We start from the raw sequence: 144179 nt of genomic DNA on the forward strand, positions 1-144179 counted from the left end.
CCTGTCTGCAGCTCTTGAACTCATTTGGATTGAAATCCAGTATTGTGCTTCTGGCATCTAGTTTGTTTGGTCCCAAGTGAGTCTTCCCCTCACAGAAGGTAGATCTATAAAAAGAAAGGGGAAATTTTTTTATAAGAATGGGAGACTTTCCTATCATGACCGTTACCAGTGACTGACAGCACCATTGGCTGAAAAATAAATTATAAATGAAAGAGTATTGGGGTATCTTTTAATAGGTAGATTATACTTCAAGAAGAATAACACCAGGAAATAATAAAATAACCTGGGAAGAAGTACAGAATGCCAAACACCAAAGGGAATACACAATTGAAAAGGAAAAAGCCTGGGGAACTTTTAAACAGAAGCCAGTCCAGGACACTCACCCTTCCTGTCAAAGTGTGATCTGTGTGCCAGCAGCATGGGCATCACCTGGGAATCTGTTAGACATGTAGAATCTCGGGTCCTGAAGTTTACACTTGATCTTAGCCAAATGGCTGAGAAGCAATGGGTCCTGAACTTTGCAGAATCCAGGTCTGCTTTTTAACCACATCATCTGATGATTCATGTGTTTGTTAATGTTGGCACACATCTAGTTTGTAATCATTCAAATTTCTTTTAAAATAGAAAAATGTAGCCTGGTTGGGTGCTCAGTTGGTTAGTGCATTGTCCCAATACGCCAAGGTTGCGGGTTTTGTCCCTGGTCTGGGCACATACAAGAATCAACAAGTGAGTGCATAAATAAGTGGAACAACAAATCTCTCTTAAGTTAATAAAAAAAAGAAAAATATATTTGTTCATATGTTCTTGCAATAAGAAAGCAGCACCTAACAGTGTCTGACAACTAATTGGTTATCAGTGACCACTTATTATTAAAACCAAACTACCCTTTTTACACTAGAAACATTTCTTTTGCTGTATCAAGTATTATTGCTGAGATCAAATTTATGTGGATGGCAAACAATAAATATAAAATTTGAAAAGATAACTTAGGAATGTCTTACCATTTATGTATTTACACATTCCTGTGCATGTATACACATATAAATCATGAATACAAATATCTAAAATGTAATATAAATAAAAAGTATAACCTTTGTTACATGTCTTTATATAATAAAGGATATTTTGACACAGAGAAGTTAAGTGTATCCAAGGTCAAAAACTACTAAATAGCAGAATATGGAATCTAGTTCCCCTGACCATGACCTTACATTATATCTAATGCAATTGAGGCTAAATATTTTTATTAAGGTTAATTACATTAGCATACCATGATGAGTGTCTAACAAGAATCAAGCTACAGCTGGAATGGTATGTGTTTTACATTCATATTCTTCTGGAATGTTTAATTAATGAAATTTTCATCCTGTAGTTAAAAAATATTTTTCATAATTTATAATCATATAGTTTTAATGTTAATATTATTTTATGATGATGGACTAACTCTTCTACTTTTTAAATAAGATGGGGTACATTTAATTTTAATTAATTAATTATTGTGTTTTTCCCATTAACATTTAGTCTCTTTACACTCCCTCCCCTACTGCAATCACCACTATGTTGTCCATGTCCATGAGTCCTTTTTCCTTTTTGCTGAATCCCTCCTCCATTTCCTCCCCCACCATAGCTGCCATCCTGCTCTCTATCTATGATTCTGTCTCATATTTTTCTTGTTAGTTCAGTTTGTGCATTAGATTCCACATATGAGTGAAATCATATGGTATTTGACTTTCTCTGATTGGCTTATTTCACTTAGGATAGTGTTCTCCAGGTCCATCCATGCTGTTGCAAAGGGTAAACATTTCTTCTTTTTTATGGCTGAGTAGTATTCCATTGTGTAAATGTCCCATAGTTGTTTTATCCACTCATTTACTGATGGACACTTTGGCTGCTTCCATCATATCTTGGTGATTGTAAATAATGCTGCAATAAACATAAGGGTTCTTATGTTCTTTTGAATTAATGTTGCAGGTTTCTTTGGATATAGTCCCAGAAGTGGGATTGCTAGGTCAAAAGGCAGTTCCATTTTTAATTTTTTGAGATATTTCCATACTGCTTTCCACAGTGGCTGCACCAGTCTGTATTCCCACCAACAGTGCAAAAGGGTTCCCCTTTCTCCACATCTTCACCAGCACTTGTTATTTGTTGATCTGTTGATGATAGCCATTCTGACAAGTGTGAGGTGATATCTCATTGTGGTTTTATTTGCATTTCTCTAATGGTTAGTGACATTCAGCATCTTTTCATATGTCTATTGGCTATGTGTATGTCCTCTTTGGAGAAGTGTTTATTCAGGTCCTTTGCCCATTTTTTAAACTGGATTATTTGCTTTCTTGGTGTTGAGTTGTATAAGTTTTTAAATAAATTTTGGATATTAACTCTTTATCAGATGTATTGGTGAATATGTTCTCCCATTCAGTGGGTTGTCTTTTTATTTTGTTGATGGTTTCCTTTACTGTGCAAAAACTCTTTAGTTTGATGTGTTCCCATTTATTTATTTTTTTCTTTTGTTTCTCTTGCCTGGGAGATAGGTAAAATATTGCTATGAGCAATGTCCAAGCTTTTACAGCCTATGTTTTCTTCTAGGACTTTTATGGTTATGGGTCTAACATTTAAGTTTTTAATCCATTTTGAATTTATTCTTGTGTGTGGTGTAAGAAGGTGGGTCTAGTTTCATTTTTCTGCATTTATCTAATTTTCCCAACACCATTTATTGAATAAACTATCTTTAGCCTGTATCTCCTCTGTTGAATAGTAATTGACTATAAAGGTATGGGTTTATTTCTGGGCTCTCTATTCTGTTCCATTGATCTATGTGTCTGTTTTTATGTTAGTTCCATGTTGTTTTGATTACTATGGCCTTATATTCTAGTTTGATATTAAGCAGCATTATTCCTCCAATTTTGTTCTTCTTTCTCAGGAATCTGTTGCTATGCAGAGCCTTCTGTGGTTCCATATAAATCTTTGAAATATGTGTTCTAGTTCTGTGAAATACATCATTGGAATTTAATTTAAACATAAAGGCTTCAACCCCAAGGAATTTCAATTTCACTAAGTTCATCACAAACTCTTCAATCTGAAAGGTTTTCTTTTTACTTGACTTGCTTTAATCTTTTTAATTTTTTATAATAGAAACCATAAAACATAGAAAGTGGTAAAAACTAATTTTTTGAGTACTTTTCATGCGTTATTCACCTATGCCATACTTTTTTTTGGTACAAGTAAAAGTTCCTTCTCTTTAATATATTAATATAGATTAGATCCAACTTTTATTATGCATAAATACCTTATTTATCCCTAGGAAGACTTTAAAAATAAAGAATATAGAAAATCAAAATATATTTACACTAAAATAAAATTTATATTAATTGAAAATTGCATGTACACCATGATTACAATACAAATATTCATGCATATAGAGGATGAAATGCAAAAATAAAGTTTATTTTACTAATGTAGGGTTGTACATTTTTGCTATTCTAGACATTTATTTAATGTTATGTATCATTCAATAAGAAGTGAGTGCTCTGTGTGTGTCTGTGTACATACAGACACAAACGTTTTCTTATACCCTGTGATGAATTTAGAAAAAAAATAGGTCTTAATTTTAATTAGAAATATTAATTTTCTTTATAGCTAGTGTTTTAGTTCTTTTAAAAAATTTTCATATCCTGAGTTCATATTCTCTCATCTTCTAAAAATTTTGTTTTTACTTTCATATTTATATTGATAATCAATTTGTAATTGAATTTTGTTTGTAGCATGATGTTGAAACAAGTTCATTGTTTTCCCACACAGATATCCAATTTCCAGAGTACAACATTTTGAAATCAATGCTATTTTCCCACCACTCTCCAGTGTTTCTTTTTTCATCAACATAATATACCTCCCTGGGTATGTTTCTGGCATGCCTAATCTCTTTCTTGTATTTTTTATCTTTGTGACACTATGATACATCTTAATTATTTTAGTTGTATAATAAATCTTTAATTATAAATTGGATTTTATTTAACTGAAGAATATTCAGATTTGCCATTTTGTCCTGTATCATTTTAATTAAATTGTACTTTTCTAGAATGTCTAATATATAGTTAAAATCCCAGAAGGGGAAAAAATGGACAAAAGAAAAAGTTGAAGAGACAACAGCTAAGAATTTCCGAAAACTGACTGGACTTTGATCCATAGAGTCAAGAAATGCAAATTGCAAAATTTAATTTAGAGGCAAATAAAGGGGAAGATGGTTAAAGAAGCCACAAAAGTAGAAAAAGTAACAACAAATAGGCAGACTATATAGAGAGTAAGTAGCAAGATTTTAAGTTTTAACTCAAACACCATTGTTACTAGCTACTTTAAATGTAAATGTATTAAGAGCTAGGGCTGGGATTTTTCTGAATTTCTCAGATGCCTTCAAGCTCTTCTACCTCTGCCAGAGCTGCTTTTTCCCAGTTTACCCTAATTCTTAAAATGCAATTTTCCGAGCCCTAAAGCATTGTGGATTTCAAAGGGCAGCGGTAGGCTCTGGAGTGCAACTTTTGTCCCCATTTCCCCCAAATTCTTTCCATAGGGCTGCTCAGCTTCCCTGCCACCACTTCTGGGCTGACCAAAGACCGCTGGGCCAAACCAATCCCAGAGGAACACTTGTTTCTCTGTATTTCTGTCAACTCAATTGTCTGCATTTCTGTCTTCCAATTCAATAATTCTTTGTTACTTTGTTAGGATCCTGATCACTTCAAATAAGTTTTTTATAACATGCTTTATTCAGGTTTTCTAGTTGTTCTCAGTGGGAAGAGAGGTCTTAATAACTAGTAACTCCCTTCTTATTATTTTTTACATGCATGAGGGCTATCATTTTACTTTCTCATCTAGTTAAAATGGTTTCCTTATCTTTAAATTTATTAAACATAAGGGTTTTAATAAAAACTGCACACAAATCACATTACAAGTCAGAGAATCTCTGAAATCAATCATTAATACTGCATTCATTTTTTGTAAGCCAAGGATTTAATGGATTTATTGTATACATGGCCCCAGTGCCCAGTTCCATCAGTATTCAAATGAGCACAAGTTTTATGCAAGCAGTTTAACATCACCTTCCTTAGCTTAGCTCATTCTAAGGAAAAATATAATAATGATAAACATAATCTTAAGGATAAGGAGCACGTGGATTCCACATATCTATAATGTGGAAGACACAGAGAAATAGAAGGACAATGAAGCTGAAAGGAAGGCAAGAATAAAGGCAGATATGCACAAAAGACAAATTTCACCTCTCGAATTTTCTAGGATCTCCTATGGCTCTCTGAAGCTGTTCTAGAATATCTGACGGTTCTCCTAGCATGAAAATTACGTTGAACTGGGGGCTCATGTGACGATTTCTCCCATCTCAGTCTCATAGCTTTATGCTTGGCTATTCTTAATAATGAAAACAAGGCCGGATGGTATGGCCAGTTAACAGGCTGTAAGAGACGGCTACTAGAACTTAAGTGAGAGTTAGGCTGAAATAACTCAAAGGCTTTTGGTTTCTTGTCTTAGTGTGAATGGGAAATGCGTAGTCAGTTGGCAAGAGATGGGCTCAGTTACTTTATTTTAATACTTCAAGTTTTGCTTGATGTAGCTCTGTTTAGAAAGTACTTAAGGAGTAAGAAAAAATTTCCTGATAAAGACCAAGTCTCTGACGACTGTTGAAGAACGAATATGAATTAGCAAGGTAGAGAAGGGCATTGGGGAGAGTAATCAATGCAGGGAGATATTTAAGAGATGTATTTTAAGATCTTATCAATTGAGAAGGTAAGGAGTAATTTCTGCCTTTAATCCGACAAAAGTTTCTGACTTGAGTAACTGTATGAACGGACAATGGTGCAGTTTACTATGATCAGAAGAAATGCAGTAAGTTGAAATCCTGAGATACATCAATATTTAATAAATGAGTTGGAGAAGAGGCAAAGGACTTTGGGGTAAATAGAAGAGAACCCAGAGAAAATATTATCCTACAAGTCAAGAGATTTGAGAGTTTAAAGAAGTAAGTTCTCAAAGATGTCAAATAAGCCTGTGAATCTAAACAGGATATACTGAAAAGCCATTGGATTTAACAATATATTGATCATTAAGGACTTTTAGAGAGCAAGTTTGACATTATGATGGCATCAGAAATAAGATTTAAGTGAGTTAAGATGCAGAGGAAGTGGAAATAACAAGGACATAGCAGGCTTTCAAGAATCTGACCTATTCTGAGATGGAGTGGTAGTTATGAAAGGATACAAGTTTGGGGAAAGTTATTTTTTATTTTTGTTTTTCTGTTTTTTTCTTTTCCACCAGAAGTAGTAAACTTAGAGACTAAGAAAGACCCACGGGACTGGTAGGATAAATACAGGAGAAAAAATGTATAACTGATGGAGAAAATACCAATGAGAAAGAGAAGTCTTGACGGAAAGTAATGGGAGGCAGTTGGCCATAAAACAGGACATTTTTAACATCTGAGGGTTGGCAAAGGTGCTTAATGATGTTATGGGCATGCATGTATTTGTAGAACTATGCAAGATATATTGATTAGTTGTACTCTAAAAACTCAGTGGAATTTGATTTTAATATAAATGTTATAATTAAGAAAAATGAGACGATTTGTAATAGTCATCCACACAATGAAGACTCAGATAAGAAATTGTATTGCAAACAAATCCAAGAAGAAGATTTTAAAACAATCTTGTGTGCAAGACTATGTTTGAATGATGATTATGGACTGGAAAGGAGTTGCTGATAACACAAAGGCTATATTCTCATCAATATGTCTACCCTTAGACTTCAAAGACATGCCAGTGGTCAGGACAAGGTGAATATTTGAGATGACAGAAGACAAAGACTAAGATATTACTAAAAATATGATGCAAAATAAGAGCCGAGTAAAGGGTTTCGAAGCATTCACTATAATTCGTTGTACCTGGCAATCTTGTCCATTTGTACTAACCTTTGGGATTTAAATAGCAATTACTCATCCTTACTTGCCTGGTTTATATTTATTGTCACAGCATAATCTCCTGTTTAGTGTTTGTCACATTGTGATCCTAGATTTAGGCACATCTGGTTGAACACTAAAACTAAGAAACATCATGCTGGAGTTGAGTGAATGTGTCAAGTTAGGATACCTAAAAATAATTTTAAATCAGATTGCCATGTCCACTGGTGTTTGCCCTGGGCCACATGCAGCCAATGCATTTTGCTTTAATCTAATTTGACCTTGATATGTTTAATATTACATGCTCAGCTATTTAGACTACAGGAAATTAGCTAAGGCTGCACTCGACCTGATGATAAAAATCTGATCACAGGAAAAAAATGCCTGCGAGGCTCACAAAACCCTAGAAACGTTCTCAGTCTCCTAGTGGTTCCTAGGAGAAGAGTCAGTGCCCCAGAAAGAAGTTATTTAGAGCCACAAGTGATCAGGAAAGGTTCTATTAGAATTTTTTCCTTTTTAAAGGAGAGAAAAGGGGAAAAACAAGGAAAAAAAGTCAGATTAATTTCTCCTTTTCCTGTTAATTTGCTTTGCTTTCCTTCTTTTTCCTCCCCATCTTTCTTCCCATCTTGGAAAACTAACATATTTTGAGTATTGTTTATTGAATACAAAAATCAATTCCAAATGCTCTGTATGCAGGTTGAATTTAATACTTCTGCTCAATGATTCTCAAACTTTGGCATAAGAAACTCCTGGAAGGTTGGAAAGAACACAAACTGCCCCCAGAGTTTGTTTCAGTAGGTCTGGAGTGGAGTTGGAGATTTGCATTTCTCTCAAGTTCCTAGGTGATGCTGACACTGCTGGTCCAGGACCACACCGGGGAACCACTGCTTTCCTGCCTTGCGAAAGATAATTGCTCAAAACACGCTCTTCCTTGTGTGGTATCTGAGAAGCCCCGATTCCTTCTTCTCCCACCACATTGCTTCCCAGAATCAATGAAAGTTCAGGCCTGCATTGAAATCCCAGACCACTCCTGATTAATCATGGGGTTCAAGAGACTCTTTCTGATCCCCAAGGGGTTCTTGAGAGAATTAAGTAAGAACATACTAGGTTACATGGCTACCAAGGTGCCTGATGGAAAACCCAAAAGTCTGCTGATTACCAACATAATCCCCGTAGGAGCGATGAACAAGCGTACATGACAGCATCTCCCATTTGTGATGTGTGATCAACTTGGACTCCTGAGCAGGCCAGAAAGAACAGATCAGCAGTCACTGAAGCATTTCTTTCATATCTTCATATGACTGTGATTTTAACAACAATTAGCAATTTTACTGATTACTTAATAAAATTACCTAAACAATAAACCATAGTTCTAATTTAGTAGTTCTTAAATTTTTAGGTCCTTCTTTTGAGAAATCGAGGAAAACTATGGACACTTTTCCCAGGAAAATGCACATGATTTGTTGGGGGAGCAGTTAGAGATCTCCCAAGGGATCTCTATTCTCTGAATTCAGAACCTCTTGCTCTACGTGCTTCAGGTGGCTCCCTTCCTGATGAAAGTGCAGTTCACAACGTTACCATCTGAAGGGTTACTTCTGGGAGGATTTCAGAATCAGGACAGGGTGGACTCCTCTGGACCTGAGAGAGTCTCTGTCTTTACCTCAATTTTTGTCTGTCCCAGAACTTGGCATCTATATTAGTTTCAGCTGTTGTGACAAATTGCCACAAACTCTGTGACTTTAAACTTACTTACTATCTCATAGCTCTGGGGGTCAGAAATCCTAAACTCAGGGAGTTAGCAGAACTGCATTCCTTTGGAGGTTCAGGAGAGAATCTGTTTTCTTGCCTTTTCCAGAATCTAGAGAAGCCACTTTTTTTTTTTTTTTTGGCCTGTGGCACCTGCCTCCTTCCTGAAAGCCAGCAGCCTAACTTCTTCATATCTCTCTGCTTCCCTCTTCAAGACTCCGGCTTTCCTTTTTCCCTTTATAAGGGTTCCTGTTATTTCTTTGGGTCCACCTGGATAATCTAGGATGCCCTTCCCATCTCAATACCTTTAACTTATTATATATTGGTAAAGTCTCTACTGTATTTAAGGGAACAGAGTCACAGACTCTGTTCCCTTATGTGTGAGAGACATTAATCTGTCTACCACAACATCCATTTTATTATCATCTCTCTAACACTTAACACTAGCTCTTGGTTGATTATTATTAATTTTTACATCAGTCAAATAAAATTAATAATAACTATGCCTGTTAGGTAAGCACCTTAAACTTCTAACATTTGGTAGGACCCTAATAGTCACTCCGTGAATTGTAAAACACTTCTAAAATTAGATATTTATACCCACATGATAGTAATGCTGCTTCCAGTCCTCTAATGTAAAACTTGCACACTATGGAAACATGGTCAAATGATCCTATAATTTGGGACCAACTGAAAAAGGAAAAAGAACAAATTAGTTTGCCATAAAAGCAATAGAAAGACATAATTTCACAGAAATATTGTCAAAAATAAAGTGCTTTTTTTTTTTAGTTAACTCCATGTTCAGTATGAGTTTTCAAGATAATGCAATTTTAAGCTGAATTAATAGTAGTATAATATTTAGAAAATGAAATAACATCCATTCATTTCAAAAGAGTGTTTTTAAAGCATCTATATGCCAGGTACTGTGCTAGACAATGGAGATACTTTCCACTTTGTACTCTTACTGTGTCCTCATTTAACTAGGTTTGTATAACCTCGATAAAAAATGATTGCAGTTATAGAAAAAGGACTAACCTTTAAACTCAATAAAATCTTTGTACAGCAGTTCTTTTTATGAATTATTGTATCTGGTCATACAGATTTATTAGCAAAAAACTCATTTAAGATTATTTATTATCATCTAAGTCTAGGTCATGCAAAATAAGGCTTTAAACAAGCTTTTTTCGAATATCACCATCTGCAACATTTGAAATTTTTTTTCTTTTAATTTTGCTCATGGTCCTCCTGAACATTTCTCATGAACTTTAATCATTTATAGAATTTATATTCTATTATTATTTTTAACTAAACTTTTAATATATTGCAATTTCAAACTGTAATAGGGTAATGAAGGAAGTATTATAAAAAATTTTTACATGAATTATGTAGATAATACCCTAAATTATCTCAACCTTCTCCACAGATTCAAATCCCTTTTTCATTATTATATTTCAGATGCACACCTATTGTTAAAATCCTGAACTGATACATATGTATGCAGATGCTATTTGTGTTAAAAGTTTTATGACAAAGAAGTAATTCATTCATCTCCTACAGCAAAGTAAACATTGCAGAAGATGGGCAAACATGAGTGGTGACTGGTCAATGTATCAGGTCACAAACCCAGGTACACAGAAATGACAGCCGTCCTCAGTCACTTTCATCACTTTATGCTGGCATCTGCTGACTCATCTGTCATTCCATTAGCCCATCTGGTCTGCAGATCAGACCAGTGGCACATCAGTGGCAGCTGAGTCTTTGCCCTCCCCAATGTCAAAGGTTTTTGGTCCAGTTCTTCCGTTATTACAGCACCCCTCCAAAAGGCTTGGAAAAATACTTGGCTGTGCTCCCAAGCCCTGCTAGCGCGAGAAGAATTCTCTCAGGCTATCTCAGACCCTTTCTGCCTAGACACGAAACAGGCAATTCCTACCCACAAACTATGTGGGATACAGGGGTCTTTTAGGTCTTCCTGCCCCCCAGGGCTTTACTTGAACTGGTGTTCAGACCTCCCACCAGGTTTCTATTAGAGTTTCCATTGTTCTTCTCTTTCCTGGTATTTGGTCTCAGACATTAGCCAGGGCACAGAGCCCATTCTCTGGGAATCATACCAATACTAACCCTTTTGTATCTGCCCCCCACCCACCCTGCACTCTGGAAAACTTGAATATTATTTTCAGAAAGAATAAATAGTGGCTGTGATTGACTTCGCAGCATACATTTCTGAAGCTCAGAAGCTACGTATTGACCTCTTTGTTCCGTGTCCTGCTATAATTAACAGGCCAGCGTTGAGGTCAGGAATGCCCCTTGCCCTCGCCAGTCGAGAGGGGTGAAAGCGTGGTTCCTGGGATAACTAGGAGATGAATACAGTGCAGAGTCTCAGTCTCCAACTCATAAGGACAAGCAAAGGACAAAGATGAGAGAAGATATTTGGAGGGAAGCTCTTACTTATGTGAAAATTTTGAAATTAGATGAGTTGTGGGGGTGAAAAGAGCTCTACTTGAGAGGGAATAGCATTAAAGACTTAAATTCAGGCTAGAATAGAAACTCAGGTGAGAGAGGAAAAATTGCTAGGTAATTAGCCAGTTTTGAAATGTATGTGCAATTTTATTTACTCTAACTTTCTTGATATAAGTTAAATTTTAGATTTAAAAAAATGTTATGAGGAATGAAATGTGCTGGAAAAGAAAAGAATGCACTCACATTTTTACAGCCTGTTCTCTTCCAGTTACATGGTGCTTGCAAAATTTTACCTCAGGAAAAAGTAAAACAAACGAAACAGAGAAATTATCCTCATCATCCTCTCTCTTTTTTTATTGAAGAGTTTCAATTGTAAACATCAGATGCCTCCAAATAGTATGAGAGAGGGAGTTTTCTTTCTCTTTTTCTTAAGTTGGTATTTTTATACTGTTACTAACATAATACTGGTGTTTTTGCTAGAAAATTATCTTACTACAAAATTTCATTTGATCTAAATGTCTTTTCATGTTTTCATGTAACACACAATTAGGTTATAATAGCTTCAAGTATGTCCTTTTTTTGGATTTAAATAGGGTAGGAAATTATTTTAATGTGGATTATAAACAATGAACCATTCATAGACTTTTTTAAAAATTATATTTTATTGATTATGCTATTACAGTTGTCCTGATTTTTCCCCTTTTGCTTCCTTCCACCCAGCACCCTCCACTCCCTCAGGCAATCCCCTAACACTTGTTCATGTCCATGGGTCATGCATGTAAGCTCTTTGGCTACTCCCTTTGCTATGCTGTACTTTACATCCCCATGGCTATTCTGTAGCTATCTATTAGTACCTCTTAATCCCCTCACCTCTCACCCATTCTCCCACACCCTCCCCCATCTCTTTATCTTTAATCTTTGGCATTTTAATTATGATGTGTCTTGGGGTGGACCTCTTTGCATCCATCTTGTTTGGGACTCTCTGTGATTCCTGGACTTGCATGTTTATTTCCTTTACCAAATTAGGGAAGTTTTCTTTCATTATTTTTTCCAATAGATTTCCAATTACTGGCTCTTTCTCTTGTCCTTCTGGCACACTTGTCATGTGAATGTTGCATTGCTTAACGTTGTCGCACAGACTAAACTATCCTCATTTTTTGGGGATTCTTTTTTCTTCTTACTGCTCTGATGGGTTGTTTTTTGCTTCCTTATGTTCCAAATCATTGATTTGATTCTTGGCTTCATCCACTGCACTGTTGTTTCCCTGTAACTTGTTCTTTATTTCAACTAGTGTATCCTTCGTTTCTGACTGGATCTTTTTTATGATGTTAAGGTCCTCACTAAGTTCCTTCAACATCCTGATAACCAATGTTTTGAACTCTGCATCTGATAGATTGCTTATCTCCATTTCATTTAGCTCTTTTTCTGGAATTTGATCTGTTCTTTCATTTGGGCCATGTTTCTTTGTCTCCTTGTTTTGGCAGCCTCCCTGTGTTTGATTTTATGTATTCGGTAGAGCTGCTTTCACTCTGTGTCTTGGTAGTAGGTGTCCTGTAGGGTCAAGTGGCACAGCCTCCCCTATCACCCATGTGGGCTGAGTACACCCTCCTCTTGTAGTTGAGACTTGGTTGCTGTTGGCAGGTCAATGGGAGGCATTTACCCAGGCCAGTCAGCTGCAAGGATTGGCTGTGACCACTTACCACCGACCTCAATCCTCCGTGGAGGATCAGCTGTGCAGGGGTAGGGTGGTGATGCTCGACTGTGGTCTGTAGCTGTCTACTGCGTGTGCTCGCCCTGGGGTTTCCCAGGTGGTGCAGGCCAAGATTAGCTCCTCCACCTGTGTTTTGCCTTGGGCCACCTTTCCTGAGCTATAAAGCAATCTGAGATGGCTGCTACTTGTGCTGGGCTTGGGGATTCCCAGGCAAAACCAAGCTGTGAATCTAGGCTGGCTACTGCTAGTGCCAGGCCTGGGGCTCACTGAAGTCAGCTGCTGCTTGTTTCAGAAGACTTAGGAAGTTGCACAGTATGAGCCAAGAAGCCATTCATATGGAAATGCAGTTTGGGTGGGCCCGTAAATTTTGTGGGGTGGAGTCTAGGGATCTCCATGGCAGGTAAAACAGTGTTAACCAGGTTGATGGAGTCTCAGCTATGGTACCAGCCTGCTGACTCTGTGAAGGGAGGGCTCAGAAAAGGGACAATGGCCTCTACTTGCTCTGATGCCAAACACTTCAGCCTCTCCCATTATGCCACCGGTGTCCTTTAAGCTGCCACCCAGGTGCTGGAGCTCAGAGGAAGTGAGTCTGAGTAGATGAGTACATGTGAGGGTTCTTTAAGAGGGACTGCTTGGGGATTTAGAAGTTTCTTCCAGTGACTCAATCCCTGCTGGATTTTGTAGCCAGAAGTTGTGGGGACTTAGCTTCCTGGCACTGGAAACCTGGGCCGGGGGGCCTGGTATAGGGCTGGGACTCCTCGCTGTTGAGATATCCTGAATTTTTATCTACTATATGTGGGTATGGAACCAGTCTGTTCCACGTCTGTGTCCCTTCTACCATTCTGGATGGATGTAGTATCTTTAATTCTGTAGTTGTCAGACTTCCATTCAACTCGATTTCTGATGGCTCTGAGTGATGGTTGTTCTATATTTTAGTTGTAAATTTGATGTGGTTATGAGAAGAGTAAAGCCATGTCTGCCTACACTGCCACCTTGACTGGAAGTCCCTAACTGACATTTAATCTATGTACACTATTTGACTCAAATCCTTCTAGAGACAGAAGCATAGCTGTATGATTACCGCCTGTGTACTCTGTCATATTTCAACAGTGAGATGAAAGGGTCAAATTACTATAGGAAGCTGTTATTCCCTTAGTCCGCAGCCTCTAACTAGAGACAATTGGTTCTCTAGGCCAGAGTGCATAACAATCATTTGCACAGCTTTTAATATTCAGATTCTCAGGTGCTACCCAGCTCCACTCACTCAGAAACTCTGGATGTAAGACCTGGGAACTTGCATTTTTAACAACTCTCCCAGGATTCTGAACTCTGGCTGTGTATTATATTTGGGTTTTTATTCTCATTCTTTAACTGTCCATGCTACCCAGATGTTCCTCTGGGCCCTTGTGGAACCCAGATATGTGAATACCAAATTCCCTATAAACTCTCAATGTCTTATCAAACCCATCCTTCCAATAATTGCCTTATTGGAAACCTGGCTCTCTCTAAAGGGAACCATTTTCCGTTTGGTCCACTGAAGTAGAGGCTGTAAACTCTGATACACCCCAAATATTGCGGTGAAGAGGTTGTGCTCCTGCACCTCACGGTCCCTTCTCTATTTTGCTTTGTTGTCCTCTGATCTAGCTTTAACATCCTCATAGCTTGGTGTCTCCACCTCAACCTCTGAAGACTACAAGGGACTTACAGCTTTCTTCTCTTTCCAATTTACATTATCAGTCAATATCACTCTCCAACTGAATTCTCAGTTTTTCTCCACTATAACTTTTCCATGACTTCCCAATCTTGCATCCCTTACCCACACCACTACATTCAGCTGTTGGCTCTCCTCATACTTACTTGAGAATATACAAGTCATCAGATGGGAACTCCATCACTCTCATAGCACTCAAGCCATGTAATGCATATGCCAACTATTTTCATTTTTCTTGCCATGGAATGAATGTCCCTTTAATGATCAAAAGCCACTCTTATTATGTATGTCTGGAACTTATGTTCTCTTCCCACCTTAAGAATTGTTCCTGATTTTTCCCTTTTCTCTTTTGCATTTAACCTCCCCTCTCTACTACATTATTTTTTCCTCAGCATGTAAATATGCTTTCTTATTTTCCATACTTAAAAATACTTACCTTTCCTAGAACTAGATAAGATGCTTTTAAAGTTTGCAGGGAAAAAGAAACAGGCAAAAATATCTAAGATAACTGTGAAAAAAGGAAGAGCCATGAGGTAAAAACATATGATAAACCCTCAACAATTAAAAACAGTGTTACTGGTTCATAAGTAGACAGATACACCAATGGAAAATGATCAGAAGGTTAAAACAAAGATAAAAATTTAGTGTACAGTAAAAGTGACACCAACAGGACAAAGGTAAATTTTTAAATGAACAGTTTTCAGGTAACAAGATTATGACCCAGAAAAGATAAATATTACACACTACATGAAATATTTTAATGTAAATAACCCCCATAAAAACACTCAAAGAAAATATAAACCCATTTCTTTATAATATCAAAGAAGCCAAAGCCTTTCCATCTTAACTCAAAATTCACAAACCAAAAGGAAAGATAAAAATATTTAATTACAAAAATGAGGGATAGAAGGAAAGGAAAGGTAAGGAAAGGAAAAAAGGAAGGAAGGGACAGAGAAACAAGATGGAGAGAAGGGGGAGGAGAGGCGAGAGAGAGAGAGAGAGAGAGAGAGAGAGAGAGAGAGGAGGAGGAGGGAAGAGAAGAAAAAATTCTACTTCAGAGAAAACTACAAATAACAAGTGAAAAAGCAGGGGAGGGAATATCTACAACTCACATCACAGATAAGGGATAATTTCTTAAATAAAGGACTCTTATAGAAGGTAAGTAACCAAAAAAATAGGCAATGGCAATAAGCACAAACAGGTCAGGGAAAATAATTCAAGTGTATAAAAATGCCCAATTTTATTCATAATAAGAGAAACACATACTGAAAGTACACTTAACATCTACTTTTCACTTATCAGATTGGTAAAATTCAAAAGTTTCACAACAGTTGGCAAGGAAATAGGGAAGCAGGCCCTCATATCTTGCTGATAGGAATGTAAAATTATTTAACCCCACAAAAATCAATTTAGCAATATCTATCTACAGTATAAAAACATGGCCCAGCCATCTCATCTCTAGGAATTTACTTAACTGATGCACATTTACAGAAGGAATGTTTACAAGGTCATTGATTTGGGCACTGTCTCTAGTAACACAATTTTGGAAGTAACCAAAGAATGCATTAATAGGTGGCTGCTTAAAATGTGATATATGCATCAAAAACTACTATAAAAATAAGAAAGCTCTCCATATACTAATTTGGAAAGGTCTTCCCTATATATTATTAAATGGAAAGCTTCAGGTACAGAATAACATTTTCTATGCTTAAAATGGGCACAGAAGTAAGAAAATGTATTCATATTTACTGTATTTTCATAAAGAAAGATTGCAAGTTTTTATAGGAATTGAATAAAATAAATTGTTTCTCAAGGATGGGTGACAGTCAGGATGCAGCCAAGACTAATCAATGTATCTTTTCACTTTGTCTTTTCATCTTGCTTTATTTCAGTAAAGGTGGTCTACTGAAAACAAAATATAAATAAAATATTTGCATTCTCTCTTGACTCCACATACTTCTCAAGGTCTTTATTTCTCTGTTCCTGTTTAGTGCAAAATTTCATAAGAGATTTATCTCCACTTCCTCACTTATCATTCACTCTTCAACTTATTTTAATCTCTCTTGCTGCCTCCCACCAGTCAAAAACTACTCTTGCTGACATCTATTTTAACAAACCCAGGTAATACTTTCTTTCTAGCATTACCTTCATAGATCAGCCGGTATCATTCTACACTATTGACTCTTCCCTTGATAGGTCTGCGATGCTGTAGTGCTCATTTACCTCCTACTTCTCTGACCACCTGTGTTTCCCTTCCTACCTGAGCTCTAACTGCAGCTTTCCTCACACATTGGTCCTAGGCTCCCTGGGCTCAACATGGGTCATCTTTCATTCTGCTACCAGGTGGTCTCCTCTAACTTCTCACCTCTGAGTATCATACTTACGTGACAATCCCCAAAATCTCTAACTCAGCCCACCCACCAAATTACATATTCACAGCTTCACATATATACTTGGCTATCTGTGGATATTTCAGCATTAACCTGGACGAAACAGAGCTAATTCCCACTATTCTCACCACCCAAATACTTATTGTTCCCCAGTTACCTTCATTTCAGTAAATAAAAATCACTATTCACCTAGTTGTTTACATAGAAACCTAGGAGGAAATTCACTCCCTTTCTCATAACTCCTTATTCAATGTATCATTAAATCCAGTCAATTATACGTAGAGACTATATCTTGAATCTGTATACTTTTCTTTTATCACCGCTCCAATTTTAATCTCTTGCCTGCACCACAACAATAGTGTATCAGTCAGTGTTCTCCAAAGAAACAGAATCAATTAGATATGAATATATGTAGATATAGATATATACAGATTTATATCACGTATCTATCTTTAAAGGAATTGACTCATACGATCGTAAGGACTGACAAGTTCGAAATCTCTAGGGCAGGTTGGTAGGCTGGAAACTTAAGCAGGATTTCTGCATTACAGTCTTGGGGCAGAATTCTTTCTCTATGAAATTTGTTTTTGCTCTTAAGGCCACCTCCTGATTAGATGAAGCCAACCCATAAACTTAATCACATCTATGAAATATGTTCACACCTACAGTAGTGCTTGCCCAAACAACTACATACCATAGCCTACCAAAGTTGACACAAAACCATAAAACTCACCAAAACATGTAGTTCTAACTAGTTTATTTGCATGTTTGCCTCATTTCCCAATCTGATTCCCACATAGCAATTGGTGTAATCTTTCTAATAGTGTCTCTTCCATGATTAAACTATTTCCATTGTTTCTCATTGCATTTGAAATAAAGTCCAAACACTTTGCCTACAAGTTCATCTTCTGGTCATTTGCTCCTCTGCATTTACTGTGCTCAAGCCACGGGGAGTACTAGCCTCTGTTCTGTTCATCCAACATGCCAAACTCTTTCTTTTACTAGGGCCTCTGCATATATTTCTCAGATGTGTGATACATATTTGCTAATGAATAAATAATAAATAATCCCCTCCTACGGGAGATAGCTTACTGTGTTAAGAGAGTCATGTGTATGGTTCCAGCCTGATGTAAACACTGGAGGCTGGTGCTTCCAGATTGAAATAAATACAATTGTGCTCATTACACTGTCCTTGAAATACATTCCCAGCTAGCCACTCACAGGCCTGTCACACTCAAAGCTCTTTCTGCCTCTGATCTTGGTGTTAATACCTGTTATATCCTAGTCTATTCTTTCCATGTAGTAGTGGTTTCTATAGCTCTGCTGGATTTTATTGTGCATTTGATCCCATTTATATACTTGAAAAATTTCGAAATCTTTTGGGCTTATCAGTTCTCCTGCTTTGTAGTTTCATAGTTTTATATTTCTTCTACCATTTTAATGTAAGTTTAAGATAAGGGAGATAGGAGTGCATGCATTTAGTCAGTCAGTTTCCTTTGACTAGAAGCTTATAATTAAAAACATCAGAACAGAACCTCAGAACACATATTAATGAAGATGATTTTATTGAATTATAGAACAGGGCACATGAAAATTAAATATTTCAATAAAATTTAACCATGTATTCAAAACTAGAAACTTTAAATATTAAAAGATACATTTTTATTATGTATCTAAACATTACCCACTAATTTATTATTTAAAAGTTTTTTGATTAAGGCAAATACTTAGTTATGCACTGAATCCCCAAATAGGTAAAAAGGATAATCAATTAAAGTTTGTTATTAAAACAAATTAAAGTTCTTAATTAAAGAAAAGCTGTCACATAATAAGAAAATACAGCACGTGCTTAGTGAACACCAGCATCTTTCCTCCATTTCATACCGAGAGCTATGTATCTCCCTTACTCTCCGGAGGAAGCATATGAAAATGCCATAGACAAAAAAATCTTAAAGTCTGATCTCACGTAGCAGTATTTGATCATAAAGCTCTTTGGTTAATGGAACATAAGCTTTTTTCAAGTTGTCCATGAAGTAAAGTAGATCAGAAATTTTCAATGGACTAAATCCTTCTTTCATCAACTGGAACTTCTTTGGTTCGAATGTCTCTGTCATTTCCATCTTTTCCTACAAAGCAATTACCAAGATCAGTGGAATGATTTAATATTATTCATAATATATAAGTAACATATTTAACAATATAGACTGTAATATTGTTATAACATTTTTATACATAATGGCCATCTCTATGTACTACTAGTAATTTAACATCAGAAATAAAAAAATGCCATCTAGAATACTTAAATCTTTAGGTTGATTTACCTGTGAACTTCATTCAACATATAAAAATTATGAGCATAGTCAATAACTGACTACAACTGATTACAAGTATGTCTAAGAAACGTTATTTCTTCAATTCAGTGTAATATAAAATTATGTACCAAGAATGTTATTAGACACCAAGAAGATAAAATAATGTAAAAGATAGCAAACTATTCCATAAGGCAGAATACTTTATGAACTAGAGGGAGTAAAGAATGATCTGAAACTTGAGTTTCCAAGCTTTGCACTGAGGTGCATGTGGTACCTCAGTGAATTTCCAGGTTCTCCATGGAATATTTAAAATTTTCAAAATAAACCCAGTGACATCTGTCAGTTACCACTTGCAAACTACTAGCTCAGTATTACTTTGTGTTAAATTCTTATCAATGATGTCATATTTTTGCAAATCAGAGTTTTCAGTGGAGCTATGATAAAAGGCAAATCCAGCCCCAAATCAATGTGAAGATGGAGTTAGGCTGGCCCTGTTCAGGTGATCTGATTCCAAGGTTTGAAGAGTTGCGTAATACTCAACTTATGCATCTTTAGCACTGTGTTTATTTGAAAATGAAATAAAAACATATTTCTTTCCATTTATATGCATTATTTTTTCAAATGGCAAGTAATTTGTTAAACTTGTACTTAGTAATATGTTTTGACCTAACCACTGAATAAATGAATGGTTAGGTATTTATTTTTTGGCCGAAGAGTATCATAAAATAACTACTGAGACACTAAAGATGCCATGAATCTAGAAAGTTGAAGTCTCTGCTTTAAAAGATCTAAAAGAGATAAGAATGGACTCTCTGTAGCAGTTTCAAGCACAGAGATTAACCTTGTTTTAAATTAGATTGCATGTGTTGGTCCATGTAAAGTTCTATGAGTAAGTTGGTCATTTTTATTTATCCTTTTAGAGTAATTCTAGAGTCAATTTCGCTTTGAAATTCCTTCCCTGATCCCATCCCTTCTCACCCCTCGCCTACCCAACAATATCATCACAGAATTAGATATGACTGTGTAGAAACACCTATCTTTTTAATTTTATTTTTATTTCTCAATTACAGTTTATATTCAATATCATTTTATATTATTTTCAGGTGTACAGTATAGTGGTTAGACAATCTTATACTTTACAAAGTTGGACCCCCAATATTTTAAGTACCCACCTAACATCATACATAGTTATTATAGTATTATTGACTGTATTCCCTATGCTGTACTTTACTTCCCTGTGACTATTTTGTAACTACCAATTTATACTTCTTAATCCTGTCATCTTTTTCAGCCAGCTTCCTAACACCCCTCCCCTCTTGCAACCCATCCGTCTGATCTCTGGATCTATGAGTCTGTTTCTATTTTGTTTGTTTGCTTATTTTGCTCTTTACATTCACCATATAAGCGAAATCCTATGGTATTTGTCTTTCTCTGTCTGACATATTTCTCCTACGCTCATTGCAGTGCTATTTACAATAGCCAAGAAATGGAAGCAATCCAAGTGCCCATCAATAAATGAGTAGATAAAAAAGCAATGGTACACATATACAATGGAATATTACTCAGCCATAAAAAGAATAAATCTTACCATTTACAACAACATGTATGAATCTAGAAGGTATCATGCTAATGAAATACATATTCTTTTTCTTTTTTTTTTTTTAGAAAATTAGAAGCTCACTGTACTTTTACAATTTGATGTTCTTTCTTAAAATAGTATGCAAGGTAAATTCCCCCAGGTTAGGTAATTTTCATCAAAACAGCACTTTTTAATGGTGTCATGTCATCTAATTATAATATTTTAACTAACCTCCCTATTATTCTTGAATTTAGAACATAAGAATTTTTACTTCTATAAGTGATACTTTGATGGTATATTTATACAATGGAATACTATTTGGTCATGAAAAAGAAGAAAGTTTAACCCTTTGCGACAGCATGGATGGACATTTAACCCATGGACAGCATGGACGTGGAGAATATTATGCTAAGATAAATAAGCTGTTAGAGAAAGAAAAATGCCATATTAATTCCACTCATTTGTGGAATCTAATGTACAAACTGAACTAACAAGCAAAATAGAGACAGATTCACAGAGAACAGCGGACAGCTTGGGTTGAGGGATTGGGCGATGGCAGAATCAAGCAAAAAAAAGAGCGAGCTCATGGACACAGACAACAGTGTGGTGACTGCGAGGGAGAGGGGTGGGTGGAGGTGGAAGAGAGCATATAGGAGGATAAATGAAAATGGAAAAAATACAATAAAAAATTAAAAAATATTTGAACATCTTTCTACATAACATTTGCACATCTTTGATTATTTCCTAAGGATAAATTCCTGGAAATAAAATTACTAAGTCAAAATATATGCAAGTTGTAAGAGTCTAATCACATATTTACCAAATTGTTTCCTAGAAAGGCTGTAACAATTTGTGTTTCCACAAGCAGAATGAAAGGACCAATTTAATTCATTCCTAGCCATACCAAATAATAAAATATTAAAATATTTTTTGTAAATTTATTGGCAAGTGAATCCTTTAAAAATTTGAGCTAAACAGGTTTTTAATAAGATAGTCATTTTATTCATTTTATGAAAAGTAACTTATTTTTTTGCTTCTATCAGATCATAACTCATTTATTAAACAAATATGTTGACTGCCAACTAAGTGTCATGCATTCTGCTAACTGTAGCAAATACTGTTATAAACATAACAGTCATGTCCCAAGTGCTTTTAGGTGTTTTACGATGCTAAAATATTTTCTAAATTTGTATAAGACTAATTTAGTCTTATGCCAAAATATTTCCTCTGCTTAATAACAGTGAATTTTAAGTAGCCCTAAGGGTAAATGCTTAAAATATTATTTTATTCTTCAACTTCTTACTCAGTTAAAATACACTGTTCCTTGTAGTGACCCCCAACCTTTTTGGCACCAGGGACCAAGGTTTCATGGAAGACAATTTTTCCTCGGAGCAGGGTAGGGGGCAGGGGGAAGTTCTGCGATGATTCAAGTGCATTACATTTATTGTGCACTTTATTTCTATTACATTGGAATATATAATGAAATAATTATACAACTCATCATAATGCAGAAGCAGTGGGAGCCCTGAGCGTTTTTTCCTGCAACTAGATGGTCCCATCTGGGGGAGATGGAAGACAGTGACACCCTAAGTCTGTTGCTTATGTCCAACCTACTCCATAATCTTGTTTTGGTTGCTGTCACTGCAGAAAACCCTGCTTCACAAAAATAGGATGTTGGAAATGGAAGTAGGCTTTTCAGTCTTTTGTGGCAAACTCAGGATACTCTGCCTCGACTTTAATCCAGAACGTATGGAGATTTGAAGCTGTCTCAAACATACTTTCAAGGCCACCATCATTTGTGATCTCAAGCAGTTGATCCTCTTCTAACACGGACAAATCCGATTCCCCTGGCTTATTCACAAATGGGTCATGGATCCATTCCTTCCATGTTCAGGGGTCTTTTGTGGTTGGGAAGTAATGCTCAGGCTCTTCTGAAAGTTGAGACAGGTGATCATGCACCAGCCAGGTGCAGGAGAAAGAAGGCCCTGGCTCAGTCTCTTTCAAAATCTCTGTTAATGTTTGAAACGTCAAAAACCCCAATGTTCACTCATCACCCCCATGATTTCAGTTTGACTTTGGATGCAGCCACTTTATCTGCCAACTTGAACACAGTGTCATTCCCCGAAGTGGCAGATTGAGTTTGTTGAGCAGGTTGAATATCTCACACAAATAGGCAAGGTTTGTGACCCATTCTGTGTCACTGAAAAGTGCTGCCAGTGGTGACTTTTTCTAAAAGAAATCTCTCGAACAACTCTTGTAACTCAAAAACTCTGGCCAGTGATGTACCTTTAAAAAGGCACCTCACTTCTGTGTATAAGAGAAGACGAGTGTGCGTTGCGTCCATCTCCTCACAGAACTGCGTTAACAGATGTGAGTTAAGGGCCTGTAGCTCAATGCAGATGATCATTTTAATCACATCCTGCAAAATGTTGTAAAGTTCAGGTGACATTTTTCGGCTAGCCAGCATTTCTCTATGGACAGCACAGTGTGTAGACTCACATTCAGAAGCGACCTCTCTGACCCGAGTGGTGAAACCAGAAAGCCATCCCGTGAGGGCAGCCTCTCCGCCTGTGCACACACTGACAACAATGACCAGTTCAGTTTTCCTGATATGTAATCAGTCAAAGACTTGAATACTTTTGCAGCTGTGGTGCTGGTTGGCAACAAAAGTGCATATAATATATCTTCATGCACATCTTCCTGAAAAATATATTGCAGAAAAACAAGCATTGTTGCCTTGTTGTCAACATCGGAGGACTCATCAACCTGGATTGCGTACCATGGTGTCTCATTAATCCTCTCTAACAATTGTGCCTCAATATCCTCTGCTATTCCATCAATTAATCTAGTTATGGTGCTGGCTGAATGAGGACATGGGCTACCTTTTGAATTACAGCCTCTCCTAAAAGTTCACGACGAATGTCCTTAGTAGCAGGCAGGATCAACTCTTCATCAATAATAAAGGGTTTCTTAGCTTAAGCAATGCGGTTAGCCACTAAGAATGATGCTCTCAGCGCAGACACATTTGATGAAGTAAGTGGTGGCCTTCAATAACTGCTTCTGTGCTTCGTGTTCATGTCCTTTTTCTCTTGAAAAACTTCAAAGTTTGTCTTTTAATGCAGAGTGCTTGGTCTCCATGTGGTGAAGCAGTTTTGAAGGTTTCATGGCTTTGTTGGATAACTGGTTGCCACACATTATACAAAGCGGGCTTGGAGAATGTGAATCACCTATTGCAGTGAACCTGTAATTTAAGTAGGATTCTTGATATTTTCTTTTAAATTCAACTTTCTGTTTGCTGGCAGTCTTAAATCTTCTGCTGTCTCATCATTGGGTCTTTTCCCTTTTTCAAAGAAGCTCTCCAGTGATGTTTGTTTTTCACTCATTTTGGCTAGGGCTAGCATGTGGGCTTACCAAACTGTGACCGAGACAAGTGTGCAGTGTGGGAAAGACGCGTGGATGGAAATGGTAAATAAAATATTTGGTGGGCCGTGCGCGGACTAAAATTAGTGTCAGATCTGACTTAAGGCCTGCCACCAGATGCAGCTGTACAATTGAAGTACAATCAATTCACTTTCCACTAGAAAGCCTGCCACTAGATGCAGCTTAATTGTCACTTGCCACTCACTGAAAGGGTTTTGACATGAGTCTGCACGCAACTGATTTATTACGGTCTCTGTGCAGTCAAACCTCTCTGCTGATGATCATCTGTATTTGCAGCCGCTCCCCAGCACTAGCATCGCTGCCTCAGCTCCACCTCAGATCATCAGGCATTAGATTCTCATAAGGAGCACGCAACCTAGACCCCTCGCATGTGTAGTTCACAGTAGGGTCAGCGCTCCTATAAGAATCTAACGCTGCTGCTGATCTGACAGGAGGCAGAGCTCAGGCTGTAATGTGAGTGATGGGGAGCAGCTGCAAATACAGAGGAAGGTTTGCTCACTTGCCTGCTGCTCACTTCCTTCTGTGTGGCCTGGTTCCTAACAGGCCATGGATGGGTACCAGTCTGCGGCCTGGGGGTTGGGGAGCCCTAGTTTCTTGGGTGGGTGAGGGAGAGGCAGGAGGGAGCCGGGTGTGGTTATAAAAGGACAATGTGAAGTATCCTTGTGGTGTTGAAATCATTCATATCTGGACTGTGGTCACTGATGCATAAAGCTACACAGCTCATAAAAGTGTACAGAACTTAATACTGATGGGGTTAAGAACACGCCTCCCCCAGATGTGTCACTTAGGCATGTGAATTATTTTCAAGGCAGTTGAGATGCTGAAGGCTCACAGACTTTTAACTCTTCCTTAAAGAATTTAAATTTGGGGCCTTGCTCATAGTAAATTATTGCTAGAAATAACATTTTATGGCTTAGCTATATGGCAGGCAAACTTCTACCTACTGAACACCTGCTCTTCTTATTGTCCTGTAAACGACCTTTCTTTTGTGAATTCACAGTGCGACTTATTTATCTCATCTTTAGCTCAGAATGCCATACTCAGCTCAGATGTAATTCATCTTAACTTTCTGTCTCTAGAGCTCTTGTGTATGGGGGTCTCTGACTCTCTCAGGTATGTGGGGTTCCCATATGCATGTATGTAATTAAATTTGGTTATTTTTCTTTGTTAAAAAAGATTTTATTTATTTTTAGAGAGAGGGGAAGGCAGGAAGAAAGAGAGGGAGAGAAACATCAATGTGTGGTTGCCTCTCACGTGTCCCCTACTGGGGACCTTGCCTGCAACTCAGGCATGTGCCCCAACTGGGAATCGAACCAGTGACCCTTTGGTTCGCAGGCCAGCACTACTTTTTTTTTTATTAATCTGTCTCATGCCAACTTAATTATTAGACCAGTTGGAGGAGCCTAGGATAGAGGAAAACTCCCAGAAATACACACACACCAGTACAAGTAAAACAGAGGAAAGTTTAAAAAAATGGGCAAATTGTATCAATGTCAATATCATAGGTATAATAGTTTTGAAAAGTGTTACCATTGGAGGAAGCCAAGGACAGGGTATACAGGCTCTGTATTATTTCTTACAACTGCTGTGAATCCACACTTATCTAAATTTTTTTCAATTAAAAATGTGTTTCTTTTGCTTCATATTTATTTACCTTTAGTGTTTCAGATGATTGTTATGAAAATAATCTGAGATGATGTATGGAAAAGTTCTTACAACAAAAACATTATGTAAATAAAATATGTGTTTCTGGCAGTTCAGATGATGTGTATCGCATTGGCCAAGCAATGACTTGGCTATGAGAATTGCCCAGCAAATGCTTTCAAAATAAACATGACAACATCTATTGCTCTATTAGAAATCTAATAGCAGTATGACAAATATACCTGGATAAACTGTGATTGGATGTTAAGAGATGATGAGTGCTAGCTTTGGGAAATTACATTTGAAGAACCGTGTTAAATAAATGAATGGCTGAAGAAATGAGCAAGCAAAGTTACCAGTATCCGAGTAAATTTGTTCTATTTTTACTGTGTATTAGTCTAATAATCTAACAAGAGAGAGAGTCCACCTTTCAAAACAAATTTAAGACTTCTCCAAAATATAAAATCCTAAAATCCTGAGGACAAAAACTAAAAGCAAAATTGTTTACAGCCAATGGCTTTTAGGTTCTGGACACATCCCACAGACACCTTGATGTCAGCTTGGTGGAACTTAATTTTAGGCACATAGTACACATATCTCCATGAGGCCTGTGTAAGGTATGGTTTTGGCTTGCCACCATTGCTGGGACCATCATTTTTGCTCTGGGGTCTTGAGTGGAGAGGAAGACAGCAAATCAAATTAGGACAAAGACAAAAACATCTTAGCATTTCATCATGCTCCATCTTCTTTACTTAGGTTTCAAATATGGCATAAATTAGCATTCCAAGGCTTTTCATTGCTCTTGAAATTCTCTAATATAAATAAAATGCACATATTAGCTAAAGGATAAAATATTATTTTGTAATTAAACCATCTCCTGGATTCTTGGTTTTAAATTTGATGGATAAGTAAAATTACTTTAATTCTTAAAATTCAGACACAAAATTACCTAAATTCTTAAAAATCGTGGGCAGGCATAAGCTGGTAGAAGTGTTACAACGTGTTCATAAACTTTTTCCAAGTCTAAAGATTTATTTGGTTTTAAAATAATAGAGGCCATTCCTGCTTTCCCTTCATAATCTGAAAAAAAAAAGTTTGAAATAGAGTCTATTTTACAATAACCAGGTGAATTTTTAAAATAATCCTGTCAATTATATACCAATTGCTATAAAGGGAAACATTAAGCTATTGTAGTAAAGACAACGCAACAGGAGGGTAAATAAGTGGGTCCTTCCCTGAGCATGTGATTAACTCTCTAGAAATAATTTGGCAACAGGGAAGAGCAGAGTCTATCCTTAATTGCCTGCCCTACAAAAATGAAACAGATGGAATGGAAAACACTGTTAGTGACCCATAATTTTCATCTTACCACCATTAGTATAAAATATGAAGAGGAACAATTTATTGAAAGACAAATATATTTCAGGGAAATGTCCATAATATGCATCAATGTAAAAAAATAAAGGGCATATTTTTAAGGTCAGAACTAGAGACCGGTATTTTCATAACTAAACCCACAGATTGCTTCCTGCTTATCACACCACCTATGATCCTTCCAGGAGGTTGGAATCTCCTGTAGCATTTCTCCGACACCAAGGGGCTGGCCGCTTCCTCTCCTCCCTACTCACACTTCATCCCTACCCCCAGGTCCTCAAGCACTTACGAACATTAGTTGGAATATATTAGCATTAGTTAAAAAAAAAAAAAAGGACAGTGGAGAGGAATCTTGCGAGTTCATGTTGGTCACTTTTATTTGCCATTTCCACTGTCATGCTACAACCCTCTCATGCATATTCATAAAGATAAATGAGGCCAAACAATTTTTAAATAAATAATTTTTAAAAGATTCAAGTTAAATACAAGTCAGTGTTATTAAACATTTAAAGTAGAACATGTTTCTGTTTGGAGGCATGTATAAACTCTAGTCACAAAGAGAAAAATAATAGACTATTGAAAGGCTCTAACTATTGTTAAACAGTGAGTCACTGGCCAGAGTTTTTAAACTCTGTTTAAAAATACACACACACATGTTAAAATTCAATGGGGGAAAAAATCAACCCACACTACAATGAAAAGCAAAAATCATAAAACAATTCAATGGATACTTTTCCTTTGTAGGGCATTATTTGCCATGACAAAATGAGGATAGCTATGGAATATATAAAAACCAAAATGCTGAATTAGAAAGATCATTGCAAAACTAAAGTAAAGTTGGCACATTCTTTCTGAGAATTCTTCCGAAAGCTGAAATAAATTCATACCTGGTACAGCCACACCATAGACATTTGAGTCTTGTATGAAATCCAACATTCCAATAACATCAGCAACCTCTGTGGTTGCAGTGTTTTCCCCTTTCCACTTAAATAAAAAAGAAGTTCCATTTAGCATACCTATATTTGGAGAATTTGGCTCTGTGCAAGCACCCAGTAACCAAAAATAATGGCAGCTTTCAAAACAAAAGGCATTTTTAGATAAATGATTTATTATGCTATTATTTTTATTTTATTTATTTTTTATTATTTATTTTTAGAGAGAGTGGAAGGGAAGGAGAGAAACATTGACTGAGGGACAAACATTAATTGGTTGCGTCTTGTATGTGCCCCTGTACCTGGCCAGGAACTGGCAGCCTTTTCCTTTGCGGGGCGTCCAGCTGAGCCCCATAAGCCAGGGCCAAGAGGCATTGTTTAAGGACACAGTTTACTGATAAGTCAACACAGTCAACAAAATCAATTTTTTACTTAAAATTACTTTATCTATGTCTCATTGGTATAAATTTCTTACTGTAAAATGTTTACAATGTCATAAAAATAAAATGATAATCTCTCTTTATTTTGTAATATAATAACAGTTGTGTACAAAATGTTCCCTATTTTTAATGACAGGAAAAACTGAAAGGAAAACTTTTCACTGTACTGAACTCCTTTAATTTCTACAGATTAATTCTTTTGGCTTTTTTAGTGCATATGAATGGATATTTTATTTTAATTAAAATAATTTTACATAAAGTAAGCTCTTAACATGCTAAAAGAGGGTGAGGAAGTAGGAAGTATAATTCATTTATTAATTCAAGCATTTTTTGCATATCTGTTTCTGTCCTTCACTGTCCTTAATTGATTAGTGAAGCAAAATAATTTTGCAAGTTTAAAATAATCATAAGTAATTAAAAAAGAAAATCAAAGAAAGAGAAATTTTACTGTTTCATTATTTTCATTATTAGGTCAAGAATTAGACCATATTTGACCAAATCGGTTTTCTGTTTTAACCTTATCATTTAGACTTCATGTCTGTCTACTTGTTCGATATTCTAAAAAAAAGGAGATTTACTAATTTGGACCAAATGGAGTCTTTAAAATAATTATAAAAATTGACATCAAAATTTAACTTATGTTTCGATCTAGAAACAGATGGCCTGTGGATTTCTAAGTGGGGAGACATGATTGAGATAAAAGGCTGTGCCTGCCCTGGAGGTAGGGAGCGTGGGGTCTGAAAGGTTTCCATAGAGCCCTGCTGCGGGCAAGGCTCCTAATCACTGTATAGGCAATGTGACTGCTGATGTCTCGTACCTGAAAGTGTCTCCAATACGATCCCAAAAATAAAGGAAATTCTCCTGATCCTGGACCATTAAATCTCCTGTGTTAAAGTAAACATCTCCTTTCTTAAAAACATTATATAGCAATTTCTTTTCTGTGTGCTTCTTATTCCCAGCATAACCAAAGAAGGGATTCTTTTCATTCACTGGAGAAATGAGAAGTCCAGGTTCTCCTCTGAGAGAAAGGCATTCTTCAGTGATATGATTAAAATTATTACTATACATGCCGTGCATGTACCTAATTTATATCTGACTGACACAACCAGTGTTTCTTATCTCCCTTTCCTCTGAACTTAGTTTTATTATATTTGACATCATTTGTTCTGGACTTCGAACAAACCAGCACATCCTTTCAAATATGCCAAAAATGCAAGTAATTTTGGAAAAACTAACAAAAAGGAAATTGAACGTGAAAGAAGGTACATCTTGGGTGGCTAGAACAACAGCTACTTTTCTTTTGGATTATGTAGATTTTACCGCTGATAATAATGGCAATAATATAAATAACCACCATAGTTATAATTTTAATAAGGTTGTGATAGTAGTCTTACTTATTGGGCACTTAATATGTAGCAAGCCTCATAACCCCTTTGTGACTGCCATCTTGTTTATTCTTCACAGAAATCTTTTGAAATTGATAATCATAACCCCTATTTCACAGGGAACGAGGGCCCAAAAGGATAAAGCCATTTACCAGAGTCCAACACATAGAAAGGAATGAATCTAGTACTCAAATTCAAGTCTAAATGATTTTGCAACAAGGTTTTTATATAATACTATCTCTAATCTAATTAATTTGTTATTGGAAGTTTAGGAAAATGTTTTATTCCTCTGGGATGTCAGTTTGGAAATCCTCAGTGGGCAAGAGATAAAACATGAAATTTATTGGTTTTACTTATAGACACACTTTCATAAATAATTTTTTAATCACATTTATTCAAGTGAATCAAAATTTTGGACAGCCATCTGCAAGGTGAACAACTACTTCTAAGAGAAGGATAGAAGACAAGGGAGAGCAGCAATCACAGCCCCAGGAGATTTCAAGGCCATTGTTGACTTGCTTTGCCCCTTGTGAAGAGAGTCAACATCCTCTTGATGACTTAAGTGGATTGAATTCCAGTTGTTGTTTTTTTTAAACACTCTCTATTCAACTCCCAATTACTCCCACTCCTTCTGGACTTTCTGGCTGCCAACGGCACACACGCCAGTGGTCAAAATGAGCCTGCTCTGCTGCAGCAGAGACCCCTCATCATCACAGGTATCATCACCATCATCATCACCATCTTCATTATACTTTGCAGCACTTACTGGGTACCAGGCACTATCCTGAGCACTTTACATATGTATCCCATCTGATTCTTACCTCAAACCTGTAAGATGGGCCATTTTACAGCTAAGAAAACTGAGGAAGTAAAAGTAATTTGCCCTGTGTCACACAGCAGCCAATTACGGGGGTTGGAATTTTTCTTTAACCAGGTCCACCTGACTCCGAAGCCTGTCCTCCATCACATATTCCATCAGTCTACAGTCACTATATTCGGAATTTCCAAGCCTCACATTTCCCTTAAATTTTATGTTGATTTTCTTTTTCAGGACATACATGATAGTTTCTTCCCTGAGAAATCAATCGTTGCAAATGCTTAAAAGGTCAGAGTATATTCCTATCTATTCTATATAGGCATAATTTATGCAAGACACAATGCTTTAGTGGAAAAAATAAAATATTTAGTAACCCATATGAGAACAACAAGATAGTAATAAGCAGTTTTGGGATTCAAATTCCAAGATCAGATATTATTGTAATTGGTAAAAAAAAAAATAGCAAAGTGTGTTCAAATGAAATTATTTGTAACCTCTTTAGAAATGGCTTTTGTCTATCTATAAAGTTCAGTTAGGGAAAGGTATTTGATAAATGCCCTTAAGGCTTGAAATTCAGAAGACTGGGCAATCTGTTTTTGTGATAGGTAAGGTTTATATTTTTTCCAGTCTTTCAGCTACCCGGAAAAACAAAAGAAAACAGAATCCAGGTGTGCAACCTTTATCTCCACATTTGAGGTAAAGATTGAAAGGAAATCATCTCTGAAATGTAGTTTAAACATTTTGAGGCACAAAAAAGTAATTTTGGCCTAATTTATTCAGACTGGATCGCTAAACAATTCTAAGCGCGCATCTCTGCATTTAATTTTCTAGAATAATTATATGCAGTGGCAAGTTAATTGGAGCACTTGCTTTCACTAAAATTTCTAACAAAAAGTTATAAGAAAGTCTACCCTGGCAGAGGAGGGGGTGTGAGAGGCAAAGAGAAGGGGTGGCGGTGAGAAGCCACACGCCAGGCCTTCTTCAGGGCTTTGCCTATCAGGGGTGTCCAACCTTTTGGCATTTCTGGGCCATGCTGGAAGAAAAAGAGTTGTCCTGCACCACACATTAAACACACAAACACTAATGAAAACTGATGAACAACAACAACAACAACAAAAAAAAAGGTTTTAAGTAAGTTTACGATTTTGTGTTGGGCCGCATTCATAGCCATCCTGGGCTGCATGCAGCCCGTAGGCTGCGTGTTGGACACCCCTGCATCATCTCATGTAATTGTCAACAATAACCTCACAAAACAAGTATTGTCACTTCCACTCTACATATGAAGAAAATGAGACTAGGGCGGCTTGGGGGACCTTCCCACAGCAGTACAGTTTCTAAGTGTACAAGCCCAGATTTAAATTCAAGTCTACCTGACTTTGTACTACACATAGAATATTAAATTAAGTCATTCATTTTTCTTTTGTATTTTGGTGATAGAGGACATTGGGCATATGCCACTGTCACAAACCAGAAGTGGTGGATTAAGAAAAATATGAGCCCAATAATAATCACTTTTAAATTTTAATAATTTACCATATAAGAGACTTACTTTGAGGCTCATCACATCTAGTAATTAAACCATTCTATCTACACTGAAATTCCAAGTAAGCCACATTACATATTAGAAAAATAACCACTTGTTTTCCAAATTTAGTAGTAATTTAAAAGGAAATTCAGAAAACTTGCCTGAGGCAACCTCTTCATACAACAATCTTACCTTTTTTCACACGACTACACCAGCCCTGTTCATTTCTAATGGGTTCATCTTTCTGAGAATCATACTTTATCAAATTGAAATTGGAAAAATACTGCAAAAACAAATTCAAACGAAAACAAGATTTAGTTATTTGTGCAGTGACATCTACTGGTAGTAGATTTTATGCTCAATTGAAATAAATTAGAATGTGGATTTATTGAAACAAGGAAACTTTATTGATGGAAAACTAAATATTTGAACATCAAAATTGAAAGTATTAGTTAACAGCACTTATGTACTGACATTTACTTCCATTTATTTTATATTGCACATTACCTTAGCAAAATATTACTAATTGAATAAGTGAACGCAAGCAGTCCTTGCTCTCAACTACATATTCTACTAACTATAGGGAAGAGGACCACTTTCTTGCCTTGTTCTTTTTGCATTCATTCAAAATGTACCTTGAAGTGGAAAGTTTTAATAGAACCAAAATGTAAACTATGTGCATGCAAAGATTTTATTGTCTATTTTTAATTTATAATCCCTTGAAAAGGGATCAGATGCCTAAAAAAGTACTGGTTATCTGACACTGTGACCTTTCCCTTTGGCCTTTCACCTTATGTTCCTAACACATGGTACTTCTGTGCATTATTGTGATGTGAGATGGCAAGTTTGTTGGCACATCCTTATCACACAGGGTACCAAGCTTATTGGACATCTTTCTTTGTTGCCAAATATTTCCAGCTGCCCTGTTACTGCGATGTCCATTATTGCCATGCCATGCAGATTCATAGATCCACTAAAATCTGATCCTGGGAGAGAATTACAAATTGATTCAATCTAACCTCCCTCATTTTATAGGTTAGAAAATGGAGCTTTTCCTAATCAATTAAATGAGCAATCTTACTAAGATAAATTAGAAAATAGTAAACTAAAATGGTAAATAAAATGAAGTGAGAAAAAATAGTAAGAAAGGACAAATAGAAACAGGAGGAGCACCAGGAGGACATGAGGAGTGAACAAATACAGATCATATAAGTGGGAAAAGATGAATATGATTAATGAGATAAATGTAATAGTATTATTTATTATGAAAGACTAAACACAAATATTTCTGGTTTTTAGTCCCAGTAAAATCATCATGCAACTAGAATCACAATTCATTATTTAAGTTAAAATATAGTAAAAATATATATGGGAGCAACTAACACTGATTGAGCACTTAGAGTATGCCACTGAGTTTAAGAGCTATATTTAATTTAACTGTCAAACACCCTGTGAGGTAGAAATTAGTATTATCCTATTTTAAGATGAGGTCCAATGAAAGAAGTTGCAAAGCAAAATATATTGTTATTCTAGACATAAAGATTCTTTATTAAAATGCAAGCTTGCATCTTGTTGGTTTTTGTCTGTAACTGGGATAACAGGATATTGGCCACTTGCCTAATGACTGGTGAAAAGAAAGATTCCAGAAGGTCCGGAACTGCATTTATTATTTTGGCCAAACAAGAACAGAGCCCTGTTCATTATTCGATATTTTCTCTGCTGTTTTAACATGCTTTATATTTTGAAAAATTTGCGCAGCAACTTGTATTATCAGCTTTAGTGTTATTTCTTTTCAATTAATTTGGCAACCACATGTGCGGATGACATTCACTTCACACTAAAATACTGTTCAGTGAGCCTGTTATGAGATACAGGGGACTTGATGGTTGGAAATTGGGTAATTTTATAATATAAGTAAAATTTAAATATATCACAGCTTCTTCTAGAAGTAGCCAGGATCAGAACATTAAGCCTGAGGCAGCAGGATTTCTAGATCTTCTCCTGCCTTCAAGAGGTCCCACAACATTACAAAAAAATAGCTATTATAACACAAAGAAAAATAGGTGCCACGCTCTATTATGTCATAGATGTATACACATGTACATCTTCAGCCTACACTGTATACATCCTTTCTTTTTTCTGCCTCAGCATCTCGTTATGGTACTTTAATTTAATTTATGTTCAATAATTTCACCAGGATATATTTTTCTGATGATCATTCTGTACCATTATTTCACCCCCCTCCTCCAGAATATAATATGCTCTTTTGCTAAATATTCAAATCTTTATTTTAAGGAAGTTTTCTTCTATTAGGTTTCAAATACTTTTTTAATCTCTTTAATTTTTTTTCCCCTGCAGGAACACCAATTAATATGTCCAATATGTCAGGACATTGTTTTCAAAATTTGTCTTTTAAACTTATTTTATATTATTATATGCATACATTTTTTATTGTTTATGGGAGCTCTTAATCCCACCCATCTTGCTCTCTAACAATGTTTACAGTCCTGTTTATTTTTAAGTCCTTTAATGTGGTGATCATCTCTGTAATATTTCATTATTCTTTTTATTAATTTATTTTTCTGAGCTAAGCGTACCTCCTTTCCAACTCCTTTTGTTGATTAGGTTTTCCTTGTACTTTCTTTTTCTTTGAACTCTCATTTTTAAAGAATTTATTATTGCAATTTTTGAACCTATGGAAAATTGTTTTTCTAAATATTTCCTGGCCATGTTGGAGGACTTATTATTTTTACGTGCATCCATATTTTTTTCCAACTGCTTTTTATTGAGATTTATCCCCCACACACATTGCAAGTTTTATTTCCCCTAGGGATTTCACATTTGTTCCTTCCAAATACTTCCTCCAGGTATAGAAAAGAAGGCAGTCCATAACTTTTCCTTGAGCCTGTTTCTCAAATGAGTGTCACCAAAATTTTTTATACTGTTTGCTTTGGGAGCATATATGGGACACAGAGCCCTTCAGTGCCATGCATTTAAATAATAAGTATAGCACACAAAGAGGACATTTTGGTCATAAGAACTCTGTGTTGCCACCTTATCTTTTTCCTTCACTTATTAAATCCTACCTCCATTTAGAGGCTGACTGCTCTCTAAGACAGTGAGTATAAGCCTTTGTTAGGTTTAAGTTCTTGAGAAACACACTTATCAAATCTCCCCAAATAATTATGAAACAGTTATTGGTCTAATTTTTCCTGATTGCCTGCTATGTAACACAAACAATATGTGAATGAAATGATAAAAGACAAAATTTGTGATATTAGGTACTTTGTTCATTTCCAAACTGAAAAAAGAACCTGAAATAATTTGAAAATCAGAAATTTTCTAAATAAATAGGAAATATGATTTCCTGTATTATTGACATTATTATAGCCTGACAGGGAATTTAAGATATCATAAACTTATAATGAAGTCAAGGCTAATAAAAATACAAAAATTCTTTATTGTACTCCTGTGGGATAATTACTTTGGAATGATTCAGTTTCACTAAAGGGGTTTTAATATAAATATCAATTTTTAATGGAATCAGTTCAATGAATTGAGAATATTAACTGTAAGGAATGCAAAACTCAGTAATATAGCACTTACTTTCCCCAAATTACTTGTGTTCAGAATGCAAATCATTAGGGTAACTTACACCAGCTTCAAATCTACCTTTTCACTCTTTAAAAATTATATTTTATATCTTTTTCTTTTTAAATTACTGTGTACATTCAATGTTATTTTGGATTAGTTTCAGTTTACAGCATATTTTTATCTCTTTTGACACTAAATGTTTCTTTACTATTTAAAAAATTTCTGCTTTTATTTTCTTACTTTTATTTGAGTTTTTAAAATTATTATAAAAATGGATATTTAGCCCACTAATTTTCAGCTGTTCTTATCTGAGTCTACAAATTTTGAAATGCAACATTTTCATTATAATTCAGCTAAAATTATTTTCTAAATTCTGATTTTTTGTTGACTCATGAAAATTTAGAGATGCTTTATTTGCAATGATATAGGAGATGATCTACCTGTCATTCAAAAAATTTATTTTTACTTTACTTAAACTGTTGTCAGAGAACACATCCATATAAATTCAATCTTTTGAAATTTGCTAGAATTCTCTAAGTGACCCAGTAATCTTTGAATTTTCGTAAGTGCTTGAAAAGAACAGATATTCTGTAGCTTTTGGATATGGTGTCCTACATATATCTATTAGTTCAAGTAGTTTATTGTATTATTCAAATATTCTATATCATTGAAGTTTTTCTTTGTTCTACCAAATATTGAAAGAGATGTATATATAATATTTTTCTGTCACCAATCAAAAAAGATGGTTTCATTTGCCTGCACCCACAAAAGCCAGACTCATGAGGCAGTGCCTGGTGAAAAATGAGAAAGATTTTCTCCAGATGCTGCATGATCTGGGAGAATGGCGGACTCCCTGTTCTCAAAGCCCATCTCCTCTGCAAGACCAAGACAAAGTCCAACTATCCTCAGCAAGACCAAAACAAAACCAGTGACCAGAGTTCCTGCTCCATTTTAAAGTCCTTTGGAGCCCGCAGGTGGTTGCTAAGTGGTCATCCAGGTAGCTTAACTTGTTCCTGGCTGCTGCCCATTTCAGGTTCCTTCCTAGAGTCCATGGGCCTGAGGCTGCTAGGGCTACAAGGTTGTGTACTCCTGGACAAGAGAGCATGCAAATGCAGCAGTAAATGCATCACCAGATTAACGAGAGACACATACACACACACACACACACACACACAGAGAGAGAGAGAGAGAGAGAGAGAGAGAGACTGACTCTACCTCCTGGAGGCCATGGACCATGTGGCTGCTAAGGCCACATGGCCCATGGAGAGAATAGGCAAGTGCACCATTCAAACAGTGAGCCACGAGCAGGATAGAGTTCCTTTGTTGCCCCGAGGAATGTATTAGCTTGGATGTGGGAGAGACCCAGTGCATTCTCAAAAATGACCAGTCAACTTCCCAAACTTTCATGTGCTTCAGGTAGGTTAACCTCCCAACCAATCCCTTCTTTCCTCAAGCTAGATTGACAGGCCTCTTGATTTAGAACCTCCCACCACCATTTTAACTTCTATGGCACATGTGCCTGTCTTCCCCTGGTCCTACTCTCAATGTGGTACTGGAGGGGCATGGGGGAAGGGCTTTATGCATGCTCAGTGTAAGAACCTCTCCCTGCTGCTCTCTTGGCTGGGGGTTGGGGAAGAACCACCTTCTCCTCGCTCCTGCTCCGAATGATTGTCCACTGGTAGTTAACACTACCATGATTCTGAATTTATTTTCCCTTAAGGTTATTTAAATTTTGAGACTATCTTCTTTATTTTCAATTTTGTTCTTAAAAAAATATTGTTGAGTACTAATTTTATTTGACAATTATTTTCTCCAAGTCCGCTGAAGATATCTGTCTACTATCTTTTCTTTTCCATGGCTGCTATTGAGAATGCAGCTATAAGTCTTTCTTAAGAAGGTGATTTTTCTGGCTGCTTTTAACTTTAGTGGTACACCTTGATACAGTTTTTAAATAAACCATGTATTAGAAGCTTAAACATAATTTTTGAATGACATAAAAATGAAAAGTAAATAGAAATAATGGATTGAAAATATTCAAAGAAAATTGAGTTAAATTAATATATATTAGGATCTATGCTTGATTTTTATACTTATATCATTAATTTAAAAACTAAACAGAAGAATTAGGTATAATTATCCCCATATGAGAGAAGGAAAACATGGGAGGTTGAGGTTTTCATAACCTATAGCATATAGTTCACCTATGGATAAACTATATTTCACCTAGAACTTCTTTATTTATAGAAGTTCTCAATTTAAAAAAACTAACAACACATGATGGTATTTACCATAATGTACGAGCACAAAGCTAGAAGAGAGGTCAGCAGGTCTCAAAATATTTCTTCTGTAAAGAAAAAAATGGTACTTACTTTGAAAAAGAAATTAGTTTTCCCGACTGCTCCAATTTTCCCAGTGTGATTCAAAAACCAAATGTTCCCTTCAGTAGATGCATAGAACTCACACATCTTAATATTTCCAAATCTGTCTAAAAATTCTCTCCACACATCATTCCGTACACCATTTCCAACTGCCAAACGCACCTGATGATCCTTTTCTCCTCTCTGTTAAAAGAAAAGATTTTACTTGTAATTTATTAAATTCTAGTTCCCAATTCTTTCTTCCATTACTATTATGTAAATGGTAAATATCTAGAAGTTGCACAAGTGCAATAATGAAAGGAAAGTAAAAAAATAAAAATCATGTAACTCTGTAACAGAACTGTGTCCAATAGCTAATGAAACTAAAGTGGCCCAGCGTAATACAGCTTTTAATTTCCCGTATGTGGGAAAAGCTCTTCCTAAACTCCAGCCTATTGAAACATTATTTTGGTAGAGATCAGATAAGGAAGAAAGTATATTTCAGGAAAAAAAGTATTACTTTAAAAATATAAAATACACTTGAGTTTGTACTATTAGCTCTATCATTACCGATACAACTTTGAACAAGAGGTTGAATAATACTCCAATTCTTGGTTTATTGTTCTGCAAAAACTGATAATATCTATCTTCCCACTTATATATTGAAGTATACAATTAAACCCAGTGCCTAGTATATAGTAAGCAATAAATTGAGGTCATTTAAACACTGTAATATTTGGCTTGCAAATATTATGATTATTACTTGTAATTACTATATTTTTCAACATGCAATGTTCTAATATTTTTACTTCTAGATCTTATTTTGGAATTAAAAGAAAAGCTATAACTATATTTTATTCTGTATTCAACAAGTACTATGTTAATTAATATGAATTAGACAGTGATCAAAAATCATAACTTCATACCTGTTAGGATGACTATTACCAAAATGACAAGAAATAACAAGTGTTAGCCTCTCTAGGATGTGGAAAAAAGGGAACTCTTGTGCACTGCTGGTAGGATTTCCATAGTGCATTGCAACCATTATGGAAAACAGTGTGGAGTTTCCTCAAAAAATTAAATATAGAACTACCAAATGATCCTGCAATTCTACTTCTGGTTATTCATCTGAGAAAATGAAAACACTAATTTGAAAAGAAAATGCACCCCTGTGCTCATTGCAGAGACAACGTATTGATAACAGAAGGGTACTGTTTATCTTGAGAGTACTATTAGACTTTTTTAAACTGTTAAAAATTAATTTGATACAAAATAGAAATTAAATTAAAAAATAAAATAAGAGACAGCTAGACTGTGGGTACATTGGAAATAACAGACTGGTTTGTGGTTGTAGGCTTAGACCCACCTCAAGGGGGTTTAAGTTAAATATTTTACAGAGAGAGAAAAAACTCACTTATATAACAGCAGCTCCTTCCAAGACAGAAGATTCTTTCCAACTGCTACATATAACTCTGAACTGTCTGCCCTGGTTCCTACCTATGGGCATGTCAGATATTTTCTACGTGGCAGGAACTAGCTCTTGGACCTTCCGCTGCTATTTTCCTATATAAAACACTAGTGTTGGGAAATCTTAGGATTCATTCTGCTTGAACAGCAAACATTCTTTAATATGGCATAACTCTTGGATGGCTTTCAGGTCAAAGATAAATTTTAGCAAGTGTTATTACATATAAAAGGTGTTGGCATAACCTGAAAACCAATAAAGAGGAATTTAATGAACAAAATAAACTAATGAGCAAAATGGAACCAGAGACATGGAAACAGGGAACAGACTGACAGCTGCCAGGGGGAAGAGAGAAGACGAGAATGCTGAAAAGAGGGGAACAGATTAGTCCAAGAACATGTATGAACGACCCTGGACAAGGACCCTGGTATGGGGAGGGACTGTGGGAGCGGGGAATGGGGCAGGATGGAGGAGGGCAAAACAGGAAAAGTGGGGACAACTGTAATAGAATAAACAAGAATAAAAGAATGAAAAACAAAAAGGTGAAAAACTTCCCTAAGTATATAATTTTAATGCAGTTCCAATAAAAATAACATAGTTTTTGAGGGACAAAAATGAAGGTGGTTTATAAACCACATTCCATAGATTTTAACCTGTGTGTGCTATAGCTACACAAGCTTACTAAGAATAAACATTCATCCAAAATGATTTAATTGGTATAGAAATCAAATTATCAAAACTAAGATAAGGCTTTTGTCAAGAAATATGAAATTCATTTATTTAACTTTCAAGTTATTTTTATCCTATTTTTCCTCTCTAAAAGAAAACCAGGAAGATCATGCTCTAAGGCATATGAGAAAAGATTAACTGATTTATTATTTAGTGTTGTGGGAAAAAGAGAATTTATATCTTCTCTTATGTTGAAATGCATGCACATGATAGAAAATTTGGGAGGTACAAAAAGAAAAAGAAATAAAAGGAAGCTGTAATTTTACCACACCAGCATTATTATTTTTATATATCCATATAAAAAGTTATAATATAACTATATATTATTCTACTTTATTAATATATATTACATTCTGAGCATCGTTCTAAATTATTAGCTCTTATCCTTTAAAAACATGATTACATGATATTCATATAATGACATCACAATTTATTTATTATCTATTTTTGGATAACTCCACTGTTTATAAATATGCACCCTTATAAATAATACTGAGTGAATATCTTGTCTATAAATCTTGACATATCATTAGGATAGACAGATTCCTGGAAGAAGCTAATAGTTATAAATAACTGATTTTGCTATCAAATTGTTAGGTAAAAAGAGCATCCTATTTATCTAATGCCTCCTCAATGCACTAGAATTAAAAATTTCCACTTAAAACATTGTTGATTTGATAAGAAAATGTGATGTATTCATTTTTAGATTCAATTTGTTTTCCTTTGATTTTAGACAAGTTGAATGTCATTGATAAATAAATAAGGCTAACACTTTTATGGCATTATTCATTTCCTTTTAATTTTACTTTTAATATTTTTATTCAGTGTGTTTATTTTTATAATTAAATACATTATTCTCTTGTTCATATTTCTTATTTTATGGTTAAAAACCTTCTTTCTCATCCAATAGTAAAAAAAAATCAGTAGATTTTACAATTAACCATTATATTCATCTAGAATTAAACTTGTGAGAAAGGTGTAATGTTTTAAATTTCATATGATGATTTATCTAATGTATTACCAATTCAGATCTCATAAAAGTTTAATTTTAAATTAATTCAACTATACTTATACAAAGACTTGCAAATAAAATTCCTCAATTAAAAAATGTCTAAAATTTTACAAACATCTTTAAGCTGATTCAGTAAGCATCTATAAACAAAATACTTTTGGACAATACTCTAAAATATTCTTTTAAAAGATAACTGAGAATCTAAATATAAGCACTACCGAAGGAGTAAAATATGAAAAATATAAAAATATAAATATATCACATAATTGACATGTAATATCAATTACAGTTATTTTACAGTTTATTGAGATAATTATCTGATGTCAATATTATTCAGATTTTTGTTTGCCTGATTCAGAATAGATACAGGTAATATATATATAAATAAAAATAATATGTAAATATAAAAATAAATATATAAATAAAATATATAAAAACAAAATATATATAAATTAAATAAAATATATAAATAAAATATATATAAATAAAATAATATATATAAATAATAATAATGCTAAGATGATGTGAAGCCCTCTAGCAAACCCAAAAGATATCATTTTTGGCAAACACACACATACAAACTCTCACTCACTCATATGCATTTACATATATGGAGACAGCGAAGGAAAAAAACCTTAGAAGTTTTTAAAAAACAAGTTAACACAGGAATGGAAATTTTACCTGAAAGATATATACAATAAGATGTTATCATAAAGTATAAATCAAGGGTTAGCAAACTACAGTCTACAGGGACCAAATCTAGGCTATCTCCTCTTTTTATAAATGAAGTTTTATTAGAACATAATCATACTCATTTATATGAATTGTCAATTGCTGCTTTTGCAACACAGAGGCAGATGTAAGTAGTTGTGACAGAGACAAAATGATCCACAAAACCTAAAGTATTTACTACTCTGATGCTTTACAGCAAAAGTTTGCTGACTCCTGTCTAAATTATAAATAAAGTAAAAAAAAACAAGTTCTTAATATTGACACAAGTCAAACACCATCTGGTTAATTGTACAATACTTGTACAATACATTGGTGCTATAAATATTGGTTCATTAAGCTTCCTATCCAGATTCCCATGTATGTTCATTTTATGTTTCTCAAAATAGTCTTTATCTCATTGGAAATAACTGGGCACTGGTTTTATTTGTAGGAGGTGAAGAGCTTCTTAGGCACATTGAGCATATTGTTAGGAGGGTAAAATATTGGTCAGATAAGCCTTTAAAAGAAACAACTACCCACATAGTGATGTTGTGGAGCTCTCTTTTGACCCTAGAAGATGACTGGAAGCAAAGGGAGGGCAGCATGCAGAGCCTGATGCAAGAACAACATTAACTTGGCTTCAGTGGTAATGAGGGACTGGGAAGATGGCAGAGGTCAAGGATAGTGGCTGAAATGGTCCAGATAAAAGATGACAAGGGGAAGAACCCAGAATATGGTCAGGAAAATGGAAAAGGAGAGTTAGCAGAATGACAAAGGCGAGGAAGGAAAAAATAATCATAATTGGCAAAAAGGGCCTTAAAAAGTGACCCTAGAAAACATGGAAAATAAGAGGAGGGTCTGAGGTTTGCTAATTATTTTTGGTTTTACATGTGTCCATTTTGAAACTGCTGTGAAACTAGCAGTGCATCATCTAAAATAGAACTAAGTCTTCATAACACCTATCTATAATTTTAAAAATCCCCTTCTTTGTTCATCAATTCCCTCAAGCCTCCTTTCGAACAAACTCCTATTCATTTTAATTCTTCCTGAGCCATGAGGTTACTACCTAAGTATCACTAGATATCAAAACTATGCTGGGAATAGAAAGAGGAGAGCATGCATGCATAAATACAAATAAGATTAAGTAAATGAACAAGTATGTAACACCTGCATGTATATACATGCAAAAGAAAGACAAGTGTGGCAGAGAGAGACGAAGAGATGGATAGAGTCAGAGAGAGTGCAATGAGACAGAGGCTGAAAGTAGGAAAGACAGTGAAAGTTAAAGAAAGTGAAAAAAGACCCACAGAGAAAGAAAGCAAGAGAGACACAAAGAGCAAGAGGAGAGACAGAGAGAATACCACCAAAACAAAGAATGAAATAGAGATGCTACATAGAAACACAAACACAGAGTGACATATGCAGAGACAGAGAGAGACCCACACACTGAGCGTCAGACACAGGCATGCAGAGAGATGCTCTCTTTCATGCATGTGTATCCGCACGGGCGCGCGCACACACACACACACACACACACACACACACACTCACACGCAATTACACACTCTTTCCAAACAGAAAAAGAAAACCCAGACAGATCTACACACAGAAAGAGAGCCACATACATAGAGTCACCCAAATATGTACACACATGTTGCACACAGAGACATATGCATTAAGACACACAGAAAGAAATACATGCAAAAACAAATAGAAAGACATACAAACAGAAATTGATGTAGAGTGAGAGAGAGAGACCAAGAAAGAGAGGAAACACAGAAATCCAGGGTGCAGAACAGGAACAAGAAACATGTCTGCAGCCAAATCAGGAGAAGCAAAGGGAGTGAATATGTTTGAATTCCATGTCCAGGTATTATCTCATTTTAGTCACCAGAAAACTCTATAAAATAAGAAGCATTATCCTCACTTTGCACATTGAGGCAATGAAGTTCAGGTCCAAGGTAACATACTAAATAAACAGAGACAGAATTTGAACACATTAAAATGTAAGCAGTATGTGCGCAGGGAATGCTGCTTGTTCTATCCTGTGCTGTACCAACTGCCTAGGACTATGCCTGGTGCATAAGAGATGCTCACAACCCATTTGTGAAAGGAAGAAAGAAAGGGAGGAAAGATAGGATCAAGAAAGAAAGGAAGGGAGGGTGGAAGGGAGGGAGTGAGGGGAAGAAAAAAGGAGGAAAAGGAAAGAAGGGGAGTAGAGAGAAAAACCAGCTCTAAACCTTTAAAAGTCCATACTCTATTTTCCCAAGCCTTTCCCCATGATTTCATTAATGGGAAACAATTAGAACAAGAGTTCCTGATTCAATAGTTAGAGTTTAAATGTTGACACGCTCCCACATACATATAGAACCAGCCATTTTATGACATGCAGAGGGTACTCATTTTATCTTCAGCCATTTAAAACTTCATTTGGAATTTAAAAGAAATTTGCTGATGGGTCAGAGCTTTAAATATTGCCCCAAATCTTGAATTTTTAGCAGACTAGTTCCCTTCTAGCTTTTAGTGCCGTGAATCAAATTGATGAGACTATACCAGTAAGAGTCACGTTGACTTGAACAGAGAAGGCAAGATGGTGGAGGAGTGAATGGAAGTCACTCTGACCTCATCCTAGGACCAGTCAGGAATTACAACTAAATTGTGGAGAAATCACCTGGAACAAACAACTGAACAATAGTGAGAGAGGAGCCTTATAACCTTGGACAGACAGAAGAATCAGCTTTAGCACAACCTAACTGGTAAGGAGTGCTGTAAGAGACTCGAGAAGGTGGGCTGGGAGTCCATGGGAAGCAGTACCAGAGGGATATTGAATTGACCAGTTGGATCGCCCTAAGATGAGCGGGGTCTAAATCATAAGTGGAGATCTCCAGCCCATAGCACCAGAACCCAAAAGCTACACAGATTAACAGCTGCAAAAAGTGGCAGGGTTGCTCTCTGCCAGAGATGGGCAGCTGGACAAGCAAAGAGCTGTTTAAAGGGCCAAGAAATGCAAATTTATTTGCAGCCACTTATCCTAGTCTCCAGCAAAGGCGGGGACAGAGTGGGCTCAAGACACCTGAGGAGAGACTGGGGAAGGAGGCTTTGGGGAGAGAACTGACAGAATAACCTGCGGAATCCCAGTGCTGACTCATCCTCCATATGGCAGTAGCCATCTTGCTCAGGCAGACCACTCCCCTGAGCAGCAGCAGCTTGAGGGGACACAACAGCCATGCCCCCAGGAGGCTCTGCCCTGCCGTGTGATTCCTAAGCCTGACCACTGAGTGCAGAGTGACTAGATTAACAACTGAAGGAAACAGCCACAGAGAGTAGATTCCTGGAAGTCCAAACAGACTACCTAAGGTCGGAAGGGGTCAACATCTGACATCATCCTAGGCAGATCCAGAAAGGAAAAACAGTGGTAAATGCTAGAGGCTACCCAGACGAAATCCACTGTGGTCTTCTCCATGGTTTGCGATATTTCCTTTACACAAAGCTTTTTAAAGTTCATTTTGGGTCCATCATGTTTGTGCATATTAACTCCTTAGATCTTATACTAATACTTTATTTCTCTCCTTTCTTAAAATAGTCTTAATCTCTTTACAGCCTTATTAATACTGGTTCCTTTGCTGTTGATAGTGGGATTGCAGGGGGGAGTTATTATTGCAGACGTGGGTTTGTCTCCTGGGCTTGTGGTTTTGTTCTGGCAGTGCCTGTACAAAATCACACAAGACATGGTGGGCAGAGGGACCCTCAGTCAACAAGGTGGAGGGTAGGACCCACCAATAAATGACCAAATAGTATCAAAACCCAACTACTTCCAGAGAGCAAACATAAACAGCATAAAAGGCATCCACAAAGCAGCAAATTTAGGAGATCAAGGAGACCGCACCACTGAATCTCACAGGTCTCTTACCAGAGAATTTCACACCGCAAAGTCAGGAAATCAAGACAGATCAAGTAAAGAAGCAGAAGAGAAAAAGAAGAGTCTCACAATTAATGGGGAGGCAAAGAAACACTCTCCAATTGAAGGGAAAGGAGGAATCCTCAGAAAGAGAACTAAAGGAAATAGAGGAAAGTAAATTATCAGCTATTGAGTTCAAAACAATGGTTCAGAGAAGCTCAATGAATTCCGTGAGCTCAGAGAGAATGACAAAAAACTACAGTGAAACTACGAGGAACTTACTGCAAACCTTATCAGCATGAAAAAGGACATAGAAACTATCAAGAAGAGGCAAGAGGAAATGAAGAATACAGTTTCTGAATTGAAGTACACAGTAGAGGTAATCAAAAACAGGGTAGATGAAGCAGAGCATCGAATCAGTGAGCTGAAGGACAAGGTAGGAAAAAGCTCCCACGAAGAGCAAAAAAATGAAAAATGCCTCATAATGAATGAAGAAGCATTGAGGGAAATGAAAGATAACCTGAAATGTAAAAATAGCCATATAATACAGATACCAGGAGAAGAAGAGGAGCAAGGGATAGAGAACCCGTTTGAAAGAGCAATGATGGAAAACTTCCTTAATTGGAGGAGAGAAAAAGTCACACAAGTCCAGGAAGCACAGAGGGTCCCATTCAAGAGGAATCCAATGAGGCCCAGGAAGACATACAAGACATATCATAATTAATGGCAAATATCAAAGACAGAGAATCCTAAAGGCAACAAAGGAGAAACATGCAGTAATATACAAGTGAGCTCCAGTACATCTAGCAGCTGACTTCTCAACGGGAACACTACAAGCCAGAAGGGAATGGCAAGAACTATTCCAAGTCATGAAAAGCAAAGGCCTGCAACCAAGATGACTCTACCCAGGAAGGTTCTCAGTTAAAATGGAAGGTTGACATAAGGAGTTTCCCAGACAAAAAAGAGGCTAAACCTCTTTTTTGCCTCTTTGGTGGATACACCTCCACCAAACCAGCACTGCAAGATATGCTAAAGGGACTGCTTCAAGAAGATGAAGAAAAACAGTGAGAAAGAGAGGAACACAGGTAAAAAGGGAAAAAAAAATGAGTAAGCACTATTCAGTAATAACTTTAAATGTAAATGGATTAAATCTCCAATCAAAGGACATATGGTAGGTGAATGGATAAGAAAACATGACACGCACATATGCTGCGTACAAGAGACCCACCTCAGAACAAAGGACCTACACAGGCTGAAAGTGAAGGGATGGAAAAGAAATATTCCAAGCACATGGACAGGAAAAAAAGAAGGGGTAGCAATACTTATATCAAACAAAAGAGATTTCAAAACAAAGGCCATAAAAAGAGACCCAGAAGGACACTTCATAATACTCAAAGGAAGAATCCATCAAGAAGACATAAACATTGTAAACCTATATGCACCCAACATTTAAGCACCCTAAAATATCAGGAAAATCTTGGAGGACTTCAAGAAAGGTATAGACAGCAATGCACTGATAGTAGGGGATTTTAGTACCCCACTGTCAACAATGGATAGCTTGTCCTACCAATTATCAACAAGGATATTGTTAACTGAATGGCGCATTAGATTAATGGACTTAACTGACATATATAGAACCTTTCATCCCAAAGAAGCAAAATACACATTCTTTTCAAAGGCACATGGAACATTTAAAAGAGAGGCCACATGATAGGACACAAAGCAAGCCTCAACAAATTCAAGAAAATTGAAACCATACAAGCATTTTCTTAGACCACAAGGGTTTGAAACTAGAAACCAACCTCAAGGAAAAAACTCAAAAACATTCAAACTCACAGAGACTGAATAGCATGCTATTCAACAGTGCATGGGTCAATAATGAGATGAAAGAAGAAATCAATGAGTTTCTAGAATCAACTGAAAACAAACACACAACAGTCCAAAACCTACGGGACACAGTGAAGGCCGTCCTGACAGGGAAGTTCATAGCAATACAGGCCACCCTAAAAAAAGATAGAACCATTTCAAATAAACAACCTAACCCTACATCTTCAAGAACTGGAGAAACAACAACAAACAAGGCCCAGGACAAGGAGAAGGAAGGAATAATCAAGATCAGAGCAGAACTGAATGACATAGAGACTAACAGAACAATTCAAGGATCAACAAATCCAGGAGCTAGTTCTTTGAAAAGATAAAAGAAGTTGACAAGCCTTTACAGAGACTCGTCAAGAAAAAAAGGGAAAGGACCCTAATGAATAATATCAGAAATGAAAGAGGAGAAATTATAACTGATACCACAGTAATACAAAGGATTGTAAGAAATTTCTCTGAACAATTATATGCCAAGAAATCTGAAAACCTGGGTGATATGGACAAATTTCTAGAAAAATTTAAACTTCCAACAGAATGAAGAAGAAGCAGAAGGCTTGGACAGACCCATAACAGCTGGTGAAATTGAAGCAGTAATCCAAAAACTCGCAGCACATAAAAGCACTGGACCGGATGGTTGCACAGGAGAATTTTACAAAACATTTAAGGAAGAGCTAATCTCTATCCTTCTCAGAGCATTCCAAAAATCCAAGAAGAGGGAAGACTCTTTCTATGAGGCCAGCATCATCCAAAACCTGACAGACACAACAAAGAAAGAAAACTACAGGCCAATATCGCTGATGAACATAGATACTAAAATCCTCAAAAAAATATTGGCAAACCATATCCAGCAATATGTTAAAAAGATCATCCACCATGATCAAGTGGGATTCATTCCAGGGTTGCAAGGATGGTTCAATATTTGCAAATGAATAAACGTAATACATCACATAAACAAAAGGAAAGACAAAAATCACATGATCACATCAATAGAAATGGAAAAAGCATTTAATAAGGTACAGCACCCATTTATGATAATAACACTTAGTAAAGTGGAAATAAAGTGGGTATACCTCAACATAATAAAGGCCATATATGAAAAATCTACAGCCAACATCATACTCAATGGGAAAAAGCTAGAAGTTTTCCTATTAAGCTCGGTAACAAAACAAGGTTGTCTACATTCACTGTTTCTGTTCAACATAGTACTGGAAGTTCTAGCTACAGAGGTCAGACAAAAAAAGAAATAAAAGGCATCCAAATTGGAAAGGAGGAAGTAAAACTGCCATTGTTTGCAGATGACATGATAGTGTACATAGAAAACCCTTTAGGCTCCACCAACAGACTACTCACCTAATAAGTGAATTTGGCAAAACAGTGGTATACAAAGTCAATATTCAGAAATTGAAGGCACTTTTGTACATCAACAATGAAATATCAGAATCAGAAATCAGGTAAAAAAAATCCCATTTGCTATAGGAATGAGAAAAACGAAGTATCTAGGAATAAACTTAACCAAGGAGGTAAAAGACCTGTACTCAGAAAACTACACAACACTGAAGAAAAAAGTTAAGGAAGACACAAATAAATGGAAGCACATATCATGTTCATGGATTGGAAAAATTAATGTCATCAAAATGTCCATACTACCCGAAGCAATTTATAGATTTAACACAATCCTAATTAAAATACCAATGACACATTTCACAGATAATAGAACAAACATTTTAAAAATTTATATGGAACCATAAATGACCCCAAATAGTTGCAGCAATTTTGAGAAAGAAGAACAAAGTAGGAGGGAACACAATACCTGACATCAAACTTTATTACAAGGCCACTGTAATCAAAACAATCTGGTACTGGCATAAGAAAAGATACAGAGATCAACGGAACAGAATAGAGAGCCCAGAAATAAGCCCATGTCTCAATGGTCAATTAATATTTGACAAAGGGGGCAGAAGCATAAAAAGGAGTAAAAATAGCCTCTTCAACAAATAGTGTTGGGAGAGCTGGACAGCTACATGAAAAAAATTGAAATTTGACCACCATCTTACACCATATGCAAAAATAAACTCAAGATGGATAAAAGACTTAAATATAAGTTATGACACCATGAAAATCCTAGAGGAGAACATAGGCAAGAAACTCTCAGATACTCCACGCAGGATTATTTTCACCGATATGTCTCCTAGAGCAAGGGACATAAAGGAAAGAATAAACAAAAGGGATTTCATCAAAAAACGAAGCTTCTGCATAGCTAAAGAAACCATCAGCAAGATGAAAAGGGAACAAACTGTATGGAAAAATATATTTGCCAATGATATCTGGGACAACAGTTTGATCCCCAAAATATATAAGGAAGTTACATGAGTCCACTCCAGGAAGACAAACAATCCAGTTAAAAAATGGGCAAAATTGACCTAAACAGACATTTCTTCAAGGAGGAAATACACCAGGCCTGCAGGCATATGAAAGGATGCTCAGCATCACTAGCCATCAGAGAAATGCAAATTAAAACCACAATGAGATACCACTTCACAGCAGTCAGAATGGCCATCATAACAAATCAACAAACAACATGTGCTGGAGAGGTTGTGGAGAAAAGGGAACCCAGTACACTGTTGGTAGGAATGCAGACTGGTACAGGCACTGTGGAAAACAGTTAGGAATTTCCTCAAAAAGCTAAAAATGGAACTGCCTTTTGACCCAGTGATCCCACTGCTCGAATTATACGCTAAGAATCCCAAAACACCTATTCAAAAGAACCTATGCACCCCAATGTTCATAGCAGCACAATTCACAATAGCCAAGTACAGCAAGCAACCTAAATGCCCACCAGTAAATGAGTGGATCAGAAAACTACGGTACATTTATACCATGGAATACTATGCAGCAGAAAGAAAGAAAGAGCTACTACCCATCGCAACAGCATGGATGGAACTGGAAAGCATTATGCTAAGTGAAGTAAGCCAGGGAGAAAAAGACAAGTACCATATGATTTTACCTATAAGTGGAATCTAATCAACAAAACAAACAAGCAAGAGAAATATAACCAGCAACACTGAAAGAAAAAACAAACAGACAGTAATGAGAGAGAAGGAGGGAGTGGAGTAATGGGGAAAGGAACGGGTAGCGTCAAATTAAGGAGCGTGTATAAAGGACCGATGGACAAAACCAAAGTGGGGAAGGATTGAGGGTGGGTGGTGGGAGTCGGGGTGGCAGGGGAACATGGTGGCGGGAAAATGGAGACAAATTTGAACACTAAAAAACTGTGTATTTATTCTTAAAAAAATGAAAATTAAAAAAAAAGCATCACATTGACTTGAACCAAGGCTCTTGTTTCTTCAAAACCTCTTTTGGGGCCTGTTTTTCCAGTAGTGCTGCCTGCTGGCCTGCTGTTATTATGTGAGGCAATGACTGAACTATAGTTACCTCTTCCAGGGTCACAGAGTTATTTCTTCAGTTGCAGGAGATAGCAGGCTTCTAACAAAGTTTCTGGCTTCCAGAATATCTCCTACTCAGAGAATCTATGACACACCCAGGCTGAATGGCCTCTTTATATGCCTATGAAAAGTGAAACTGGAAGTTCTGTTTAAATACAGGTAATTTTGTATTAACTTTGATTTCTCAGTTAACAAAGAGAGTACTGTTTGTTAATAGATTGAGAGACAGAAAAGAAACATAAATTCACAGCGAAAACAAAGGGGCATCATGTCGGCCTACAACCCTGAAAGCTAGCTGCTTAATGTCCAAAAGTATGGTCTAATTCCAAAAAGATCATCTAAAACATAGAGCAGCATATGTTAGGGATTACAATTCTCCCATCTTGACTCTGTTTAACTTGAGATCTCTTTTTCTTAACACACACTGATAATTACACATGCACATGTGTCACACCAACCTTCCCCATAATAACTACTGCCCATTCCAATAGTTGGCTTCCTTCAAAGACACTAATACACATATATGTCAGCAAGCCAAGTAGATGTTATAGAACAGGTACAAAATAACACTAAATACAAATAGGACATCAGAGAATCCTAGGACAAACAAATAAACAAATAAACAAACAAACCTAGGCATAAATTAGCACACTTTCTTATATTGAAGCAGGAAAGGAATGGTAGTGGGAGAGGGTGGAGGCCTCCGTTGAGAGAAGATGAAAGAGTACAGTAAATGAGAAGCCTGCCAGGACATTGGGGGCTCCAGCTGTCCCCTAAAAGTCCCTGCCGTGTTGCCTCTCCAGCCTGGGTTTGGGCAGACCATGGTTTCATAGATGAAGCCATTAGTTCACAGATGTTTATGCCATTTTAAGGCATAAACAATAGTTTGAAAAGACCTCTGTGATCTCAAGTGTTACAGCAAAAACAACCACATTGTGGGCTTATTTCCAACTCATTTTCTAGATACCATAGTAATAGGGACTGCCATTTACAGACCAGCTATTCTGTATAGGTGTTTTCTATCCTGACAGCATTTGGGAGAACTGAGAGTGGAAGGAAGACAGTGCTTCAGCCCAGAGACATTTCAAAGGAGGCTTGGAATGAAAGACAAGCTCCAAGAATCTGCAATACTTGTCCCTAACCTAAAAAAAAAAAAAAAAAAAAAAAAAAAGGCTGTGCAGACATAAAGGGAGATTGCTATTCCCTGAAAACCCAGGAAAAGGGTCACCTGTGCCACAACTACCACAATTCACCAATGCAATGTTCTAAAAAGGACAGGTTCCCATTAGCAAGATCATTTCTGCTGTGAGCTGGAGGCAGCAATGGCCCAACACCCACCGTGCAAAGATGCAAATCTTTGAGTTATCTAAACGCCCACTTTAGGCAATGTCCTCCCTAGGAACTGTGGCTTTCTGATTACTGAGCTTCCCTTGCAGGTCTAGGATTAGGGAAAAAATTGGGCTGGTCATGAGCACATAAGTTACCAGCAACTGGGCTTGTTATAGTTATTACTTGATTAAAAAAAATAATTCTGCAAATTTTCATTGAGTATCTACTATGTGTCAGACACTATTTTAGGTACTGAGGATACAATGATAGCTAAAAAACATTAATTCCCTGCTCTCCTGGAATTTATGGTATATATGGTGTGATGTAAGAGTAACATGTAATGGGCTAATCAATTATATGAAGAAAAACAAAGCAATGAAAGAAGAGGAGACAAACACTATAATAAAGAGTTTGACTCCATTCTTGATGCTTAACTATTGATGACTCTCAAGCCCAACCAGTGCCCTTTCTTCTTCTGCCCCACATCTGGCAGGCCAACAAGAAAGCCCAGAGCTCCTTGCTTTGGTATCAACAAGAAGTTCAAAGCACACAAGCAGTTTTGTATGCAAAAGACTCCTTATCACAGCACTGCCTGCATATCACCGAAAACCTGAACTAGTCTCTTTCCCTGATCTTGCAGACCATTTTCCAATATGCTTAGGACCCTGCCCTGCTTACCCCAAAAGGCCCCATTATGTGAGTAATAAACCTGTTTATATTCTCCTGGTGCACATGTGGCATCAACATAACCAAATTTAGGTATGAGGTCTATCTGAGTTGGTAAGGTGACCATCCCAGACATCAGTATGGATTGTGGCCAGAAAAGGTCCTTCCTAGGAGGGTATCTGACTGGGTTAGGGAGTGAGCCACGCAAAATGACTGGGGGAACCTTCAATGGGGGGAAACTGAAAGTCCTGGTGCATGGAAAGGAAAGCGAGGAGGTCGGTGAGGCTGCTGTGGAGTGAACAAGGAGCAGAGGGGGTGCGGGGCAGGGGATGGAGGGGCAGGGGGACTTAGGGCTGCGGGGTCCATGGTAAGGGAATTTGGATTTTCTTCTATCAGAGGGATCTGAGTAGTAAAGTAACATAATCTGACTTATGTTTTAATAGAATCATGTCAACTGCTATTCCGGAGTAGAATTTAAGAGGGCAAAAGTGGAGTTCAGAAGAGGCTATTGCTAACATTGTAGGCAGGAAGTAGTGCTGACTTAGATGAGAGCAGCAGGTAGGTGGTAAATTGAGGTTTTGCTGTGGATATATTTGAAAGTACAATCTGCAAGATCTGCTCGTGGATTAGACAGGAAGTGTGAGAAAAAGAAGTTTCAAGGTAGATTCCAGAGTTTTTGTGACTGAATACCTGGAAGGCTGGAGTTGTCAGTAACTGAAAAGGTCAAGACGGCAAGGGGTGCATTTTGATGAAGGAGGTGGTAGAAAGTTAGGCTTTGGCCTTTTTTGACATAAGATGTCAGTTAGATTTCTAAGTGAAGATATCAACTAGGAATCTAGACATATGAAACCTAAAATCAAGGGAGAGGACAGGGCTGAAGATATAAATTTGAGAGTTAAATTGTAGATGGTACTCGCAGCCAGGAGCATATTCAGGGAAGGAAAGAAGAAAGAAAAGAGAAAAGGTTTGACTGTGAGTCCTGGGTACTCTGCCATTTAGAGATTAGGAATATTGAGGAAGATCCAGCAATAGAGATAACTTACAGCTATAAACTGGCATTTTTGAGCCTGGTGTATGTGAGTCTAATCTAAAGACATGTACTGATTAAACAGGGTTGTGAACCTGTTGGGCTGAAGGCGTGACCTTCAATTTCCACACATTCACTAAGATGAAAACCATCTTGTGAGGCGTCTTGGGAGAAGGCTGTCTCCTTTTCCAAAGAGCCTCTACTACTGTGGTTCAGTCTATTTCCACATGAATTTCTATACTTAAGTTTGCTCATTAATCCTTGTCAACTCTGGATGCAATTGTTATTATATTCATTTTATAGATGAAAAAACTGAGGTCAGGGTTGCTCAGAAAAGGAACATAATCTGCTCAAGATCCTGGAGCTTGGAAGACATGGAATTTAGGCTTGAATTTCGAGCTTCCAAACTCCAAGGACAAAGAAATAAATGACTTGCCTGATGTTACCTGATGAATTAATGGAAAAGCTGGAATTAGATTCTTGATCTTTTTAAATCTAAATTAATTACTGCGCATTTTTTTTTCTGTTGGGAACAAAATGATCTACTGGAAAATTATAGTCATTAATCATTTGCTGAAGATAATTGTATTTTCTGGTAAGTCTTCACTGCAGGGCAAATAATGATCATTTCTGACCTTGATTTTGTATATCTATGGCAAGGACAAGGTACAAACTATTAAAGGAATAGGCCATGTAAAACATAGCAAATGAATAATAATATAAATAATCTTGAATGTATATTTTAAAATGTTAAATCAATTTGGAAGATAGGAAAACCTAACATACCACACTTATAGTAACAAAAGTATATAACCCAGGAGGAAACAGGCATAATATTCTCAGGATTTCTGATTTCTAGTGTTTTCATTTGTGACAAGTATAATACCATTAAGTTGTTAATATTTTAATATTATTAAAGTTTTATTTTTAAATTATCATGATCTATTTAAATTGACTTTTACAATCAATGTTATATGATTCTTTTATTAGTCAAAGGCCAATTATTTTTTAATACCCACAAAAATTATTCTAATTTTATGATGACATTCATGGAAAACATTACTACATTCTGTTTTAAAATAAAACCCTTCCATTTCTATTGGGTGTTCCAGTTTACATTTTTTTCACAAGTATCTTGTAACTGGATTGGGAAAATCAAGGACCAGATTAGGAGAAGTAGGTATTGTTACTTATTTTATATAAAGATGAGAACCATGGCTCAAAGGGAAAAATGATGAACAGAAAGGCAAACAAAAAGAGTTTGAAATTGAGCCTGTGTTTTTTGATTCTACAGCCAATGTACTATCTGATGACTTTCTACATAAAGATAATATAAAGCTACATTTTGGGAAATTTAACAAATGAGGCATTTGTGTATTCTTAGCAGAAATGACAGCATGAATTGTATAAGCAGGTCAACATAAAAAGACACATCTTTTATATGTACCTTACCCATGAACTATGAATCATTATATATTAAAATTAGCACTTATTAAAAACCTTTAATATATACACAGTTCTAAAGCCTCCCAAAACTAATTAATTCCCTTCTAATTCTATTAGTATTTACATTGCTAATAGCTATTTCTTACCTTAGTCTCTTATATTTCTACATTTGTAGTTTATAAGCAGGAAAAAAAAAGGTTCTGGTACTTTGCCAACTTTTCTAAATGCTTTCATATCTAGCATGAGAATATTATACACATCTTTGATTTATTTAAGGAATACTGAGATTTAAAAGGGAGGTGATTTTTCTCAATCATATAACAATATGCTTCAAATATTTGGGGAAAAGAAACAATAAAAAATGTATAAAGATCTTAAAACAACTAGGTCTTGGATCTGAATCAATTGGTTTGAGTGTATCAGAGAAAAGAATGGCAATGAAACTAAATCAGCACATCTTAATAAATAACAAAGTTTATATTAACTTACAAGTGTCATTCATTAGAGGTTACTAAGTGTGACGAGAAAGCTTTCAAAGATTAAAGCTTTGATAGCTGCACCTTTTACAAGATGGGGAAAATATGATTATAAAACTCCTGAAGTTATATAAAAACTAAGAAAATGAAAACATGAAAGAACAAATGTTTTTGATATATTCATTTTCAATAGGACAAAAAGAATAAATGGTAATGCACTTAACCTGGGACAAGGTTAGGTCAATGCATTTAGCCTGTGACTATTTTTAGATTCATTTAAAACATAAGGTAAGAGAGATCCAAGATGGTTGTGGAGTAGGTGGAAGGTACATACACCTTCTCCCAGGACCAAACTGGAATTACAACTAAATTCCAAGGGACAGTTGTCTTGAATAATCAGCTGAAGACTAGCTGAAGAGAAGTGTTATAACCAAGGACTTACAGAAGAAGCCACATCAAGACTGGTAGGAAGGGCGGAGATGCAAAAAGGGCTGGCCCTGCTTCCATTGGCAGTGGCTGAGGTCCTGGAGTGATATCTCAGTTGCAGGGAGGGGTTCCCCCAATAAGTGGGAGGTCTAAACCCCAAGCTTGGCTCCCATGCCTAGAGCACCAGAGCTGGGAAGAAATGCCCACACAACATCTGGCTGTGAAAAGCAGTGGGATTTCTGTTCTGCAAGGAGAGACAGGAGTCTGCTGGAGACACAGGCACCTTCTTAAAGGGCCAATGTACATTTCATTTGCAGCCACTCACCTGGGCTCCAGTGGACAAAGGGCAGATTCAACTAGAGTTGTGTAAGGAGAGTCTGGGATTTGTGACGCTGGGGAGAGACCTGAAGGGACAGCTGCCAAGATCCCTGTGCTGTGTCTCTCTCCCACACTGCAGATGCCATCTTTCTTGGGTGCAGGACTCCCCTATGTGCTGCACTAGCTTGGGGGAAAGCAATAGCCCCACTCCTGTATTCCTTATTGCAGCACTCAGCAAAGCTATGCCCTGCTGAGGAGTTTTGGCTAGAGTGCCTTGGCTAGAGTGTAGAGGTCTGGGCAGATGCAAGGGTTATTAGTGACTGAGTTGTGTGGCTTTGGGATGGGGGCCATTCCTCCATTTTCCCATGAACTTAATTGGCACTTCCCCTTCACAGGAGATCAGCTAGAACCACTTTCTGGACTTTAGTTAGATCCACCCTCCAGGCTATGACTCCAGAGGCCCACCTAATTCCTAGTGGCTCCACCCTGGTACATGAGGGCAAAATCTGAGACAGATTGAGCGGTGTGGCTCTGGAGCGAGGGCCACACACCCACATTTCACAAAGCCTGACTGGCACTTCCCCTTCATGGGAGACCCACTTAGCCCCACCCTTCTGACTCCTGGCAGCCCCATGCTCCTAAGCTCCATCTCCTTGCAGCAATATCTGGGACATATTGAGCTGTGAGGCTCTAGGAAAAGGGATGTTTTTCCCTTGCATGCCTGACTGGAGCAGAACCCTCCTTTCCACAGTTAAATCTTGGTCTGTTCGAGCCTAATAAACTCTGTTTGCCTTACGCTTACAATTCCCTGAGACCCCATCCCAACACAAAGGTGCCCAAGCACCCAGCAGGTGGCAGCTAGACTTGGTATACCTAGAAAAATTTGATGAGTGATCTCAGACCTAGTGCTGGCATCAAGTGTGAACCTATACTGACCTGGTAAACACCACTCATCCTTTCCTGGTGACTCACTGTGAATCTACTACATGCAACTGGAGTACAACCAGAGGCTCTTTAAGCAACTCAGCCTGTCAGGCACCCAGGAGGAAAAGGCAGGTGGAGGCAGATTTTGGGGTGCCTTGGGACTTTTGCAAACCTGCCCCTGGGCCTGGTGTGGTAACAGCTCACCATGGTGCACAGTTTGGTCCTTCCCACGCACTCCTAGGCCCAGCAGAGGCAGCCACAAACTGTGATTTGCTTGTAGTTCCAAAAAGGTTGCTGAGGGACAGTCACAGGCAGCATCTTATACCCAGAGCCCCTCCCAAAAGTTCCAGAACCAACACACCCTGAGGCCAGCTTCAGAAAACATCACAGCAGGATCCAATAAGCTTTACAAGCAGCATATCGAAAGAGAGATCTTGGCAGGCACCAAACACTACTAAGACAAATTCTGCTTTGTGTGGTTGGCACCTGCAAGGCAGCTTGCATACCATGGTTGGGATTGAGCCTCACAGTAAGTACACCTGAGGGTGGATCCCATGCACAAAAGGGCCATAGCCATCAAGACTCAGTTACAAAGGGTGCCCCAGATAACCTACACAAGAGACATGCCTAGAGCGCCTGGCTCAGGTGATCAAGAAGACTGTACTACTGGACCACACAGGACACCTACTACATAAGGACACCACACAAACACTGAGAGTCAGAACAGATCTATTTAATACATAGAAACAAACACAAAGGGTAGCCAAAATAGAGAGACAAAGAAACAGGTCCCAAACGAAAGAGCAGGAGAAATCTCCAGAAAAAGAGCTAAATAAAATGGAGGCAAGCAATTGATCAGACAGAGAATTCAAAGCAATGGATATAAGGATGCTCAACAGCATAAAAAAGGACATATACTTCATAAAAAAGCATGAGTCAGAAATGAAGACTACTATATGTAAAATGAAGAATACACTGGAAGGAATAAACAATAGGTTGGATGAAGCAGAGAATCAAATCAGTGATTTGGAAGACGAAGTAGGAAAAAACACCCAATCAAAGCAGTAAAAAGAAAAAAAAATACTTTTAAAAATGAGGATAATTTAAGGGACCTTTGGGATAACATTGAGTGTAACAGCATCTGCATCATAGGGATACTGTAAAAAGAAGAGAGAGAGCAAGGGATCAAGAACTTACGTGGGAAAATAATTACTGAGCACTTCCCTGATCTGGTGAAGGAAAAAGACACACTAACCCAGGAAGAAAAGATGTCTTAAACAAAGTGACCCAAAGAGGCTCACACCAAGACACATCTAATTGAACGGGCAAAGGTTAAAGACAAAGAGAGAATCTTAAAAGCTACAAAAGAAAGATCATTGGTTACCTAGGAGGGAGATCCCATAAGACTATTAGCCAATTTCTCAACAGAAACATTTCAAGCCAGAAAGGATTGGCATGAAATATTTAAAGTGATGAAAAAAAATGATCTAAAATCAAGTCTGCTTTATCCAGCAACACTATCATCTAAAACTGAAAGAGAAATAAAGAGCTTCCCAGACTAGAAAAACTTAAAAGAATTTGTTACCACTAAACCAGTATTACAAGAAATGTTAAAGGGCGTTCTGAAGGAGAAGAAGACAACAGAGGAACATAGTTAAAAGAATAAAGTCTCAATAAATACATACCTATCAATAATCAAATTTAAATGTAAATGGATTAAATGCTCTAGTCATAGACATAGAGTAGTTGAATAGATAAGAAACCAAATCCATATATGCTGTCTACAAGAGACCTCCAAACAAAAGATACATACAGACTAAAAGTAAAGGGATAAAAAAAGGTATTTCATGCAAATGGAAATGAAAAAAATAAGCTAGGGTAGCAATACTGTATCTAACAAAATAGACTTTATTTTTTTCCATTTGTAGTTTTAATTATTTATTTATTTACTTATTTTATTGTTTATTCTATTACAGTTGTCCCAATTTCTTTTTTTTTGCTTTTGCCCCACTCCACCTAGCCCACCCCTCTTGCTACAGGCAATCTCTTCTCCGTTGTCCATGTCCATAAGTTATTCTCATATATGTTCTTTGACTAGTACCTTTCCCTTCCTTCCACCATCCCCCTGTTCCCTCCTCCCTTCCTACAGCTATTGGTCTGTTCCATGTTTCCATGTCTCTGGTTTAATTTTTCTTGTTAGTTTATTTTGTTCATTAGATTCAAGTATAAGTGAGGTCATATGGTATTTGTCTTTTGCTGACTGGCTTATTTCACTTAGCATAATAGTTTCCAGATCCATCCAGCTGTAGCAAATGGTAGGGCTTCTTTCTTTCTGCTGTATAATATTCCACTGTGTAAATGTACCATAGTTTTTTAATCCACTCATCAACTTATGGGAACTTGGGCTGTTTCCAACACTTAGTTATTGTAGATAGCACTGCTGTAAACATAGAGGTGTATAAGACCTTTTGAATTGGTGTTTTAGGATTCTTAGGGTATATTCCCAGCAGTAGAATTCCTGGATCATAACGCAGTTCCATTTTTATACTGTTTTCCACAGTAGCTACACCAGTCTGCATTCTCACCAACAGTGCACTAGGGTTCCCTTTTTTTCACATCCCATCTTCACCAGCACTTGTTTGTTGATTTATTGATAACTACTCTGACAGGTGTAAGACAATAATTCACTGTGGTTTTAATCTGCATCTCTGTGGTGGCTAGTGATATTGAGCATTTTCCCATGTCTATGGGCCCTCTGTATATCCTCCTTGGAGAAGTATTTATTCAGGTATTTTGCCCATTTTTTAATTGGATTATTTGTCTTCCTAGTGTTGAGTCATCATATGAGTTCTTTAATAGTTTGGAGAACAAAACCCTTGTCCTATGTATCATTGTTAAATATGTTCTCCCATACAGTTGGTTCCCTTTTTAGTTTGATGATGGTTTCTTTAGCCATGGAGAAGCTTTTAAATTTGATGTAGTCCCATTTGTTTAATTTTCCTTTATTTCCCTTGCTCTAGGACATATACTGGCAAAAATATTGCTACATGATATACCTAAAATTTTACTGCCTATAATTTCCACTAGGATTTTTATAAGATGGACCCAAAGAGGCCCACTACAAGACACATCATAATTAAAGTGGTAAAATTTTATTAAAAAGAGAGAATCTTATCTTAAAGAGAGCAAGGGAGAAAGAGCTAGTAACATACAAGCGAGCTCTGATAAGGTTACTAGCTGATTTCTCAACACAAACACTACAAGCCAGAAGAAAATGGCATGAAATATTCCAAGTGATGAAAAGTAAGTACCTGCAACCAAGTACTGTCTCCAGCAACGGTCTCATTTAAAATGGAAAATAAAATAAAGAGCTTTCCAGACATAAAAGGCTAAAAGACTGCATCTCCAACAGCCTGCACTGAAAGATATGTTAAAGGGACTGCTTTAACAAAGAGAAGAAAGGGGGGGCACAGGTACAAAAGAAAAAAGTGAACTGAACAAGTACCTCTCAATAATAACCAAAAATGGAAAGGCAAGATGGTGGAGGAGTAAATGAAGGTCACACTGACCTCCTCCCAGGACCAATCTGGAATTACAACTAAATTGTGGAGAAATCACCTGAAACAAACAACTAAAGAATAATGAGAGAAGAGCCTTATAACCTCAGAGAGACAGAAGAATCAGCTTTAGCACACCCTGACTGGTAAGAATTACAGTAGAGACTTGAGAAGGCAGGCTAGGGCCCACAGGCAGCAGCACCAGAGGGATACTTAAATGGCGAGTTGAATCCCCCTGAGAAGGGTGGGATCTAAACAATAAGCTGGGATCTCCAGTCTACAGCACCAGAGCCCCAAAACTCACAGACTAAAGCCAGCTGCAAAAAGCAGCAGGGTTGCTCTCTGTAGAGATGGTAGGCTGGAGACACAAAGAGTCATGTACAGAGCCAACACATATATTTTTATTTGCAGCCACTTACCCTGGGTTCCAGGAAAGGTGGGGACAGAGTGGGCTCAAGACACCTGAGGAGAGACTGGGGAAGGAGGCTTTGGGGAGAGAACTGACAGAATAACCTGCGTGATCCCAGTGCTGACTCATCCTCCATATGGCAGTAGCCATCTTGCTCAGGCAGACCACTCCCCTGAGCAGCAGCAGCTTGAGGGGACACAACAGCCATGCCCCCAGGAGGGGCTCTCTCCTGCCCTGTGGTGCCTAAACCTGACCACTGAGTGCAGAGTGACTAGATTAACAACTGAAGGAGACAGCCACAGACAGTAGATTCCTGGAAGTCTGAAAAGACTGCTTAAGGTCTGACAGGGTCATATCTAACATCATCAGAGGCATATCCAGAAAGAAAAACAGCGGTAAATACTAGAGACTACTGAGACAAAATCCACTGTGGTCTTCTCCATGATTTGCGATATTTCCTTTACACAAAGCTTTTTAAAGTTCATTTTGGGTCCATCAAGTTTGTGCATATTAACTCCTTAGATCTTATACTAATACTTTATTTCTCTCCTTTCTTAAAATAGTCTTAATCTCTTTGCAGCCTTATTAATACTGGTTCCTTTGCTGTTGATAGTGGGATTGCAGGGGGGAGTTATTATTGCAGACGTGGGTTTGTCTCCTGGGCTTGTGGTTTTGTTCTGGTAGTGCCTGCACAAAATCACACAAGACATGGTGGGCAGAGGGACCCTCAGTCAACAAGGTGGAGGGTAGGACCCACCAAAGAATGACCAAACAACAATCCAAATTCAATTACTTCCAGAGAGCAAATATAAACAGCATAAAAGGCATCCACAGGGCAGCAAATTTAGGAGATCAAGGAGACTGCATCACTGAATCTCACAGGTCTCCTACCATAGAAGTTCATACCACAATGTCAGGAAATCAAGACATATCAAGTTACAAAGCAGAGGAGAAAAAGAAGAGTCTCACAAGTAATGGGGAGGCAAAGAAACACCCCTCCAATCGAAGGAAAAGGAGGAATGCCCAGAAAGAGAACTAAATGAAATAGAGGGAGGTACACTATCAGATACTGAGTTCAAAACAATGGTTCAGAGAACCTCAATGTGCCCAGTGAGCTGAGAGAGAATGACCAAAAACTACAAGGAACTGACTGCAAACCTTATCAGCATGAAAGAGGACATAGAAACTATCAATAAGAGACAAGAATAAATGAAGAATATAATTTCTCAATTGAAAAACATCATAGAAAGAATCAAAAGCAAGCTAGAGGAAGCAGAGGAATGAATGAGTGAGCTGGAGGAAAGGGAGAAAAAACTCCCAGAAAGAGCAAGAAAATGAAAAATGACTCATAAAGAATGAAGAGGCATTGAGGGAAATGCACGGCAACCTGTAACAAGAAAATATCCATATTATAGGGATACCAGAAGGAGAAGAAGAGGAGGAAGGGACAGAAAACCCATTTGAAAGAGTAATGATGGAAAACTTCCCTAATTGGAGGAGAGAAAAAGTCACACAAGTCCAGGAAGCACAGAGGGTCCCATTCAAGAGGAATCCAATGAGGCCCACTACAAGACATATCATAATTAAAATGGCAAATATCAAAGACAAAGAGAGAATCCTAAAGGCAGCAAGGATGAAACAGGTAGTAATTTACAAGTGAGCTCCAGTACATGGCTAGCAGCTGACTTCTCAACAGGAACACTACAAGCCAGAAGGGAATGGCAAGAACTATTCCAAGTCATGAAAAGCAAAGGCCTGCAACCAAGATGACTCTACCCAGGAAGGCTCTCAGTTAAAATGGAAGGTTGATATAAGGAGTTTCCCAGACAAAAAAAGAGGCTAAAAGAATACACCTCCACCAAACCAGCACTGCAAGATATGCTAAAGGGACTGCTTCAAGAAGATGAAGAAAAACAGTGAGAAAGAGAGGAACACAGGTAAAAAGGGAAAACAAATGAGTAAGCACTATTCAGTAATAACTTTAAATGTAAATGGATTAAATCTCCAATCAAAGGACATATGGTAGGTGAATGGATAAGAAAACATGACACGCACATATGCTGCGTACAAGAGACCCACCTCAGAACAAAGGACCTACACAGGCTGAAAGTGAAGGGATGGAAAAAAAATATTCCAAGCACCTGGACAGGAAAAAAAGAAGGGGTAGCAATACTTATATCAAACAAAAGAGATTTCAAAACAAAGGCCATAAAAGGAGACCCAGAAGGACACTTCATAATACTCAAAGGAAGAATCCATCAAGAAGACATAAACATTGTAAACCTATATGCACCCAACATTTAAGCACCCCAAAATATCAGGAAAATCTTGGAGGACTTCAAGAAAGGTATAGACAGCAATGCACTGATAGTAGGGGATTTTAGTACCCCACTGTCAACAATGGATAGCTTGTCCTACCAATTATCAACAAGGATATTGTTAACTGAATGGCGCATTAGATTAATGGACTTAACTGACATATATAGAACCTTTCATCCCAAAGAAGCAAAATACACATTCTTTTCAAAGGCACATGGAACATTTAAAAGAGAGGCCACATGATAGGACACAAAGCAAGCCTCAACAAATTCAAGAAAATTGAAACCATACAAGCATTTTCTTAGACCACAAGGGTTTGAAACTAGAAACCAACCTCAAGGAAAAAACTCAAAAACATTCAAACTCACAGAGACTGAATAGCATGCTATTCAACAGTGCATGGGTCAATAATGAGATGAAAGAAGAAATCAATGAGTTTCTAGAATCAACTGAAAACAAACACACAACAGTCCAAAACCTACGGGACACAGTGAAGGCCGTCCTGACAGGGAAGTTCATAGCAATACAGGCCACCCTAAAAAAGATAGAACCATTTCAAATAAACAACCTAACCCTACATCTTCAAGAACTGGAGAAACAACAACAAACAAGGCCCAGGACAAGGAGAAGGAAGGAATAATCAAGATCAGAGCAGAACTGAATGACATAGAGACTAACAGAACAATTCAAGGATCAACAAATCCAGGAGCTAGTTCTTTGAAAAGATAAACAAAATTGACAAGCCTTTAAGCAGACTCATCACCTATAAGTGGAACCTAACCAACAATACAAAGATGCAAGGAAAATAAGACCAGCAACACTGAAAGGAAAAGAAACCAACAGAGACAAGAGGGAAGGAGGGAGGGGGGGCAGGGCAAAAGGAAGGGAAGGGGAAAGTCAAGCAACATATAGCAAGGACTCATGGACAAAACCAAAGAGGAAGAGTTGAGGGAGGGAGGGAGGGAGGGAGAGGGCAAGGGAAAGTGGTGGGGGGTAGGCACAGACAACTGTGTTTGAAAAAATAAATAAATTAATTTAAAAAAAGAAAAAAGTGAAAGGACCTAAATAAATAATACAGAAATGAAAGAGGAGAAATTGTAACTGATACCACAGTAATACAAAGGGTTGTAAGAAATTACTCTGAACAAGTATGCCAAAAAATTTGAAAACCTGGGTGATACAGACAAATTTCTAGAAATATTTAAATTCCAACAGTGAATGAAGAAAAAGCAGAATGCCTGAACAGACCGATAACAGCTGGTGAAATTGAAGCAGTAATAAAAAAACTCCTGGCACACAAAAGCCCTGGGCCAGACATTTTCACAGGAGAATTTTACAAAACATTTAAGGAAGAGCTAACCTCTGTACTTCTCAGACCATTCCAAAAAATCCAAGAAGAGGGAAGACTCCCAAACTCTTTTTATGAGGTCAGCATCATCCTAATCCCAAAACCAGATAAAGACACAACAAAGAAAGAAAATTACAGGCCAGCATCTCTGATGAACATAGATGCTAAAATCCTCAACAAAATATTGGCAATCCAGATCCAGCAATACATTAAATAGATCATCTACCACAATCAAGTAGGATTTATCCCAGGGATGCAAGGATGGTATAACATTTGCAAATCAATAAATGTAATACATCACATAAACAAAATGGAAGCCAAAACCACATGATCATATCAATAGATGCGGAAAAAGCATTTGACAAAATCCAGCACCCATTTATGATAAAAACACTCGGCAAAGTGGGAACAGAGGGAAGATGCCTCAACATAATAAATTCCATATATGAGAAATCTACTGCCAACATCATACCCAATGGGCAAAGTATAAAAGCATTTCCTTTAAGATCAGGAACAAGACAAAGGTGCAGGCTTTTACCACTCTTATTCAACAGAGTACAGGAAATTCTAGCCACAGTGATTCAACAAGAAAAAGAAATAAGTCATCCATTTTGGAAAGGAGGAAGTAAAACTGTCATTATTCACAGATGACATGATAGTGTACATAGAAAACCCTATAGTCTTCACCAAAATACTATTTGTCCTAATAAGTGAATTCAGCAAAGTAGCTGGATACAAAGTCAACATTGAGAAATTGATGGCATTCTTGTACACTAATAATGAAGTGTCAGAAAGAGAATCTAAGAAAAAAATCCCTTTTACTATATCAACAAAAAAAATACAGTATCTAGCAATAAATTTAATTATGGATGTAAAAGACCTGTACTTGGAAAACTGTAGAACACAAGAAAGAAATTGAGGTGTAATAATTGAGGTTTTAATTAATAATTGAGGTAACATAAATGGAAGTGTATGCTGTGTTCATGGATTGGAAGAATTAACAGCTTTAAAATGTGCACACTACTCAAAGCAATCTATAGATTCAATGAAATTCCTACTAAAATATCAGTGGCACATTTCACAGACCTAGAACAAATATTCCAAACATTTATATGGAACCAAAAAAAGACTCCAAATAGCCTCAGCCTTCCTGAAAAGAAGAAAAAGTTGAAGGGATCACAATACCTGATATTAAATGATATTACAAGGCCACTGTCATCAAGACAGCCTGGTACTGGCAAAAGAACAGACACATAGATCAATGGAACAGAATAGACAGCCCGGAATAAACCCATATATCTATGGTCAATTAATATTTGGCAAAGGGGGCATAAGCATACAATGGAGTAAAAACTGTCTCTTCAATAAATGGTGTTGGAAGAACTGGACTGGTACATACAAAAAAATGAAATTAGACCACCTACTTACACCATACACCAGAATAAACTCAAAATGGATAAAGGACTTAAATATAAGTCATGATACCATAAAAGTCCTAGTGGAAAATATAGGCAGTAAAATTTCAGACATCCCACATATGAATATTTTTGCCAATAAAGGAAAAAAAGGAAAAAGAAACAAATGGGACTACATCAAATTAAAAAGTTTCTGCATGGTTAAAGAACCATCATCAAAATGAAAAGTGAACTGACTGTATGGGAACACATATTTGCAAATGATATATCAGACAAAGGTTTAATCTCCAATATATTAAAGAACTCATATGACTCATCACCAGGAAGACAAACAACCCAATTAAAAAATGAGCAAAGGACCTGATTAGACACTTTTACAAAATAGACTTTAAAACAAAGGCTATAGTGGGAGACAAAGAAGGACACTACATAATAATAAAGAGAGAAATCCAACAAGAGGATATAACCCTAGTATAAATTTATGCACCCAACATAGGAGCATCCAAAAAATGTAAAGCAAATCTTGACAGACATAAAGGGAGAGAAGAACAGCAATACAGGCATAGTAGGGATTAAAAACCCAATTGACTTCAACAGATCGATCTTCTAGATAGAAAATCAACAAGGAAATGGTGGCCTTAAATGACACACAAATGAGATGGATTTAATTGATATCTGCAAGCATTTCATCTCAAAGTAGCAGAATATACATTCTTTTCAAGTTTACATGGAACATTTCCCGAGATATATAATGTGTAAGGACACAAAACAAGTCCCAATAAATTTAAGAAGACTGAAATCATATCAAACATGTTCTCTAACCATGATGGTATGATTAGAAATTAGTCACAAGAAAAAAACCAAAACACACAAAAAGACATGGAAGGTAAATAACATGCTACTAAACAATGAATGGATTAACAATGAGATCAGGGAAGAAACCTAAAGATACATTGAAACAAATGAAGATGAGGACACAACAACCCCAAATCTATGGGACACAATGAAAGCAGTCCTAAGAGGGAAATTCATACCATTACAATATTACCTCAAGAAACAAAAAAATTCTGAAATGAAAAATCTAATTTTACATTTAAAGGAATTAGGAAAAGAACAACCAATGAAGACCAAAGTGAACAGAAGACAGAAAATAATATGATCAGAATAGAAATAATTAAAATAGAGTAAAAAAATAAAAAAAAATCAATGAAATAAAGAGCTGGTTCTTTGAAAAGATAAATGAAAATGACAAACCTTTATCCATACTCATCAAGAAAAGGAGAGGACCCAAATAAATAAAATCAGTAATGAAAAAGGTGAAGAAACAACTGGCATTAAAGGCTTATAAGAAAGTATTATGAACAACTATATGCCAACAAATTGGACAACCTGGAAAAATGCAAAAATTGCTAGAAACATACAATCTTCCAAAATGGAATCAGGAAGAATCAGAGAATCTGAATAGACAGATTACAACTAGTAAAATTTGAAAAGTAATTTTAAAAAACTCTCAAAAAACAAAAATCCTGGACCAGATGGCTTCACAGGAGAATATTAGCAAGTATTCAAAGGAAATAACACTTATCCTTCTGAAACTACTTCAAAAAATTCTAGAGGAGGGACATCTCCCAATCTCATTTTATGAGGCCTTTATCCTAAATCCAAAACCAAATAGATATTATAAAGAAAGAAAATTATATGCCAATATTCCTGATGAACATAGATACTAAAATCCTCAACAAAATATTAGCAAACTAGATGCAGTAATACATTAAAAAGATCATACTCTATGATCAAGTGGGATTTATACTGGAGATGCAAGGTTGGTACAATATCCACAAGTCAATATACATGATACACCATATAAGCAACATAAAGGATAACGACCACATGATTATATCAATAGATGCAGAAAAAGCATTTGAAAAACCCAGCAACCATTTATGATAAAAACTCCCAGCAAAGTGGTAATAAAAGGAACATACCACAACCCAATAAAGGCCATGTATGAAAACCCACAGCCAACATCATACTCAATGGGCAAAAATTACAAGTGTTACCCTTAACGTCAGGGATAACACAGGGCTGGCTGTTTTCACCAGTCTTATTCAACCCAGTACTGACAGTCCTACCCATTGCAATCAGACAACAAGAAGAAATAAAAGGCAACTAAATTGGAAAAGAAGAAGGAAAACTGTCATTATTTGCAGATGACATGATACAGTATTGAGAGAACCATAAAGATTTCACCAAAAAACTACTAGAATAAATGAATTCAGTAAAGTAGTAGGATACAAAACAAATATTCAGATATCAGTTGCATTTTTATACACCAATAATGAACTATCATAAAAAGAAACTAAGAACACAATTCCATTCACAATTGCTTCAAAAAGAATAAAACACCTAGGAGTAAATTTAACAAAGAATGTAAAAGACCTGCACTCAGAAAGTTATAGGACACTGAAGAAAGAAACTGAAGAAGATACAAATAAGTGGAAGTATATATTGGGTTCATGGATAGGAATAATTAACATAATTAAAATGCCTATTCTACCCAAAGGAATCTATAGATTAAGTGCAGTTCCTGTCAAGATACTGATGGTGTATTTTATAGAACTAGGACAAACATTCCAAAAATATATATGGAACCATAAAAGACCCTGAATAGCCACTATCTGGACAATGAAGAAAAAAGTTGAAGGGATCATGCTATCTGATATCAAACTATAGTACAATGCGACAGTAAACAAAACAGCATGGTACTGGCATAAAAACAGACATAGAGATCAATAGAATAAAATAGAGAGCTCAGAAATAAGCCCACACTTTTATAGTCAATTAAAATTCAACAGAAGAAGCAAACACATACAATGGGCTAAAGATAGTTTATTCAACAAATAGTGTTGGGGAAAGCGGACAGATACATGCAGAAAAATTAAACTAGACCTCCTTCTTACATTACACACAAGAATAAATTCAAAATGGATCAAAGACTTAAATGTTAGACCCAAACCATAAAAATTGTAGAAGAAAATGCTGGGCATTGCTCATACAAATATTTTATCATACATATCTCCCTGGGCAAGGGAAACAAAAGAAAAAAAGAAACAAATGGGATTACATCAAATTAACTTTTTTGCACAGCAAAGGAAATCATTAACAAAATAAAAAGACAACCCAGGGAATGGGAGAACATATTTGCTGAAACATCTGATAAGGGGTTAATATCCAAAATTTATAAAGAACTTACAAAACTCAATACCTAAAAAACAAACCACCCAATTAAAAAATAAGCAAAGGACCTGAACAGACACTTCTCCAAAGAGGATATACAGATGGCCAACAGACCTATGAAAAGTTGCTCAATGTCACTAATCATTAGAGAAATGCAAATTAAAACCACAATCAGATATCACCTCACAGCTGTCAGATTGGCTATCATTAATTAACAAACAATAAGTATTGGCAAGGATGTGGAGGAAAGGGAACCTTCGTGCACTGTTGGTGGGAATGTATATTGGGGTAGCCGCTGTGAAAGCAGTATGGAGTTACACCAAAAAATTAAAAATGAAACTACCTTATGACCTAGAGATTCCACTTCTGGGAATGTATCCAAAGAAATCCAAAACACTAATTCAAAAGAATATATGTACCTTTCTATTTATTGTAGCATTATTTACAATAGCCAAGAATTGGAAGCAGCCCAAGTGTCCATCAGTAAATGAGTGGATAAAAAAAGCTGTGGTACATTTACACAATGGAATACTACTCAGCCATAAAAAAGAAGGAAATCCTAACCTTTGAGACAGCATGGATGCACCTGGAGAGCATTATACTAAATGAAATAAGCCAGTCAGAGAAAGACAAGTACCATATGACTTCATATATGGAATCATATATGGAATCTAATGAACAAAATGAAATAACAGAGAAAAAGATGAGACAGACACATACAGAGCGGACTGACAGCTAGAAGGGGGAGGTTGGGAGACTGTGGTTTAGAGGGATTGAGCAAAAAAAAAAAACAAGAGAGGAAAAACTCATGGACATGGATAACTGTGTGATGACTGCCATGGTGATGGGATGGGAGGAGGTGGAGGAGAATATATGGAGGAGGATAAATGGTGATGGAAGGAGACTTGACTTGGGATGGTGAACACACAATACAATATACAGATGATGTGTTGTGGAACTGTGTACCTGAAACATGTATAATTTTGTTAATGAGTGTCACCCTAATACATTAAATAAAAAGGAAAAATATTAAAAATTAAAACATAATTGGTAAAACAAACAAGTTCAACAGATCTAGGTCAAGTTAACAGTATTGAAATTTTATTCTCTGGTACCTTTAACATCTTCCTCACCCTCATACTTTATCTAAATATGACAAGGAAAACTCTTAAATCTTGAAAGAAATGGTGGGCTTTTATTGGAAAAAGTAAAGTAAAAATGTCCTTTCAAAATGAAGTCTTATGAAAAATCTCACAGTGCTGTGAAACTCAGTAACCACATGGGGGTTCAATGCAAGATTGTCTAAACATTACTAGTGAAAAATACAGTACATTTTGTATGGTTTTTAACAAGCAATATTTAATAAATATCAAATATCCAGGTGCTTTAAAATGTTTCTCTTTTCATGAAGGGAGTTGAGTGTAATCCATTTTGTCAAAGTTTTAATACACCTTAACAGAAGTATCCTGAGTCATAAGGATACTTTCTGGATCCCAGTGAACTTCTTAGCTTTTAAGAAAACAAAATAAAGAGATTAACAGCTGAAGGAGACAGCTACAGACAAGAAAGATCCAGAAAGAAAAAAACAGTGGTCTCCTACCATAGAAGTTCACACCACAAAGTCAGGAAATCAAGACAGATCAATTTAAGAAGCAGAAGTAAAAAAGAAGAGTCTCACAAATAATGGGAAGACAAATAAACATCCCATAGTCGAAGGGAAATGAAGAATCCCTAGAAAGAGAACTAAAGGAAACAGAGGCAAATAAACTATCAGATATTGATTTCAAAACAATGGTTCTAAGGAAGATCAGTGAGCTCAGAGAGAACTACATAAAACTACAGGGAAATTATGAGGAACTTACTATCAACTACATCAGCATAGAAAAGGACATAGAAACTATCAATAAGAGAGAAGAGGAAATGAACAATACAATTTCTCAATTGAAGTACACAGTAGAAGGAATCAAAAACAGGTTAGATGAAGCAGAGGAATGAATCAGCGAGCTGGAGGACGAGGTAGAAAAAAGCTCCCAGAAAGAGCAAGAAAACGAAAAAACACTAAAAAAGAATGAAGAGGCATTGAGGGACATGCAGGACAACCTGAAATGTAATAATATCTGTATAATAGGGATACCAGAAGGGGAAAAGGATGAGAAAGGGATAGAGAACCTGTTTGAAAAAGTAATGATGGAAAACTTCCCTAATTGGAGGAGAGAAAAAGTCACACAAGTCCAGGAATCACAGAGGGTCCCATTTAAGATGAACCCAATGAAGCCCACTACAAGAGACATCATCATGAAAATGGCAAATATCAAAGACAAACAGAGAATCCTTAAAGAAGCAAGGGAGAAAGCGGTAGTAACATATAAGGGAGCCCCGGTACGGCTAGCAGCTGACTTCTCAACAGAAACACTGCAAGCCAGAAGCAATGGCAAGGAATATTCCATGTCATGAAAAGCAAAGGCCTGCAATCAAGACTGCTCTACACAGCAAGGCTCTCATTAAAATGGAAGGTGAAATAAGGAGTTTCCCAGAAAAAAGAAGGCTAAAAGAATTCAAGTCCACTGAACCAGCATTGCAAGATATGCTAAAGGGACTGCTTTAAGAAGAAGAAAAAGAATATATGAATACCCAGTTCTTTTCACTGTCACCAATATTTGATATTACCAATATTTTTAATACTTAATCTGACTATTACAATGATGTGTTATTTTAATTGTCACTTTATTATTGGTTGAAACTAAATCTGTTTTTGTGAATTTTTTGCCTATTTCTATTATTTTTAAAAAAGCTTTAAATGACTTTTTGGTATTCTTTATCCATTTTTTTATTAAATGTTTGTAGAATTTTTTCCCTAAAAAATGCAAAAAAAAGAACCCTATTAACTCATTTTTATATGTATTGCAAATACTTTCCTATTCTATTACTTGTCCTTTAACTTTTTTATATGTATATTACTAATAGTCTTAAGTATTTAATATGGTCATATTGTCAATATCTTACTTTATAGCTTCTGGGTTTGAATGTTACTTCAGGGCAAGAAAAATATTATTTTGTATTTTCTCCTAAAACTCCTTAGATTTTACATATTGGTTTTTAACTCACCTGAATATTGTTTTTATAAAGTGTGAAATAGGGCTCTATATTTGTTTTATTCCAAGCAATAGCGGTCCATGTACCCTATTTGTTGAATAAGCCTTATTTTCCCCATTGATTTGAAATATAATTAAATCATATATTACATTGTTAGACAGATATATACATTTGTTTCTAGAATGCTCATTTTATTTCATCGATCTACTTGATTATTTCATGTGCTAGTGTCATGTTGTTTTAATTGCTGAGACTTTATGATGGATTTAAGTGTTTTAATATTTTATAATGGATCTTGACATTTAAAAAAATAAGTAAAAAAAAGAAAACAGAATAAAAAAAGGGATATAATTTACAGAAAACATATACACTAAAATAGATATATTAAAAGGTATAAGCTATGCATTTAAAATGCCAAAATATTCCACATTAAAAGCTGTGGACAAAATATATAGCCTAAAGGATAAAGTATGATATTAACTTTAAAAGTAGGCATCACACCTATGCATCATTTTGTTAATTAGACCCCGTCCTCTGTACTCTTTGGGCTCCAGATTTGTACATCCAACTGCTTATTTTACTTCTTCACTTGGGTGCCTAATTAACATACCAAACGAAATTTAATTTCATTCCTTAAATCTCAGTTTTCCTTATGTCTTCAAAGGATTCAAAATCTACCTAGATGTTTGAACCAAAAATCTGGGATCAATTCTTGATTTTATCCATTTCTCCCCTCCTTATCCCTGAACTAACATGTCCTGTTATCTTTCCTTCAAAATAGATCCTAAATTGGCATAGATTTTTCAAATTTGCTTTAATCTTTTCACAAATGCTCTGACAGAAGTTGAATAAAATTATCTCTCTATAGTTTACAGAGTCCCATAAGATCTGGCCCATGGATGACACAGTCGCACTCTCCTTGCTGTGTGGTTTCTTCATTGTCAGCCTATTCTGTCACGAGTGCAATCCCCCAGTTTTTCCATGGCTGGTTCCCACTCACTTGTCCTATCAGATCTTCATCTCACAAGTCACCATATCACTGATGTCTTTCCTGACCACTCAATCTAATTAACAATGTCCCACTCCCATCATTCATCATTCTCTATCACCACAACTTGTTTTATTTCTTCATAATACTTGTCTTTGTCTGTAATTATGTGTCTTCATGCTTTTACTGATTTATTATCTTTCCCCCAAACTAGAGTGTCAGTTCCATGAGAAAAGGGATCTTGTTTGTGTTGTGTGCTTCCCATATACTCAAACCTACAATATTACTTGAATGAATGAATGACATATATGACCCTATCTCTAGATATATCCTTAGGTATGGCTCACTGTTGACTGCCTTAGGCACACTTATTTAAATACAATATACTATATGCAGCAGGAATTCCCCCAGAAGATCACTGCTGTCTAGAGAGCCATTATATTCCTCATCTATCTATATTAAATGCAACATTAATTTTAATAAAATATAAAACTAGATCTAATCAGAAATTGTATGGTGTTGATCCAGTAGTGTAGAAAACTTAGAAGATTGAGAAGTTGGGAAGAGCTGCTCTCCTAATCTCAGGGGAAGAGAATAATTACCCCATTGCTTTGTGACTAAGAAAAGCCAGTATCTTGGCCTTTTTTAAAGGACAGTGATGCCAGCAGTTTGAGGCACATCCAATGTTTATGCCAAAGGAAGTTTTACAACTGGAGCTTTGAAAACAGGAAAGAAGTCAGAATTGGGTGGGGGCCGGATAAACACTTTCCACGAGGGAAAGCCAATTTTAGGGCATTTTTATGCAATTACATATAAACATGCAACTCAGACTGTAAGTCTGCTTGTAGATTAAATCTCTTTAGGAATATATTACTTACCCTGAGATTAACAACAAATCTGGATATATTTAGAAAATATGTTTTTTTGCTTTTTTTACTTAAGTATTTATTTTAAGTAATGTCTATGGAGCTTCAAGCCACAACTATTAGACATTCAATTTTAATTCTTTGAGGGTGTGGACTATGTCACTTGTTCACTCTCTGGCCCTACCTGAGTCTACTGCTGTTCTGGTTGCACAGCAAACATGACCCCTTCCCTGCAGAAGTTCATCGAAAGGAATGAATATTGGACAACAGAAAGTAATATCTTGAAGGGATAAAATGTCATAACAGAATGACTCTCCTTTTCCTAATCTTTAATGCCAAGAACTGCTTGTACCCTTTCTGCATGAGCTCAACAAAAGTAATTAAGTAAAATAGTGCATCTCTGCTCAGGAAAATGATTAAGCTTTCCTTTGGGCCAAGCTATATTTCCCTCAGTTTTTCTCAATTTGCATTAGAGATTATTTTACAAATACTGTCTTTTTTAAAAAAATCTTTAGCTAAGAATTAAATATTTAATTAAAAGCAATCAGGAATTCTTTCTCAATGCTGTTTTCTCAAATTGTCTAATTTCTCCAAACTTTGTCCATTATAAATCCAAAGAGTTGAAAGGATATTTCATTCCATAAAAAGAGTCAAAGGAAAACACCTTGAAAAAATAGTCATAGGAAATATGACAATTAATATCTTTATTATATGAAATGATAGTTCAAATGGACAAGATAAAACATTACATGCCAAAGAGTTAAATGAGTAAAAAACTCAGAAGAGATTTTAAATGGCAAATGCAGCTAGAACACTATCCCACCTTGCCAGTAATCTTAATAAATTTAAAATATGCTTATTGCCATTCAATAAAATTACAAGTAAAGTTAAATAATCTTTTCCCCATTCTTTAAAAAAAACCCAAGGCATTCCTTGTTAAAATAAAATATTATTAAGAAGCCAGGCAAGCTGAGTCTCATCCACCCTATGTGAAAGGGTGAGCCATGTTGACTGGCCTATTTTCCCTCTTCTTCCCTCAAGGACTTTGAGGAGGCTTGGAGGAGTGTCTAGTTCTCTAGCACAATAGGAAGACCTATTTTTAATGGCATCCAGTACTGACAAAAGCTGGTGCAATAGGCATATTTCCACATTGTTGACATTCTAAATCATGTCAACCACTTTGAAAAGCAATCTAGAAATATTCTATAAAAATCACCCAGATATCCATGTCCATTGACTGCCTTCTCTTCTGCGACCCTTATACTGGCTATATAGGATGAAGATGCTAATTGCAGCATTATTTAAGATGGTGAAATTTTAGGAAAAAAATAAATGCATGTATTCAACCATTCAGTATATACTTACTGAGTAAATGATCTTGCAAAAGCTAATGTTTCTATTAAAGGATGAGAAGAAATAGGAATGGCTGGGGGAACAGTTTAGAAAGGTCACAAAGAAGTTCATTAGATAGTGCCTACTATGTCCTTTTCTGTAGGTGGCTTTCATCTTACAGGAGGACATTAATTCCTTAAATGTATTTAGTCCAGATACATATCACCAAAAAAATACAAGGAAAATTAGAAGAGAAAGTTCTTTCATTGAGACTCTTCAGGTGAGATCACAGCCCTGGTATTGATAAAGTCTCCCAAGAGAAAAAAGGTAAAAATAGCCTGAAACATTTCTCTGGGACTCCCTATCTGAAGTATGGATCTAGGAAACCTATCGCTGTTTGAAGCGCTCCTGACCAAATGAAGAGGAGGAGGAGCGCTTCTGCCACAAAGTAGGTCAGTAGCTAGACAGGAGCCTCTCCCTGGTAAACTCCAAGCTTAAAATGAATACAAGCACTTTGTAAGTAAGATTATCCAGTCCTGCATTCTTTTCTATGTTTATTTTCCCTGTGTAACCCCATATCTTTAATAAAGTTTTATTTAAATGCCTCCAGTCTTGTCTCAGCTCTGTTGTGGGTGAAAGAAGGATTCCTTATTTTAGCCAACCAGAGAAGACATCCCAGCCTTCTTTTATGCCTTAAGCTGGTATGATTATGGCAAAGGTGATGAGATGCCTTAGCTAAGGAAAGGTGTTTCTCAGAGGCCAAAGGTAGGCCAGCAGTTTCTGCTGCTCTGGCCCACATAGTGAAACATTTTCTATCACCATTCTTCAAGGGGCTGGTGTTGATTTGGTTACAAATCACTTCTTTGTAGCCTCAAAAACACTTAGAAAATCAGTTAAAAAATACGCATTTCACAAGGAGATACCACTTTACACCAGCCAGAATGGTCATCATAAACAGATCAACAAACAACAGGTGCTGGCGAGGTTGTGGAGAAAAGGGAATCCTAATACACTGTTGGTGGGAATGCAGACTGGTGTAGCCACTGTGGAAAACAGTTAGGAATTTCCTCAGAAAGCTAAAAATGGAACTGCCTTTTGACCCATGGATTCCACTGCTGGGATTATACCTTAAGAACCCCAAACACCAATTCAAAAGAACCTATGCACCCCAATGTTCATAGCAGCACAATTTACAACAGCTAAGTGTTGGAAGCAACCTAAATGCCCATCAGTAAATGAGTGGATCAGAAAACTATGGTACATTTATACCATGGAATACTATGCAGCAGAAAGAAAGAAAGAGCTACTACGCTTCTCGACAGCATGGATGGAACTGGAGAGCATTATGCTAAATGAAATAAGCTGGGGGGGAAAGACAAATACCATACGATCTCACCTATAAGCGGAACCTAACCAACAAAACAAACGAGCAAGGAAAATATAACCACCAACATTGAAAGAAAAAAAAAACCCTCAACAGAGTCAAGAGGGAAGAGGGGGATGGGGAAAGGAAAGGGAAGGGTCAAGGAACATGTATAAAGGACCCATCGACAAAGCTAAAGTGGGGAAGGATTGAGGGAGGGAGGGGGGCAGGGGAAAGTGGTGGCAGGAAGGTGGAGACAAATGTTATTTGAACAATACAAAAAAAAATAGGCATCTAGAAATACGAATGAGACCAGGAAAAGAAAAATGACTTCTGAGGGCAAAAAAGCAAACAGATTAATAAAGATATACTTCAGGCTGTTGCAGCTTTCTTTGTTTACTTTTGAAAGGAGCTAATTTATAAAACTATGTGGAAATGATTGCTTTAAGTGGAGAGACAAGGGTAAAGCAAAGCAAAACCAAACAAAAAGATATTCTAATATAATCACTTATTCAAAAGAATAAATAGAAAAACATGTATAATCAGTGTTGGTTTTTTTAAAACAGCATTTAAAAGATTACTTAATTCAACCTTGGAATAATTGCTTTCTGTAAACATAGCATGCATCTAACTTCATAATCGGATGCATGCCATATATGCAGAAATTTTAATCAGTCTAAACATAAAGTGAACTGGATTGCAAGTCTGTCTTTCCTGTCACGGTATAAAGCACATTATTAGTACATTCCTGGATAGCTCTCCTTTTATTTTCTCTGGCTTGTTTTATATTCATTTTTATCTTGGGGTAAGTAACTTTGTCTAAATCAGCTAAATTACATTCTGGAAGATGGAGTATAAACCAACAAAAATTACTTGTTCTCTCAATACTCTTTCTTTCTGGAATTACTTTTTCTCTGTGAGAATGATTCTTCTTACCTTAGGTTGTTTGGAAAGGTAGCGACAGATTTCTCCAATATATTGAAACACAGTCACATTATACTTTTTGCAGTCATCCAAAAATTGGCTTGCTGAGAATTTCTTCTTTAACACAAAAGTAGCTCCTATGAGAAAAGGCAAAAAGAGACACTAGGTAAAAAAATTCAAGGGCAGAATTAAGATAAAACACATATGATGTTGCTCTGTCACTTTATCACTTTCTAGGCTTTCATACTCCATCAGTGGCCATTTATGTCAAGCTCATTTGAAAACAGTAATGTTACAGTTCATATCTTGAGGTTGAGAGTATGGCAGTTAGTTCACTGATGACTGCAGAACCTAACTTTAGCAACAATATAAGTCATATGAACATGTTTGAAAGAAAAAACCCCGAATGACCTTTATCTTTACTTATTGTGGAAATTAATCACATTGTAAGTATGCTACTCCATCAAATTACTTTATAGTATTTTAGACATATGAGGGGCGACCCCCCCAAATAAAACAGAATTATCTTCTGGAGGGGGGCCCCTTTTACTACAGACTGTCCCCACTAGATGAGTGTTTTAGGAACCTATCTGTATCACAGTACCCGCTGGCGTTGTTTTGAGAGTCTGCGTTTGGCTTCAATGAATCTTTTTTTTTTTTTTTTTTGAAGACTCAGTGCATTTTCCCATTTCATGATGGATGATTTAGGAGGGCACCTGTCCACACTGTGCTGAGTATTCAGCAGTTTTTGATCAAAAACGGCCTGACCCCTGTGCTCCACCCTCCCTAAATAAAAAAAGTCCTCAAAAGGAAATGTTTTGCTGATGTGGAAGAGGTGAAACAAAAAACAGAAGAAGCACTAAAAGACATTAAAATTGACGAGTTCAAAAACACATCAAATTTTGAATAGTGGAAAAAATAGCTCAATAAGTGTATTGCATCAAATAGAGAATACTTTGAAGATGACTGAAGTTTAAACATGTAAGAATAAACACACGTTTTTATAAATAAATTCAGTTTTTTTGGGTTTCTTCCTTGTATAAAACGTAGTAAATGATATTTATTTATATATTATTTCAGGACCAGCTAGTAATGGACCCATAATCTCAGGATGTTTATGAGTGGAATTTACTGTGTTACAAGCAACTACCAACTGACTTACTGGGTATTTGGGGTATATTGTTTGTGAAGACAGCCTCGGCAATTCTTATTATGCATTTACCTTTGCAATGTGAATTTGCCACTCCTCCCTTCAAGAGATGAGGTTTATTTCCCAACCCATCGAATATCGAAACTGGATTGGCATGCGACTTGCTTTCATCAACAAAGTACAGATGAAATGATTTATGTAACTTCCACAGACCAGCCTTAAGAGCTATGTAGTTTCCACATTCACTCTCTTGGAAGGTTCCTAACACCATTTAAGGAGGTAGGGGTAGACTATCAAAGGGGGAGTGATCACATGGAGAAGAAAGCCCAGTTAACAGCCGGCATCACCCACATGGCCAGATTACTGGGATATTACTCTTTCAACTTCAGGAATACACTGAGTGCATGCACATGGCTCCACTGTTGAGCAACTATAGGAAAATTCTAAAAAAACCAAAATAAAACCAGTATAAGATAAAACCAAATTTTCAAGCCAGAGAATTCAGGCAGCATTGTCCTTTCAGCCATTGCCCTAACTGCTAAAAAAAGCTCTGGCTCAGATTACTGGGCCCAGCAGAGCACACTCTGTGGCTCACTGATAGCCCCAAGCAGGTTGCACAGGGCCAGTAACAGAGTCTAACAATGGTCTGCACCAGAATCTTTGCACATCAACCTGATACACAGAAACAAATACAAAGAAATAGCCAAAATGGGAAGACAATGAAAGAGACCCCACATGAAAAAACAAGACAATTCTTCCAGAAGAAGAATTAGATGAAATGGAGGCAAGCAATTTATCAAAGAGTTTAGAGTAATGATTATACTCAACAGCACAAAAAAAGACACAGAAACCATAAAAAAGGACCGGTCAGAAATAAAGAATGCAGTATCAGAAATAAATAATACACTGGAAGGAAAAAACAGTAGGTTAGATGAAACAGAGGATCGAATCAGTGTTTTGGAAGACAAGGTAGGAAAAAATACCTAGGCAGAGCAGCAAAAAGAAAAAAGAATTAAAGACTTCCAGTCAAGATGGAGGAGTAGGTAAACACACTTAGCCTCTGAGCACAACTACTGCAAAAATTACAACTAGACTACAAAACAAATATCACCCAGATTTGTCAGAAAATTAAGCTGTATGGAAGTCTGACAACCAAGTATTTAAAGAAGTCCATCCAGATGGGTAGGAGAGGAGGTGATGCAGAGAGGCACAGAAATGTGGAGTGTTAGAGAGAGACAGTGGAATGGGTGGTCCCACATTCATGTATGGTGGATAAAAAATGGGAGGGATGCCGTGGCAGCAAGTGATCACAGCCCAAGAATAGACTGCACACCCGAGGGTTCCAGTGCCAGAAAGATAAGTCCCCAGAACTTCTCACTGTAAAAACCAGTGGGGTTTGGGGTGCTGGAAGAAGCTGCAGGTTTCTCAGGGCAGTCCTCTTCAAGGACCCACATGAACTTACACAGACCTGCCCGCTCTGGGATTCAGCACTAAGGCAATAGCTGAAAGGGCACAAGTGACAGAAGAGGAGAAGGGGAGAAAGTGAAGTGGCAGATAACAGGGCGAGTGCCAGGAGACAGCTTCTTTTCAGGCAATCTCCGGAGGTCAGGCATCACCATTGTCCCCTGCCCCCCCGCAGAGCCACAAAGCAGTGAAGTGGGTTGCTCCACCCTGGTGATCACCTAAGGCTCCGCCCCACACAATTTACGGGTGCCTGTTCTACAATAGGCAACAGTACTAACACAGGGCATCTACCTAATACATAGAAACAAACACAGGGAGGCTGCCAAACAAGGAGACAAAGACACATGGCCCAAAGGAAGAACACAACAAAACTTCAGGAAAAGAACTAAATGAAACGGAGATGTACAATCTATCAGATGCAGAGTTCAAAACACTGGTTATCAGGATACTTGGAGAAATCACTGCATACTGCAACAGCAAAGAAAGACTCAGGAAGAAGTGAAGGTTGCATTAAGTGAAATTAAGACAAGTCTACAGGGAACCAGCGGTGGAGGGGATGAAGTTGAGAATCAAATCAACGATATGGAACATAAGGAAGAAAAAAGCATTTGATCAGAACGGTAAGAAAAAAAAGATTTAAAAAATGAGGACAGAATAAGGAGACCCTGGGACATCTTCAAACGTACCAACATCCAAATCATAGGAAGGCCAGAGGAAGAAGAGAAAAAGCAAGAAATTGAAAACTTATTTTAAAAAAATAATGAAAGAAAACTTCCCTAAATTGGTGAAGAAAATAGATACACAACTCCAGGAAGCACAGAGTCCCAAATAAATTGGACCCAAAGAGGACCACACCAAGACACATAATAATTAAAATGAGGGTTAAAGATGAAGAGAGAATCTTAAAAGCAGCAAGAGAAAAGCAGACAATTACATACAAAGGAGTTCCCATAAGATTGTCCCCTGATTTCTCAAAAGATACTTCGCAGGTTAGAGGGGACTGGCAAGAAGTAGTCAAAGTGATGAAAAGCAAGGACTTGCAACCTATATTACTCTCTCCAGCAAAGCTATCATTTACAATTGAAGGGCAGACAAAGTGCTTCCCAGACAAGGTTAAACTAAACATGTTCATCATCACCAAGCCACTATTGTATGAAATGTTAAAGGGGACTATATAAGAAAATGAAGATCAAAACTATGAACTATAAAATGGCAACAAATTAACAACTATAAACAACTGAATCTAAAAATAAACTAAGTAAACAAAACAGGAACAGAATCATAGATAAGGAGATCATTTGGAAGGTTATCAGCTGGGAGGAGGAAGGGGAAGAATCGGGGGGAAAGATGCAGGAATTAAGAAGTACAAATTGGTAGGTACAAAATAGACAGGGGATGCTAAGAACAGTATAGGAAATGGAGTAGCCAAAGAAATTATATGCATGACCCATGGACATGAACTAAGGGAGGGGATAATGCAGGGAATAGAAGTACTGGGCAAAGGGGTCAAAGGGGGAAAATTTGGGACAACTGGAATAGCATAACCCATAAAATATATTTTTAAAAAGATAAGAATTTTACTTCTTGGGAGAAAATTCGAGAAAAAAGAAATGAAAATATAATTTTAAACATAAGGAAGACATGTGGAGACATGTGGAGAGCATAAGAAACATTTCAGACAATATGAAGTGAAGTGTAACCACACCCACATCATGAGAATACTGGAAAGAGAAAAGAGCAAGGGATTGAGAATCTATTTGAAATACTGGCTGAAAACATCCTTAATCTCGTGAAGGAAAGAACACTAGTCAAGGAAGCTTAGAGACTCCCAAACAAGTTGGACCCGAAGAGGCCTACACAGAGATACATCATAATTAAAATGACAAGGCTTAGAGACAAGGAGAGAATCCTTAAAGCTGCCAGAGAGAAGTAGGTTGTTACATACAAGGAAGCAATAATTAGACATCATCTGATTTCTGAACAGAAACATTTCAGGCTAGAAAGGAGTGGCATGAAATATTCAAGGTGATGAAAAGCAAGGACCTACAAACACACTTCTTAATGCAGCAGGGCTATCATTTAAAATAGAAGGAGAAACAGGAGCTTCCCAGATAAGCAAAAGCTAAAGGAGTCTGTTAACACAAAGCCAGCACAAACAAATGTTAAAGGGCTTGCTTGAAGAAGAAGGAGGAGGAGAAGGTGGCGGGGGCGGGGGGGGGGGGGGGGCGGGGCGCGGGGAGGGGGGAGGAGGAGGAGGAGGAGGAGGAAAAGAAGGAGAAAGAAAAAAAATACAGAGGAAAATAGCCTAACAATAAATAGCACTAAATATGTATCTATCAGTAATCACCTTAAATGTAAATGGCTTAAATGCTCCAACTGAAAGAAAACAGGTTGTTGAATGGATAACAAAATAATAACCATATATATGCTGCCTCCAAGACCCTGCCTCAGATGTAAAGATACACACAGACTAAAAGTAAAGGGATGTGAAAAGATATTTTATGAAAATGGAAAGGAAAAAGTGGCTGGGGCAGCAATACTTATATCCAACAAAATAGACTTTAAAACCAAAATTTACGAGAAAAGAAGGATACTATATAATGATAAAGGGAACAATCCAACAAGAGGATATAACCCTAGTAAACATTTACGCACCCAACATAGGAACATCTAAATATGTAAAGCAAATTTTGATGGACATAAAGGGATAGACTGATAGAAATACAATCGTAGTTGGGGATTTTAACACCCATTGACTTCAATGGATAGATTTTCCAGAAGACTATCAACATGGAGATAGCAGCCTTAAACGACACACTAGATTAAATGGATTTAATTGTTATTTTTAGAGCATTTCACCCCAAAGCAGCAGACCATACATAATTTTCAAGTGTACATGGAACGTTTTCTAGGATAGACCATATGTTAGGACACAAAAGAAGTTTTAATACATTTTAGAAGACTGAAATCATATCAAGCATCTTCTCTGACCACAATGCTATGAAACTAGAAATCGATCACAACACTGAAAACACACAAAGATATGGAAGCTAAATAACGTATTTTAAAACAATGAGTGGGTCAACAACAAGATCAAGGAAGAAAACAAAAGATACCTTGAAACCAATGAAAATGAGGACACAACAATCCAAAATCTGTGGGACACAGGGAAATCAATCCTAAGAGGGAAATTCATAGCATTACAGGCCTATCTCAAAAAAAAAAAAAAAGAAAGAAAAGAAAAGAAAAGAAAAAGCTCAAATAAACAATCTAACGTCATACTTAAAGGAACTTGAAAAAGAACAAAAAAAAGCCCAAAGTGAGTAGAAGGAAGGAAGTAATAAAGATCAGAACTAATATAAATGAGATAGAGTCTAAAAAAACAATACAAAAGACTCATGAATCCAAGAGGTGGTTCTTTAAAAATATAAATAAGATGGACAAATCTTTAACCAGACTCATCATGAACAAAAGAGAGAGGGCCAAAATAAATAAAATCAGAAATGAAAGCAGGGAAATAACAACTGACACTAAAGAAATACAAAGGATTGTATGAAAATATTATGAAGAACTATAAGCCCCAAAAACTGTACAACCTGGATGAAATAGATAAATTCCCAGAAACATACAGTCTTCAAAAATAAATCAGGAAGAATCAGAGAATCTGAATAGAAAGATTATACCTAGTGAGATTGAAGCACTAATCAAAAAACTCCCAACAAACAAAAGCTTAGGACCAGATGGCTTCACAGGTGAATTTTACCAATATTCTGAGAAGAACAAACACTTCTTCTTCTCAAACTATTTTAAAAAATTCAAGAGGTAAGGCTTCCAAGTTCATTTTATGAGGCCAGCGTTATCCTAATTCCAATATCAGATAAAGACACTACAAACAAAGGTAATTATAGGCCAATATCCCTGATGAACACAGATACTAAATTGGCAACAAAATATTAGCAAACCAAATACAGCAATGCATCAAAAAGATCATACACCATGAACAACTGGGGCTTATACTGGGGAATTCAAGGATGGTACAACATTCACAAATCAATAAGTGTGATTCACCACATATACAAAATTAAGAATAAAAACTACATGATCATATCCATCGATGCAGAAAAAGCATTTGATATAATCCAGCACCCATTTATAATAAATACTCTCAGCAAAGTGGGAATAGAGGGAACATGCCTAAACATAATACAGGCTATATATAACTAACCCAGTGCCAGCATCATACTTAATGGGCAAAAACTACAAGCATTCCCCTTAAAATTGGGAACAAGCAGGGATGTCTGCCTTGACCCCTCTTATTCAACAAAGTACTGGCAGTCTTAGCCACAGACAAGAGGAAGAAATTAAAGGCATCCAAATTGGAAAGGAGAAAGTAAAACCATCACTATTTGCAGATGATATGACACTGGTCATAAAGAATATGCAAGATTCCACCAAGAAACTACTAAAACTGATAAATGAATTCATCAAAGTAGCAGGATACAAAATTAAGATCTAGGAATCAGTTGCATTTTTATATGTCAATAATGAACTAACAGAAAGGGAAATTAAGAAAACAATCCCATTTACAATTGCTTCAAAAAGAATTCAATACGTAGAAATAAGCCTAACCAAGGATGTAAATGACCTGTACTCAAAAAACTGAAGAAAGAAACAGAAGAAGGTACTAATAAGTGGAATCACATACCATATTCATGGATAGGAAGAATTAACATCATTAAAATACCCATACTACCCAAAGCGATCTATAGACAACACAAGTTTTATCAAGATTCCAATGATGTATAACTTACCAGAACCAGAACAAATATTTCAAAAATTTACATGGAACCACAGAACTAAAACAAATATTTCAAAAATTTACATGGAACCACAGAAGGCCCCACTTAGCAACGGTGATCCTGAGAAAGAAGAACAAAGTTGGGGGAATCATGCTACTTTATATCAAACTATACTATAAGGCCATAATAATCAAAACAGCATGGTACTGGCATAAAAACAGACACACAGATCAATGGATCAGAATAGAGAGCCCAGATACAAGCCCGCACCTTTATTGTCGATTAATATCCAACAGAGGAAGCAGGTGCATACAATGGGCTACAGAGAGTTTATTCAATAAATAAATAAATGGTGTTGGGAATATTGGACAGATACATGCAGAAAAATGAAACTAGCCCACCTTCTTATACCACACACAAGAATAAATTAAAAATGGATTAAAGATTTAAATGTTAGACCTGAAACCATAAAAATCCTAGAAGAAAATATTGGCAGCAAAATCTTCAGACATTGTTTGTAGCAATATTTTATGATGTATCTCCCCAGACAAGGGAAACAAAATAAAAATTAAATGGGACTACATTAAACTAAAAAGGTTTTGCACAGCAAAGGAAAACATCAACAAAATAAAAAAAAAACAACACACAGAATGGGAGAACATATTTGCCAATACATTTGATAAGGGATTAATATTCAAAATTTATTTTTGAAAGAACTTAACGAAACTCAATACCAAAAAAACCCAAAAAACCCCAAACCCCAAACAACCCAATTAAAAAATGGGCAAAGGACCTGTATAGACAGATCTTCAAAGAGGACTTACAGATGACCAAAAGACATATAAAAAGATGCTCAACATTACTAATCATCTCACACTTGTCAGAATGGCAATCATCAATAAATCAGCCAACAATTTCTGGTGAGGAGGTGGAAAAAAGCAACCCTTTTGCATTGTTGGTGGGAATGCAGATTGGTGCAGCCACTGTGGAAAGCAGTATGTAGATACTTCAAGAAATTAAAAATGGATCTTCCTTTTGATGCAGGATTCCCACTTCTGAGAATATATCTGAAGGAATCTAAAACACTAATTCGAAAGAACATAAGCACCTCTATGTTCAATTTAGCATTATTTACAATTGCCAAGATAAAAGAAGCAGCCCAAATGTCCATCAGTACTTAAGCGGATAAAGCAATTATGGAACATTTACACAATGGAATAGTATCTGGCCGTAAAAAAAAAGAAAGCTTTTCCCTTTGCAACAGTATGGATGGACCTGGAGAACGTTATGCTAAGTGAAATAAGCCAGTCAGAGAAAGACAAATGCCATATGATTTCATTCATATATGGAATCTAATGAACAAACTGAACTAGCAAGAAAAATAGAGACTGACTCATAGATAGAGAACAGGATGATGGCTAAGGTGGGGGGGAGGTGAGAAGGTGGAAGGATTGAGAAAAGGAAAAAGGGCTCATGAACATGGACAACAGTGTGGTGACTGCAGGGGGAAGGGAGGTTTAGGGGGACTAAATGGTAATGGAAAAATACAATAAAAAATAAAATAAAATAAACTTACCAAAATTGGAAAAAAAAGGAATATACTGAATATGTCACAAAATTGTATACTTTTAATAAGTTGTACAATTTATTAGGTATAATTATATAATATAGATACAATCCTTCTGAATCCCACTGGTAGGGTTTAAAACTTTAAAAATACAAGTTCTAATTATTAGGCAGTTTGAAAACTTATCTTACAGAAAATAAAAACTTACCTAACTCAATACATCCACAAATTCCCAGGAGAGATGCTGAACTATGATACAGAGGAAGGGTTATATAAATGATATCATCAGTAGTACAACCTAAAACCCACAGTCCAGTGGAACTCCTTATACTCTGCACCTGAGAAATCACAGCTGCTTTTGGAAGACCTGGAAGGAAAAAAAATATACATGTAATATGTAATAGAAATCAAGTCTAACGTTTCCTAGACATTCTTTTTTTTTTTTTAGGTGCCAAGAGGTCTTTATTGAAATAATAGCACAGTTATACTTCTAATAGCCTTTCCACTTGTATACAATAGCTTAAAAATGTTTGTTACATACAGTGGACAGACAGTTCAATAATTAGAACCAATTTAAATGCATTTGAAATAAATAAAATAGGCTTATTTAATAATCGAAAGAAAAATTACTGTACAATGTGAAAATAAAGATACATAAGTGTTAGGATTTCTAGACAACCAGGGCCAATGTGCAACAACAGAACTAGAAATTGGCAGATTGAATACACACAGAGACCCTCAAAACAAAAAGAATGGAATTAGAGATGATAGAAATAAAATTTAGAAAAGCAAATGGATGACTGACACCATGCATTCAAGAAACTGAAAACTAAAGTGAAACCTTGAAGAAAGCTGATTTCCCCCACAGAACCCCACAAAGGCTCAGAAAGTTCCAGGTTGGAGGGAGTTTTATATGAAAGAAAATAAATATACTTTTGTTACACTATAGAGCTCAGCTAGAAATAGTGTTTACTAAGTTATAATATTGATACCAATTAAGTCAAAATTTATGATGAAACAATATTAGTGTGATGCTGGGGAGAGAAAGTGCCTGAGCAAGAGGAAGAAATAAGTGGAGGAAGAAAGTAGTGAGAAGACAAAATCCTCATATTCCTACGTGGAAAATCAGTACTTTTTAGTATGTATGTATTAGGTGTCTAGTTAGATTCTGATTCTGTTTAGACATATGGAGGTGACTGTAAAAAGAAAAATCCAAAAGTACTAAATGTAGTTGGTTTGGCGTGGGAGACATAAGGGGATAAACAGGGTGCTTTTCTTTAAAACTTCCAAATTAGAATTTTTTACCTCTGTGCTGTATAACTTCCATGCAAATAAATGTTAAATGAAAAAAAAATAGTAATGCTTTTGCTTTCAGCCTGTTGTGCACATGTAGAAATCCCTTTGATTTTACTCTTGAAGAACAAGAGCTGGTAATGGAGTGCTCCAGTCTGGTCTCTTTGGGTTGGGGAGGAGGCTGCAAGAGGAGGAGGAAGTGGTGAAGATTATTTTGAAGACCGGAGTCACTTTCTATTTTTCATAACAGTCATAAAGATAAACAGGGTAGGTAGCTTTGGTTGGAAGTTTTCAAAGCATATCATTTCTATAATTTCATTGTCTCTTTCAAAGTCTAAAAGACTGAATTTATGCTGACTTGATACATGTTACAATAGAATTTTCCAGTTTGTTTATGAAAGCTGTTGTAAGCATAGTCAAAAATATAGTCTGCTCACTAGTCTAAAAGAGATTGTTGTTAAGCTCCAAACAGAAAAGAGAAGAAAGGAAAAGAAAAGGGAGGAAGGAAGGAAGGGAGACTTGGAAGGAGGGAGGGAAGGAAAAGAAAAGTAAGAAAACTTTATGTGTAGAATAGTAGTTTTGCTTACAATACTACCTGTGCACAAGAAATTAGTGACAAATTATTTTTAATATGTCTAATTCATGCCTCTAGTCATCTCCAAACTTTAGCCTACAAAATACCATTTGGTTTTTCTTAAGAATCAATTAAGTTGAACATTTCTTTTGAATTCTTAGGCAGTTTCATTGTTTTCGTGTGTACATGCGTGTTATTATTGTTTACCTAAAAAAGGGAAGGTTTTGTTCTTTAATTCTATTTTGTATTTTCTCCCAAGTCTGCAATGCCTTCAAGACTTCCTGTTTGTCACTTGTTCCACTCACCCTTACGAAAACGAGGAGGGCCAGCTATAGGAGCTTAAAATGCAGCTACAGTTGGATTCTGTTTAGGATTTAACATTTTCCACATGAATATAAAAAACTGTTTTAAAGTAGATGAATGGATTTTTTAATCCAACAGGATAATTAGATACTATTTTAAACTAATCACTTCATTTTATACATCAGGAATTTAAGGAACAGAAAAGGTAGCAAAGATCTTGCCAAGTAAGTTGGTCGATCTTCAATGGTCCTTCACGCCTGGCACTATCAAACTTGAAGACAATAGCCAAGAAAGTGGACATGGTGGCTTGCCAAATTAAAGTTAGACCAAGTTAAATTTAATGTCACTACTCTTGGCAGAAATTTGTCCAACATTTTTGCTTTCTTTTTATGCGTTAAGAGAAAATCAATCATACCTGTTGTTCCAGAGGTAAAAATATAAAGATAAGGAGACTTGAGTTTTAAGGCAACATGGTGGCTGTGTGGCACTGGTTTGTCAGATGCTGTTGTCAGTTTTTCTGTGAGTGAAATTACGCCTTATCGAACAGAATCTTTTACCATCCAAACACTGATATCTTCTGGGAGGCTGGGAACGATTTCTTCTATGGTTTCACCAAATCTAAAAACCAAAGGATTAGGAATAGGTAAACAAAATATAAATCTCAAACCATTCACCTTGTGTTTTCTCTGGTGTGTTGGGACAGAGATATAAGTTAAATACAGTGATTTCATTTTCCTGTTGGGTAAGTCATATCAAAGCCATGTTATGATTCTGTTTCAATAGGGCCAACTGAAAGGGAAATCTAACCACCACCTAATTTAATCAATGCAAGTAGAATTTGCATTGAATTTTGGAGAAACCATTATCCAGACTATTTTTTTCCAATTTTTAACTAAAACTAATTTTTATAATATGCTTTAACTCTAAGTTCAGGATACTGCACTAAATATTGTCCTTGAAATACTGCACCACTCAGTAGTTCATTATGCTAAAAGCATCTGTCTGTCACTGTTTAGTTCTGCAATAATGTAATACATTCGAGAGAACCCCCTGACCACTCTGGAATCACAAGGTCATTATGACTTAGAGAGCACTTCAGAGCCAAAAGTTAAATGAGATTTAGAGATGCCACTGGCCTTTTGGAGTTACACAAGAAATGCTAAATTACCAGCAACCACCAGAAGCTAGGTAAGAGGCAAGGAGAGATTCTCCCTTAGATCCTTGAGGGTAGCATTGCCCTGCAGACATTTTCATTTTGGACTTCTAACCCCAGCACTGTGAGGGAATAAATTTGTGTTGTTTTAAGCTACCTAGTTGTGGTCTTTATTAAAGCAGACCCAGAGAAATAATACACCAAGGTCACAAGTTGGTGGACAGTAAAATTAATGTTATTCTAACCCAAGTCTAACTTTACAATTTATACATTACCCTATAAAAGAAACCAATGATAAAAAAAATAATGTTATTAAATATAAAATATACCCTGGTCAGAATGCTCAAATACATGCAAATATGGGCCTTTCCATCTAAGCAATTATACTTATTCTAATTTTTTAACAAAACTTGAAAAATAATTACAAGTCATATTCTGCTTTGAAGCTCAATCCAGGGTGCAGTAAAATTTTTTCTGGAAATGTGAATCACTACCCAGTTATATTGAAAAGCCATCTGGAGACTTTCAATTAGGATGGTGGCATAGATAAAAATGCCTTGCCTCCTCACACAACCACATCAAAATTATGACAAAAATATAGAACAAACATCAGAATCATCAGAAACTGAGTTGAATGGAAGTCTGACAACTATGAAATTAAAGAAACTACATCCACACAGACGGGTAGGAGGGGCGGAGACACAGAACAGACTGGTCCCACATTCATGTGTGGTGGATAACAATTCAGGCGGGATATCTCAGGAGTGAGAAGTCCCAGCCCCATACCAGGCCCCCCCTAGCCCAGGGTTCTGGTGATGGGAAGATAAGTCCCCATAACGTCTTCCTAAAAAGCCAATGGGGATTGAGTCAGTAGATGTAAATTCTTGAGTCCCTAGCAGTTTCTGTTAAAGAACCCACACACAGACTACAACAGACTCATTCCCTCCGAGCTCCAGCACTAGGGTAGCAGCTTGAAAAGCACCAGTGGCATACAGGGAGAAAATGAATTGCCTGGTAGAGGTCATTGTACCTATTCTGAGCCCTCCCACCAAAAAGCCACAGAGCCACAGGCTGGTGCCATACCTGAGACTCCATCAGCCTGGTTAACACTGTTTGCCCCACCCTGGAGGTCCCAAGACTCTGTCTTACCCAATTTACTGGCCCACCCAAGCTGCATTTCCATGTGAATGGCTGGTCTTGGCTCATGATTCACAACTTCCTAAATCCTCTCAAATAAGCAATAGTCAGCTTCAGTGAGCCCCAGACTCTGTACCTCTTGCTAAGTGGCCCAAGGCCCAGCACTAGTGACAACCAGCCTAGATTCACAGCTTGGCTTCCCCTGGGACTCTCCAAAACCCAGCACAAGTAGCAGCCAACTCAGATTGCTTTATAGCTCAGGCAGAGTAGCCCTGGGCAGAACACAGGTGGGTTGATCTTGGCCTGTTCTCCCCCAGGGAGACCCCAGAGCCTGCATGCCCAGTGGAAAACTATAGACCATATTGGAGTACCACCACCTGCTCCTGCACAGCTGTACCTCCATAGAGGTCAGAGGTTGGTGGACAATGGACACAACCAGTCCTTGTAGCTGACTGGTCTGGGTAAATCCCTCCCATTGATCTGCTAGCAGCAATCAAGGCTCAACTACAAAAGGAGAGTGTACTCATCCGACCGGGAGGATGAACCTCAAGTACTCAGCTTGGGTAATAGGGGAGGCTATGACCCTGGACCCTATAGGACTTCTGCTTCATTAGGCCATGCTACCAAGACAGGGAGTCATAGCAACTCTACCTAATACATAGAATCAAACACAGGGAGGCTGCCAAAACGAGGAGACAAAGACACATAGTGCAAATGAAAGAACAGATCAAAACCCTAGGGAAAAAAAAAACTAAACAAAATGGAGATAAGCAATCTATCAGATGCAGAACTCAAAACACTGGTTATAAGGATGCTCAAGGAACATAGTGAGGACCTCAGCAGCATAAAAAAGATCCAGTCAGAAATGAAGGATACACTAATTGAAATAAAGAACAATTTACAGGGAAACAACAGTAGAGTGGTTGAAGCTGAAAATCAAATCAATGATTTGGAACATAATGAAGCAAAAAACAAATCAGAACAAGAAAAAGAAAAAAAGAATCAAAAACAGTGAGGATAGTATAAGCAGCCCCTGGGACAACTTCAAGTATTCCAACATTTGCATCATAGGAGTGCCAGAAAGAGAAGAGAAAGAGCAAGAAACTGGTAATCTATTTGAAAAAAATCATGAAAGAAAACTTCCCTAGTTTGGCGAAGAAAATAGATATGCAAGTTCAGGAAGCACAGAGAGTCTCAAACAAGATGGATGCAAAAAGGTCCACTCCAAGACACATCATAATTAAAATGCCAAACGTTAAAGATAAAGAGAGAATCTTAAAAACAGCAAGAGAAGAGCAGTTAGTTACCTACAGGGAAGTTGCCATAAGACTGTCAGTGGATATCTCTAAAGAAACTTTGCAGGCTAGAAGGGATTGGCAAGAAATATTCAGAGTCATGAAAAGTGAGGACCTATGGCCAAGAATGCTCTACCCAACAAAGCTATCATTTAGAATTGAAGGGTAGATAAAGAGCTTCCCATACAAGGAAAAACTAAAGGAGTTCATCATCACCAAACCATTATTATATGAAATGTTAAAGGGGCTATTTAGAAAGAGGAGATTGAAACAGTGACTAATCAAATGGCAATAAATACAAATCTATCAACAATTGAATTTAAAAACAAACTAAGCAAACAAGGAGAACAGAGACAGAATCATGGATACAGATAGCGTTTCAATGGATGCCAGATGGGAAGGGGTGTCAGGAAGGGGTGAAGAGTTAAGGGGATTAAGAAGTACAAATAGGCAGTTACAGAATAGTCATGGGGATGTAAAGTACAGTATAGGAAATGCAGTAGCCAAAGAACCTACGCATGACCCATGGACATGACCAAAGGTGTGGGGACTGCCTGTGGGTGTGGGGGGTGCTGGGTGGAGGGTGACGAAAGGGGAATAATAAAGACAACTGTAATAACATAATCAATAAAATATAATTAAAAGGAAAAAGAAAAAAGAATAAAAGCCATCTGTTAGCCACTGTTTATTTCTACTACAACATAAGACATTGGAGAAAAACTCATACTTTCCTATAATCCAGACTTAGCACAAAGAGGCAGCAAGAGATATGTGTCAAATGGGACAAGGCAGTTCACAAATAAAACCTGCAAGGAAATAAAGGAAACACAGAAAATGATGAAAAGAGTTTTTATTTCATAGGCGGTAGGCAGATTGCAACTTGAAATTTTTTAAATTAATTTTTATATCTATAACAAATCCAAATAGAGCAAATTGCACAAGTCCAGAGAAAATATCTACCATAGTTCTATTAAGCATACACAGCATTGCTCTGGTAAGAGGGGCAAGTGAAAACAACCATCAGGAATGCTAGGGGAAGAACAAGTCATAAACAAATAAAAAAGCAAGACAAGTAAATAATCTCAACTTCCTATTTTCTTCTAACCATTTAGTAGTAAATTTTCTTTAGTCACTCTCTGTGGCATGTGGCATGTGTAAGTACAAGTCTCTGTCTGAACTGACTCATTTCATTATCTTAATTTGAAATCTCTCATCTGGAATTGTAAATTAGCAGCAAACACTTTTATATGTTCTTAATGGTATGTATGTCTAAATAGGTAAAATCAGGTTAAAATATGATTCATTTAATTGCGTCCCAAAATCTTTGTTGGAATTGTAGAGTCTAAAGTAGCAGTGACATTTACAAAGTGATGACTTTTACAGGAGAAAGGAAGTGAGCAGATTCCTGAGAGGCAGAGGAGATACAATTTAATTTCCTTCATACATTAAAAGTAAATTGACTTAGTTAGGCTTTTAGAATTTTAAAGTAGAATTTTATCTAACAAAACATTTCAGTAATAGTGGGAATAAATGTGGGTGAAAATAGTGAAAATTGAAATTAAAAAGTGAACATCATGTAGGGGATAAAAAAATCATTATTTAGTTATCATTGTCAATCTTTTGTAATAAGAAGAAAAGTTTTAGTGTTATTTGGAAAGTAAATTCTGAACATTAATTCCTGACCACCCCCCCCCCAAAGATAGTATTTGTTTAAATACTTTAAGGAAAACTGGCTGTGTTTCATGAAGATTTACTCTTGAATAAAGTGTCCTACCATTGAAATCTGTAGAACTGTAATATAAGCACCTTCAAAGAATGATGTATTTCATTCAGATATATCCTACTGGAGTCATCCTTTGGCTGAATATGCCTGGCAAACTCACTGTAGGGGCTAGAGAGATATCTGGTCACACAATTGAGCTCTGCCCATGGGATCCACTATACATGCAGGTCTTAAAGGTAAACTACCATAAAGTGTGATAGCTAAAAATTCTATGATATTTAATGAAGTCTACATTACAGGAGAAGGCTTAATCTCTCTTTTCAAAGCAACATGGTCTTCTAAGAAATACAAATTGTTTCTTGCACTGTAAGGCACTGCGTTGGGGGAGGCAGGTAGCAAGCACAAAATCAGGTCTCTCCTTATAAACATTTAGCACTTTTTGTACAAATTAATTTCTTGTTTTTACATCATCATTATATATCTAATTCAAATTTCTGAGACTATAAATTCAGTGAGTTATTCATATTGTATTAAAAATCCTTGTAGCTCTTAATACATTGGCAAACTTTCCAACTTTAAACTTTTACGCATTAATAAAATATGATATTCAACTACAAATGGTCAACTTGAGTTTTCCATTATTGCAAGGCAGAATCCAGTGTGAAATTACAGCTCTCACCACATGCTTATAACTACCATCCTACTACTTAGAGCAACTCTATAGGTGTTTCATGGAATGCATGGGCAGGCTATGGTTTCCTAAGAAAGCTGACACATAAGTAAGCAATGTCCCAAAGAAATTCCTATCATGATGTAGATACTAATACTTTACATCAGGCCAGAAACTCATTTCATCATAAATAATGCATCAACTATTTTTACAAATATTGGTTTATTAAGAATCATCATAAAACTGTAGGAAGTACACAGAAGCACATCTTTCAATTGTGATTATATATTCTTTTTTTTTTTTTTTTTTAAAAGAGTAAGGATTTATTTTATATAATCAAGATAATATAATGATTACATTTAAGAAAGTTAACATTAATTGTATAATGCCATTTAATATGCTGTTCATATTTGAGTTGCCTCAATTGTTCCAAAAAAAGTCTCATAGCTGGGCTTTTTGTTTCCTTAATCTGTGTTCTAACCAGGATTTGTACATTGCATTTGGTTATTCTTTTTTTTTTTTTTTTAATTTTTTATTTTTATTTATTTATTTTTTTTTAAATTAATTTATTTACTTTTTAAATACATTTGTCTCTGCCTTCCCCCCCCTCTTTCCCTTGCCCCCTCCCACCTTCCCTCCCTCAGCTCTTCCCCTTTGGTTTTGTCCATGAGTCCTTGCTATATGTTCCTTGACTTTCCCCTTCCCTTCCCTTTCCCTGCACCCCCTTCCCTCTTGTCTCTGTTGATTTCTTTTCCTTTCAGTGTTGCTGGTCATTCTTCCTTGAAACAATTTTACTAACTGCCCTGAATATACGCACACAAGTTTATAAGTGGGCTTATGTCTTTTCCCTTTCAGCTGTCCTCACATCCTTTTGGAAACAGATAGGCAAAAGTGTATAAGAAAACAAAAAGTAGAACACTTCATTTGATATTATTTCCAGCACATCTACTGCCAATGAAGAATTATTACTCAAAAGGGACCAGTAAAGCAGGCAACAATAATCAGAGTTGAAATATTGGGAGAAAGGAGTAGGTTTAATCTAAGACTATCTAATTTTCGATAAACACTGGAAATTTACAGGGAAATTTGAAATGCTACTTGACACATTTTCTAAACTAAATTATGCAGATATAAAACTTCTTTGCAAGCATTATGAGAGAAAGGAATACTAATTTTATAAACATTTTAATTTTTTCTAGTTATCTGTGTATTAAAAACCTGATGTCTTAATATTTGCAACTTTTACTTTACTATCTTTGCATAACTGGAATGCATATATTTTTCATAGTTATATCATAAGGGGATTGACAGACCCAGAGACAACTGGACTAGACTGTACAGCAGGGTCTTACATCAGAGACCAGGCTTTGAGTCTTCTCTGGAACCTACTAGGTTGTGTCGTCTTAGTCACCTAGGTGAGTTTCTTTCCCTCTCACTCTCCAAAAGAGAGCTCTGCATCTCCCTCTCGGAATCCCTGGGAGTAACATAGTCAGCCTTGAGCAAATGGCAATTGTTGATTTTTTGTTAAGGACAAATAACAGTAAAAATAACATTTGCACAGTGGCTTCGCTTTTTCCTTTGGCTTGTTCTTGGAGACAGAATTATTAGACGCCTGTCATGACTGAAACTTCACTTATCACCATGGACATAATCTGGCTGTAAAACCTTTTTAAACTGGTTCTATAATATTTCTGAAAAGTAAAAATTTGCTAATACATGTCAAAGTATTCAAGGTCCTATTCTAAACATACTCCTTACTAGTCTTTTCTTATAGCTAACACCCAATATGTTTGCAGCAGCAAAATCCAAATGAGATACTTTATCAAAAGCCTCAGATGACTGTGTAATAATAGCAATTATTTCAATTCACTGAGGATCTAGTTAGCACATACCAGGCACTTGGCTGGCCACTTTACAAAAGCTATGTCATTTAACTTTCAGAATTACACTGTGAAGTAGATGGTATTATCACCATGTTACAACTAAGCAAAGTGGGCCCAGGGCAGCTAGCTGATTTTATCTTCTATCACATAGCTAAGAAATCACAGACCATAAATGAAACCCAAGTCTGTCTGACTAATCTCTGTCTAAATCAACTGACTTGTCTTTCCACCTCCATATACTTACTTTCCCTGGGGATATAATGATCTAACTGTACATCTCTATCAGAAATATCCAATGAGAATCTAAAACCCCTGAAATTTATTCCAAAAACTACATGTATATGTTGTTCACTGATTAGACTCAAGGTGTCAAGAATACAGTATTTCAGGGTAAGAGCTTCAATTACAGAAAGGTGACCTAAGCTATGTCTTACTAAAAAAAAAAATCTAGTAATAAATCAAAATAGAATTGTCCCCTCTTTGAAAAACATATATAATTTATGTATTTCGGAGGTATGCTAAAAAAGAAGGGTTAGTAAGATTTAAGGTTGATTTCGCCTGCTACCTACTTACTAAGCGAAGCAACTAAATGGCTCTGGCTTAAAACTGCCCTGGTCGGTGGCTCAGTTGGTTGGAGCATTGTTCTGTAAACTGAAAGGGCTGTGGGTTGTGGGTTTGATAACCGGTTAGGGCACATATCTACACTGTGGGTTCGATCTCCAGTTGGGGAGCATACAGGAGGCAACCAATCGATGTTTCCTCTCTCACATTGCTGTCTCTCTCTCTCTCTCTCTCTCTCTCCAATCAACAAATATCCTCAAGTGAGGATTATAAAACAAAACAAAAAAATCTCCAGCATCTTAGTGGTATATATATATATATATATATATATATATATATATATATATATATATATATATAAATAAAAGACTGTTAGTGTTCAAAACAAAAACAAGGAAACACTGAAATTAGTTACTGGCAAGCAAAGGAAAAGCAGGCACAAGTAAAACCGTAAAGTTAATTGGTCTTAATTAAGCAACAACTCAGCCAACAGCAAAGTTTGAATACTCTGTTTTGAGAGTAACCAGGCCTATTTATGTTAAAAGGTCCTCAGGGAACTGGCTACGGGATGTTTCTCAGGTTGGCCTTAACATCATGGCTACATGATGAATTTTCAAGGATACTCTGGCCCTCTTAGTTTGCTTTTCTAAAGGGAATTTATAGCTCATCAATTCTTAGCACAATTTGAGGTTTAGATCTGCTCTAGAAACTGCAATCTAGATTAGAACAAGCAATACCATGGGAAGTGGAATACAACATATCCAAAGATGAACTGTGATAATTTTTTTCCTGCTGCATTCACATTATCACAGGGGGCATACACTTGCGCCTGCACAAGTGGTAACCACTGTTTCACCATGTTATCAAAATTGTGTGACTCATTTATTCTACTTATTGCTACAGTTCAGAGAATAAGTATCATTCTTTTCATACTTTGATTTTAGAATATTTTATAATGCAACCCATCTTCCTAGGTTCTTTGTTAATAATTAGGCATTCAACCAAAGACTTTTCTCCTTAGCTAAAGGTCAACATACGTATCCAAAGTCTAACTCCAAGGGGAGGGAAAAGAAGGTTAAAACTTACTGAAAGAAAGCTTTGTCTGGTATATTAACACAATGGAATACTACTCAGTCATAAAAAAGAAGGAAATCTTACTCTTTATGACAGCATGGATGGACCTGAAGAGCATTATGCTAAGTGAAATAAGCCCGTTAGAGGAAAGTCAAGTACATAACATTTCACTCATATGTTTAACCTAATGAACAATATAAACTAACAAACAAAATAGAAACAGACTCAAGGGTAGAGAACAAACTGTCACAAGGAAGGGTTTTGCAGGGTTGGGTGAAAAAGAGGAAGGGATTTAGCAAAACAAAAACAAAAACAAAAATAAAACAAACCTCATAGACACAGAAAACAGTATGGTGATTACCAGAGGGAAAGGGAGGTAGAAGAGGCTAAAGGGTGATAAAGGGTGACCGAAGGAGACTTGACTTTGGGTGGTGAACACAAAAATACAATATACAGATGATGTATTATAGAATTGTATACTGGAAACCTATATAATCTTATTAGCCAATGTCACCCCAATAAATTCCATTAAAATAAAACAAAAAAATTAAAACTGTGCTTGCCATTTGTTTGAAAAAAGAAAAAGAAATAAAGAAATGATGTACAGAAGGGGACAGGGGAAGAGAACAAAAGGGGCCTCGAGTCTACCAAGAAACGTCCCACTGGCTGCAAGGTGGGTGTCCAGCCTTGCTAGGCGAATCCTAACTTGCAGGCAGTGCAAAATAAGAGCAGACATGAGATAGCAATTCATGCACTTCCAATTAAAAATGTTTGTTCTGAGAATGTAGTCAACTTTGACAGTGTTACTTTTAGAGGCAGGTAGGTGGTATTTCACGAAGAAATCAAAATAACTTTCCTACTCATCAATTAGTTTTGCCAGATCTGATAAAATCTAGAAATGACCGAGTTCTAAGTTTGTGTGTTATTGCACTCAATGAAGCTATAATAAATAGCAGTAAAATTGTCCTCTTCCCAAAATAGTTAGAAGCAGAGATTTAATAAGTTTTCTCAAACTGTCTTGACATTCGCTAATTTACAACAGAATAAGTGATCAAAGTGGGAGAGTGGGTATTAAACCACCAGTAGTAGACTTGTGAAATTATCTTGTAGTATGCAAATTTCATCACACACCCAAAGTATTAGATGTGCATTGTTCTAACAAAAAGACCAAAAAAAGGGGAGGGGGTGGAGAGCAGGCAGGGCTGACATTCTGCAACAGAGGACATCCCATACTCTACCTGTGCCCACCAGGAGGGCCCTAGGCTCACAGCTGCGGATGCAGTGCAGGAGGGTGTTGGAGCGAATGTTGGAGTTGAGGAAGGCCACCGCGCAGCCCAGCTTGGCCAGATCGAACCACATGTGGACAAAGTCGGGCTCATTGTTCATCAGCAGAGCCACAACGTCCCCCCTTTTCAGTGTGGAATAGTTCAGGAAGACACAGGCTACTTTGTTGCTCCTTTTGTCCACGTCCTCATAGGTGAAGATGTCTCCCTCGTAGATGATTAAAGTTTTCCGGGGTTGCTTCTTGGCATGGCTCAGAAATTTATCCAGGACAGTGACCAGCCACCCTTTCTGGCTGTACAGCTTCAGCCGAATTCCACAGTATACTACCTTCAGCAAGTACCAGAAGTCGTTCCAGAAGTAAGGGAACAGGAGTTTCTGCACGAAGTGCAGTAAGACTGCTCCAGCCCCAAGTCCTGATATCCATGGCAGGATCATGGGAGCCACAGGACCAGAAGACCCTTCTGATCCCAGCCCTGCCAAGTGAGTGTTCTTCTCCAGGTCAGCTCTCAGGGCTCAGTACTGGCACCTGCAGTTTGTACCAGCCTTTGGGGGTGGAGTGGTGTGGAGTTGGAGGGGGGCGGGAGGGGGAGGGAAGGGGGGCGGGGGGAGGGGGGGGAGAGAGAGAGAGAAACTTGTGAAACAGAATTAGGAGTTTTCGAAGAGAAGCTTGCAGCACAGGAGAGGCTGCCAAGAATAAGACTTGAGATGCCTGGTTTCTGGGAAGAGAGAGAGGGATTCTGGAGAAATCAACACAGGCAGCCACAGAGGCCTCGGAGCAAAGCCTTGGCTCGGTGGCAGTTTCGCTGCACCTTCCAGCCCCCTCCTCTGGCGGGCTGGGTCAGTCCCCAGCGTCTTGGCGGCCCTGAGCAAGCCCCACCACCTCAGCAAAGTAAGTTCAGGACAGAGGCTCTCCTCGGAGTAGTTTTTCCAGCGGCTGCGACTTGGAGGCCGAAACGGAACAGGCAGAAACTGGTGTGCGGACGGCTGAGAAATCAGAGCCCTTTGCGTTGACGCGCCAGAATCAGCGGAAGGTTTTGGGGCCACGCCACCGCCTCGTGTGCGCCCCCTGCCCGTGGGATCCCAGCGCCAGAAGCCGTTGCTGAGCTCCAGGGTCCCTTCAGATGCACTAGGTCCCGCCTATGTATTCCCAGGTGACCAAGGCGCCTGCTGGAAGGAGTAGCCTCCTATCCTGGCTCCACCGGCCGCCCTGCCAAGCGACCTTGGCTCTGGTTTATCTCTTCTCTTTACTGTGGTGGGACTGTCAAAAGCCTACTTCCCGCCTTCCGGTGCCAGGCCAACCTCAGCTCAGAGCTCCCTCGCCGAACAGCTCGGACTGGCACCTCCCTCAACGTTCATCCTGCCACTGGGCTCAGACCTCTGGGGGGAATGGGACAGTCCCATAGAAGGAAAGCCAGAGGACGTGGGAAAGGGTTCAGGAGAACCAGGCTGCTGAAATTGGGTCAGGGTTGTTCGTTTAATTAAATAAAGAATTAAGGGATCTAAACTAGAGTCTGGAGAGGAGAGGGGGACAGTTACAGAAAACAAAACTGCAGAGAGAAAGGGGGACATGAATTGGACAGCAAGAAATGTTTGAATTCTTGAATCCTTTGTTCATAAAACACCGTAAAATTGGTTTGTTCTACAAGAAAGTATAAAATACTGACTATGCTTTGTCCTTAAAAATTAAAAAAAAATTATTTCCTTTTTTGCAATTAGATCATGTAAAATATTATCACACTTCAAACTAAGGATTCTAACTGAGAAAGAAGGAAGTGGAAAGGGAAGAGGTAATTGTGAAGAATAACAATAAAATTGTATACAACGATGAAATTTTACTGAAGATAAAAACTCCGGGGTATTTAATTACACATTTTCTTTTCCTTGCAGACACTCATCTCAGCTCTGTTTTTAAGATGTGAGTATAAAAGAGAAATTATACATATTGAAATGATTAAGCATTGCCTCACATTTTGAGGATTCTGCCCCTATGTTTTGCAACTGGGTTCTAGCTAACTCCAAAACTGATAACTCCAAAGACAGATGTCTGAAATGATTATTTGTAGTCACAATGAAGAGTCCAGAAGTAAGACAGACTCCAAATCCTTTTGTGTAGATGAAGAAAACACTTTCTAAATTTACTCAGAAGTTCTGTGGTTTTTTCATTTCAGAAACATCTTTTCAGTTAAAAGAAAAGTATCAGTATCAAGTATTTTACAACTGGGAAAACCAGTTTACAACTTGAAAAGCATCTTTGAAGTTCTCTCCTTTTTACTCCTAGCTCTAGACTTGGGGTAGGCAGTTAGACAGGAGCACAGAGAGGGTGAGTGGGGAGGTACAGAAGTGCATCAGGGCGGAAAGCCCCAGGGGGCCTAGCGACGGGGAAAACTCAGAAAACAAGGACCTCTCCCTCAGGGTAACCTTGCCTCCTCTAGCGTATTGTTGATCATGGGGTCTGGACCCTCCCCTGACCTTTCCTCCCCTGGTAGATCACTTGTCATATGGTAGCGCTCCCCACACCCCTTGCCCAGAGGGGGAATAAACATGGCAGCCGGAGAAGAGCCCTGAAGTATTAAGTCCCAGGACAATGAGGTTCTGACCAACATCAAATACATCTAGGCCTGAGCTGTGTTTCCGCTCCAGGCCCAGTAAAACAGCAAAACTGGACAAGGGAAGCCCTGCTGACCTCTGGACCAGCAACATTGATTAATGATGCCCGCCCCTGCCCCAACCAAAAGGACACAACTGTAAGACTGGTGCATATTCTATTAAGATCCTCCCCCTGGGACTGTCCCCGAAATCCCCACTCTTAAAAGCCCTTAGGATGGAGGACCTAGTGCCTCTCCATGCCGGTGAGGCGGGGCAGGAGGGAGCATGCCCCAGCCTCTCCCTTGCCCTCCCCTCCCACCAGTGCTATCTTTACATTCTTCTCTCTTCAGCCCCAAGGACCCTTCTTTTGCCTTTGGTAACGTGGTTCCTGAATCCATTTTGAATTCATTTCTTTTATGGCTTACTTCTACCTTTGCGACTTCCTAAATAAACTTTGTAGTTTGAGTCTTGGTTCTGAATTCTTTCCTAGTCAGATCTCAAGTATTAAGGTTGCTGACCCAAGGGCTGGTGTGACCCCACCCATCTAATACCTGGTGCTGTTTTCACCATCAACAGTCTGATTCAATCTTCTCCCAGAAAACATATGAAGCAGAGAACAGACTATGGAGCAGCTGGTCTCAGACTTTTGGCTTTCCAATACAAGTAAAATCTGTCCTCCTTTAGTGGAAGGAAATGAGTAAAGAAACATGATTTCCATCTTTTTATTTTGTTAAATTAGAAACATTATGCACACATTAAAGCAATTACCATCTACTGTCACAATTGTTTCATAAAGGGAGGATGTATTTCAACATTGAAAAGAAGAAAGGGAATACCATTATAATAAAGGGACATATTTCAAAATAAATAAAATTAACTTTGCCCCGGCTGGTGTGGCTAAGTGGATTAAGCACCAGCCAGAGAACCAAAAAGATGCTGGTTTGATTCCCAATCAGAGCAAATGCCTGGGCTGTGCGCCAGGTCCCCCATTGAGGGAGAGTGAGAGGCAACTGATCAATGTTTCTCTTACACAGTGATGTTTCTCTTCCTCTCTTTCTCCCTCCCTTCCCCACCAAAAGTAAATAAATAAAATCTTTTAAAAAATAAAATTAAATTAAGTGCATGAAAAATGTATTGTGTTGCTTACTTTTCTTATCATGTGAGGACTTGCTTATACCACCCCAAGGTTTGGAACTAAATTTTCAGCAACAACTAATGTGAGTCAAGAATATATTTGGCACCATAAATGTGAGACAAACTGACTTATTGGGAGAACTACAGGCATATGCTGCCAAAACTTATATAGAGACCAATACCAATTTTTTTCCTGAAATCTTACAATGAAAGAAGAAGTCAATGAAAATCTTGGTATTGTGTGCATTGTGTGCATTTCCATCAATTCATGTGGTTGTTTTTATTTTTTCCAGAAATTTTGTGTTATTTTCAAATTGTGCCAAAGACAGCTGTGCAAATAGATACAATTATTAAGTATAATTTTAATTATTGCAAAATGGGGGAAAGAATAAGCTAGTTGCAAATGAGTAAATTTATCATTTAACAGAAGAGTATTTCTGTTAAGAGACATGCAAGTAGCCTAGACATGTTTTTTTTAAGATTTATTTATTTAATTTTAGAGAAGGGAGGGAGAAAGAGAGGAAGGGAAACATCCATGTTCAGTTGCATCTCACTCGCCCCCTACTGGGGACCTGGCCTGCAGCCCAGGCATGTGCCCTACGCTGGGAATTGAACCTGAGGCACTTCGGTTCGCAGGCTGGCCCTCAGTCCACTGAGCCACACCAGCTGGGGCAACATTTGTTAACATTACATTTGATCATGGATAATGGTGTATTTCTTAAGTTCCCCTTTAGAACATACAGAAATTTTGTGTTTTTCTTTGAAAATAAGAAATTTTCTTTGAAAATACTCTTTGAAAATCAGTATTGTGACAATGCAAAAATAAAATTTTTCTTTTATTTTTGATCTAAATATGTTCTCATCTACCCTTTCCCCATTTCTCATTAGAGTTTTTTCTCTGACAGACTCCCAGTCCCCTCTGCACCCTGAGTTATACTGAGGATGAATTGTAGATCAAAATGAGACTGAACAAACAGCATATACGATGTATACTGATTAATCTTATGCTCATAGGATTTTACCATTGTATCTTGAGAATTCTGACTTTGTACAAACATATTACTTGTGTCTAGAAGGATTCTGATAAAATTCTAAGGCAGCCACATTCTGGATTATGAGAAAGGACTCAAATGGTGCTATGTAGGTACCAAAACCTGATGACAGGTATGTGCAATAGGCCAAGAAGCTCTGAATACCCAGACTGCAGCTGGCACTTGGGGAAGGGGATAGAGGGGGAGTGGATATGTGAGGAACTGGATAGCTCTAAAAATGAGGGTCAGATGCTGAGTATAAGATGCATCTTCTTTACTATTCTGTCCAGGAACAGAATCGTGTTCAGGTTTTAATCACTATTTTAGTCTCTGATTATAGCTTAGTTTCTGATAGGAAGTTTACTCTTCCTACAATCTGTTTGTATTAATGAACAATCATTTCCCAGAATATTATTCTTCACATGAAGCAAACTCAACATTAAAGATGAAAGCTGTTGTTAGAGGGCTGGGAGGCATTAACATTACTACATGTGTCACGCACATCAAACACTTCTTGAAATATACAAACTTTATAGCACCAAATAAGTGAACCTGTAATAACAGTCTCGAGAACAATTCTCAAACAAATTAAGTGTTTAAATATCATGTTTGCCACAGACTACAAACTATGTCCAGAAAGTTATGCCCATCAGGATCCTGTCAGGAAGACATTTTACACAAATATTTTACTCATGGTTTTAAAAACATTTTTCTTATCTCTATATATTTCTGTTTATGAAATCTCCCCTTCCCTATTGTCGGTGAAATGTACTATTTGGAAAAGATATTTATGTAGAGTTTTATCACTGACCCTGAGTTTCCAGGGCAGCTTCATTCTATTTTATAAGCCACCTACATGGAAATAGGTCATTTGATCATCAGTGAGATAAATCAAAGAAACTGGCAACTTTTATTAGACATTAACAATATTCTGAATATCACAGTGAATTGTTCCATGAGCCCTACTTGTACATATCCCATGAGGTCTAAGATTTAGTCTCGAAGGTTTGAGAGGGGAGAGTGGGGCTTCTGAGGTTCAGAGTGTATATCTCATTTCTTGACACATCATGCAAATTTACCACAGTTCAAATTAAATTTTCCCCCCAGTGGCTTTATTATGATAATTATTTCTTTCTTGGTGGGCAGATAGTCCAGTGCTGGTAGGTCCAGGGCTGAGCTGACTCTGCCAATGTCAACCTGTGGCTTCCACTTACGGAGTTAAGGCCGCTGCTTCAGCTCTTTCCCAATGGAAGTCATCAAGAGTGGGAAAGAGGACCCCAGGAAAGTCAAAACAGTAGGCATTTCTTTGTTTCAGTTTTGTTGCTTAATTTCATTAAATGAAAAGTTTCCAGTATACATAACATTATAAATAATAAAAATGGCATCCTTCACTCATCACTTAGATTTCATGATTAACATTCTGCCCAATTTGTTTCAACTGTTTTTTTTCTAAAGTATTTTAATTATAGAAAACATAGCATTTCTATCTTAAATGTCTTTGGGTACATATCTGAAAAAGGACCTTATGCTACCTAATCACCATATGGTGATTACATCTGGTAAAATTAACAAAAATTCTTTAATACCATCTAATACTTAGTCCATATTTAATTCCTCCCAAAATGTCTTGTGGAGTTGGCTGGTAGGAAACCAGAACCAATTCAACCTCTAAAGTCTAAGTTACTTTTTAATATAGACTAATCCTTATTATAACTTCTTCATCTTTTCCCAAGACATTTCCTTGTTAAAAATCACAGGCCAGCAGACCTGTAGAGCATCCCACCTTCTGCATTGACCTGATTGCTTCCCTATGTTCTCCTTTGTTAAAAAGAAACAGCAGGCAAAAATGGAATCACTTTTGCTAAGCTATTTCACCAAATCAAAATTTAATAACTAGCCTAACTGCAGTTACAGCCTCTCCCAGAAGTGGAGTTTTAAACCAGCCAATCTAGAACTTTCTGATTAACACTAGTAAAGTAATCTGCCTAATGTGACTTCTTGCCTTCTCCAATGGGAGCTGCCCTTGCCTGAAATACTGCACTCTTTTTATTTCTTAGTCCCACATTTTTTCTGTCTATAAAAACTTTTCACTTTGTGCAATTCACCTATGCTCCTTTTAGTTGCTAGCTGGGATGCTGCCCCATTCATGAATTTCTTAATAAAACCAATGAGATCTTCAAATTTACTTGGCTGCATTTTATTCTTTAACACCATGAATATATTCATTTTTCCCCTGTATTTCATGTAAGCTGGTAATTAGACCCAAAGACTTGATGAGACTCAGGCTAAACATTTTTGGTGAGAATGTTTTATGTACTTTATGTTATATCATACAAGATAAATATAGTATCTATTTGTTGTGCACTTGACAACTAATTTCACTATTGATCACAAATCATCATTATTGATGATGAAACATAGCTTGCTGTGTACACTGATTTGCACTTTGTTTTTTTCACCTAATATATCCTAGTAATCACAATCTATCATTATGCAGAGATGCTCCTCATTTTTTAAAGATTGCACATATTTAATTGTAAGATATAACTTAACTCATGTCTTCTGATGGGCTTGTTTTCAATCTTTTGCCCTTACAAATAGTATTACGATTAATGAGTTTGTGTACATGGCCTATACCCTTCCCAATGTAACTTTGGGATAGCTCCCTAGAAATGGGATTGCTGAGTTAAAAGGTAAACATGTCTGTGATATTTCTGGATATTGTCAGTATCCCCTCCATATCAGCTGTATCATCGACTCATTGGCATGCCTGCCTTCCACATATGAGAGTATTTGGGAAGTGCAAAAGAAATCTCTAATAAGACTACTTTCACCACATTGGAAATACTAGGGACTATATATAATGTTCCCACATATATGTACACATTAATTTATGTTATATTTTATAAAGGTTTTGGTTCTGTTCTAATACCATTATTGAAGTGTTTTATGTCTCTTAAATGTACATTTTATTTTACATGAAACTATATAATTCAAAATCCATATCTGCTTTATGATTATGCTATGCTAAATTTCAGCCTGTATTATATAGTAAATTAGAAAAAACATATTTAAAAAAACTAAATTGTATTAACAGATCTTTTTAGAGATGAGAAATATGGCAGCAAACTGGCCTCAAAATGCAGACTACAAACTTCAAAAAGATACTGTTCTCTAAATTATATAAATGTATGCTCTGATTTCCTGTAGGAGGCACTTATAAATTTTGGCTCATTTAATTAATAATATACATGAACTGCATAATATATTAGCAAATGAAAACCAAAAGTTTACCGAAAAGGAATTTCTGATGCATGCCAACAGGAAAAACTTGTCAACTCTTTAAAACTGGCTTTTGAGCTCAGAGAGAGATTCCAAAGGCCTAATATGGACCATTTTCTGTGTGGAAATTTCATGAATAGAACTGCAAATTTGAAAATACATTCTTTTGCCACTGAAAGATACTTAAAACAGATGGAGAAAACCTGCTACTCCATCACAACTTTGGGTTTCCAGGATTAATGCCAGATTCTGTGGCTCTGTCCTGACAAACTGAGAACCAGGACAAACATGGTGTCTGGTATCCTTCTCTCCCCTGTATTTCCCCTTCTTTAAAGATCTGAGTACAAGGGACACAATTTTGAGCAATAACATGCTGGGAGAACTGTGGGTTAAAGGATTTACCAAGGGTAGGGAAGAAGCAGTTAGATCTGGCTGCTGTGATTTGCCCACATAATTGATAATTGATCAAATCTTAAGCAAAGGAGTACTCTATGCAACTCAGGACTATCTTTGACAAGGCTCTGAAGCAGGAGTCCCCAATCTCTCTGCTCACTGCCTGTTGATGCACCTCAAATTACCACCTGAACTCCACCTCCTGTCTCCCCACAATCCCACCCGGGTACATGGAAACATTGTGTTCCACGAAACCAGTCCCTGGTGTCAAAAAGGTTGGGACCACTGCTTATATATAATATAATATAATACAATATAATATAATATAATATAATATAATATTATAATATATAATATAATATTATATTATAGGACCATTGTTTTGACTCAGTATCTGATAGTGTACTTGCCTCTATTTCCTTTAGTTCTTTTTCTAGGGATTCCTCCTTTCCCTTTGATTAGGGGGTGTTTACTTGTCTTCCCATTATTTGTGAGACTCTTCTTTTTTGCTTCTGCTTCTTAACTTGATCTATTTTGACTTCCTGACTTTGTGGTATGAACTTCTATGGTAGAAGACCTCTGTTTTTTCTTTCTGGATCTGCCTCTGATGATGTCAGATGTTGACCCCATCTGACCTTCGGCAGTCTGTTCGAGACTTCCAGGAATCTACTGTCTGTGGCTGTCTCCGCCAGTTGTTAATCTATTATTAGAAATTTTTAATCTTGTCATACTTTGTCATTACTCATTTTCAGGTCTCCCTAAAACTGAGTTATCTTGGAGATATTGAGAGCCAGCCTGTTTTTCCCTTTTGTGGGAGAAAAAAAATCTCATGATATACTATCATATTGATATTCCTGTGTACCATGCCAAGGACATCTCTTCTAACTAGAGAATGTACTGAATTGCATAATTTATCCACTGATTACACGTTGTTCTCTAACTCAGACTTACATTGTGTGATGTGATTCACAGGACATGAAACTACAAAGGGAATCATCTCCAAGAATGCAGACACATTTTCTCTTAAACAGCACAAGACTGTAAACTTCTAGAGAATAAGGAAGGTAATTTATTTAACTCTATGTTCCCAGGTTGAATACAGAGCTCAGTACCCAATTGACACTCAGCAAGTCATTCTTGAAAGTGATAGCCATGTTTCTCTCCAACATTCACTATTATGTGCTTTACTAATGAATAATCACAAAACCCCTATGAACTAGGTTTTATCACTGTTTATACCTTGCAAATGAAGAAGCTGAGAGTGGCTAAAAATTGTTCAGTCACACAGCTCATGGGAGACCACACAAGGATCCTAACCATGCAGTCTGACTCAAGAGTCCATACCAACTATTTCTCCTGATATTGAAGTGTTGTTGAACAGAAGGAGGACCACAAGGAATATTCTCAAAGGCTTTACAAAAATAATAAAAATGAGAATATAATTAAAATGATAAAATAGTCCAGTAGAGTGTTATTTCATTTGCTAGAGTAACTTTTTTCTCTGCCTCCCTTTAGTGAAACTCTGGGGCCTGTAGTATTAAAATCTGTTTCAGCTCTATAGGCCAGCATATACCTGATAATAGGGGCTTACATAAATGAGTTTATTATACTCTCATGCAAAATAAACTTGGAGGTAGGCGGTAGGAAGTTCTCCGTCTTTTCCTCAGAAACCCAACTCCTAGCTTTCCATTGTTCCAGCCTAGCACAAGGTTTTCAATTTCAAGTCACCTTGTGACCCAAGATGGTCTATGGAACTGTAGCCACGTGTAGGTGAGGCCAGAAGACAGATAAAAGATGGAAGGATAAAAAGAGACTCCTTCCTGCAGGCCAGCTACTTTAAGCAACATTTACAGATATCACACAGAACATATTTGCTGATATCTTATTGGCTAATGCTTAGTCACATGACTGCACATAGATTTAAGGAAGCTGGGAAATGTAGTCTTCCTTTCCACGCATCAATATGCTCAACTAAAATTCAGGATTCTGAACTAAGAAGGAGGGGGAACCATGGATATCCAAGTAGGTATTCTGGATATCTACCATAGTTTCTGCATAGTGCCTAACATGTCACCTATTCCATAAAAATCTTTTAAGTTCTCACCTTATCTGAGCTGCCCTTACTTTGAACCCCATAACATGTTGTGTGTGCTTCTAATTACAGTTTTTATTATCTATTCTATACTGTACTTTTGCCTTATCCTTACAATTTGATGATCAGATCCTTGAAGCCAGACACTGTATCAGTCCTCTATGCCTTTCATGCAGCACAAAGAACATAGTCTTGCATTGAGTAGATGTTCAATTAAAGTGCAAATGGAGTCTCCTTCTTTAGGTGCCACTCAGAGAAACAAAGAATAGTCATCAATGAGGTTATATTAATACATAACATGTAGATGATATCCAATATATCAATAAGAATACAGATTTCCTGCCTCCACCAGCATGGCTCAGTTGGTTGGGCATTGTCTTGAGAACCTGAAGGTCACTGGTTCGATTCCCAATCAGGGCACATGCCTGAACTGCAGGTTCGGTGCCCCCTGTCTGGGCATATACAAAAGGTAGCCAATTGATGTTTCTCTCTCACATCGATGTTTCTCTCCTTCTCTTTCTCCCTTCCTACCCCTTCCTCTAAAATAAAAATAAAGAGTATAGATTTTCCAACAAATAGAATTATTTGAACACCTAACTTGACCTAAGTACAGTGCTAAGTAATAGAGATAATTTTACTGCATCATGCAGACATGTTTGAATAACACAGAAAATGCAAATGATGAGCTCATATAATCATTATCATTACTCCTGGCTTCAGAGATATTCTAAACAAATGAGGAAGTTAACTAGCATGTAAATAAATACTAGCCATATGAGCAAATCCCTAGTATTATCTAAAATAGGAAAAACACTTTAAAAAGAGAAACTATCATAAGAAAGGAGAAGTCTTGGAAACTGATATTAGAAGAGCCATAAAGATAGTACATTTCTTAATGATATCAAATGAAGGAGGGCTCACATCTGATACTGTAGCATACCTGATTATTGGTAGAAGAATTCAGAAAGGTCAGCTTGAACCAATGGTATTTAAGAAGAATCTGGAAAAACCGAATGTTGATGTAAGGCCATGTGGCTGAAGGTAGGCGCTCTAGCCAAAAGTATCATTGGGACATCTGCCACAGAAGCAGGAAATTATGGAGCATGGTTAAATATCAGAGCATTTGCTGTGATCTAGGTTAGAGGGAAAAGTGATCTGAAGTAGAAGGACAGCATAGAGATGGAATTGAAGTAAAAGATGTATAAAGGGCTTGTCTATTACTTTGATGTAAAAGGATGGGCAATGCCCAAAATAGTTTCTCTTAAGTATGAATGACTAGGAATGTCCTATACACTCATGAAAGATATTAATATGTGATTTCGTCATAGAGTTAACAAGTGTAAATGTACTCAGGTATCCCTCTTCAAAACTGTCATAGTTTACCTTAATAGAAGGAAATAGTGGTCATCAACAGTATCTTTCATTTAATAAGAAAAAATAAGCCCACTGCAGACTAATTTATATATAGGCCATATTGTAAATAAAAAAATAATAAAATGCCAAAAATGTTGTGTAAACCTTCAACTCAGTGAGAGAATTTGCTTCAGCCCTTAAATATATGATAAATCCTAGAATTTTATTTTTAATTTTTTTCTCTTGGTTTGAATTCTGAGGCAGTTACTCTAATTCTCTTAGCTGTGTTAAAATGCTCACAATTTTGTTTCTTAAAGTAGAAAGTAAATTATTTCTTTGTTTAGCCTATTTCTTCTTTTCATTTAGCCACCCATCTTCAATAGTTATGGGAACTGAATGGTTGTTTATGTCATGTATCTTTTTAAAAAATCTGTAAAGTTTTACTTGTTTATATGAGTGGATTTATGTTTCTTAATCTGAAAAAGAGAACAAATAAACTGTAATAGAATTATTCAGCAATCCTGAGGAGACATCCAAACTATTATTTATAAGAATTGAGGAAGATCTTTAGTTAGCTAAATGTGGAGAGAAAAGTGAAACAAATACTTTAAGAAGGCCTAACCTAATCATTTATGCAAAAAAGAACAAATTAATCTTCACTATCACCTCACTGTTCAAACCTCTTCCTGGAATATAGCTCATTCTGGACTCCCATCAAAGTGAACCACTCATTGCTTTATGTGAGATCTGTGCTCTCCTCTCCCCATGTTTGTGGTTGGTATGTAATCCCACCATCTGAAGATTTTTCCTCTCATTCAAAACCCAGTTACTAATATCCCTTCTTCTCGAAGCATTCCTTGACACCCCACACCTCCACAGCACTTGCTTGCATGCTGGCTCTATAGTACTGTGCAATCATTAAAAGCATGGCATTTTTAGCAAGAAAAACATCAGCTGTAATCCTGTTCTGGTTTGGACTAAAATCTCAAGTGAACTATTAACCTCTCTAAAAGTGGAAACAATACTACTGACTTCCCAGGGCTTAAGTGAAGACCAAACAAGATAGTGCATTCAAAGTACCAACATCCAAGAAATGGTCATTGTTAACTTAATATTTTTATCTTTGATTCTCCCATAACCTTATGCTGTCTTATATAAACAATATGTTCTTTATTAAGTGGCCAGATTTGTTCACAGCACCATTCTTGGTCCTAGAGATGCAGCCATGAATAATAAAACCAGGCCTTTGCTTGCATGGATTATATTCAGTGTTAGGATGATAAAATATAAATAAATATCAAATTTTAATTAGTTTTATGCAGAATGTTAAAACTGACGATGTTCAGAAAGGGAATAGGTAATTGCTGTAGAATGGTAGTTAGGGGAATCTTTCCTGACAGGGGTCATTCCAGCTCTGGCTATAACACCCCCACTACCACCAAACCAAACAAAAAATGCCAACACAACACTTCATATAAATGCAATCATACAATATGCGATCCTTTAGATCTGACTTCTTTAACAAGGCATAATGTTTTCAAGATTCATGTTGTAAAAAGCTTGAGTACTTCATTTCTTTTATTGCTGAATAATAGTACATAATATGGATTTCATCAGTTGATGAACATTAGGCTGCTTCTACTTTTTGGCTCTTATAGATGTTGCTGCTATGAACATTCACGTACAAGTTTTTGTGTGGACACACATGTTTTCACTCCTGTTGGGTATATACCTAAGGGCAAAATTTCTGAATCATATGATAACTCTATTTTAATGTTTTGAGGAAATACCTGGTTGTTTCTCAAAGTATATTTCAAATTTCACATCCCCACAATCAATGTATGAGTTTCAATTGCTCCAGATCCTTACTAAAGGTTGCTGCCCTGGTTGGTGTATCTCAGTGGATTGAGAGCCAGCCTGTGAACCAAAAGTTTGCCAATTTGATTCCCTGTCAGGGCACATACCTGGGTTGTGGGCTAGGTTCCCAGTTGGGGGCATGCAAGAGGCAGCCACTTGATGTTTGTCTAGCACATCAATGTTTCTCTTCCTCTCTTTCCACCTCTCTTCGCCTCTCTAAAAATAAAAGCAATAAAATCTTTAAAAAACTGTGAACATTTATGCACCCAACATAAGAGAACATAAATCAACACAGCAAATATTGACAAATATAAAGGGAGGGATTGACAGTAATATAGCTATTAAGGGATTTTAACACTCATTGACATCAATGGATAGATCATTCAGAGAGAAATCAACAAACTATAACAAGAGACAAAGAAAGACCCAGCAATTATGGGGGAGACCTCGACCTGCAGTTACCTGGAACCATGGATGAAATAAATCTACCAACACATGATCTGTGTGGGGAGAAAAGGCTGGCCAATCCCTCAGAGGAGAAGGGCCCTGACCCTCTTTTTCTATAGGTTTTTATTGAGTTCAGCAGGTAAGGGAGCACACAGCATGCCCGAATAGCTCATCAATCAATGTCACATAGTGTTGACCAAAGGTGAATAGATATTGTTCAGAAGTAATAATTGCAAGAACATAGGGGTCTCTTTAAATCAGGGTTTATTAGACAGCATGACGTTAGGTGGTCAGGACAATCCTGTGCTTGGAAACTAAACATCCATTGTACGTTAACTTGATTAACTAGAAGACGTTATTCTTAGCAGCACAGGCTTCAAAGGAAATAATGCATTATTTTTCTTCAGGCTTAATTTCCCCAGGGGGCTGCATGCCTGCCAGCCAGCATTCCTGGTTCTCCAGTTGAGACTTACAGGTCAGCCCTTGCTCACGCAGGGCTTCAGTCCTTGATACCAGGCAGGGCAGTTTCCTACAAGCAATTCCACTTCTATGTATTTATCTAAAGATATCCAAAACACTAATTTGAAAAGATATGCATCCTTATGTTCAGTGTAGCATTATTTACAATAGCCAAGATATGGAAGCAACATAAGTGCCCATCAATAGACAAATGAATGGATAAAAAAAGAAGTGGTACATATATTGCCATATAATGGAATATTGCTCAGTCATAAAAAAAAATGATGTCTTGCCACCTGTAATAACATGAATGGACCTAGTATTATGTTAATTGAAATAAGTCAGATAGTGAAAGAAAAAAGCCCTATGATTTAACTTATATAGCATGTGGAATATAAAAAACAAATATACAAACAAAAAAGGAACAAACTCATAGATACAGAGAACAATTTGAGGGTTGCGGGATGGGAATTGGTTAGGGGGAAGGAGGAAAAAAGGGAAGGGATTATGATGTGAAAATTACCAGTTATAAAAATAATCATGGGAATGTAAAATATAGCATAGGGAATATCATGGGGACTCCAGCCTGCAAGTCCCCAGGTTTGCCGCGAATGGAAGAAAGGGTCATTCTAAACACCATTTGCCTGTCAAGGAAAGGGGAAGGCGATTCTCTCTCAAGGAGAATGCCCTGAGCCCCCTGTGCTCAATGGCTTTTATTGAGAGGGTTACCAGGTAGCCCTCTCAATAAAAGGGCTACCTTTTATTGGTAGGAGGAATATATAGGTAATCTAATTACATTAGTATCTTAAGTTTACAGAGAGTAGGTGATGTTTGAAGAAGACAATGGCAGGAACACACTGAGTTGCTTGGGTCTGAGATGAGTAAACATAATGGTGCCGAATGGGATTTGGGTCAGCGTCCAGGAATTTTGTAAATTTCCTTCCTAGCCTTGAGTTGGTTGTCTGGTATAAGACTATCAGAGCTTGAGGGAGAAACAAAGCATGCTTCAAAGAGTGTAATTTACTTCTAGGACTGATTTCCCCCAGGGGCCGTCGGAGCTTATTATCAGGTCCTGTCTATCAACTGCATTACCAGTGTTCTGGTCAAGTCTTACAGAGTCTCTTCCAGGCCCCAGCTCATGCAGGACTACAGTCCTTGTTACCATTCAAAGTGGCCCCCTACAGAATATAGTCAATAATACTGTGATAACTATGATGGTGTCAGATGGATACTAGACTTACAGTGGGTGATCACTTCATAAAGTATTTAAATGTCTAATCACTATGCTGTACACCTGAAAATAATACAGAGTGGGGTAAAAGTAGGTTTACAGTTGTTCATATGGAAAATAATACAATAAATATAAGAATAAACTCTGTGGTTCACATACTCACAACTGTAAACCTACTTTTGCCCCACGCTGTATAATATTGTTTGTTAACTGTAATTGAAAATAAAAATTATTATTATTTTTTAAAGATTTCACTTATTTATTTTTAGAAGGAGGGGAAAGGAGGAAGAATGAGAGGGAGAGAAACATTCATGTGTGGTTGCCTCTTGTGCATCCCTCTACTGGGGACCTGGCCCATAACCCAGGCATGTGCCCTGATTGGGAATAGAACTGGCAACCCTTTGGTTCACAGGCCAGTGCTCAATCCACTGAGCCACACCAGCCAGGGAGAAAAATAAAAAATTATTTTTAAAAAGAAACCTAGAGTATGTATTAAGAAGTGAAGGCTAATACTTTTCTCTCTAAAATTCTCTGATAAATATACTTCAATGAATCATAAATTTCTCTGTTTGATCAGAGTCATAAAGCTGTGTTCAATTTGACGTATGTTTTTAGAATTTTTATACATTTAATAAAATTATTTGCAGTATAAAATGATTTATCATCTAGGACAGATTTTCATTTCATCTTTAACTACCAAGTTATAGAATTGGATATGATAATGCTCTACACAGCACGGGTCTCAGAATTTTCTCTCCCAAGTCCCAGCAGGTGTATATGGAAGACTTTACCACATTTTTGGTGCCCATTAAAATGGAAATAGATCTGCTCTATGGATCATCAGTAAAAATTGATAGTGAGTGCTTTGTTGATGTGGTTAATGAGAGTGACATAGTCATTTGCATTTAAGATGACCTAGATTATCCCAGAAATGGCTTTCTTTTACTTTTCTTAGAAGTTGGTAGAGATGGAAGATAAGATTCTAGAATTCTACATCTTGAAATGAGCAAGTTCATAATGGAGGAAATATAGAGCTGAGACATAAGTTAATTTTTGGTTGTAGTTTGGGTAAAAATTGAGTATTAGTAAGTAAGAAGATTGTATGATGGCCAAAATATACTGTTTACATATGGTTCAAATGCATTAAGAACAGGAATATGTATGATGTTTGAAACATTGCTCAAACAAAATCAAGCAATCCTGGTCTCTGTTTTTATGGGACATCACCATAATATTAACGATAAATTCTCTTAAATTATAAGGGTGAAAATATTACATTCCGTTTTTTTAAAATCCCTTTAAACATTTTCAACTAACCTAAATTTCAAGTGATTTCTCCTTTTTAACCCATCAACATTGATCGAGGGAAAACTGTCATTGAGGAATTCCAGTTAATCTATTATGTTTCAGAAGGCACCTTTCTTATGATTATCTTCTTATGCATTAATATGCAAAATTAATATGAACAATGGCAAAAATTCAACATCAAGAAGAGCCTAGGGAATTGAGTAGTAGAGAATAAAATAGTTATGAGAACATTCAGATATATTATTATTTATATCTTTGAGCCCTCCCCACTATCATTATGTCAAGAGCAACTTCCAATTTACTCCTTCATATAGACTAGGTTTTGCTGTAAGGCAAATAAAATTTAATCCAAGATTTAAAAGAAACCTCCTATTCATATTTAATAACTGGCTAGGCATTACAGATTTTAAATAAAATATATGAACCTTTCCCTGTGAGCAAAGATATTTCAAATTTATCTTATGAATAGCAGTGCTTTTTGATTTAGGTGAGACATGAATAGTTCTTCAAGTTGCTTAATTGCCCCTCTTTCTGACTAGGACATATTTCTACATATACCAAACGATATCTAATTATACATAATAACACATTAAAAATCACTTATTTTGTATCATCCATGCAGTGCCATTTCCCATAATAATTTTTTGTATGTGAAAATTTAATTCACTCTCTGCCATTTCAAGGCCCTGCAATCTATAATCCATTATAATTTTATAGCACTTCATAAAAAACATTGTCATATAGGGCAGGGAATTATTATCTCCATTTGTAAGTGAGGAAACTGAAGCCCAAAGAAGTTAAGCGAATTGTCCAATATCAACCCTCTAGTATATAATATGGGTTTCTCTCCCTGTTAATTAAGTTTCACCATGGGCTGCATAATTAATATACATATACTTTGACTTATGTGCATACACACATATAAACAAACACATATATTCACACATATATGTACAGGATAATACTAGATATCTATTAAAGAAAATACTCTGCACCATGCAAAGGCTAAGCAAGTGTAAGTTAGCACCATTATTATGCAGAATCAAAACAAATAAGCAAAAGAGTAAGCTAATATTTGAAATACCTGACAACCATATTTTTGCTTGCAAAAGGCAATATATTTCAATGTTCAGGGTGAACCATTCGAGAAACCTAGCTGGGCTGAAGAGATAAAAATAAATAGATAAATGAATGAATGAATGAATAAATAAATAAATAAATAAAATCTACCAAGGTAGAAATGTACTGGATTCATCATCAGGAAGTTAAGAAACAGATTCAACAAAGGCTTTGGAAGTTAAAGTCAAAGCTTTAATATAGTCATAAGATCTTCTAAAGAGGAAGGCAACGTAAGAACTAGAAAAGTGGGAAGACTATTTCTTCTTTCTCAATATATGAATAAATATAAAGAAGTGATAATTAACTATATGAGTTACCTTTAAAAAGTAAAAATAACTGAATTAAAAAGTCTTTGTTCTTCAAACTGAACTAACAAGAAAAATGGGGACTTATAGATGGAGAGCAGGATGACAGCTAGTAGTGGGGGAGATGAGGGGATGGAGGGATTGAGCAAAATAGAAAAAAGACTCATGGACATGGACAACAGCTTGATGAATGCTGCAGGGAGGGGCTATAAAGGGACTAAATGGTAATGGAAAAGTACAATAAAGATTAAATGAAAAAAGAAAATTTACAAATTGATAGTTTTTGTTGTCACAGTTCATAAGTATTATCATTTATACTATGAACCAAAATCTAATTATGAAAAAACAAATAATCATCACAAGCTGGGGAAAAGGTAAAAGCAGAAGGATAAGCAAAATATGGGAATATTTCTAGCAATTTGTTAAAAGGAAAACTCAAGTTAGAAAACAAAAACTAGAGAAAGAAATACAGTTTTCTGAGGTATAGGTTGTGAAGGGCTCATGCCATGCACATTTGAAAATAAGAAACACTACAATCCCATCGCTATACAACTGGCATTTTGTTAAAGTGATGGAACATAAAATTTGAATTGTGCTATATTCCCCCTTTACCAGTCAACTAGTTGTTTGTATAATTGTTTGAAGTAAAAGCTCTCACAAAATGGATGCATTGAATATATCACTGTTATCACCCATATAGCTTTATACATGCCTCCTTACTACTTGTGACCAAATAAATTTGGTCAATTATTCACAAAGGGCTAAGAAGTATTGAAGAATGGCATGTCCTATCTTGAGGTCCTTACCTCTGATATACTCATTTCAAGATCTGAGAGTAACTCTGAGACCTACAAAGTCATAGTGTTCTGAGACTATCCTCAAATTGTCCTCCATTATCACTGAGGGACAGAGTTCTCCATAGGAAAGTAATAAATGACAAAGTATTCTGTTTATCATAGCCACACACAAGTCTAAGTAAAAATTCACCCCGAGAAAGGCTCACATTTTTTTGCAATAGAATCATTGTAATTCTAATATTAAGACCTTGGAAACCAGTAAACAAAGTCAGCACAATACTGTTAGTCTCATTTATAACCCAATGATTGACATGGAAACATATTTTACAGTTTTTATGAAGTCCTCAAAACAAAATGTGCATCTAGTGTTTGGTCTCGTTAGTGTCCCTTTCCTTTCTTTATCGTTTAAAAAACACTGTTTGATTATATCCCATGTAAAAGTGTTATATATCATATTTTCAGAAGAAATGAGAGACTACTAGGTAGACCTGGCACTGAGAAATGGAGTAAGGCCTGACTGAGACTTGGAAGGAATGTCTTCAATGGTTTAGTCCAGTTAAAAAAAATGGGCAAAGGAATTGAACAGACACTTCTCCAAGGAGGACATACACAGGGCCCATTGGCACATGAAAGGATGCTCAGCATCACTAGCCATCAGAGAAATGCAATTTAAAACCACAATGAGATACCACTTCACACATGTCAGAGTGACCATCATAAACAAATCAACAAGCAACAAGTGCTGGCAAGGCTGTGGAGAAAAGGGAACCCTAGTACATTGTTGGTGGGAATGCAGACTGTTGGAGCCACTGTGTTAAAAAGTATGGAATTTCCTCAAAAAACTGAAAATTGAACTGTCTTTTGACATGGCAATTCCACTGTTGGGATTGTACCCTAAGAACCCTGAAACACCAATTCAAAAGAACCTGTGCACCGCAATGTTCATAGCAGCGCAATTTACAATAGCCAAGTGTTGGAAGCAGCCTAAGTGCCCAGCAGCAAATGAGTGGATCAAAAAACTGTGGTGCCTTTACACAACAGAATACTACACAGTAGAAAGAAAGAAGGAGCTCCTACCCTTCATGACAGCATGGCTGGAACTGGAGTGCACTATGCTAAGTGAACTAAACCAGGGGGTAAAAGACAAATACCATATGATCTCACCTATAAGTGGAATCTAAACAGCAAAACAAACTATCGAGTAAAATAGAACCAGAGACATGGAAGCAAAGAAAAAAATGACAGTTATCAGAGGAAGAGGGAGGGGAATAACAGGAGAAAGAAGGGGAAGGGTGAGGTCAAGGAACATGTATAAAGGACCCATGGACAAAGACAACAAGCGAGGTCTAGGGGAGGATGGACTATGGGAGGTCGGGATGGGTAGGGTGGGGGGGAAAATGGGGACAACTGTAATTGAACAACAATTAAAAAAATTGTCAAGCTTAAAAAAATGTTTATAGATCAACAGAAGGAAATACATGGGTTGTGTGATACCACAGTGTCTTCATGTTGGCATACTTTTGTGCAGACTGGCTGCCTGAACCCTGCCTATGGATATATACTTGTTTGATCCAGAGTTCTTTCTGTGTTTGCCAAAATAACCATGACTCTACCAAATGGTGTTTTTACTTTATTTACGTTGACTGTCCTTTCACCTTCTTCATGGTGGTATAAAAAAGAACAAACAATTTGGAGACACTTATGTATGGTATATTAAGGCCAAATTTGGTTTAATATGTCTTTCTTTCTAGTATCCCATTGTTGATTGTCTGAGATCAAAGAAATAATACTGTAGTACAATATTAGTGTGGCAATAAGATAAAGCTAAAAAAATATAGCAAAGACATTAATTCCAGGCAAGCATCTTCTTTTCTGAAGTGGGTTAAACATTAGTGGCTGCCAAAGATGTCTTCATGCCCTAGTTTTCGGAGCCTATAAATATTGCCTTATTTGGAAAAAGGGACTTTGCAATGTAATTAAATTAAGAATCTTGAGACAAGGAGATCATCCTGGATTATCTGGGTAGATCCTAAATCCAATGACAAGTGTCTTTATAAGAGAAGACAGACATACAGAGGAGAAGGCAATGTGAAGAGAGTGGAAGAGATTGGAGTAATGTGACCATTAACCAGATTCTCCCCTAGAGTCTCCACAGGGAGAGGTCCCACCAACTGCTTGGTTTTGAACTCTGGCCACCAGAATGATGAGGGAATAAATTTCTCTGGTTTTAAGCTTCCAAGTTTGTGGTAATGTTGTGGCAGCCTGGGAGGCTAGTATACTTTCCAAACTAGATAGATGGCTAGATAGAAATATACATATATAGATACTGTATGCATATAGGCACACACATGATTATATGTACACATAAGCACACACGCATTGTATGTACATTCATGTGATTATATGTACAGAGGGACACACAATTACATATATAACATACACACATGTATATATTCATAATCAATATATTTATGGCACAGCTTACACTATATAAATCTTAACAACTTGAGGTGTTCTGTAATATTTGTTAAATATCCCTGAGTGCTTATTATGGACTATTTGTATTTCCCCAAAACTCATATATTGCTATCCTAACCCTCAATGTGAGTGTTAGAAAGTAGAGCCTTTGGGAGGTAGTGTGGTCGTGAGGTTGGAGTCCTCATTAATGAGATTAGTGCCCTCATAACAGGGATGAGAGAACTTGCTTCCCCTCTTTCCCATCCATGAAAAGATACAATTAGAAGATGGTTGCCTGTAAACCAGGAAGAGGGTGTGAATGAAAAAGGGGGTGCTACAATAAATCTGACCAAAAGTCACCTCAGGGTATTCTGATCATAAATTCCTAACTGGGCAAGTTAGGGTGGGTAGTCTTGTCCCCACATCTCCAAATTCTTTAGTAAAATGTTTTCAGGCAAGCCTGGTCCATTGTTCTTGTGCATCTAGATTAACACACCTTTGAAATGCCATAAATTATCATCTTTTCCAGAGGTCTCAAAGGCCTAACCCCCTTAAGAGCACATAATCTTGTTAACTATCTTGTACCTTGCTTTCTCCCACTCTCATGTAATCTTCCATATGTTCCTTCCTTGATTCTAATTGTAGAAAATAAACTTCAAATCTGTCATTCTCTGGAGTATTTGAGATCTTGCTTCCCAACAATGTCATCAGTTTGGCTCAAATAAACTCATAAAATTATCTACAGGTTTGAATAATTTTTATGTCAGTGAAGACCTTTACCAAGAATCCAACATTGCTGGCTCCTGATCTTGGACTTCCAGCTGCCAGGACTGAGAAATAAATGTTATTGTTTAAGTTACTCAGTCTAAGGTATTTTTTTTTTTATAGCAGCCCAAACTATGACAGTGCTCCAAGTTCATGAGTTTTTCCTGAAGAATCATGAATGATTGTTATTTTCAGTTTTTAGTTTATCTGGTTGTAAAAGTGATAATCTGTAAAATTACTATGGCATGAAATTTAAAGAAGTATTTAATTCAGCTGATAATTTTCAAACAAAATTTAAACCATACTAAATGTCAAGCAACAACTATGATTAGCATCTATGATCTTAGGTTCCAGAGGGCAGATAGGAATGATAATACTGGTTCTTATCCATCTCAAGAGCTAAGTGGAACAATACTTCATGAGTATGCTATGAGCTTCTTCCTAAATTGTCATAGTGAGGAAAGACATACCTATTCCAAAGAATTATACTTAATTTTTATTAATGGCTCCTGATTTTCTTCCTCTAAATGGATCCTAGAGAAACCACAGAAGCAAGGGTCTCCCTGAGGAGACTGAAGGCTATTACTAGTTGGTATGAGGAGTGAATGAGGCAGTGGTGTTATGGGGGCAGCAGTGTATGGAGACTGAAGTAGAGGGATAGTATGGAGGAGAGCTGTACATTTTGTTCTTATGTTTTACCACATTGTCTATGGAAAACTCCCTGCCCCGTGACTGAAGCAGTTCATAGCAACTGCCAGGTTGTTGGGGTTGATGGCATATACAAGACCATAGGCCCCCAAATTCTCTCAGAAATTTATGAAGAAACATACACAAGGATGCTCACTGCAGCCTCATGTGAGCACAGAGTTTGAGAGTGGAGTAGAGGTACCTATTAGGGAGTTAGGCAGAAATTATTGCTTGCTTTTTACCAAAATATGAAGCCTCACTTTTTTTAAAGCCTAATTTTATGCCAGTGAGTGGTTGAAAAAGAAACTGTAGACATTTCCATTAACCATGAAGTTGCAAAAATATAAGAATTGGTGTATTTCAGCTACCACATTGAGTCTGACCATGGGAAACATTTCTGTGAAATGTTAGAAAAAAGAGCTTTCTTGAACAGCTTAAATTATCCAAAGAAGTGAGGTAAATCAGAGTTGTTAATGTAAATGACTAATACCAGTAATTTTAGTGCTTTTCCTGTTCCCCATATTCTCATATCCATCAACCTACCTTTCAAAGCATAGTCTGTGATTATCAGTCTTTCCTCATGTACAATAATGTGTTTATAAAGTTATTGTACTTGTCGTGCAACCCAATATCATTGTACTGGATTCTGATCCCACAACTGATCTGGGTAAGTTAGGGGTTTTAAAAGGCAGACATGGAACTCAGGATGCTTTAACATAATCAATGTCCTTTTTTCTAAAGAATGTCTAATCATTCAATCCCAACACTATTTGGTTAGAGAAGCAATATTGACAGAGATACTGTATAATTTTAAAACTGAAATTTTAAAAAACTTGTGAGGACAACACTAAAAATTCCATCTGCAAGAAGTTTTAAGAGCAAAAGGATTTAGTCCACATATCATCTTTGTTCCACTCTGTTATTTGGAAATTTGTCTTTCCTTTAACAAAGGAAACCTACAAGAACACAATTTCTGACCAAATCCAGTTATAATTGTTATCATAATATTTTTCAAAGCCCATGGCAATAATTCTGAGAATCTGAGAACTCACTATGATTTTAATAGCTATCTGGCAGTATTTCTGATCAGCATCACTGTGTTTCATGTCCTTTTCTTTTTTATTTCTTACCAAGAAGTGACATTTTTAATAGAATAATGAATATCAAATGAGACAGATAATCAGGTTTAATGAGTACTTTTTATGCCAAGAAAGCAATGATAAGTCCAAGGAATGTAGAAAACATTCTTTTATTTAAAATGAGCAGCCCTATTAAAACACCAATGACATATTTTACAGATATAGAACAAATATTTCAAAAATATACAGGGAACCTTAAATGACCCTGAATAGCCTCAGCAATTTTGAGAAAGAACAAAGGAGGAGGGATCACTATACCTGACATCAAACTATATTACAAGGCCACTCTAATCAAAACAGTCTGGTGCTGGCATAAGAACAGAAATATAGATCAATGGAACAGAATAGAGATCCCAGAAATAAACCCATGTCTCTATGGTGAATTAATATTTGACAAAGGGCAGAAGCATACAATGGAGTAAAAATAGCCTCTCAACAAATGGTGTTGGGAGATCTGGATGGCTACATGCAAAAAAAAAAAAAAAAAAAAAAAAAAGAAAAGAAAATTGATCCAACTTACCAACTTACACTATACACAAAAATAAACTCAAGATGGATAAAAGACTTAAATATAAGTCACAACACCATAAAAGTCCTAGAGGAAAACATAGGCAGGAAACTCTCGGATATTCCATGCAGCAATATTTTCACTGATATGTTCCCTAGAGCAAGGGACATAAAGGAAAGAATAAACAAATGGGACGATATCAAATTAAAAAGCTTCTGCATGGCTAAAGAAAACATCAGCAAAATGAAAAGGGAACCAACTGTATGGGAAAATATATTTGCCAATGATAGCTTGGACAAGAATTTGAACTGAAAAATATACAGAGACTCACATGACTCCACTCCAGGAAGACAAACAATCCAATTTAAAAAATGGGCAACAGACTTGAACAGACACTTCTCCAAGGAGGATATACACAGGGCCCAGAGACATATGGAAGGATGTTCAGCATCACTAGCCATCAGAGAAATGCAAATTAAAACCACAATGAGATACCACTTCACAGCAGTCAGAATGGCCATCATAACAAATCAACAAACAACATGTGCTGGAGAGGTTGTGGAGAAAAGGGAACCCAAGTACACTGTTGGTGGGAATGCAGACTGGTGCAGCCGCTGTGGAAAACAGTTGGGAATTTCCTCAAAAAGCTAAAAAGGAACTGCCTTTTGACCCATGGATTCCACTGCTGAGGTTATACCCTAAGAATCCCAAAACACCTATTCAAAAGAACCTATGCACCCCAATGTTCATAGCAGTGCAATTTACAATAGCCAAGAGCTGGAAACAGCCTAAGTGCCCATCAGTAAATGAGTGGATCAAAAAACTGTGGTACATTTACACAATAGAATACTATGCAGGAGAAAGAAGAAGAAACACTTGCCCTTTGTGACAGCATGGATGGAACTGGAAAGCCTTATGCTAAGTGAAATAAGCCAGACATTGAAAGATAAATACAGTATGGTCTCACCTATAAGTGGAACCTAATCAACAAAACAAACAATCGAACAAAATAGAACCAGAGACATGGAAATAAAGAACAAACTGACAGTGACCAAAGAGGAAGGGGAAGGGTGAGGTCAAAGAACAAGTATAAAGGGCCCATGGACAAGGACAATGACGGGGAAGATTGAATGTGGGAGGTGGAGTGGGAAGAGCAGGGGAAAGTAATGGGGGAAAAATGGGGACAGCTGTTATTGAACAACAGTAAAAAAATAAAAAGAAATAATTAAAATAAAATAAGAGCAGAAACAAAAAAATAAAAAGTATATTAATTTCTTTGGACATATATGACTATAAACTCTTTTAGTTTTTTCCCTTCCTTCCTTCCTTCCTTCCTTCCTTCCTTCCTTCCTTCCTTCCTTCCTTCCTTCCTTCCTTCCTTCCTTCCCTCCCTCCCTCCCTCCCTCCCTCCCTCCCTCCCTCCCTCCCTCCCTCCTTTCTTTCTTTCTTTCTTTCTTTCTTTCTTTCTTTCTTTCTTTCTTTCTTTCTTTCTTTCTTTCTTTCTTTCTTTCTTTCTTTCTTTCTTTCTTTCTTTCTTTCTTTCTCCAATCTGCATCATCTGGCTTTAATAATGATCAATGTTTTGCCATTCTTGGCTCATCTATCTCCTTCCACTTTATTTTTCAGCAGTATTTTATTTATTTTTTTATTTTTTAATTATATATTTTTGATTATGTTATTATAGTTGTCCCAATTTTCCCTCTTCGCTCTCCCTTCCACCCAGCATCCCCCACTCCCCGGCAACTCCTACGCCATTGTCCATGTCCATGGGTCAAGCATATAAGTTCTTTGGCTACTCCATTTTATATACTGTACTTTACATTCCCATGGCTATTCTCTAACAATCTATTTGTTCTTCTTAATCCCCTCATCTCTTCACCCATCCCCCCACACCCCCTCCCATATCACAACCAAGAAAATGCTTTCCATATCCATGATTCTGTCCCTGTTCTTGTTTGCTTAATTTGTTTTTTGGATTCAGTTGTTGGTAGATATGCATTTATTGCTATTTTATTGTTCATAATTTTGATCTTTTCTTAAATAAGTCCTTTTAATATTTTATATATTAGTGGTTTGGTATGATGAATTCCCTCAGTTTTTTCTTGTCTGGGAAGCTCTTTATCTGCCCTTCAATTCTAAATGATAGCTTTGTTGAGTAGAGCAATCTTGGCTGTAGGTCCCCACTTTTCATGACTTGAATATTTCTTGCTAATCCCTTCCAACCCACAAAGTTTCTTTTGAGAAATCAGCTGACTTTCTTACAGGAACTCTCCTGTAGGTAACTAACCACTTTTCTCTTGGTGCTTTTAAGATTCTCTCTTTATCTTTAACCTTTGGCATTTTAATTATGATATGTCTTGGAATGGGCCTCTTTGCATCCATCTTGTTTGGTACTCTCTGTGCTTCCTAGACTTGCATGTCTATTTCCTTCACCAAATCAGGGAAGTTTTCTTTCATGATTTTTTCAAACAGATTTCCAATTTTTTGCTCTTAATCTCCTTCTGGCACCACTGTGATGTGAATGTTGGAATGCTTGAAGTAGTCCCAGAATGCTTACACTATCCTTGTTTTTTTTTTTTAAATTCTTTTTTCTTCTTGTTATTCTAATTGGTTGTTTTGCTTTCTTGTGTTCCAAATCATTGATTTGACTCTTGACTTCATCCATTCTACTGTCATTTCCTGTAAAACAGTCTTTATTTTAATTAGCGTATCCTTTGTTTCTGACTGGATATTTTTTATGTTGTCGAGGTCCTCATTAAGTTCCTTGAACATCCTTATAAACATTGTTTTGAACTCTGCATCTGATTTCTTATTTCCATTTTGTTTAGTTCTTTTTCTGGAGTTTTGATATTCTTTCATTTGGGCCATGTTTCTTTGTCTGTTTGTTTTGGCAGCCTCCCTATATTTGTTTCTATGTATTAGGTAGAGCTGCTTTGACTCTGTATCTTGGTAGTGTGGTCTTATGTAGTTGGTGTCCTATAGGGTCCAGTGGCATAGCCTCTGCTATCACCCAAGCTGGGTACTCAAGGTGCACCCTTCATGTGTGTTGAGTCCATCCTCCTTTTGTAGTTGAGTCTTGATTGCTTTTGGCAGGTCAGTGGGAGGGATTTACCCAAGCCAGTCAGCCTCAAGAACTTGCTGTGACTATTGACAACCAACCATGGAGGATCACCTGTGCAGGGACAGGGTGGTGGTACTCAAGCGTGTTTTGTAGTTGTTCACTGGTTGTGCAGGCTATGCAGTTTCTTGGGTGGTGCAGGACAAGGTAAACCCCTACCTGTGTTTTGCCTGCAGCCACCCTGCCTGGTCTATAAGGTAATCTGAGATGGCTGCTAATTCTGATGGGTTTTGGAGATTCCCAGGTAAAGCCAAGCTGTGAATCTAGGTTGGCTGCTGCTAGTGCCATGCCTTGGGCCAATCAGCAAGAGTTACAGGGAATAGGGCCTCACTGAGACCAACTGTTGCTTGTTTGAGAGGATTTAGGAAGTTGTGAAGCATGAGCCAAGACCAGCCATTCATATGAAAAAGTCTCTGTTAACAGCTTGGGTGGGGCCATTAGTTGGATGGGGCAGAATCTCTGGGTATCTGCAAGATGGGTCAAATAGTATTAGCGAGGTTAATGGAGTCTGAGATATGGCACCCACTTGCCAGCCCTGTGGCTCTTCAGTGGGAGGGTTCAGAAAAGGGGCAATAGTTTCTTCCCACCTTTCTTTCTGGGAGAAAGTTGTTCCCCAGCTCTTGCTTTGATGCCAGACACTTCAGTTCCTCCCAGAATGACACAGGTGACTTTCAAACTGCTACCCCTGTGCTGGAGCTCAGAGGAAGTGAATCTGAGTAAGTCTGTGTGCGTTTTCTTTAAGAGGGACTGCTTGGGAGTCTAGCAGTTTCTTCTACTGACTCAGTCCCCTTGGTTTTGCAGCCAGAAGTTATGGGGACTTATTTTCCTGGCACTGGAACCCTGGCTGGGGATCCTGGTGTGAAACTGTGACTCCTCACTCTTGAGATATCCCTCCTGAAATTTTTATCCACCACACATGGATGTAGGACCAGCCCATTTGGCATCTCTGTTTCTCCTACCAGTGTGGATGGATGTAGTTTCTTTAATTCTGTAGTTGTCAGACTTCATTCAACTCTATTTCTGATAGGTCTGAGTGATGGTTGTTCTATAATTTAGTTGTAATTTTGATGTGTTTGTACAAGGAGACAACCCATGCTTACTTATGCCAACATCTTGACCAAAAGTATCAACTTATTTTTCTCTTTAATAGTCAAAGTAAGTAGTAAACAGAATCAGCTATTATATAGACTCAAGAGTCAAAAAATGATCAGCATCTGCACTTTAAAAAAAGACATGCCTGTGTTAAGAGACATCTCATGTAGGTCTTGGAAACATGAGACAAACCCTAAATATGTACATAGTCATAGAGGTTTGGTTGCTTGAGTCAGATGGGGCATTTGATGATTTTAGCAAGTATCTTAATTGGAATTATATATTATATATTACTAAATATTACACACACATATATAAATATTAAATATTAAGTATATAATAAAATATCTCTCTGCTCCAATCTATTTCTCATTCTTTGGCCATATTAATAGTTTTAAAACATCAAATCTAGGTCATTCTTTTCCTAAAAATGCTCAGCTCTCCTCTGTATCTTGTAAGACAGCTCTCAAATTTTCCTTCCTAGCTATACTGTGTTTTCTAATTTATATCTCACTCCCCAACTATTCAACAATATCTCCTATGAATTATTAATACTGCCCTTTGCCCCAAACTGCCCATTTCCAACTTCAAGCCTTACATGTGTTTTTCATGCCAGTTGCCTTTCTCAAACTGTCAACTGTGTAGCTCAAGCCCAATCTCTTTTAAAAATGTCTCAATATCTTTAGCACTGTTGGATCTGAATTCTTGTTGCACTTCTCTTCTCATCTGCTTATTTTAGCATCTAATTATATACTTCTGTATCTTGTTAATTATTACTTCAAAGTTTAATCAGGTTTCTATAATTAGGTATTTAAATAATAATTACTGCTGCATATGAGATCTTTTTGTCTGCTGAATGAATGAATGTTGAGAGAATAAGTTTACGTACAATGATCTAGAAAAATCACAAGTGATGTTAGGTCTCTTGCTTACAGAAATCCAAGAAATATACAATATATAATAGCAACTTATTTCTCATCTGTGTCATGTGAGGCAATGCAAACAAACAGGAAATGGCTTGGATATGTGGTCAAGGTATTTATTCAGTACCTTAACGAAGATTTTGGCAATATTCTGGGAATGAGAGTATCTTGGACCTGGCTGACAGTAGTGAAAATGGAGAACATATATTAGGACAATGCTGAATAAGAGGTTAGGAGACAAGAGAAAGAAGGTGACAAGAACCAACCCAAGGTTTTTTGATCAAGTCATCAGAAAGACAGAATTGCCAGGAGTTCAGTTTCAGGTGTATTTGGGTTGAGAAGCCTGTGAGACCTTCAAATAGAGATACTGAGTGGCCACTAAGGTCTGGGGTAGTAGGGGGAAGTGCTGGCTACAGATATACCAGGGGAGCCATCAACATGGCTTGATGCTTTATACCTATGTTGCGATATGAGTAAAAGTGGTTTTGTTTTTACTCCATATTGACTAAATAAGAAATTTGAGACACACAAAGTATGAATAATAGCACAAAGTCCCTCACCTGTGCGGTAGAACAGGGATGAGAACTACCTCTCTAGCTTCAGGTTAGGACTTTTTCATTTATAGCACTTGTCCTATTTAAATACATCTTCCTATTTGTTTCAGCCTGTGTGGCAATAGATTCAGCACATGTTTATTAAATACCCATGATGTGCAAGAACTGTTCTGGGGGCTGGCGATACAGCAATGAACAACTGACAAGATCTTGCCTGTTGTGGAGCTCACATCTTCTCAGGGGAGAAACGCAAATGAATAGATAAGTATATGTATGGTAGATTGGTAGATGATAAATATAGATTTTAATGATAAATCAGGATAAGAGGGGAAAGGAATATCAGGGGCAGCAGAGACACTATTGTGTCATTATTTTCTGCAGAGTAGTCATGGAAAGTGTCATTGAACTGAATGAGCAAAGACCTATGGAGTGAGAGGGAGCCATGTAGGATCTGGGGGAACAAATTATTAGAGAAAATGGATACTTTTGATGATTTGAGATGATTTACTCCAATAAGTCAGTAAATCAGAAGACAGGTCAGATAAGAATTGTGAGTGAGGATACGTTTCCTCCCAGGCCTAAATGTAAATAGATTTGTTACCAGATAGCAGCTCCATTTATAAAAGAACAAATTTAGATTTGATATTATGGGATGAAAAATAGATATTACTCTTGAACTTAAGAATATGAACAACAATAAAATAAATAATTATTATATTTTAGAAAGTGGAAGCTAGCCTTTGAACCATCTTTTACATGTCCAAAAACCAAAGGATACAGTAACCACACACACACACACACACACACACACACACACACACGTACAAATGTTAGACACCCTTGCATGTGCTGCCATCTTGTGGCATAACAGAAAAGTATTATTAAATTACTACAGTAATGATTACATTTATGCTACTACTGGTTCTCTTAGTTGACAAAATGTGTTTCCTGGGAGACAAAATCATGTTTTGTAAGTGTTTTTTGAGATTTAAAACCATCCAAATAAATTAATGTTGAATAAAATACTAAAAAGTGAAATTTATAAAAACTGACACTATATTAGCTTGCTAAAAGTTGTTTTGTAAAATTACTTCACCACACATGAGATTTCTTCTCAATACACAATACCTAATTTTAAGATTAATATCATTATTTTGTAATTCATAAATCACTCCTTTATATACATAAGCAGACCTTGCCTTTCAATCTTTGACAAATTGCTTTCTGTATATGCTAGGTAAAAGAAAAGGGTAATTTTTATTCTTCCCCATGTCTATGAATTTTGTACTTTTTAGCTGCAAATGACTTGAACAGACCAATTGCCTGGGTATTTACGAGCATTGTGCTCGGAGGAATAGGATTCCTGGGGAGGTAAGAGATGCCAGAGGAGGTGAACTAATGTGTTTTAAAAAGCAAATCCCTGTCACCTGAAAAGTTAAAAATATGCGACATTACCAGTGGTATGTTGTGACCTCATTTGCCCTAAGAGTGAAAGTGTGAGAAATCGCTCTGTTGTAACACTGCGTCACAGGTCTCCATCTGTATCACTTTGCCTCCATCCGCGACTACTCATTGGTACTGCGTGCTGTGGCCCTGCTCACACCTGATCCCATACTCATCATTTTTATCTCACAGTGGACTGCTGTGTAGTGCGTCTCACAGACCTATCTCACTTCCCCTGACTGGATAATATTTTTATATTGTCAAGATGTATGGCATTTACATTTGGTTCTACAGCGTAACTCCCACGCTTGTATAACCTTGGTTCTATATTTAAATGAATTCAATGCTTATGGCTGAGATAGCTAGTGGTCCTCCTATATCTGTCCTCCACCTTGTCTCTTGTTGGTAACAGATATCTTGATTTTTTACCTCCACACTTGGTTGTCCAGGATGCAAAGTCCACTTCCAAGACTTCTAGGTATGGCTATCTGAATAAACTCTAGCCTATGAAAGGAACCAGAAGTGCTGACTGACCTTCCACTCTCCTTTGTAAAAGGCAGCTAGTGTCCTACATATTAATTTAAAAAGATCAATTTCAAGAAGTGGTGTGTATGTATGAGGACCCTCGATGCACTCTAAGGTGGGAAATAAACCCTACAAAATTTCAAGAACTCATCACATCAGTTAAGATTTTAGAAGTCCAATAATATGGAATGTGCCCAGACATCCCCTCCAAAATAAAAGACAAATTATTACTTCTTGAAGCCTGGCACCCTTATAGGACAACTCTGAAGGATCATCCAAACTCTAAACTCTCCCTTGGGTTGACTGAGACCTCCGTGGCATCATGCCTGTCTGCCCAATCCTGCCTCCCTACTTCCTTATAGGTCAAAGGGGAGGAGTACCCCTTCTGTGCCCCCTAATTAAGCTCCGGAACACATAATTCCATTTCTGAGTGCTTTCCCAAGGAACCCATAATAAAATACCTTTCAGTGTCCGCCCCATGTCCAGTCAGACTTTTCTGACTTACACAGTCTTCTGAACCTCACAAGGTCTGATATTAAGTGTATTTAATGCTGAATTTGAACCCCTTGCTATCCATGTAGGTATAGTATAGACAGTTATACACAGCACGATTTTATACATACATAAGCATATTTTTAAAATAGTGCACAAAGCCCACAAAATGTATACAGAATTATCTCTAGATTGTAGATAACTTTTATTGTTCTCTTTTTAACTGATTTCTTCCAAAAAAGGAAATTTATGATTTTTATAACATAAAAATTTTTAATAAAGCAAAAAACTGTCATACATAGTAACAATAACAATAATGGCCAGCCAGGAGTATCAAGGATACCAAATAAGTCAGATGGAATTGTAATACCAACCCCATTTTTAGTGACTGATAAGAACATTCATTATCTCCAGTCTATGTTTTTCTCTGCATTCCAAGTAGAAAGCTGAGATAAACTTTGTGGCTCTGGTTGGGAATATTTCAACACTTAAAAAGGAAAACCCCAAGGAGCTATTTCTGCAATCTCTAATTGTCAAGTGATGTTTCTTCTGTAATCTGCTTCAAGTCAAGTGAAAGATAAGTATAATGAAAGTGTGGAATGACAACCACACTATATAACACATTCGCTTGATATTTTTCAGGTTAATCAGCATGAATGACCTTTGAAAATTTATCAGGAGGGGATTTCTGGTGGTATTATTATTATTAGAAATGCAAGAATGAATTGCTGATTCACTTTTTGCTAATGTTTGAGATCCTGGCTTTGAATTTTAACTCTCCTGAAATACATATAACTCATTTAGTTGGGTGCCCCTTCTTTTTCCTTCTGGGCCAATCCTACCCTGTTTTCCAATCTTTGCTGCATTTCCTAAGGAAAAAAAAATCTTATAATTCTTTACAGATTTAAAGCTATCACTTACTTGAGGAGGGCGTATCTCTTTCTCTACAGCTATCAGCTACATAGAATTAGACCAATTATTTCTCAGTGCAGAGAAAATTGGCTTTTTCACCACTTGTTTCTGAGGGCTGTCATTTTTGTGCTCGCACGTGTGTGTAGGGATAATGATAAGTTAAAGTCACAGTGGAAACAATTTGCTCTGTGTGTGTGTGTGTGTGTGTGTGTGTGTGTGTGTGTGTGTGTGTGTGACTTGTTTTGAGAAGTCTCTAGGACTTGATGTGTCTGGCACACAAGTGCCTCTAACTCTTAATACAATATATTTGTTGTTTCAGATCTGCAGGTCTGCCTATATTGATGCTAAATTTTACAAATTACATCTTGTATCTTTTAACCTTATAAAGAGCTTTAAGAATAAAATGTTTTTAAATAAAAACATAAACTAGTTCTAACTATGTGTGGCCAATTATTAAGAATGAAGGAAATAAATGGGCTTGCCCCCTATGTCTTAATATTAAGTTATTTTAAGAAATAGTTTTTCTGTGATCATAAGCATGCCTGCACATACTATTTGGTGGCCACCAGGAGAGGGGGGTCAACTTCCCTATGAAAATACCTCCGTATCTTTTTGGATCTTGTTTGAGTGTATCTTCTCAATAGCTTCTTGGCTCTTAAAGGGCTGACACTTTTGGTTTATAATTTTACTCCTTAGCAATTAGCAGAAGGCCAGTGTCTTGCACATAGATGGTGCTGATGGTTATTTGTCTAACTGCTTGATAGGCAAAAGATTAATTTGGTGATGACATTGACTATACAAATCATTGTTGCCAGCTTTGATTAAGGATAAACAGATGGCACTATTTGCTTTAAGAGCAAGTGAACAGCTGTGTACATAAATTCCAATATTATTCTGAGCCCACTGTGACTATATGTGGCATGCTAAATACAGCAACAAGTTCTTTGTCACTTCTTCCACTAAAACTGGGTATGATATCCTTACCCTTTGAATCCAGGCAAGGCTTTGACTTCTGTGACCAAAGGAGAATTGTGGATATGACACTATACTGGTTCTAAATCTAGCCTAAGGAGGATTGATAACTTTCACCTTGGTTTTTAGGAGCCCAGGCCACCGTGTAAGAAGTGCGAGTACCCTGAGGGGCAGAACATATGGCAAAACGCTGAGATTACCATTCAGAGGGAGAAAGAGTGAATGAATCTGTCTTAGACCCCTCCAAACCAGACTGGCTGCTAGGTGAATAGCACCAAGGATCCCCAGCTGATGTCACATGAAACAGAACAATCAGCCAGTTCAAATCTCCCTGAATTTCTGACTCACAAAATCATGAGATATAACAAAAAGGTTGTTATAAACCACTACTTTTGGGGGTAGATTCATATATAACAATTACTACCAGAACAATCTATATGCTGGTTTGCCGAGGGCGGTCCCAATTTCTGTCCGTTGTCTAGGCACCCTGTCATAATTTACATTTGTTCTGGAGTTTCAATTTTTTCACAGAGTATTATTACCAATTGTATTAAAATAAGCCAGGATGGGTTTGGTAGTTTCTGTCAAGGCCTCATCTAGAAAAGTGTGAGAATTATGTGAAATAAACGTTTCAACTTGAAACTTAATTTAAATTGCAAGAAAACCAACATAACTCTTTTTCTTTTCCTGAAACCCTCAGACTGAAGAAAAGTAACGTTCTTCTTTCAAGATCAACATGTAGGTTGCTTGCTAATAAAGTTATGTTCCTGGGACATAAGCTGCAAGAGACAGCCATCTCTCTCTGGTCTCTGGTAGCTGTCAAAAAACATTATATACTGCTGCTGTAGCTGGCCCACTTAGCAAACCAGCCAGTGGTGTCTTGGTCCTGCCTTCGTCTACCAGGTAGACAACCCTGCTAGGCCACCAGTCCTGCATGAAAGATTGCTCTTGGTAGATGGGGGTGAAGAGCTTCAGGGGAAGCATGAGTAATCATAGGTTAAGCATGTGGGATTACTGTGTAGGAAATTGACCTGGAGCTGTCTTATTACAGAGTGAATAAGGAGTAGTCTTACTCTTGATGTAGTGGTATCATCTTTATTGTATCATATAAATCTATAATATTTATTTATTGTTCCTCAGCTTTTAAAATTTTGCAATAAATATTCAGAAGCAATGAGCTAAAAATAAAAGTGAATGTTTAAGGATACTGAATTTTCACTTTTGAAGAAATAGATGATAAAAAGTGATTTGTACAAATGTTCATTTCTCATCCACCGTGATATCTATACTGTATTACTAACTCCTATAAACTAGAAGACATAAATCTGCTAAAGAAGCATCAGCATCTTTCTCAAATATTAATTTTTAAGAAGACTGTGACTGAAGAAAACAATTTAGTAGTACAATTGCAGAAAATGTGTTTACATATCAACCCGTGAAGTATGACTTTGATTTACATCAAAAATACTAATTTTCTAAATTGCGGTCATTTTAAATTCCAGGATTTCTTGTGCTCATGTGAAAGTGAAGCAATCGCTGTTAATGCATCCTCTACTAGTAAAAAAAGAAACTTGGTAAATAGTTAATTAATGTTGTCTGCTTATCAATGTCATCACATAGTTCAAATAGAAAATCAGTTAAATTTCCATCAATAACCATTCAAATATTTTTCATCCAAGTATTGGAATCAAAGAGAAGTGTTTACTTCATTTTGCAAAAGTAAAACAACTTTTAGTATTGTGAAATTCTTTTAAAATAGTAAACAAATCATATTTGTGGATCTTATTGTAAAATTTGTTTAAAAGGTCAACACTGAAGATAAAATGATTTATTTTTGTGGTAATATATGGAGACAAGCTGAGAATAAAGAGATTTATAAATATTATTACATATGCATGGAGTAACTGGTCCATAATTTTTTGTGATGAAATTGATTTTAAATATTGTAAAAATCACTTCTGCATAGTTGCAGGCCCTTCACTAGCTGAATTTTCATTGAAAATGAGATGGATATTTGAGTCTTTGAGGAGCTACCTTGCAAATCAATCTATGTTCTACAATGGCATTAAAACATTGTTTAAATATGTTCTTTGAAGTTTAGGAGAATGTTCTTTAAAATGAGTTGGAAACTTCTAATCAAAAGGTTCCACAAATTGGGCATTAAAAATCTTTGAATCATTTGCATAGTGCACCAACTGAGAGCATTGCTTACAAAAAGGAAGACAATCAATTCATTCTTACAAAAACTAAAGAGGAACTGAACAAAATAGATTATGTGAACTCAAAGGATATTCTGTATAAGATTTAAGTTTGATGTTCTATTGTTGAAATTTGAATTGTCTCAGTTCTCAGGAAGAATCTTCAATTCTAAGAGTTCCTATTTTTTAATTTAAGTATAGTTGGTATACAATCTTATATTGGTTATATTAGTTTCAGGTGTAAAGCCTAGTGATTTCACATTTTTATACCTTAAAATGGGATAACTCCACTAATTCTAGTAATCATCTGTCACCATGGCAAACTTATCAGAATATTACTGACTACATTGCCCCTTGCCCTTTTGTCCATCCCTCTATCCTCTCCCTTCTGGGAACCATCCCTTTGGTAATTGTTTCTATGAGCCTGTATTTGTTGTGTTTTCTTTTCTTTCCCCTTTTTTTTAAGATTCTACATATAAGTGGAACTGTATGGTATTTGTCTTTCTCCTACACGACTTATTTCACTTAGCATAATGCCCTCTAGATCCATCCATGTTGGTACAAATGGAAAGATTTCATTCTTTTTTATTGCTGCATGATATTCCATTGCATATATGTACCACATCTTCTTTGTCCATTCATGTATTAATGGACACCTAAGTGGCTTCCATATCTTGGCTATTATAAATAATGCTATAATAAACATAAAGTTCATATATATCTTTTCAGATTAGTGTTTTTATTTTCTTTGGATAAGTACACAGAAGTAAAATTGCTGGGTCATATGGTATATGGATTTTTAGTTTTTTGAGGAATCTCCATACTGTTTTCCTTAGGGGCTTCACCATTTTGCAGTCCCACCAACATTTTTTATTTGTAATAAATTTAAATTCCATACAAAAATTGAATGAAATTGAGAAGGCTTACAGTTTTCTAACATTTAAACTTGGCAAAACATTGAAAAGAGTGATACATAGAGAGGATTTTTTGATAAATTTTGCCTTAGAATAATACTTGTCAAAAAAGCTCCTGAAATATTAAGCAAAAAACTCACAGTTTAATAAAAAAATTAAAATTAATAAAGTCTTCTATTTAGCAGAACTTGTTCTGAGCTTATTAAACATATTAGTATATGTAGGGAGAACATTTTAGCAAGCAAAAACTATCGCAGCCTATGAACAAGCACATTTCAAATTTAGTACCATAGAAGACAACTTTCAAGAAGGTTGCAGACAATTTTAATAAAAAAATTAAAAATAACATCCCACTGAAAATATTATTTTCTAGAAAATACTAATGACAAGGTAGTAACAGAAACAGCTATGAAACCGATTAAAATATGTGCATATATGAATATATAGTATATGAAACAGAAGCAAGTATTTTGCTTGTTATTTTAAGTTTTCAGGTAATCAATACTTTTCCTTTAATTTATATATGGGTGTATTCTATTTTTTTAAAATGAATTTTAAATAGAATGATTGTATAGGTCCATCAAAAAATAAAACCAATTTTCCAGCCTATAAATATTTCTAAAAGCTATAATATTTTAATGACTTTAGTGCCCATGGTTTGCTCTCAAAGTGTTCTCAGTTTGGAGGATAACTTATGTGGTTGCCTTACTTAATTCTAATATGAATGATTGTTTCATATCACTTATTTACTCACATTATCAAATTGCCACCATTACCAGATTATTTTTCTCTTTTCACAAAGCTGAAAATATTAATTTCCTTATATTCTGGCATTCCCCTTTGTTTTCTATTTCTACTACTTACTATTCCCTGACTATATTTTTACCATCTCCAAAGTCTTAGACAGTCATCGTTAATGCTCTTTTATGACAGCTTGAACTCTTCCTTTCCAAAGCAACCCATGACCTATCCCATAATCACTGTCTAATTCTAATACTGTCTCTCTCCACATTCTTTAAACCACAACTACTCTCATCCTCTTTTCTCCTTCTGAGGAGCTTTACTCTTCACATCACATTGGATCACATCACATTGGCTTTGCAGTGTAGATAAGCATGTGCCAGTTTCTTCCAAGTCACCATATTTTCATGTTGATCTCTGCTTTCTTCCCTTCCGTCATCTCCAGAATGTGGTACAGTGGATTAAGCCAAGTGGTGCTCTATAAAGTTTGTTTGACTAATTACTTTTTTTCTGTAAATATTTTTCACTTATCTATTTCTCTTTACACATGTAATAGTAATCAAGTTTATTCTTTTAATACATTAAGTGTTTCTATTCTTTCCATGATGTTTCTCACCCAAACTCCTCATTACTAGTATTTGAAGATGGCCTTCTAGGTTTTTTTTCTCACAAGCAGAAACATTTTCCTGTTGTCTTATTCATCTAGTTTTGCTGCACAGTCTTGTCTTTTATATTGTAATTCTAATGCCTTTTTGACAAAACTATGATCATTTCCCCTCAACTTTAAAACCCCAATATTTCGCATCATAAAAAGAAAACATTATTTCTTCAGACAATGGATAGCATATGGTAGTTGACACAATAGATAAGGATAACAAACCATGAATATTAGGAAGCCAGACAGGTAGCCACATTCTGAATACACAAAAATAACCATGTTTAGTCAAATGCTTTTAGTTATAGTTCTCAAAAGAAAGGTATGAGAATTTGTTTAGTCAAAAAGACAGAATTTCTGGTAATATAAACAATGAAAAATTACTTGGACTTATTTATCAAGAGCTTTTTTGAATACCTGGCTTGTAATTAAATTCCACTTCCTTCCAATGTTCTTTGATCGCCATTAAATTTGAAGCTCTGAAAGGTCAAGACCATGCCTGCTTTTGCTCCATTTGTTTTGCCCAAATATAATGCCCATTACAATAAATATTTATTCAATGAATGTATTGTATAACTTTGTATCAAGTAGACCATAACCTAATGTTACGGTGCCACTATTCCTTTTTGCATTACCTCCACTTATGCCACCCTTCTTCCTGCCCCCAGAGGCAGCGCCACAGAGTAGACATTGTTATCTCAAGCTCTCCGAACAGACAGAACTGCTTAATCATGTGCTCAAGAATCCACAATAATCACATAACTGTATCAGGCAAATACATAGGCCACCACATACAAAAATGATGGTTACATGAGTACTTGCTGATCTCCACACACTATTTTATTACTGGAACGTGGAGAAATTAACTTGTTTTTGTAAATAAATAAATATATGTATATGTATGTATATGGAAATGTATATATGTATTAGAAGATCAATAATGATCCTATATGTACTTGTCATTCAACTTCCTTCTCTTCATTACCTGTTAACTCCTAGCTTCATGAAAACTGTGAAGTCTGCCAACTTTTTATTTTTTTAACGTGTTCTTCCACTCTCCTTTTCAATCACCAGTGCCCCTACTCTCCTCCTTTTCTCATGACATATCAGGATATCCTGTGGTTCTCCAGATGCCCCGTTTCACCTCCTCCATCTCCACTGTGTTGAGCTTCCTTCCTTCTCCCCCCTGCGCTTGCAAGTGAGGGATATTATAAAATGATTTATAAACATCACAAATTGTTACCCCTCTGAGCATAAAATCTCTAATAGTGGAGTTTCATTGATAGAAAACAGAGTGCCAGATGATAATTTTGGGAGCAAGAAATACTATACACATCTCTTATTCAAACAGTGTGGATATTCTCTAGCAACCAAAGATAACCCAGGTTTTTTTCTCAGTGGTACTGTTCTTAGCTGGTATCTAAAAAAAAAAAAAAAAAAAAAAAAAAAAATCCGCCAGTACAACACACAAGGAAATGTATCTTTTTAAAGCTATTCAACTGTTCTAAAAGAAAGAACCACACCCCTGAAACTAAACATTACAGTTCTTACTATAGATTTTCTGCCTGCCTTTGGAAACTACCCAACAATTTTCATATGGTGTTTAGCAGTCGTTCTCCACCCCCATGATTGATGTGGTTTGAATGCTAAAGTTATAGTTCCCTTGTCATCTGAAGTGATTTCCCAAGATGATCTGTTTCCTCTCAAACTTCAGACATTTTAACTCACACTCTGACAACAGCCAAGGCAGTTCTTATGAAAATCAAATTAACTTACCATCAAGGATATGTAAAAAAATATTTCTGGATCCTAGACAGTGTTCTTAGATGTTCCTGGACATGACTGGAGATCTAAAACATGTTCTAACTATAGTCACTATGGAAAACAAATTCTATTTATTTAAAGTTAAAGGAGATTGATTTTAAACATCCATTTTTCTCCCAATAAAATCATTTAAGCTTCTCTGTGACTACATGCATTAAACAAAAGGAGTATTTGAGGAAATTACCCCTTGGATAACAGGAAAAATGTCTCTCACTATTTTATCTTTGATGATCTGGATAGTTCATGTAAAGAGCCTTGTTTTGCTGATCAGCTGGGATATGTATCTTTCTAGTAGCAAATATAAGTGTTTCTGATGTTCTCCTACCAACATTTTCAATTAAAATTTAGAAATAAGAGTTCCATTTTGTATGTAAAAGACCAGGAAATGGAAAAGAATTCACAATATTTATACTTTGTAGAGATGAAACTGAAATTTGTAGACCTGTCAGTAATATTGGCCTCTGCCTCCACCCATCATTCACCCTTGGCCACACCTGCCAAACCTGCTCCTCTGTTTGTTGTGCCACCTTAGGAAATGGTAATACCAGCTCCCATTGCTTAAATCAAATACCAGGACATAAATCAAATACCAACCTTTTCTTCTATATTCACAAAAGGTACCATGCTCTGTTGTCGTTACTACATGTTAGTATTTCTAGAATTCCTCTACTTCTCATCATTCCCATTGGCTCTACTTTTCTCTTCGGCCACTGTCCCCTCCTGCTAGATTGTGAGAGAACCTCTGTCTGAATTCTGTAGCCACATCTCTTAGTAGATCTTTCCCTCCTTCTCAAACCCTATCTTCAACAAAGCTGAGATATTGTCAGGTCCCAGAATACAGCATACTCACTTTTTCCCCTGGGCTTGTGAATTCTGCACCTTTTGTTTGGACTCTTCTCCTCAACCTACCCTAATTACTTCTTCGCTTCTATTTTTCTTCAAGGACGAGCTTAATGATTAGCCTTCCTTACCCTTCTCACTACCGTAAGTCTGGTAAATATCCCTTCTCTCTGGTCTTTCAGCCACAGGAAAATTTAAAACAAAATCAAACTGAGTTTTAAACAAACACAGTATAGTTTGATCATAAGAATACGTTTTCCAACAGACTTCATGAATTACTAAAAAATAATATACATATCTGTTTTGTTATTACACTTTTGCACCGCAAGGCCAGGGGCACTGAGATTACTCGAAAGGTGAAGCTGCTAATACCACAGCACATTATTATGGCGATGCAGTGGGCAGAATCTTGTAGCCTGCCTTACGCCAGACTATTCTTGAAGCGACTTGACTTATAGACTTGGTCATAAAAAGTATGGGTCTCCATAATTTGGCATTCTTTCCTTCTCAATTTTATAATTCACAAGGGAATGTGGATGATTTAACTCATTAGAATTTCGGCACTTAGTCCTCTCTGTAATGATTCATCTTTACTACTGTTTTCCTCTCAACCAAAAAGCCTCAGGACTGGTATGTATCCTTTAATTATGACATAGCTTCAATGCATGTGGCTCACTACAGAATACCATTTTTTCTTTATAGATTTTTCTGTCATCACCTCAAACTGCAATCATTCAAAAAGATTTGTGAACTAAAGCAGAGACAGACTACTTTAGCAAATTTGAATTATTTCACCAAAAAGGAAAAGTAATTTGCTTTTCAAAATCCTCTACCTGAGCAATGTATAAATAAGGTCTAAAAGTAATCAAAATTGAGTCTCATACCCCTAGGCACTGCCAAAGCTGTAATCTCTCCCAATTTTAGTGAAGTTTGGGTACTTTGTGTCCTTTCAGTCTCTCTGTTTTGCTTTAAAAAAATACATGGCTTTCAAATTCAAGTAAAAGAGTAATCCAGCTCTAAATAGTCTTCTTCTTCCAAATGCATCTGAGGAGGAGCTTAGCTAAAAAAATGTCTTAGGAGAAGCAAATTTTGAGAAGGTGAGCCTTCAAGATCCATCAAAACTTAATTGTGTAAGC

At 36.7% G+C, this 144179-nt stretch overlaps 1 protein-coding gene across 1 annotated transcript; it reads right to left on the minus strand.

Moving 5' to 3' along the window:
• Positions 1-18913: 18913 nt before the first annotated feature.
• Positions 18914-101325, minus strand: SLC27A6 (solute carrier family 27 member 6). The gene is given in 11 exon segments (XM_054589318.1): positions 18914-19090; positions 26890-27020; positions 28202-28298; positions 29488-29702; positions 32606-32696; positions 38377-38568; positions 78973-79097; positions 88149-88307; positions 90526-90728; positions 94858-94861; positions 100845-101325. Coding segments are annotated over 11 exon segments (1875 nt in total).
• Between the last annotated feature and the right edge of the window lie 42854 nt (positions 101326-144179).

Source organism: Pteronotus mesoamericanus, unplaced genomic scaffold (genome assembly GCF_021234165.1).
Source record: "Pteronotus mesoamericanus isolate MK-2021 breed Mesoamerican mustached bat unplaced genomic scaffold, CSHL_Meso_final scaffold_167, whole genome shotgun sequence".
NCBI classification, from domain to species: Eukaryota; Metazoa; Chordata; class Mammalia; order Chiroptera; family Mormoopidae; genus Pteronotus; species Pteronotus mesoamericanus.